The following is a 121,896-nucleotide window of genomic DNA, read 5'->3' as shown; positions in this document are numbered from 1 at the left end:
TGAAGGTTCAATTGCTCGTTGACAAGGGCGCTAGGGGTCACAGTCCTGTGGGTGGAAACCTTCGCATAGTCAGACATACATTTAGAATAAATGTAACGAACTTTCGACGTGTTTTGAGTTCAATTTTCTTCGGTCGTTCTATAAATGTAACGATTTTAATCAACTTGGTGTGGTGGATGTAACCGTAAGGAACATTTCAACAACACACAAACATTAGAACGATTACGAGTACAGTTCCGCCAAGTACTGTTCCGCTCCGATTTGCGAATAATTAGCTGTACAACTTCAGTATTATAAGCTCCAATCGCATTTGACAAATCGTACTTGGCTTATAACCATTATCGTCCTAAGCTTGCTTTCATAAAAGGCTTCACACCAGATTTTTAGTACTGTAGTTCGTTCCGTACTTCAGATTTTACTAGCAATAAACGGTTTCCTAATGCGCCTTTTTGCGGTTGTACACGATCGAATATCAGTTACAAATCTTAAAAATTATCGTTATGCCATCGCCATAGTGAATTCATGAATTTTAGGAACTCCCAGCGAGCGAGGCTTTATGCTGCATGCTTTATGCTGCGTGTAATATCAGCCAATATATCATGGTTGCGCCTGAAACTATGCAATCAGCATGACGTGTTAAGTTTTCCAAAAAGACGTTGCATAGCAACTCGAAGCTATCTTTCGTTTGCGAAACAAATGGTTGCCATGTGAAAACTGGATGCTTTTTGCCGAATTTTCATGCCAACAGCAATTCAACACAACGCAACCCCAAAATTATGATTATTCATAAGACACTATTAGGCATCTCGTGAGCCTCCCCAAACGTTTCCTTTTCAGGCCAAAGGATGAAAGCATAAAGAAGCATAATAATTGCATGCTAACGGCAATAAATTTGTTCTTTTACTTTGCAGAAGAGTCTTAGACCGGTTGCTTTAGCACCGGTAGGACAAGTTTCCGAATAAATTTGTTGGCCATCGGTTGTTGAAGTGACCCTCCCCGATTCGGAGGTTTTTAACCGGAAAAAACACTCGGTTGGGGGCTTGGTTTTTAAAACATTTTGTATTGATTTTTATTTTTTTTTCTTTTTTCTCTGCATACACGCTGCTCTGGTTCTTCGCTACTCTTCTTTACAATAATATCGCATCCTCCGCGTTGGCCAAGGTAGCGGCAACCTAAATGCTACCATAACTGCTGGCACTACTGCCTACGCGGTTGGGATTCTTGCTTATTTCTGCACTTTAAATCTGGTTGCTAGTAAAATAAAAAAACAAATACACGTCCTACAGGCTTTCCTACACACAATCGAACACACTGAGAAGTGCTTTTTGCGTGACGTTTTGGTAGTAAAGTAAAATAAAAATGTGAAAGAGAGAACTATCGCATTTGACACATCTGCATCTACATCCCTGTTCACGGTAACGAACACATAGTGCCGCTTTTGGTTAGTTAGATAAACTAGTTTCGACGAACACCGACGCGACGACGACGCTGCGCAAGGAACAGTATGAACACTAAATGCTAACCGGGTCCGGGCTCCCAGTGGCCGCCTGGTGTCTAGTGCTTGCCGTTTTCTACACTTGCCGCCGCATCGGCGACCCCGTTGGTGGGTGCGCGCCGTTTGCCAAAGTTTTCGCCATCCTCGAGCGTCTCCGGCAGCGGATGGCCCTGGGTTTCCGGGAGGAAAAACACGCAGAAAGCACCGATGAGCGGCACGAGACCGAAGATGCACGGCGGCAGCCAGTACGCGATCGAGCCGAAGCCGGCCACGAAGGGCGCAATCATGGAACCGAACCGGGCAATCATCGAAGCCGTACCGATACCGACGTTCCGCACCACGGTCGGGAACAGCTCGCCGGCGTACAGGTACACCGTCGGGAAGCTGATGCTCATGCCGACCAGGCCGACGGACGCGAGTCCCACGTTGAGCGCGCTGGCGGACTGCGGCACGAACGCAATGACCAACATGGAGATTCCGGTCAGCGTGTTGGAGAAGATGAGCGTCTTCTTGCGGCCGTACGCCTTCATCATGTAGATGCAGAGGAGCGTACCGGGCAGCTCGAGGGCCGCACTGATCGCGACGTTCGTGTAGATATCGCCACCGGCGTGCCCAATGTACTGTGCCACGCCGAAGAACGCCAGCCCGCACACGAACCAGTTGAAGCACATGAACAGCGTCTTGGCGCGCATGTTGGGCGTGCGGAACAGATCCAGCACGTTGCCCTTCGAGTCGGAGGCGGACGCTGTGCGCGACTTCTCCTTCGCGTACAGCTCGATGTCGTTGCGGATCGTGGCGGACTCGATGTTGTTGCGCTTGGCGGCGGTCTCCAGCACCGTCACGGCACCGTCCACGTTGCCCGAGGTGAAGAGATAGCGCGGGGACTCCGGAACCAGCCAATAGTACGACAGCATCAGCACGGAGAAGATCGAGAGCGCGAACTGCAGCTCACGCCAGTCGCGCAGGAAGTAGGCGAACCCGGCCAGCGTCAGGTGGCCAAGGTTGAACGGGATCTGGTAGAGTACGGAGAACAGCTCGCGCCACTTGGGGCCAATGATTTCCATAATCAGCACGAAACTGTGAGGAAGAAAAGGAGGAGCTTTAGAATACCCAAGAATAGGCCATGGAAGCTTCTAACCTTACCTGGTAACCATGGTTCCGCCGGTTGCTACGGCTGTTAGGAAACGGAGTACTACGAACAACCAGAACGAACCAATGAGGGCAGTTGCAACTCCGGAAACTAGTTGAATGATTACCGCTACGACCAGCGGAGGTCTACGTCCATATCTGGATGGGAAAGAAAGATTAGAACCAAGTTGACAAAATTAGGAGACCTTCCTTGAAAACCCTAGGTAGTATATCCACACTTACTTATCGGCCAACGATCCGAACAGTACACCACCGACCAGGATACCGAACATGAAGATGGTCTGCGAGAGCTTGACGAGGTTCGCATCGAGACAGACCAGATCCCACTCGCTGGTGATGGTCGAGGCGAACGTGCTGTTGTCGTAGCTCCAGCTCGTGCACGCCGCATCGCACCGCTCGAGGGACGCATTGGACGCGCACGTGTAGTTGATCGAGGGCCCCAGGAAGATGATGCTCATCTGATGCCAGGCGACGGGGAACTTGAGCGGAAAGACCACCACACAGACCACGATGTGCCACCAGCCGAGCTGGCCCATCGCGCGCTGGATCGGATCGAGGTTCCATTTGGTATCGGACTCCTTCTTGGCCGTCACTGCAAACAGGGGGATAAGGTCAAAAAGAGCACGTTAGGATAAGGAATACTTGGGGCAAAAGTAGTGTTGATACAGATTCACACCACAGCCTACGTCAGCCTAAAATTAATAGACGCATCAATAAAGCGTTCCCAGCGCAAAGCCTAATCGAGTTAGAGAATAGGTGTCTAGAGTCTTTGCATAAATTTAAAACAAACTGTCCGACATAATCCGGTTCGGCGATATGATTTCTATCGGTCTGTGAATCTGATTGAGACACTACCAATGAACCGGTTGATACCCAAAATACTTGATAAGATTTGGCGAGGGAAACTCCATCGAACTGTCCGGTTTGAATCGGTCACTGCCGGTTCACCGTGACTAGATCAAGACCGAAAAACCGATACGAAACTGAGGATAAAACGATGATAAAAAATATATGAAACCTAAGATTATGCGAAAGAAACTCAGAAACCTTCCGTTCAACTAGTGGATTTCAACGGAGCGATTTTTTACTAGTTAAAAGAGTTTAAGACAAAGCTAAAATTTGTACGCCAATTCACACACCTCCAACATTTCCTGGGTATGGAAAAGCTGTACAGAGTTCGAGGTGTGTTGTTTTGTGTTACCTTGCCCAAAATTAGCGTTTCCTATCGATTTCAGCTTCTGCAATCTATTCCATGGACTTCCCACCGCTCGCAAGGTGCGTCAACGTGAACGGGAAGTTTGTCTCTCTTTCGTTCTGCCCACCAATGTAAGATTACTATCATAAAACGCCCCCCCTATGGGCTCGGTTCCCTGCTCAAACGTTACGAAAGAACACGCGAAAAAAGTTGAAACATAATTCATTCTAATCATGGCACAATTCTTTCCCCCGGGAAGGAGCCATCGACCGCTGGATCTACGTTAGCTCGTAACTTCTCCCGCTTCTGCTGTTCTTCTTTGCATCAGCTCTATCGGCTCTTTTCCGATGCACTACAATCATCTTAAACACCGTTGACTGGGAGACGCTAATTGGGAAGGAAACAACAACGACCAAAATTGCCAAAAATTGTCTTCACTTCGTGTCAGTTCGGGGATGCTTTTAGCACCTCTCGGTTGCGGCTCAAAAAGGCGTGACCCGACGAATTCATTCCGATGAGTCAAGGTTCAGTTGTGACTCTTTCTGCAACTAGGATGATTCTCTTTTGCGCTTTGTTTCTTTCAGTGAGTTTTCAACCCAAATGAAGGCACATTTTAGGCAAAATGTTATGTCACATAGGTTGCCTAAAACGAGGCACTCAGATTTGGAAGCGGCTGACAGACGGTGGTAAAAAGTTCCTGAGTCAAATCCATCGTTTGTTAGTGCGCTCTGTCTAAACACATATGTTTATTCGATTCGCAAACAGCTGCCTGTTCGGGTACATAATTCTAACAACATACGAACCGCACCGTATGTCCTTGACGCGCCACGATCGACCAGTACAATCAATCATCTCGCCAGAGACCACCATTATGATCACTTAACACTCTCCAGGAACTTGTCGATCACGGAAAGGGAGAGGTACAAAAAAACCGTTGATCACTTGGGCGGAATAGGAGAAAAAAATACAGGAAAGCACGGTTGAATCATCCTGTTCCGGGCAAGGGGGACTCCGCCGCTCGGAAATGATCGCCGGATGAAATAGCAAATTTAACGCCACCATCCATCCAGTGGTCGATCGCTGTGGGCTTGTGTGCGACGGGCCAATTGCAACCGCAAACACGCGCCCTTACTTTCACCCAGGAAGGGACAGGGGAAAGAGGGGGGAGGGATGGCAAACGATATACAAACACATCAGGCCCACAAACAGTCCGCGTACCGGATTTGTGGACATGCGAATCGAACGCCGTTCACGATGGCGATGGGAGTCTCGGGGCTGGCGGATTGATTTGGCACACAGGTGGATGTAATATTTACTGGTCAATTTTATTTGATTGCTCTCAATGTGAATGGCAAACGGCGTGTTACGCGATGGCCTCCGGAGGAAGTGAATAGTATTACGAAAAAAAAGAAAAACAAGAAACAGGAGTCATAGCTGCTCTATTTTTGAAATTTCCGCACAAAAGTTTGGAAGAAAACAAAAGTTTAATAAATAATTAATTAATGAAAGGCAGCGAAAGGGAAACTGCTTTCTTCCTCTGCGCTGAACTCTTCCGCTTCGGTCAGTTTTTTTTTTATTTTTACACAAGCACCAGTCCGAAAAAAAACCTAATCGAAAGTTAAACGAAATGAGCCCGACAAAAGCAAAATCCAATTCCACTTACATCAGCCGTATTTCAGTTGCATCCTCCGCTGCATTCGTAATGTTACGAACACGTCGGTTCGGGCGGGACATGGCCAACAAACCGCCACCCGGCGAGATCCCGCCATATTAATCGCGATCGCGGGCAAAAGCAAAAGAAACCAGGGAGTTAATAAAACTTGGATTATTTCATTTTCCTCCTTCTCTTGCTTCGCCAGCGGGTGTTTATTAATGCTCGTTTGGTACGATTTCTTCATTTTAAGCGACGAAAATTGCAGAAGAAGGCATAAGGAAAACCCGGGGAAGGAAAAAAATGGGTTTAAAAACACGTGTCGAATAAACAATCGACCACCGGAGGATGCCGAAATGCAACCGAATAGAGGAAACATATTCCACACTCACGATGCTCGTTGGGGAGGCGGTAGCAATGCGTGTCTTTTATGTACATTAATTTATTGTAACCTTTTCGGTGAAATGAAACCCACGAAAGAGGGATAAAGGCAACAACATAAAAAACCTCCCCGTGGCAATGGAGGACTTTGTAGCTAAACGTTTCGTAGGTCAGGTCAGGCCAGGGTCGTCGCAGGTCGAGGATGCCCGCGCGGGATCGGCCCGCCGGTGACACGTGACGACAGTGAGATAATTTATTTTGCCACGAAATGGGAAAGACAACGGCCGAACCACAAACCGAACGGAACCGTTCAAGCTCGCGGAAAGAAGAACGAAAAACGTTCAAAATGGAAATACGAGAAACCGCCGCGAATCCGATCGCGAGGGTTAACGATTCCTTTAAATTTTGAAATTGGAAAACAGTAAGAATAAGGCAGATACTCGATGAAATAGTATCACTTGCGTTTTTTGGTTCGAATCATCGGCGCAAAGCAAACGACAAGATCTCGCATATGCTCTGCAGCACGTTCGTCCAAAGGTTGTGATCATTTGTGCAGATGCTTGCTTGATCTCAGCCACATGTTGGTGATGCAAGTTATGCTGAAAACGAACGTGACAAACAGATGACATTGTTTAAGCCTTCGTTCATCGTATCGTTCACTGGTGAAATCATTCTTTTAAAATATTTTCTCCAACCAGCGACCATGGCGAACTGTCGGCGAACCGACGAGCGAGACATTTTGCGGAGCCATAATGAAGACGCCAATCATGGCGCAGAAGAAAGCTGCTCTCGGCTGCATCGGTTTTGCTCTAAATGGGAATTTGCTTTTCCCCTCCCTTCTCCGCCACCAATTGACTTGCCTTGGGGTGCTTTTTCAACCGCAACCAAATCAAACCGTCCATCGGTCCGTGCCTACGGGAAAGTTGCTGATTAGCGCCTTCCACCGGCAACAATACCGGGGCTGTAGATGTACGCGGCTTGTCGCTATCAACCTTGATTTGGCTTGCCTGTTGCTGATGCGATCGTATCTTCGTTGAAATGAAAATGATTTTTACTCACAGGCCTCACGGGGGTAAGCTGGCGATTTGTTTCCCCATACCATCCCAAGGGTTAGTCCGTACGGAGAGCGTGGAAAATGAGCTAACACACCGGCCCGGCGAAGGGCGAGCGAAACGAGCGCGCGCGCAGCGGTTGCGTGGAAAACCGATGAAAAGCAGTGCCAATAGCGACTAATGATCTTCGCAGTCGAACGAAACGACAACAGTTGTCGAGGGCGCCCATTCCACTCTGTCCCATCCCCCCCCCCCCCCCCCCCCCCCCCCCCCCCCCCCCCCCTTTAATGATGATGATTGATGAGGAAGGAAAGCTAAGAGTCGACGCAAGACAAACATGACAACATAGGGCGGATAGGTTCCGCATGCGATGTCGCCTGATGTTTTATTTGCTTACATTTGAAAAAAATGGAAAAATGTTTATGCAGGAACCAACACTCTGGCGGGTTCCGAACCGGATGACAACGATTGTCGTCACCCCTAGGACACGATAACAGCATCCGCATGGTGGTTTGAGTGCGGGAAAAATCATTTCCCATCCTTCGTTTTCCAACCGGCGACCAGAACCGAGCTGGCAGCTAATCGGTTACCAATTACTGAGGAGGGAACTCTACCGATCACTTTAAAAAAGCAAACCCACTTCCAATGTCACCGCGCGTGGGAAACGTGTTAAAAGCAAAAGGCAAAAAGAACACATTTATCTCTCGCGCAACAGGCGAAACCAATTTCCGCAACGCCCACGTTTTCCACCGGCTTTCCACGACAGGGTTTTGCGTGCGTAAGAACACGAGCACGAGGTTCGGAATCGAAATAGCTCACGCTCGATTGTTTGCATCTTCACATTTTCCAACACTTTCCCACCGCACCTCAGCACCGTCCCCGTTCCATCCGTTTCGCTTTTGCGAAAAGCGACTTCTTGCATGCCGATAAATATTCCATCCCCCTCCCCCTCCCCGGGGCGTGACTTACGCAAATCGTCGCGTGTTTTGGTTTTGAAAATCAACTATTTTTGGACCACGCGGACGGGCCTCCCGGTTTGATTGAAACGTTCGCCCGACCGTTTTTGTCGTGTCTCGTGGTTCAGTCTCGGACGGGTGAGGCTAATGTTACCATCGCCTATCGCTAAGCACCACCGCAAACTCCCCCCCGGCCTCCCCTTCCCAAGACCTTGACAATGGCCGGTGATGCGATGCCGTTCCATGTGCGAGCAAGTTTATGGACATTGTTGCACTGTTGTATTTTGTTTTCCATTTTCGTTTCTTTTGCGTGACCGTTCCCTCTAAACTTTAATGTTATTTTTCTACGATTTAAGCAAAAAAAAAAAACAATCTCCTGTGTCCCAAACTCAATGCAACACGACCCGTTGGATGTAAAGTACATCAACTCGTCTATCAGTCTGTTCGACCGAACCGAATTGGATTCGGTTGATTTAAAGATGTAAAGAGACCTTCTGGTGACACGCGACCACAGCATCTAACGGGGTCAAAGCCGTACGGCAAACCGGAGAGTCTGCACACATCTTGGCTGGACGCGGCCAGAGAAGGTAACGGTCGAACGGAATTTCAATTTAAATGTGGGTCAAGATTGACGGCCTGCGAAACTAATTATTGCTTCATAATCGCGTAGCTAGAAATTGATTTGATGCCAAGTGTACAGTTTGTGTACATCGTCGGGTATACTTCGTCAGGTACTTGGACTCACGATATTTAATGTTATCTTATCATAAAACAAAGTTTAAAACAACGAACGTAAACTCACTTTTCATCACGTGCTTTTCTTTGTGTTTTCAAAATCGCTTGTTTAAGCGGTTTCTTTACTACAGCCGAAGCGATTGGCGAGAAAAGTTCACACACAGCAATGCCCGAGCGAGCAGCTTAACTATTGTTCAGTTCACTTTCTGGTAGCCCGCTAAAATCTCCTGCTGCTGCTGCTGCTGCTCCTGCTTGTACTCTGGTTACTTTCGTTTATTTTACTTTCAAATCGAACTGCGATCGGTCTACTGACGGTAGTTCTAGTGGGCATCGGGCGCAAAAGACCTTCACCTGCGATCGCGTGGTTCGCAATCGAAGCCAAACTTCTACTCCACGAAGAAAACGCGTCCACCAACCGTTGGCGTTACGGTGCGTTACGATGTTGGTCCCCAGCTGTGCTCTTAAGCCAAATCCGATCACTACTTTTTTTACACACAAACACTCTCTCTCTTATGTTGTTATGCTTCCCGCACGGAACGCGATTTTACTAGAAGGCCAAAACGTTCGCCACCGAAGCGATCGTGCGCCGTACTGTCGACGATCGGTTTGTTTACGAACGGTTTTATAGCCGCGCCCCGCCAACGAGCGAGGTTGTGCACCTCCACCGGACACGCGCTTGAACGGGACTGCCGGTGTGCGAGCGGGATTTCCCCGGCGTAGGCCCCCAAAAGCCGGCGTCCACTCCACGGCGTGACGTTTTTTCGCGTTCCGCGCGATCTTTTTCCGTCTCTCGCGAGAAAATGGGATTTCTCTTGAAAGCGGCCCCCCGAAGCTGTGGCGAGCAATCGGTTCGGTTTTGGTGGGAGAAAACGAGAGGGAGACCAGCAACAGTCCGGGCAGGGAAATCTATTACCCAGCAAATACAGTATATTTCAAACCATTTACTTCAAGGACTCGGAATAAAGGAAAATAAACTAACTCGCGCGGCATCCCTTTTTCCAATATTTCAATCAAAAGTGTTAACCATAAATTTCAAGAATCAAAGAACATTTCAATTAACAAGTTTCTACATCTTCGAACGGACGAGTAACTTGAATTATCGCCTAAAATGAGTCACTAACGACCTTTTTTGCACAGTTTACCTCTGTGATGCGTTCGTTACTTTGAACGCTTTTCCTAATTTGTTTACCTTAATTAGTTTTAACTTCGGGTGAGAAATAATGCAGTTCTGTTTTTGAATCGGATTTCAAAACTATTTACTTGATTAAGTAAAAAAAAGTAGCCCCCGATAAATGACGATATCAACAGGATTATATTTGAAACTATTTTTTGTTATTTAACATGTTGTACTTCTAATGTTTGCAGTCTCATACTAGGTTTTGAAAGAGAAGACCCTTTTGCGTGGGTTTGTTAGAGTCCATGTTTTGGTTGGAAGACTAAGTAAAATCTCATTAGCATACAATAAATGTGGGATTTAATGAAAAACTAAATCAAGTAACTGGCTTCTGCTACAAATTGTAGTTACGTGGCTCAGGAATATTCCCCTTTCAAAAAGTGGAATCTCTCTGAAAAAGCCTGTAAACCCATGGCAAGGGCAAAAAGGGCCACTTGAGTCGCGCGAGAGCAGCTTTCGACCGCGTACTTCGTCGGGTTGAGCGAAAAAACATGGAAAAGTGACAACACACCGGGGAGAGCGTTCGGTGACTTTTGCCTGGTCGACTTTGTGTACTGGAAACTGGAACCGTACGGCCGTGTACGAGTTATGGCAAGCATAATCGAGACCACGACAACAAAACGGTAGTGATGGTGACGAGCGGGAGGCAAATGGTGCGCGACTTAGTCGGGGAATTCCCTGCGCATCGCCAGAGTCGTAAGATAAACCAGCATGAATGTTTAATTACAGCCACTATCGTTGCGATGCAAGTCAAGCAATGCGCCCCATTTGATGGCTGATGCAATCGTCCCTCGGCGGCCACTGGTCGATTGGGTTATCCATCAAAAGCAAATAAAAAAAAAATACCGAGGAGGTGTGTTTCCGAAACAAATTTCCCACCCCGCAAACCGGTTCCGGATTGGGTTTGGGGAAGAGAGATTTTCCATCCGGTAATCTGGCCGGGGTGCGCGGGGGTTTATGCAAACGGAAGACACGCTCGATGGCTATTTATAACATGCATCGAAACCATTCTTCTCTATTGACGGATGTTAGGTAAATAATTTCACGGACCAGTTCAGATCATGTCAATGCAAATGAAAAACACATGTACGCTGATTTAAATCGTGCTTTAAAGAAAACAACGTTGAAGAGCAAACAGTTCAGACAGTTATTAGCGTAATTTATCCAAAGAGTGTCATAAAGCGATTGGCTACCGGAAAGTTTGTTAGGGCGTTAGCGTCTTGGTCCTGTTTGCCCATCACAAGCCTCTAATCTAGTCTCATAGTTTATAATTTTGGATAATCTTAACATATCAACCGCTACCTTCAAACTGCATCATATGTGTTTTATCTTATCTTTTAGTAATAAACTTGAAAGCTGAGTGTCATATCACGAAGTGTCTGACTCCTGAAAAGTGGGTCATTTAGTGCTAATCTAATACTAATGAAGAGACTCGTAACATCACAGATCATAAACCTGTTACCACTTATTATATTTTTCGAGTGATTTAAGATAAACTTCATATATACACCGTCAGATTGCATTATATAGTAATTGTTTTATCTTATGGCAATACACTTTTTTTAACATTCTGAGAAACACCCGCGCTCTTCAGTACAAACAAAAACAAAAATGATTTAATTGCGATTGTATGGACAACGTAATTCACTTCTAGGATTCAGTAAACAATTTATCTATTAGTGTACATCATTCCTGTTGAACCGTTCTTCGTCATTTCCTCGGATCGAAAGCGATACTCAATTTTCGCACTGCACGCAACCTCCACTCAGCCCTGGCCCAGCCCAGCCCGGCGGCTCAATTACTAGCTCAATTGTAAATAGTTGCAAGGCTAAACGTCCACACCACCCTCAACTTCCACCGGAGGCAAAAGAATGGTTCACCCTTCAGTGAACTTTGCACTGCAAAACACAAACATAAGGAATCCGTCGTTTGCGACGACCGACGATTGGTGAAAATAACTTATCCGTTTGGTTTACGAGCGAGCCAGCCCTGCAAGGGTTAACATTATCTACAGCTAGCGAGTAATCCACACAACGATCGTCTATCATGCAACCTGAAACTCCTCTGTCCAATTTATCTCCACTCCACGCCGTGAAAAGTGGACAGCACCATTACCGGGCGGGCCGTTCTAAACCCGCGTAGAGTGGCTAAGTAATTGGAACTGCTTCAGGAAGGAAGGTTTCCTCTCCCTGCCTGAAAACAACGCTCAAATTATTGCATTCAGGGGTGATGTTTGACGTTGGTCAGCTGATACAATATTGCGCGCTTTTATACACACGCTGGTGGTGAAATATGCAAACTGTAAATTCTACTAATGGCATTTATTTTCATGTCAAGTTTGAAAGTGAAACGAAAATGAAAGTAGACATTTTTCAAATGGGTACAATTCTTAAAATTCCCCTCTAGAGTGACTATTCTTTATAATTTATCCGAGAAAAACGAGTACAACAACCTTTCCCGATGCAGGTGGAGTGCGGCCTTAGCTGCCCTTGCGAACCCTGGAGCTGTAAAACCACATCATTGACACATAAATTCCCCCCCGGGCAATGTCGTTAATCGCCGCGTCCATCAGCCACGGTGCAATGGCTTGCTAGCCGGTTCTAGCCGGTTACAAAAATCCCTCACCGTCACCGGTGGCTTCCCCAGACAAGCTCTTACATATACGATTCACCTGCAAAGTAATGTTGCGTCTAGAACTGCGTCGTAGAACGCTATTTCAAAAAACCAAAAATAAAAGAAATCATCAGGTGAAAGGCAGAGTGAACGCACTCGTGGAGCGTGCCATGAACGGAGGGGGGCCCGCGCACGTCAAAAGTCTCGGCGGGAATTACCCACGTCTTCGGACATTCAAGGCCGAACGCAAACCGTGGTTGGAACCGGTGCCCGATCTCCGCCAGTGATTCAAATCGTCTTCGAGGCGTGACCGCAGTCCATTTGCACCCGAATCGAAATGATAATGGTCAATAAAGATGAATCAAAGCAGGCTTCGGGCTACCGGTTCTGTTTTCACAGCCTACTTCCGGAAAAGTGACCAAAGCGGTCATCGAAGGATACGATCGGCTTAAAAGCAACGCAAGCCGGGTGACTCAATGTGGCAACTCGGTGGATGTGGCATGTTTGTAGCAGGAATTTCGCACCTTCGCCAGTTGGAGCCACATTACGGTTGCTTACCAACCTCGTTAGCGGCGTCTATTTAGCATCGAAGGGGCGGGGACATCCAGGTTTTCCCATAGAAACAAAAACACATTAGCGTCCGGGAAGGAGGGAGATGATTCGTAAACATTTGTACGTAAAGTGCGATCGAAGGTTTGCTTGTTTTCTTTAATTGCGCCAAACAACTGTCGACGGTCGTGGAAATGGTCTCCCTGACCATTCGTACACAACGTACCAATTATTGGCAAATAGTTGCGTCGCTAATTGACTACTAAAATCCAGATGGAGCGCTATGAATCAAAGACGCGCGCATTTACAAGCGACACTAAACATAATCGATGCGAAACCGGAGATTTTTAACCGTTTGTGCTTTTCATTTGCGTCCGTCTGTCAAGGTTATTAAACAGAATTAGGCACTTCAAATGGAAGTCTGATGAACCATCAAATATCTACTTTGATTTCTTCCTCTACTTCTACGTTTTTTCTTCCTCTAACATTTTTTCCATACTCGATCTATCAGTTTGTTATCAGTTGGTTGAGTGTGATTCTAGTGGCATGAAAAACAGTTTAATTTTCTTTAATTTTCTACATTGACCTATGGCACCATAAATCGTTAGAACAGTTCCTGCTGGTGCCTCGCATTATCGATAGCTTATCAATAGTTTTTCACCTCACTATCAACTGGCGCAACTATCGATGGCTTCGTTGAATGTATTCCAGCCCAATTTGGAATGCACATTCGTCCCACTTGATAGTGGATCATACACGGAAGAAAACCCCGTCTTGAGCGCTTAAATGTCTACACTTTAGAGACAAGGCAGGAAAACACCAAAGAAAATCCTGATAATTCCAGCGATCATGGAGGGATTAAGGGACGCGTGACACAACGTCGCTAATTAAAGCACCTCTCTGTAGTGATAAGATGTTCAGTGAACGGCAACTGAATGAAGTAAACAGACGTACACAAAAAAAAACGAAAAAATAGGAATGAAGTGCAGAACGTTACTGTCCATGGTGTCCCTTAAAATCCGGAATCTGGACTATTGATAACCTCTCGTAGGCTTATAACAACAAGTTGAGGTTCGTTGCAACGAGGCATTGGGAGCGGGCAGAGTCCCAATGACGTCTAAAAATAAGAGACAGTCCTAGAGATAAGCGCATCGGGGGCGATTACGAAAAATAATAAACAATCTTTAAGCCAAATGAAAGCGAAACACACAAATCGATCGAGCTGGTCATTAGGCCAATCTTCTTTGGAGGCAGAGGTTAAATTTACTTTCCATCCCAGTTTGTGGTCAATGAAATGCGTCTGTTAAAACATCTTCCACGCAAATTGCGCATCCTCTTTGCCATGGTAGCTAACAGCTGGACTAGAAGTTGGTAAGGCAAACACGAGCTCACCCGTCGGTGCACTTCATTGACTTGACTACTGGGGACGTCTGTACGCTTGTTTGTTTGTTTGTTTGTTGATTAGGGTTCAGGTTTCACCGTCACGGTGCAACGCCGGTTGGTGTAAAATATCTACGCTCGAATAGTTTGACCTGCGCCACGGAGCGGAGCCTCGGAAACGGGAAAGTGGCACTCAACGCGGCGCTCAACATGGTTTTTGTGCATCTATATATATATGGGTTTACTTTACCTTTTTCCGACTCATCCGGTCGGTTCTGATCCTGCAGCTCTATGCCGGAGTGCGTGTCCGTTGTGGCAGCCATGCCAGGCTTCCTGTCGGGTTGGTAGGCACGGTAGTAACTGAGGGTAAATGCAAACCGTAGCAAGCGCTGATTGTAAAACGACACAACAAAGTTCCACAGAGAGCACACAAAGTTCACTGTCAAGGTAACGATGCTCGCACTAGCGCGCCGCACTGAGGACTGAGGCCGATCCGTCGGTGATCACGGTTCGCCGACAAATGATGATACCATTCAAACGAACTGGCTGTCCGCCACGCCTGTCAGCTAGGGCCGCGCTCCCTATGCGAGGCAACTACTTATCGCCCACCGAGCGGTATAACAGAACCGGCGATAGGACCAAGACGATACGGTCGCTGTACCGATGGTGACAGATTTAACAAGCATGGAGTCCATCGGTGCAGGCCTGCTGCGATCATTTTTCAAGTGCGTGGTGAAAGAAGAAAGCCAACACCAACAAACCGAAAGTGTTGCCGTTTACATTCACATTAGCATCGTCCAGGTTATTTCTTGCTTTAACACCATTTTATCAGTGGAATGAGCTACCTCTTCTCGTACGTGTTGTGTATTTATTTTGAATTAACAATTATGGCACCATTCTGAAATGTTTTTCCTATTCCCAGGGATGGCTAGGGCAAACAAGGACCCCTTGTGTCATCAGCCTTTGCAAAAAAACAGTAATATACACAATATAAGAAATAGCATAGCCGGCTACGTCCGCTGTGCATTCTCCTAACGAAATCAATAAATTATGCCATTCAAAAGAAAGCATTTACCCTACGTACATAAGGGACTTGGTGTGCACACATTAACTGGCACTTGAGAAGACCACCGGAAATAAGATCCCATTTACACCCGAGCGTGCGTGTGACAAAAACCACGCACTCGTGCATTTTACAAGTACGAACAGGAAAGCCAAAAAAGTGACAGCGAAAGTTATCTTCCCTTGTTGCCGGGCTGCAGTTGGAAAGTAAAACAGCCAGTAAAATTCCCGCCGTCCGTTTCAGACGCTCACCACTAGAACCGGGTTCCTTTGGAGTTCTTCGTCGTGTGTGCCGTGGACCGGGACGGTAATTTGCATTCGTTATCCGATTCGGGTGAACAAAGGCAAAAATAAACGGCGAACGGCCAAAAATTTGAAGGTTCGCGGGACCGAGATGTCGGATACCGAGGTGTGGTATTTCAATGTGACAATTTAGTTTTATCTGACCCAAAATTGGTCCTCCACCATCCCGCACTCCCTACGTTTGGACGTAGGTATTCGTGGCTGCGAGGGAGTATAACGGTGGCACGATTAATCAATTGCCTGCCCGCGGGTAGTAACGACCGACGAAGACGTCGTTTCAACCGACTAGACGTATCTTCCCGTCACACGTTGTCCCGTGGAGCCATCATTCTTGGCGTGCTTTGTCCGTAGTTCAAGGTTAGATCTGTACGCTGACCTCACACATGGTTCTTATCCAACCAGCAGCACTCCGTTAATTCGATTTGATCACTCGTGTTACAATTTTCTTACGCTAAAAGAAATACAATGTCGAATGGAGAACGGCACAACGAACATCTACAATCCAGATAAATCACCCACTTCGTGGTTACACATGATTCCCGAGTTCGGCATCGCATCTGTCTTATCTTTGTTCTCGAATGGAATTTCAAGATGCTGGACAGTACGACAATGTAGCCATTTGTAACGGCTGCAGCAATTAAATTAGCAGAAGAGGATGGATTAATTAAACATTGACCGTGTTTCGTAATTAAAACGAAACGAACTGACGGTACACTGACTGGCAACGTTATGAAATTAGTAAGAACGAAAAGATTTTTCAAGAACGCTATGTTTCCAGATTTAGTTGAACAGTAGTAGATGTTTTCTTTTATTTATCTTCTTGTTTGTTATTTGCTTTAAAGTGAGAGAATAGACTTTTTAGTTTTAATTCTTGTTTTCTGTTTTAGTTAAACTTGATTCCGATGCGTTTAAAACCTTCATTTGCCTGCCCGGTTGTTTTTGTCACTCTTCTTTTAGGAGCCTTTTATGGGTTTGGTGTAAGTAAATCCATTTCTTTTTGGCAGAGTTTCAAAAATGCATTTAGTTTCGCGTATTTGTTCGTTAGAGTTTGTAATTTGTAACAGACCACCGGTGGTGCCCGGTTGCAGAATAATAATATTTGCTTTACACATACTACTTAGTTTGAAATCGAGTGATTCCTAGTTTCCGGCGCTGGTAGAAACAAACACCTAATGCCGCTGGATGCCTTTTTGTGTACGAATTATGAATCAGTTAGGATATTACCGCGCGGGGCAGGAGCGCGTTCGTGAGATAACCGGTTGATAAATGCAGGATAATGTTGCTGATCTGTACTAAAATATTCACCATTGTCTATCCGATTGACCATGTGTGTGAATGTTTGTCTGTGTGTGTGTGAAAACTGTATCCCTCCATTTAATTCCACCAAATGTTGTCCTCATCGACTTTTCATCGAACACCCACCAGTGATTATACGTTTGTACGTCGAATAAGAGAAATGAAAAATAAAACTAGACACACTGGAAGCAACATTTTCAGCACAACGTTCACATCGATTACACCCACGATCAGGTAGCGACAGTGCACAGGCAAAACACTATCCATCACGGCGACTTATAGTTGCAACGACCGAGGGCCAACATCCGGCACTCCAGGTTGCGATGTGCAACACCCGCGTTAGTTGAAGGCTCCCGCCTCACTGTTCCGTCGGTATTCGTTTCCGAGTTTGTTTGTTTGTTTAGATTATCACAATAATTATTTCCCATCTCTAGCTACTAATTTCCAGCCCCAAATTCTTCAAATTCCTACCGACACACCGGTCACATTCAATGGCACGATACAATGTAAATAGTTTGTTTTAAACTGAGCTGACCCGTCGAGCTATTCTGTGCATCTTCCCGACCGATTTCGATTCAATCCACATCCCTTCTGCGACGGTATTTGTATATGATCTTGTATATTTTAAGTGTATATATATATTTAAATGCATTTACGCAAATGTATAGTAATTATTTTAAGGGATTATATATTCTCGTTTTGCTAACGTGCACTGATTTATTGTAAGATTTTCAACCCTGCGCACAGTGTCTCATCTCCCCTATGCTTTGGATACTAACGGGCTGCCGTGCTTGCCTAATTGAAGTATTTTGTGTTTTTTTTTTTTCTTGAGGCAACAACCTGCCCGATAGTTCGTGCACTCGATCGATACCGTACGGTTAACAACTAACACTATCCCTGTCCGTTGAAAGCCACCATTGAACAGTGTACAGCAAAGAGCTCAGTTTCCCTACCTTCATAGATTCGCTACAAAGTGTAATTTGCATTTATTGTTCTGTTCGCCCAATTGTTTGTGTTGTTCCAATTGCTACTAGACTTTTATTATATATATACTACTAAAAATGGGGATTATGGCAGGTTACTTATCAATTAGTTAACCCTTTTCGCGTGGGAAATGATGTAATACTTGGTAAAAAAAACACTTTAAAAAATCTTTTTATAAAACTCAATGAACAACCGCAACACTTCTCTTACACAGTAAAACATCATCAAGAATTAAAAATAAAAACAATGTAAAAGCCACTGGAACCAGGTGTTACAAGCAATAAAATAATGTTACAGCATATCATTAGCAGGGTAGAAGAATTACAGTAAAATACTTCGCCGACAGTAAAGCGTACCTTCATCGACATTGATCGCGAACACGATTCACTTTATAAAAGTGTGTAATGGCTACATTCAGATTTTTCAGTTTGTTCTCCACCATCCTGCAGTAAGTTTGTATACATTTAAAGCGAACGAACCATTGCAATGTCGTGGTGTACGCGATGATTGTTCCAGTGTTATCGTACAATGTGATAAACCATGCTAAACGCCACTGTCGCTAGGATCATGTTTAGTGTCACCATCGACGTAGTACTATTTCAACTAAACCACATTGTTTCTCTTCGTTCCTCATGCAGTAAAGCTATTCTTAAAAACAACAAAAACCACTGTTTTCCCATTCCCACTAATCGCGCGAGACAAAGGTTGGAAGAACAACCATCCCCGGGGGACAGAGAGGGAAACCGCTAACGCAAGGTAATGCGTCCACCACCCAACATACAATATTACGAATGGTTCATCTTATCCATTCGTCTTCGCGCCAGATCGGACATCCCGACCGGGCCCAAGTTTGCCGCCTGGGGAGAGGAAATCGCCCGGAACGTGGCGTGCACCGCTCCCTTGATAGCTTCCGTGTTTTCGTTGGTCATTTTGGCCCCCTGCGCTGCTGGTTCGACTACTACCGGTCGATCACCGTGCTGCGTAGCTGCCGTGCTGTATGCTGGCCGTGGGGCGCATCGTGAAAGCCATGGATGCCGCAGGATCTGAGCGGCGGTGGGACGCCTCGAGGGTACAATATGCAGCATCTGGCGAAGCAGTTCCTTTACTTCCTCCGATATAGTGGGCCATTTCTGGAAAGTTTAAAAAATAACTATTAGACACGCAAAACAATACGACTTGGATATCGTTCACATTACTTACGCCGGTCTCCAAATCCACTTTTCCCGACCCGATACGAGCGAGAATCATGTCTGGCGAATCGTTGGGAGTGCTAGCGAAGGGTGTTTTGCCATCCAGCATAATGTACAGCAGCACCCCGAGCGACCAGATGTCGCAGGCCAGATCGTACCCTTGCTTCTTCAGTACCTCCGGTGCAACAAAGTTGGCCGTGTAGCAGGGCGTCATCAGAAGCCCATTATCGGCCCGCAACTGCTTGGCAAATCCGAGATCGCACAACTTCAACGATTCGGGCGTATGATTGACGGACGCGTACAGTAGATTCGACGGCTTTAGGTCCCGATGTACAACGCCATGTTCGTGCAGATAGGCGACGGCCGATACCACGGTTCGGAGCACAGCACTAGCCTCCTGCTCGGTCATGTAATGGATGGCCAGGATGCGATCGAGCAGCTCACCGCCCTTTAGCAGCTCCATCACCAGGTACACGTAGCTCGTATCCTCATGCACGCCGTACAGTGTAACAATGTTCGGATGGTTACCGTAGCGTAGCAAAATTTCAACCTCCTCTCGGCAATCATGGTAGGATTTGTCGATTATCTGAAAAATAATAGAAAATAATACAGTACGTAAGGCAAGTTGTCAAAGGAAATGCTTTTCATGTTTTGAATTAGTAGCAATACTTAGCAATAATTACAAATTATCTGGAACATGATTTTCAATATTAAATCAACAAATCTTTACCATAAAATGCTAACACACTTTACCATAAATTACTGAGTGGCACTTAAAGAGCACTTGAAATTCCGTAGCGATATAATCAAATTAAAGTATGGGCTGCGATTTGAACAAACACGCCACATTTGTGTTTAGTACAATTTAGTACAAAGGTAAAATTAGGAATCATACCTTCACCGCGTAATGCTTCTTCGTCGTACGATGCTCACACATTCGACAGATGGAAAACGTGCCCCGACCTAACTCCTGCATCAGAAAGTACTCATCGCCGAAGGCGACCGGCTTCACTCCCGGAATTTCGTTCGAAAACGGTGACCTCGAGGCGGGCTGCTGCTGCATCACCATGCTGCTACCGTTGGCAAAGTTTGGCTGCTCGTCCAGCAGCCCCGGCGCGATGAAACTGAACCCACGGAAGATTTCGTGCGCACTGGCACTGACAGGACCACCGGGAGAATCCCTATCGAGAGTGGAGAGAAGAGGCAAAAATCGTTAGCCTTTCTGTACGGAGCCAAATCCAAACGGTTAACATACTTTGGCGATTTGTTCGTATACTCGGAATCGAAGTAGAACGCATCGTCCCGCGACACGGCCGGGATGAACGGTGGCCGAACCTTCTTGCGCTCGAACGCGTCCCAGTCGACGTTGGCAAAGAACTCGTGCCGCTTGATGTCGTCGATGCCGTTCGGGCCAGCCCCGAGCCGATTGAGCGGGTTACGCTTGAAAAGTGCCCGCAGCAGACTCTGCGCTTCCGGGCTCAGGTTTTCCGGCATACCGAGCTTCGTCTTGAGGATTTGGTTCATCGTGTCATTCCGGTTGCTACCGTGGAACGGCAGGTTTCCCGTCAGCATCTCGAACTGCCCGAAACGAAAAAGGGTGAAGGGGTTTATTTGTACCGGTACTGTACTAAAAAGATCGGCCATATGTAGTTCATTACCATAAGCACACCGAACGACCACCAGTCCGCCGCGAACGTGTGTCCTTTTCGGTTCACGACCTCCGGTGCCATGTACTCGACCGTGCCGCAAAAGCTGTACGTTTTCGAACCATCCAGTGGTTGCTTCGATAGGCCAAAGTCCGTTAAAGCTATGTGTCCGTCCTACGAGAGATAAAAATGAAATCGGTATAATTTTTATTGTTGTTCTTGGCCAACCTCCCGCCAAACAGCACCGTCCTTACCTGATCTAGTAAAATATTCTCCGGCTTCAAGTCCCGATAGATTATGCCGATACCGTGCAGGTGGTTCAGGGCGAGTGCCAGCTCCGCCAGGTAAAACTTGACGTCCTCCTCCGTAAACATCACCTCCTTGCTCAGCCGCGTAAACAGATCACCGCCGCGCAGGAAGTCCAGTATGAGGTACAGCTTGCCGGGCGTCTGGAAGGCGTAGTGTAGCTTCACGATGAACGCATGCCCCACATCGGCCAGGATGTTGCGCTCGTTCGTGCTCCGGACGCGATCCTTCACCTTCAGTGTCGCCTTTTTTAATACCTACGAACGGAGAGAATCACAACAAATCAGAACACGTTCTCATCGGGTGAACCGTACGGAACCACCGGAACCACCTACTTTCATGGCATAGAGCGTGCCGGCATCGATGCCGACAATCTTTCGCACCAGAAACACCTTCCCAAACGAGCCCTCGCCGAGAACCTTCAGCAGCTCGAACTGCGACGGGTCAGCCTTCTCGTGGCCCTCGCGGATAATATCCTTGATGTCGATCTCGTGCTCGTCCGATCCATTCCCATTTCCACCTGTATCACCACCGCCAGCCCCATCACCGCGCAGCTGCTGTCCCATATCACCCTCGCCGGCAGCCCCAACTAATCCGCCGCCCATATCCAGATCCATCGCTTCCTCGGCCCCCACAAGCAGCTCCGCTCCGTCGGCCGGCACGCGCTGGTGATGATGATGATGAGGGTGATACTGGTGATGGTGGTATCTTCCCCCACCGTCGGGCAGCTCATCGTCGTCCAGCATCGCCTCCGGTTGCCCGTGCTGCTGCGGATGGTACGTCACCATCCCTTGAATCTGCTGCTGCTGGTGCTGATGGCGGCTGTTGGCGGGCGGATGTTGGTGATGATGATGAGGTGGGTGATGGTACTGCTGTTGATGCTGCTGCTGCTGCTGCTGTTGTTGCACTAGCTCCGTCTGATGTTGCGCCGTAGCTGGCAGCGGATCGTAGGCTTCATCGACCACCATCTCGACATTGTCCTGCGAGGACGTCTGTGAAGTAGCAGGGCAAAGATAGCCGAGTGTAGCGTTTTCCACCCAGCAATGGGCAGTGAGACAAACGGAACACGTGATTAGTTGTGGACTGGTAATTAAAACTACACTAAACTGTGCCAAAACAGAGTACACTCGATGCAAGGCTGCACATGAAACTAAATACTGGATAGGAAAAAAGGGATTCAAAATAGATGCAAGGAAAAGAGCGACTCTACACGACACACACTTAAAACACCAATCGAAAGAGAAAGTAACAACAAACAACTAAAAGAAAGAAGAATAACTATACAAAAATTATACTAAACATTTAACACGTTGACTGCCAGGCGCATTAGCACACTTTTTTTAGTACAATCTGTTTTGATTAAATTTGTTTGTAACATTTATTAAACCGACAGTTTTCGAAGGGTAAGTTAAGACTTATCTTCCGAAAGAGTTTCTTTTTAATATTACTATAGTTTTCATGTTGCATTTTCCTTTATATATAGGGTTAAAACCTTATTAGAACTAATGACAGCTGACTATCAACAATGATAGCCATGCCAGTCAACGTGTTACAGCAACTAACAAGCCTACTTTTCAAGTGTTTTTCCACGCTTAATCGAATCCCACTCCTATACCGTAAAACCCTAATGCTAAGCCCAATGTTTTGTACTGCGATAAAAAAAATCACAATAGCCCACACTTACTGAAATCGTTTAGCGGAGAGTATAAGCGAGGGAAAATGTTCAATATTCATCCGCACACACACACACACACGCGCGCACAAAAGCACACAAAGGCACACCTTGGTTGGCAAAAAGCTACCGAAGGTGTCCGACAAACAATATCAAACATCAAAGCAACACTCGACAGCGCAGCGGAAGGAAGGCAGCCGGATACGGGGCGAAAGAAACTGTACGCCTCCGCAGAAATGTTGCCCGCAAAACGGTATCACCCACTCTTTGCCAGCCAGCCATATACCGCTGGCTCTTCTTGTGGCCGTTCCTCACCAACATGCCACGCTAATGCGAGTCATGCCCGTGCACGGAAGGCTACAGCTTTTACCGTATAGATCCAGCCGGCTTCGAACTCTCGGTGCTTGGTGCACACGCGCAACCGAACGAAACGAGCATGGCTCGTGTTGGTGTGTGCTTGAGACGCATGAAACACCAGGCGCCTCCATTAGCTGCCCGCTGCGCTTCGGATTTCGGGACGCTTACTTGGTGGACGTGCCGGGTGCGTCTCGGGGATGTCGCGAAAAGCTCGGAATTAATGCCACCCATTCCAGCACCATACTACATAGTGTGGAATGTCTAATTTTGGCATAAAGCCGGAGTGGTAAGGTGGGAGACTTTCTTTATGACCTACTTGTTATTATAATACGTTTTACAGGGTCCTTGAAGGCGGTTGACACAATTTTGCTGTTTCAAAATAAGTTCCGGAAGGCAATTTGTTTCACAGAAGGATACTTATTTTCTTTCGCCCATTTTATCATAACAACGGAAATTTTGCGAATTTATTGATTTTCTAACCTCACAGCCGATATTGCCAGACCAAGCAGGAGAAAGTAATCAAATACTAAATATTTATCCGAACGAAATTCCATCCTTCCACGATTGAAAGATGTCTGAAGTTATCTTCATCACTCAGTGTCACAGGTCAATAATGGGACTGTCACACGTACCGAGTTCTCGGAAATCCCTTGCCGCTGGCGTGGTATCATGTCGGGACGCCGTGTCAATGTACTGTCAATTTTGGCACCTCGAAACAAACAAAAAAAAACGGAACGGAAAATGCGTCCGATCACCCTGTAGTAATTCGATCGGCAGTCGGTGCAAAAATCGCAGAATGGCAAATCTCTCACCAACCCGCAACAGGTGCATCAAACCGGGAGCCGAGTAGGGACAGGGAAGGTTTTTTTATTCGGTGTTGATTTTTCGCCCAAAGGAACGTCAGGATCAGTCTATCAGTTTTGTTATGGAAATCTGTTGCAATATGTTTCTTGTTTCCATATTGGTTCTATCTTTTCACTTATCGCCACCAAAAACCCTATAAGTGGGGAACGCGTAATTTTCCCCCCGAAGAATAATACGTCGCAACAGGATCGAACCAAATCCGATTAAAGGCAGCCAGCCCGAACAAAGACCCTCGATCGATGTGTAGAAATCAAAACACCAATCGTATCGTGGAAAAGAATAAGCTCCGAACCGAAGGCAGATACGGAAAAATAACAGCCCTTACGAAATCCGAGGCAAATTTTTCCCTCCGTTCGCTGGGAAACTTTGCCGGAACCCAGAGAAAAAGAAGAAGAAATGTTTAGTAATGAAAAAAGTTCCTTTGCGAAAAGACCAACAGTCTCGCTGAGCATTCGAGGAGGAGAAGAGTTTTCTCGAACGTGGCAAATGAACTCCAAGCCGATTTGTTATCATCCGGGCCCGGGAAGAAATATGACTCGTCTTCTATTTCCATTTGCGAAAAAGTTTTCCCTCCCCGTTCGGCTGATGATGGTGGTGGTGGTGGTGTGGTAGGAAGCGACTAACGGAGCATACAGGCGACACACTTGACAGCCGGTCTTTTCCAGCTCGTTTCCACAACACCCTTCCCTCTGGTTTCCATTTTGCTTTGACGCTTCCGAATTTTCTGAATCCCAAAATCAAACATCGGTGGATCGTGAAGAGGTTGTTTTGGGAGGGAAAGTTCTAAGTCATCAATTCACCCCACCGTTTGGTTGGGCGGAAGAAAAGTGCAAACGTGTTACAATAGCGTGCCCTAATAGAGCCGATACTAAGCTGATGAAGCAAGGGCAGCGTTATGAGATAAATGTAGCAGATAAAAGCGGGTAACCACAAAGTACTCAGATCGTGAAAAAAAGGATACTATTACATGATTCCCGGGGACTAGAATAAAACCAACACCAGTAAGCATAGTGACCGAGCTGAGCGTTTTGTGCTAGCTTTCAGGAGTTTCTTTTTCCCCTGCCGTATTTTTATTTTAAAACCACCCTTTTGCCCACGTGTTCCGTCAACCGAATGTACACACCGACGCCAGGCCGGCGCAGCAATGAATAAAAATCAACCATCGAATATATTATTATCTCCGAAAACTGCAACCGGCCATGGCGGGAGCCGGTCCCTCTAGGGTCGGGGTACTAAAAGGAGGAAAAAAAGAACCGTTTCGGCCAGCATAAATCATTGGTATCCCGCAGCAACCGGAGAAAAATGGTGGGCGTTGCCTTCGCCCTCGAGGATGACGGAGAAAAGTTCATCGAACGGATCGAACGTGGGCTGGCCGTCCTTCCCCGGCACGTCAAGGGCGACATCACGGTTCAGCTGAAGTCAGCTTGAAGTCGACATGCAAATTTTGGACGAAAAATTCCAAACGTGGTTTGCAATTCGAAGGAGAAAGAACGGTAGAAAGTTGTGGAAAATGCAATCCGCTAACGTATTGGCGAAACGAAGTGGGGACATTCTGTACACCCTGGTACCAGAAACGACCCGTCCCGGTGTCGACCACTAAGGACCTTCGGTGGAAAGGCCAACCAATATTGATGGTAATTTTGCAAGCCCTTCGTTTGCGCAAGCAGGTACTGCATGGCGGAGTATATAAAGGGCACAAAACGACCGATGATAATGATCGAGCAGTTCCTGGAGCGTGGGACCAGAATGGGAACCGTACGGCCGAGATTGTGTGTGCCATCGCAAAAATCGAGCCAATCCAACCGTTCACCCTTTTTTCACCGCGCGTTCTTTAAAAGTGTTCCTTTTTATGGACTCGTTAACAACGCACCGTAATGTTGTTCCCTTGTGTGACTTTGCTTTCCCTTCTCTGTTCCCTAATGGTTTCTTTAGCACATTTCAAGGTTGGCTTGTACCATCGCCCGTGCCGGAAGATGCTGCTGTTTTATAATTACAAATTTACCTTTCGCCTAACCCAAACCGAATTACGACAGAAAAACCCAAGTTTAGTACCGAGCTGCTTTTGCTGGCAACCTGTTTCTTCCATTTATTCAACAGGTTCGGGCGCTTCCCTCCGGCGGTGATGTTTGGTTCGGGTTACGCCTGCCTGAAAAGGGCTTTTCGTTCGAGATGTTGTTTGTGTTTTTGCCCCCCCGGTACGATTCCGGCCGGGTCCGTTACGGGACCTTCTTTTCCTCTCAGACACTGCTTGCGAAGGCTCCCCGGCGGTCCCTTATGCCACTCCACCCTCTGTGATCGTTTCCTCTCGTTTCCATCTCGAGCGAAAGGAGGGGCTTTTCGGCACGGGATCATGTCGCCAGTCAAGCTTTTGGTGACGCATTTCCAATCCATTGCACGCTCGGGCACGTTTCGAAACGTTCAGCGAAGGAACTGTGGCGGCATTTTTTGGGGGAGGAGAAAAATAAATATATAATCTTTCCGCAACGTGTTCGATGGGGTTGTGAAATAAAACCATTTTAAAAGGGTTTGCTGCTAGCGGTGCTTCCCTGAAAACTGAAGATGCTATCCTACCGATGGGAAAATGTGGAGGAGGAAAATCCAACACACGTTGGTTTTGTCCATATCCGTCAATCGGGTGAATTTGCTTCCATTTTTTAAATGCGTACCCAAAACATTGTACGATGGAAAATCGAGCGTCACGCTAGCAAATGAAATGGAATATGGTTCTTTACAAGGCGTACTCTCCTGCAAATAAAATCCATCACAGCAGAATGTGAAGTGAAACAAATTACGGTGCAAAGAGGACGAATAACGATGCGAGTCCGAAGAGCAGGATTAATTTCCACGAAGCTATTTTCCACCCACATGAAAACTTCTGAAAAATTACGCGATCCGGTGAAATTTGCGTTTGATGAATCTATGTGTATGTGTGAGTATTTTTGTGAGTTTAAAAAAACATTTTTCAAGGACTTTTCCCAAGGCTTCTCTCAGTATTCTACACGTGCCAACGGCAAGGCAGACCGGAATGTACCCAACACCGCGGAGAACGCGTTTCATTCAGCAAAAGTACAAGGTCTCCGGTGGAGATAATTGTCTTTAAGTTTCCGTTTGAGCAGTGCGGGCAAAGTCCCGGAAGAGACCCTGCTCGTGGGATGTCCTTCGCGGAAAATTTCCACCCGCTGGGAGGAGGGGGAGGAACAACTCCGACCGAATCAATCAAACCGAAATTCCGCGGAAAAAGGGCAACACGCTTTCACCGCCCACCGACCATTTTCCCTCGCGAATGGAATGGAATTTTCAATTCCCTCCCTATCGACTATCGTGCCTGCGCTATGGGTCGAGGAAAACGTTTTCCGCCACTCCTAACCGTTTGCCTCCCCCCTCCCAGTTTGTGTCTTAATGGGAGCATCCGCACCGGTTCGTCTTTGTTAGGAGCTTCAGGTTCAAGTTTAATGACTTTTCAACAACATTGAACCGGTCGCAATATAAATGTTTATCTATGTTTTGAAGCCAAAAAGCCGTACAAATTTACGTTCGAATTAGAAAAAGAAAGTGGAAACTTAGAAAAGAAAAATAAAGATTTCACTCAAAATTTGGTTTGATAGACACCGAGAGAAATTGGTTTGAAAAACAAAAAAAAAATATAAAACGTAGAAAATTTGCCTTTAGAGATAAAAAACTATTTTTCAAATTACCAAAATATTTAATTTCACTTTCCACACTCATTTATTTGTGGGACTTCCCGAACACTTCGTCTTCAACCTAGTTGGTTGCCTTCAACACACGTTGCGAGGAAACTCATTTGTAACCGGAGCCGTTGGAAATGGCAGTGGTGCTGTAACAAGGAGCTACGTAGTCATTTTCACGAAATATTAAACCCAAACATGCGGTAACGGCTATCCCTCTACCAGTGGCAGCCGCGAGAAAATCAGCTTATCAGGCAGGCATGCCGGCAAAATTGATTCAGGTGGTAATCTTCACCCTAAGCCTGGCACGGCAGAAAAGGCGAACGGTTTCGGTTTGCTTTTGGTGATTGCTGTTTGCAAAGTGGGCGCGGGGTTTTACAATGTGTTTTCCACCTCCCTTCGGCGGGGTGGGGTTTGGTTGTATAGGTTTTTTTTTTCTGCCATTGCAAACGGTACCGGCAGGGATAAGGTCGAGAACAGAAGTTTACCGGGAGGTGGAAAGTGACCTTATCAAAAAGGCGGTTTCCTTTCCAGCGCCGAGCTGATTTCACAAACTTTGTGCCGTTCACAAATGTCAGAGTGTGCGTAATTGTTGAAACGGTCGTTTGATAATGTCACCAACGCGCAATGAGGGAGCGATCAACTAACAGCCAGCCTTGTGTTGCAGTCAAGTACGAGTGCGTTTGATTGTTAACTAACCGATAGCGGTTCGTTTGCTTCCAATTCGAAGACTTTTTTAAATAGTTATAAAATGAAGCATCCTTGAAAATGCTATTCAAATATACACAATGCCAATTTCATTACATTTAGGTGTAAATTAATACCTTCATTAATACCATCAGTCGGATTGCTTATTCATCTTAAGGAAATTTATTTTTTTCTTAAAAAATCTGCTTTCCCTATGATGGGCTAAAGATTACAAATACCAGCAACTTTTCTTCCGCCCGAAAGCTTATTTGCTATCTCTCCGGCAAGTACTATTTTATCCCCCGTACTCAACGATGCAAGCTTTGCGGCCCAACGGAAAAGGACGGGCCTTTAGCAAGGACACCCCGTTCACCTTTCGCCGACCGTTTTCCGAGCGTTCGGACGCAGCGAAGAATAATCCTTGCTCGAAACGAACGCTACCGTTGGAGCGAACGGTGGCAATGAATTCCTCTTGATTGCAGCTTAACGAGCGGTAAACCCCATTGGCAAAGGGAGAACGATGCCGCCGAGGCGGCCCCGGAGGAGCGTGTAAATAATGAATCCACGTGCGCGGGGACTTCGGCCGGATCTGGACGGACGCTGAGTTAAAGTTACCCAACTGAGTTTTAGCCTTACGCTTGGAAGCTATGGGGACTTATGCTCGATGGGTTACTTGACATATTTATACTTGCGCCGCGCGAGCAATCATTCAGGCCCTGTATGGCTAACCAAGGGAAACCTCGACGCTGAGACCTATCTATGATGGTTTCGTGCAAATCCGAAACAAACCAAAGTCACGCAAAAGCATTACGCAATTGGAAGTACAGTCAATCCAACCTAAGGTTGGCTCGCATCCCTGGCAAAGGTCGTTATTTTCAACAAATGTTGTACTGCACTTACTTGATTGGAGCCAAGCAGTCTTTAAACGTGTAAGATACAGATACAAAGCGACGCGACTTTCGATCGCTTGCCTTGGCGAAAGTCATCAACTACTTTACTTCAACATAAAAAGCTGCACCTATATTATTGACCATGTTTTAGCAATCATCAACTGAGACAGAATTTGAAAAAAAGTTGCGTAATGTTATACACTCATAGTAAAAACTAGCAGCCCAAACGGAAAACGTGGCGCGGACGAAAGCAACAAGTCACAACGGAGTTGGAATATGAAATGGCAAATGAAACCAAGCATAACTCTAAATCAATGGCAGTCCTTCAAGCTTTACTACGAAAGAGTGGCGCTTTTCTACGGGGTGCTATTAACATTTAGCTTACGAGCATTCAAGAAAGAAACAATAACAAAGGGTGCTAGCAAAATGTTAAAAACTTTAAATGTCATGTCCCACGCCGAATTCAATTCTTGATTCTGTTTGTGTTATCAAATGCACGTGTACCTGGTTGGTAAAGTGTTTAGAAATATGTGAGGTATTAAAAGGGAAAATATGTGAGCATAATATTGTGTTTAATTTTTAACAAATTTATGATAATCATTGTTTGATCGGTCGTGACAAAAATCTATAATCCACCATCCATCTTATCAGTGACGCATAAAAGAATACGGAGCTAATTAGTGCCGTTCCTTTGCTATCCTAAACTCTCTATCTTTACTTCCACTATCCGACGCCTGAACGAAACGCTTCCAGCAGTCAGCAGCTGCAACGGATGGGCGTTTCCTCCTGTTCCAACCCAAGCCCCACTGAACCACCGCTTAATTAATCTCCAACGTCTGATTGGCACTCACATCACAATACGATCCTTTCCCGACCAACGTCAGCCCACCGACCGATAGTTACGTTCACGACAAAGCGTACTTCAGCTGCCCGGTGAGGCGTATTACAAAGTTCACCATGAACCTCGAAGCCCACGCAAACTACCGTCCATCCGTCGAGCGAGAGTCCGTAGCTTGGCAACTCGAAAGGAAGAAATGAGGAATACGATGATAACCATGGATTACCGTTGGATTTAGCACTCTACGTAACGTCTCGCTTATCGGGACGACACTTAGTTTTGATTCAACTATCACTCACTAGACTTTTTTGCGAAAGATCTTTCGAATGGAGTTTTCGTGTACACACAATAAGTTTAAGCACTGCAGATGTTGTTTAACATTTGTTTGATTCCTGTTGTTTAACACGTTGACTGCCAAGCGTTTTTAGCACACGTTTTTAGAACAATCTTTTTTACTAAAATTTGTTTACAACCTTCATTCAATCGACGGTTTTTGAAGGCTAAAAAACTTAACTTCCCAAAGAATTGATATTAAAAAAAATACTATAATTTAAAAGTTACATAGGGTAACTGTACCAATAGTGGTGCATTTAGTACTGTAAATATCAATTAGGTGTAATTTATGAGTGTTAAGAACACAATATTCTACATATTTGAATCAATTATGATCGAAACATGCCTTTTCTTCTGAAAAACATCTATTTTCACCGTAAACTATACAAAATACACGAAAAAAAGCGTATTTTTCTTTCTAGTCGGTTGCTCCTATTATGGTGGAATGGTTCCTATAGTTGTGGTATCGTGTTCCTATAGTGGTGGTAGTACGAAAAACTTGAATATATTTTGACTATAACTTATTTTTGAAGCATTTTTAAAACAGGACGGTAAAATACTCCTTGACCAATGCGTTGTCATTGAAAAGACTGTATTGTTTTACCGAAATATGTCCAATTTTAATTCATAAAAAATGCTCTGAATATTACAGCTAAAACGACAGTAGGAGCTCGTATATGCTTTATAGCGTATCCTTCGCCCGCTTTCTTTTTTCTTTCCTCTCCTTCTTCTGCTGAGCCTTCTCTCCAGTTTCGCTTTGTTTATTTTGCAGAAACAGAATAAAATCACTAAATTTACCTGATTATATTGGCCAAAACCGTAATAAAACTAAAATATACTTGTGAAAAAATCTATGGCTACTATAGGAACAACTTGGGTTTTTGTGCCTATAGTGGCACTATAGTAAAAACTATAAAAATATAATAAAATTATGCTAAAATGCACTAAGTTCGTATAAATCAATTATATTTGAGTATGTAAGTAGCGAAATCATATCGTTTTAATGATTTTGTAGTGATTTATAGCCTTAAGGAAATCATGATATAAGAATCTATAACCTTAAGGAATGCAGCATGTTGGGACAACCTGTTTAGAAAATATGAATTTTGGAGCTTATATATTACGGAATGAGATGGTTCATCTTTTTAACACTCCGCAGAAGATCAAAGAACATTTCATAGAAGAACAAATAACTCCATTGTATATATATCGGCGTAGAGCTAGGATTTTATTCCACTACAACCACTATTGGTACTAGCTCCACTATGGGTGCACTTACCCTATTCATTTATTTATGGGACAAAAACTTTTTAGAACGAATGACAACTGGTTATCACAAATGATAGCCACGGCAGACAACGTGTTAATAAAATCATCTACATTTTACGTTTCGTACGATCTGTACACTTTACAAAAAAACACATCACATAAAAAAAGGACAAAATCTTTTCTAAACAAACCAAATAATGGGTACGAGTTTCTGTACTTTTTACCGTAAATAAAATCATTAGAATCAATTTCAGGGTTTTCAATAATATTAATCCAAATTTAGACTCATGCACAGTACTAATGAAAATAACCATCTACCCTGGTGTATGTACTATGCATCGCTGACCACTACTGTAATCCAATGACAGCGACATATATCAAGGTGTATTCATCAAACGTTTACGAAGGAAGCCACGCTTACAATCAAATATCCTAAAATAGAAAGTTATCCCCAAAACTGGATTTCAACCGGTGCTTGCTGGAAGTGTTTCAAATAAAGCTTTGTCGGAAAGTATGAAAGCATTATTTTTACATAAGCGTAAAACCATAACTCTCAAGTAAAGAGTAAGAAACCGACCTTCTTTCTCCGCCCTTTCTTAACCAAACATCGCCGGGACGTCAAGCTAGTTGAAAATATATTTTAAAAATCCGTTTAGACGTAACGGACGTAAAATGACAAATAACACCAGCTTAGACGGACAAAAGAAAGAGAAATAAAAATAACCATCCCCACCAGCAACGTGCATCGTATGCACTGTATGCACATTTGCTGGAGGAAATGTAATTGGCAAACACCGACCAAAGTGACCAAGCTGGCGGTTACTCCCGAAGGGAACATAAATGTAGGTCGAATGAAAATAAATCCACATGTGACAAACAAAAAACCCAACACAAACCAGGGCACTGACGGAGGGGCTCATGGTGCTATAATGGTTCGATGAGTGCACTGATTGCAGGAGCACAACCCGTCGGGACAGTGGGAATAGGTCTCTGGCTGGAGTTCATCAGTAACTGTCTGGCTGCATATCGACGTGCAATTTGCCATGGGCAACATTCAGCGTACAGTTTTAGGTTGCGGAAAGAAACGAGGTAAAATTGATGTGCGATTTATTGCCGTGCGTTTCGTTTGATCAGTTCTCGCACGGCAATAATTGGAAACATTGAAATGATTGAAATGAAAGATATAAAACCAACCAACCATGTGTTTGTTATGTAATGACTGATTGCACTTTTGACGAGCGCTACCAGATTGCCCACTGGGTTTCAATATTTGAAGCGATTCTTTGCTTGACATAATTCTTAAGCCTTCAGATAAGATAAAATTTTGCGACGCTACTTGCGATAATATAAAAAGAAGTCTAGAATGTCATCATCTAAAAATATGCATAAGACTACGGAGCTGATAAAACGATTTACCGATTACACATCGATCGTATCGAGGTATCTCAAGTCAACATTACACAAATGCACGCGCATTTCAATAAGGCTGTGTGGAAATCTTCCCTAGTAAGATATGTTCTGCCTCTGATATCGTCTCCTCGTTTAACGTTTGGTTTAATGAAACCACATCGGATTAGAGTTCGTGGTATGATTTTTTTATGTTATTTTATACTTACGCCAAGTTACAAGTGCTATATTTGTCTAATGTAAACACACACAGTATTAATCTACGATACAACGAATTGTTTACATAAAACACACCATGCCAAATGAAAATTTTATTTAAAATAACGATAACGTAGTTCAAATTTTAAGCTTCAACATAAAGTATGAAGGACATCGGCATGATCTACAAAAAAATCAGTTCGAAACGATATTTCATTTGTTGTGTATTTCAGTGAACTAACATGCAGCTGCAGTTGAACATACAATGAAGTAATATGACACATATAAAGGAAAAATCTATGGAACAACAAAGAAAGAGTGATAAATGGGTTCGGTGCACAATAACATGACATGAAGAATGAGAAACAATATGATCGAAACAAGAAAAAGAAACAGCAAACAATTACGATATAGAGAAGTTCAGCGATCGCACGAGCATCCATGACAAAAAAGGGTAGATAAACAATTAAGGAATTATATTATCAAAAGTGACACATAGAGGACACAACTTCATTCCGTTTTGCATTCCAGACTTTCCAGAGATAGTTACGTTGCAATAAATTCAAAACTAAGAACAGCCATGTATTTGCGAGATTTCTATAGTTTTGAACACTTTTGCTTGCGCAACATTGAACGATTTAAGATGCGGGGCAATTTTGGGTATGAGAAAGATCTTCACATTTGCTTCAAATGGTTCTAATCGTTTTCCAATGACTCGAGTAATCGTCGTTTTGTTACCTCGCAAAAGGCAGTACAGAAACGGAAAAAATGCAACAAACTTAGAGAACGAATATAAGTTTTAAAAAATTGCATTTGATATTTGAGAGACGAAGAAACAATCGTCGTCCCGTATTGTGGGCTTACGTACTGAAACAATCCGGAGCCCTGAAATCGAGTTAGACACTCCGTGCGCTGGAAGAAGAAAAAAATCACACGAAACAGAAACAGTTTAAGAACGATAGACGGGAGAAAATTGATGCGATAAAATCGAAAGTAGTATGTGGCGAACGATAGAATGAATACGAATACGAGAAAACAAAACTTTGGACGAAGGTGGAAAAACTGGCAGTAAAAAAAACTAAAGAGTGATAACGCCGTTGTTGTAAACACAAAACAGTTGAAACAGGACACAGAGCAGCAGCAGAAAAAGGACACGAAGCACGGAAAAGGTAAACAATGAATATCGACATATGTTTGCTTGCAAATTTGTTTGTTTCTGAATCAAATGAAAACTAGCATAAAACATGACAGCATCACAGGCAGGTTCAACGACTCTACGGTCCAAAGGAAAGTAAAAGTTTACCACAACAGATCATAACTAGAGCTGGCCCATTGATGACGAAAAAAAATAGGAAATTAAACTAGGGAGAATGAGATTTAAAAAATTTAAAATTGACACCGCTGCTGTTGTTGCAATAATAGACCTACAGAGTTATAATGCATAAAAGAAGATTATTATCGCCCAAAATGATAAAAAAAACCTTTCAATCAATCAACAAAACAGTAAATCAATCGCTTCAAGATGGAAACTCCTTTGGTTTGTCGAAAATAAAAACTCAATTTTTAATAATATTCCGATGCCACTTACATTACGATGTATTACAATTTCAATCATTTTAATTAGTTTGTATAACTTTTTCTCTAGTTTATTTTGTAGAATTTAATCAGGCTACATTCACTTACAAAACAGCATGAACAAACTCTTTGCAGGTAATAACATTTCGAGCACCTCAACTCAACGACGTCTCGAAAAATGTGAGAAAGATAAAAACTTTTTTACCACCCCACTGTGACCGTGTGGCCGGCCTGGGGGAGGAAAATATTTCATCACTTAGCCACCACCGGTTCGACCTACCTTTGGGACGACGAACCAACAACAACCTTAGGATGGTGAAATAATACACGTTATAGTGTGCAATGAGTGGCAAAAGTTTTTCCTTTCCATGGAAAGTTTCACAACCCTGTTTTTGCTCTATACAGGCTGAGTCAATTTGATTTTCTGTGATGCGATGGGCACCGTACGTGCTCAAAAAGAAGAAAAACAATCAAAAACTGTAACGTTGTATGAGGAAAGTTGAGAAAAGGAATTTTAAAGAACTAAAAGAAAAAACCAAAACTGAACAGTCACGAAAAGAAAATAATATGCTAATTTTCAATCCATTCCATAATGTTCGAATCGATTCAAGTATGACTCAAAGCGAATATTTCGGCAAAAGAATAAACTACATTTGTTAACAGTTCTTTTGCCAACTTTTTCGGCCGTTACCAACAACCGTACAAGATTCAAGGAAAGGGAATAGAAATTGCCCCGTCTTGAAAACATTGCATTTAAGATTAGTTTAGAAAATATTACATTGCCCAGTTCAATAATGCAGCCTTCTCTTCCACCATGTTAGCCAATTAATAGTGATAAAAAAGTATCGAATCCAATATCGAATTTCAACACTGGTATCAAAATAAGGATGCACTGTCTTTTCTAGTGAAGTGATTTTTAATATTACCAATTTCTACATGATTATTGTATTGTAGACTTTCGGGGTCTAAAACGATTTATAAAGGGCTTTATGTTGCACTAATGGCGTACCGACGCATTTGGCACATCGGAAGGATGCATCATAAAAGAAAAAACTATGCACTATGGAAATGTGTTTCCAAACAAGCATTGCGGGACTATGATTAAAATGCCACAAAGCCACAAGCCCAACCACCAAATGAAGCCGGCAGTCCTGCTGCCTCACATTTATGCTAATTCACACTACAACAACACACTAAGCCTTTAATGGACTGCTGATTGAGGCCAAGCCAACACAAGAGGTTTTAGATATTTTGACAGAACAGATGTCAAAAAGTGCTTTTGAAAATTAGAACCCACAGGTATGTTGCAGCAAACAAGAATGGAATTATAAAGGAAATCAAGTGTATGTAATGTACACGTGCTACAAATTCTAATAACATCCTACGTTAAACCAGCCTTAAAATTATCACATTCAACTGACCCATCACACCGTTTGAAAGTCACATGTAGCGCTGTGGCCAACAAACAATTGATCCCTGGGGAATTACTTCCCATTCAATGAAGTACCAAAACCAACCAACAGTATAAAAATATCAAAACGGTAACACAAAACCTCGAACAATCCCTCACCGATGCTTCCAAGCCACGCTATGTTGGTCTCTGATTTTTCCAAAATGGACCGTGCTTAAATCGACAGTGTAAATCTCATTCTACTATAACGTGTTCCCCCAAAGGGACCTACTTCATCAGAACGTCCTCGGACACGGGGCGGTTTAAAGGACCTTACCGCAATTTGCCACCACAACGTGTTGCCGGTCCCATTACCATTAACGAGGTGGTTAATTAATTCAATAACATTTTGCGACAGCGCCGGATTTGGCTTTTTATTGCTCCACGTTAGTGGTCCTCCTTTTTTTCGTTTTTTTTTTTTGTTGTTGTTTGGTGAAATGCGACAGCGAAAATAAACATACAAACGAAGAAGAAACTTTGACCCAACTGCATCAAAACGAAACCACCACAGTGTTTATTTTTAATTTATCTAGTTTGGCCCTTTAATTCAGCTCAACCCACCAGTGCGCGCACGATTTGCGTGCTGAACGTTACTTAATATTCGTTCATGATGGGCATCTGGGGATGGTACGAACGGGCCCTCCCCAGCAAGGAGAACGTTCCCTTAGCGGAACGAGGCAAAATGGAAGTGGAAAACAAATGCAGGAAAAAAAGGAGCGTCCTTTAGGTTTGGCGTCCATCGTGTGCACACGCTTGTTTACAAACACACGTAGATAAAATACCCCGGGAAACCTACTGGGAATTCATTCATTTTGTTTGATGTTTGACGAAGAGGCCAACACAGTTTGAGGCGGATTAGAATGAAAGTGGCGGCAAAGTAAGGGCAGAAGCGGTAATTTTTGCCACCTATATGATTAGCCACGGATCCGAGGGATTATTTGCCCGGACCCATCGCCGGAAACCGCAAGCCCTAGGTTCAAAGGGCCCTTGGATGCGGCTTTGGTTCGGCATATCAATGGCTAAATTGGATTAGCATGGACCCTTCGAAGGTACCACCCAGTGTCGGCCCTTGAACCTGAACGCTAAATTTGGCACCCGAATGAAACATCAAACAACCTTCCTGCCAGCGTCAAGTTTACCAGCTCGATCGTTCTTCCGACTCGGTCGCGGCTAAACTCCGGTAGATAATCATTCAACCATCCAGCTAGCATGATACAAGATGAAAAATAAAACATCCCAAAGCATCCGACGTTCCCCCCACTCCCCCCCGGCCGAGGTTTAATCGAGTCGATCCGGGTTTGCACACCAGCACAGAGCAGCGGCCGGTGTTTATTTGGCCACAGCATTATCATAACCAGCAACATAAACAAGCATCGAGCGGTGTATGTGTGTGTGTGTGTGTTTTCCGGAGGGGGTTGTTAATTTTGAAAACCTGTTAACCTTCTCCCGGGGTCCCAAAGGCTCGAAGGTATCGCGTATCGCTCTCGGTAGGTCGTGCGTGACCGTTCGACCAACGTTCGACGACACAAACGCGCGCCGGAGCTGAAGGTGTTAGACTTGATGCAAAACCGGCTCCGGATGACGGGTGATATTTAGATTCACTCGCCATTTATTGCCGGGATGTCATCGGCAACGGGGAGGTTAACAAAAAAAAAAAGTTTTATCACACAATGTCAATAGAAGAAACCTGTTCCGTTGCCGCGACGGCCATTCGTAGCATTACGGGGGTTAGGCCACTCTGGAAAACCCAAATGTAGCCCATAACCTCAAAAAATGTTATTCCGTAAGATTGTTCAATGTTGGAAAATTAGCTGAACAACAAATCGTTCAGTTTCAGTAACATAATTCGTACAAGCTTTAAAACCTATCATTTTGAGCTTATTTGTCCTAAACATTTTGCATTTTCTAAATTGTCAGCAATCTACTGTTTGAAAATCCCCCAAAAAGATTGTGCCTGTGATTAAATAATTACAAGCTTCTACATAGCAATGTTCCACAAGAGAGTGAGAGTTAAGAGAAGAACTAACCTTGTTAGACACCGATAAATGTCAGTAGATTGAAGCGATATAGCACAAGCTTTGATAATCTCTGCTCGATCTGCCAAGTCACTCTTTGACATGGATACTTTTCATCATCTTCCCGAATCAGGTTAATCTACGGCCCACCAGCAAGCAAACATTCAGCCTGCTCCAAAGAATCCAAGATCAGATCGAAGGTTAGCTCGGTTGATCCTCCAAGACTGTGTTTGACATTTGACCTGCTACTACAAATCAGACGAAAGCCGACTCTTTCGGACGAAGCGGGCAACGTCTCCTTGGAGTACGATAACCCGTATCCAGTATCTTACGACGACGAGCGAGGACGGTGGAAGGTGCTCTTGGAACATTGACTTGACCTTTGGTGTGGTGGAGTGAAGCTTAAACATCCTCCTCCTACTTACTCTCCTCCAAGAAGACAGAACGAAAGGGAGTCGACTTCGCGACAGAGCGTCACCCACCAAACATTGGACACCCGGACCGACGTCGAGAGTAGAACAAAGTCTTCTCCCATTCCGGATAATCTCAATTGCCCGCGTCGGGAGGGTACTTGAACCGAACGTAACGTCACTGCCGTCGTCTTCGCTTGGGAGGGAGGGGGGATCATCCGGGACCAGTATCATTTTGCCGCGCAAGTGTTTGCTTCCTCTGACCGATATGGAAGAGAGGGCGGTCTGGCGACACGTTGGAGTTCAAATGTGACTCAATTAGAGGACCTCCAGCAGAAAAACTGGCTGTGCTCCACCATCGCGGTTACACCGGCGGATCGAATTAATGATCCTAATCGAGAGTGGACTGGTCGACTGCCACGTTCCAGGCACGTTGTCCGCCAGCGCCGAAGGGCTACAGGCACAGTGACTGTCAGTGTTGCAACAAATTCCAATTACACTGTCGCTTTTCATTAACCAGCGATGCCATTCCGTAAACGGGCTCCGCTTTTCGGGGATAAGGGATTTTTGCCGAATTTCCAACCGGCTCCGCTTGGGCCCAACCCGGGTTGGCATAAACAAAAAGCGGGGACCCTAAAGACCGCAAAGATGTAATTGCTAATAATGTGCCACAATTACGTGGCACCGGCGCAAGTATAGCCCACGCAATAAGCAGACGCGGTACGCGGGCGATTAAAGGAGGGATTCGGTGGAAATCATTGACATAGATCCCTTCGGCGTTGTGAACCCTGTTTGGAGAATAGTGAAGATATTTCTTCATTCACTGAGGGAGGAGCCCGGAACTGCCTCGCCGATGGAACTGCGCGGAGCAATTTGGAACCGTTTTGTGGACCATCGGGAAATGCTTTAATGAATCCAATTAACGCAATTGTTTCAAACATTGTACACCGTAGTGGGTACATGATGAAGCAATGTTAAACATCACCTACATAATATGCCAAGATTGTAACAAAAAACCCCTCCTTGGACAGTTGAATAGGAAATATATGTTTCCTTGAGGAGAATTTACAAAGAGCAAGGATATTAGTATGGAAACTTAGTAAGAATAAACCCATGCTTATCTTTATATACAGAAAATTCTTGTGTCATGGTGTTAGTGTTTAAACTCTTTCTAAGCTACAAAAGCATTTTTGTTCCAACTTTGCACACATATTCGTTATTCGTGACGATGTTTGATGTTTTTAACTATATTTTACATTTACATTAGGAAATTACATTCTTTTTAATTAATAACGAATTTCTATGTTCATATATTTTGTAAGTTCAACTATCAAATATAAACAGTTCTGCTTTGTGGTTGAGTACGGTGTATAAGGTGGTGAATTTATTTCGAACAAATCGTTTCATTTTAATAACTAGATAATGACAAAAATAATTATTACAAAAGTTAACCAAGTCCGCTGGTTTAGGTATAAGATAACAAACTTCGTTGGGTCGATTTAGATTGTACCACACATTCTCTACGTTCATGATGTTCATAAAAATGTAATCACGTTTCCCGCCCCTGTTTTTTTTTTTATTCTAACTATAGTTCACAATAGTCTTATTAAAAGCATCAAACGTGACTCTTCGGGTACGTGATGGCTTATCAAATTAGGCTTTGCGGGTGATCATGTTAAATAATTTAAAACATTTTCTCTGCCCACTTTCTTTCCCGTGCAAAGTTAATAAAACCCAAGCTGCTGGTTCGTTAAACATCCTCTACACCAGTAGCTCGCTCGGGTGTTGGAGTATTTTAATCAACTCAACTTAGATAAACTAATTTACATCCGAACTTGGGGCTTGAGCGATGAAAAAAGAAGCGTACGAATTGGAAATGGAAACAAATGACTATACTCAGACGCGCGCTTTTCCCCATCCCTTTGGCCAACCGTCCGCCTACGAGCAAACTTTACGTAGCGCATAATATCTGATGTTCAACAGATACTCGTGCGGTGCAAGCTCGCCGACAGATGGAGGGCATCATAGACGAGCTCTCGAAGGGGGTACGTACGGCCCCCATAAGCTCTCCACCGGAAGCAGGCCGAACACTGTATACGGTGGAGGACAACTGTATACGGTGAATGAAAAATGAGGTCCCGTTATTGGATCATGTCAATTTGGCAATTCTCCATATTGGTCGGCGGGGAAGCCGCCTACATGTTCAGGAGACGCTTCCCTTCCACCACAAGGATTGTCATCAAATTGTCTAAGGAGGGAGCTAGGGAAATGGAGCGGGGTGTAAGGAAAGCTGGCTGTTATCGATCCAGCACGTCGTATGTGATGAGAAAATCTGCCAGATGATAGAAATATCTCCGCAGATAATTTATATTGATTTGAACAATCGTGATTTAATAGCATTAGCTTTTTTCTTCTGTTCATATTTATCATCAATTACTTTTATAAAAGAGGGTAAACGAAATTACTTTTGAACATAAAAGTCACTATTTATGACAAAATAAGCAAATTCATTAGAGCAAATTGTTTTTTTTTAATGAAATAAAGTACATTTTTCGCCAATACGAGTCTGCGGGAAAAAAAAATCATTATAATTGTACAACTAAAGCCCACAAATGATTCGTAAAGTTTATAAATACCTACATTATTGTGATATGGATCTTTAAAAAATGTAAAGTGGATGATGGATCTCTTTAAAAATGTAAAGTCAAACTAAACTGTAATACGATACGTTACTAGACGAAAATCTTCAGGATAATCACAACTAAAAGACTACGTTTGAAAGGGGACCCATTGGATACATTGACGAAAATCCAACCCGGTTCAGGACAAGTTTAGTTGCCAAAGGAAGCTGCCAAACATCAACTGTTTTTATTACGCTCCCATAAACGTGGAAAGACTCATTCAACAACCAAGCCGTGCCTTACGCTCGTCCTTACCAGGGGAAAAGGAAAAGAATGAAAAATGCGTGATGCCATCCTCGCACTAGAGCGAACGTTCTCAGAATAGAAGAGCCTCCAGGCGCAAAGGCTGAATCTAAATAGCTGAAGCCTGATGTACCGAGAATTTGCAGGAAATTATGTATTTTCAATCTATCCTTCTTCTCCTCATTTTGTCTGCTCTCGCAGATGATGGAAGCGAAACATTTAAATTATACTATTTAATATTGTTCGGCAAATACCTTCACGCTGCGCTGGGACTTGATGGACGTTGATTGAACGTACAGTAATGAGAAGAAGCTTAACTCCCGGAAGCTATTCATGGTTCGTTTATAGAACAGGGTTCTAGGAAGATATTTTCTATCCGAACGAAACCCTAACGGGAATCTTGTATCCAAATTTTCCTTCGACAATTACGAAAATGGCAACGGTATCAAGTTGTTTATTTAAACATGGATCCTTGCCGACACAAGGATCTAGTTTTCAATAAGATATCCTTACACCGGATAAACATTTCTAGGGTTGTAAAGGGTAAAATCGGATTCTGAAGGTATATGCAAAGCAAGTCTTGTGGAAGAACCCAAGCAAAGCAAAGTCTTGTGAAAGGACTAACAATCTCCTACGCTCAGCCTTTCGTTTCCCTCGATTCCATCAGTGTCTTGGGTAGCTTTCTGAACATGCAGCTACCTCGATTCAAGTGGGTTCAGTATGCAACCTGCACACATTATTACATTACACCGACTCCGATGCAATGCAGGGGATGCTGAAGGTTACGGCCGATGGTACAATCAGTGCTCACCATCGGCCAACTCTGGAACACGCAAATAGTTTCCCTCGCTCGCAAAGTGTATTCACATGTATCGATTTCTTGCCCCGACTTGGCCCCTTCCGGCACTTCGATTGCTTCGGGCGTTCCGGTAATTAAATTTGAAACAATAAATCGACTTTCTTCGTCACACTCAAAGGGTTAAGCAAACCTGCCCACGAATGTTGACTTCAGTGCCTAATGGACAAACCGCTGTCGGGACTTTGAGAAGGGTTTCCATTCCCATGGGGGAAGTTCAAACATTCCCTCGTTGAGTTACGTACGGGGCGCGCACATTATCAGCAACAGTGCGTGGGACTGCACGGAAATCAATAATCGATTCCCCAAATGGCCACCCGGGGCTTCCTCCGGGCGTTCGGACGTGAAGATGCGTCGAAACTAAAGCAAATGCCCTTTCCCACACAAACACGACTGCAGTGAATTGTTGAAAAACGAGCAGTTTTTCTTTTATTATTTAAAAATACTTGTTGCTATAATTTGGCATCGAATTATAAGAATATAAGCTTACAGTAAATCGACAAACAACTAAGACTTCTGCAATTGATTTCTCTGCATAACCAATTAAACCGAAACGTGTCAAAAGTTAGACTGTGTGCTCGACCGCAGATAGCAAAGGATTAATTACATAACTTTTCGTGAAACCATCTCGGCGGGAAACGAAAGATAGTGTTGCCAACTTTTCCCCTACGGCCAAATGGGCGGCACATGGTACGAACGTGCTCATTTCATGGAATCACAAGGAAGCAACATGTTTTCCACAACTAGTTTGTCACACGCAAAGGTGGTTTTGGGGAAATTGGTAATTTATTTATTGGCAGTAAAGTTAACTTCAAAACTTTTAATTAGTACCATGTTTGTCACTCAATACACACAAATGTTGGTCTTCTTTTTAATTAAAAGCTGTATTTTATAGACCAATTATAGCATATGTTTTGCAATTTCAATTTTTTTTTAGAAAGCATATGAATAGCGTAGCGTTTCCACTACGGCGTGATGAAAAAGGTGTTTATTGGACAACATACAAAATGCTGATAATCGAACATATTTTAAAACAACAACTGAAAAAATAAACATTTTGTATAATTCATTTGACAACTTAACCATGTTTTTTTACTGACCAGATTCACAGTTACATAACTGCAAAGAAGCTACACCCAACATCACCCTGCGGTATGAAAAGTTACGATACATGAAATCGATATAACTGATAAGATAACAAGAGATAAATACGGGCGAAAACTAAACGAGAAAGTGGCGCATTTTGTGCCGTCCCGGACAATATGGACACCACGTGAAAAATATTGGATTATAATGTTTTACTAATTTGTATTCGATTCAGATATATTAAAGCCGTATGTTTGTACATTCGATGCTTAGGGGAAAGAAAAAGCTTACTGAGCGAATTCAATCGAGCCATTACGGAAACGGATAGCAATTAACAACAACAGCACAGATTAGAACCGAATATTTTGCAAAATATTTTTCATCCAAAAAATGATACAAGCTAAACGAAACTGTGTGGTCGGGGAAAAGGGGGTATATTTTGTTTGTAAATTAAAGGATTACCGAAAGGATTGTTTTTGGAAGGATTCAGAGAAGTTATACTTAGTAACCGAAAGATAACTCTAAACATGTGATGCAAGCAGTAATTGCGAAACAACCACAAATCATACGTACCTCGATACCGACGATATTGATTGGGACTTTCTCTCTCCATGGATCGATCGAGTTTGCTAGCGGCATTCTCCAGCTTCGCAGCGTAATTGGAAGGGAAATCCTTCAACGGCGGGGTGCGATGCGTTTTGCGTTTGTTTCGGCCTGCGAATCAGTTTGCAGGTTCCAGCTGTTTGTTCCTTACGACGATGACTTTGTTTGTCTCGGTTTGTCTTATGTTTCCGCGTTACTGAACCGATGCCGTTGTCACCCAATTAGCGTAACACACTGCCATTCGCGGGGGCACCATTGAAACTTTCGTAAGCTGCAGTAACCTAGAGATGCCCTATTTTCGAAGGTTACAGGCACTGGCCTCGGACACTATTCCTGGGAATCCCGTACCAGGTGGAGCATCCCAGTGATACGCTTGCTCCGGCTACCAATAGACAAACACACACAGCCACACAGGCAAGCACACGTAATTGTGCGGTACTTCAGGTTCAGCAGACCCGCAGGATATAACGTTGGCCGGCGGGCGGTTGAAGCTGCTCTGCAGTACGGTAAAAATCGATCTCACTTCCGCCGCACCCTGAGAACCGTAGGAGGACGAACCAGCAACTAGAGCAGACTGATCGATACGATTATTCCACTTCCGCTGTACGAACGAAGAACGGTGTACTGTCGATGCAAGTTAGATTATGCCTAGTTGTGCACTGTTTCGCGGGTTGCTTCGATCACAGTTAGAAACCAACGACACGGCTTTCCAATGTGCACTGCACTATGGAACCATTTAGTTTCGCTCGACCTCGATCGGAACTCTCACGGAACACCGTACCCCCCTGGGGACCTGTGGTGTGTTTACTAAGTAGTTGATCGGACAGTTAGGCAGATAAGAATTGCCTTGTAAAATCCGGGAATATCTTCACTCTCCGACGATGCTGGATGAGCTGCACAAACGACGCATATGCACTTCGGAACGGGAACACGAGAGCACCCGTTGCAGCATCCAACCCGGAACTGGGCAATAAAAACAAAGATGACGGGAGCCAGGTCCCTGGCCGAAAAAAAAAACAGCTGCACCGACTAGCCTTTTTCGCGACGGGATTGCAACACCCCGGACGATAACGATTAAGCGTACCACTCTGACGTAGCCACACAAACCCTAACAAAGATGTACAGCAAAATCGGTAAGCCAACACCCTTCACGAACAGACGGTGGCGATTGCTGGTATGATAACGCACGTTTAGTCACGAAAACACGACGAAAACTAGCGCTTTGGCATTCGAGAATACAACTAGTGTTGGCAGAATCGGGATTCGGAAGATTCGAAGATTCGATCCCTAGACGGATTCCAAAGATTCGAATCCCATTTGACGGATTCTAAAGATTCGAATCCCATCTGACAGATTCTAAAGATTTGAATCCCGTTTGACAGATTTTAAAAATTTGATTCAATTGGGATTAGAATCAGATTTAATTGTTTTGAAAAAAAATGAACAAAATGAACCAATTTTGAGGTTAGAATCACCGGGTGCTGTAGATACACAAAAAGGTGTTGGCTTTAAAGTTCCAATAACATAGATTTTCTGATACAGGAATCATTTGGTTGGTAGCAGTCGATCAGTATAAATGGTGCAGAAACCTTGGTTGGTATTTTCTGCTGAAATAACAAATTTGTTAGTAACTTTACAATTGCAGAACCGAATTGTACATGTGACCCCTTAAATGAAAGGTCTGCTCAAGACACACAACTTTGTCTTTTTTTTTTTTATATATATATTTGCACAACTTTGTCTTACATTAGATAACAACTTTGTCTTACATTAGATCTAATGTCTTACATTAGATCTACTAATATTTTCTAGTTTTTGAGAAAACTTATTGTGTGGAAAAGAGATAGCACTGTACCGGGAACAAGGTGAATACACTTCGATTACTAAAAAGCCAAAATCTGCCTATTTGTTAATAACTATTGATTCTTTCAACTGATTTTCACGGTTGAATTGAAATGAAAGATCTTTTCAAGACGCCGAAAGTGTTCGCCCGAGGGGGCGTAAAGGTTAAACAGGTTGATGGACAATTTAGGTTAAAAAAGCCAATTCCCGTATAACTTTTTCGTTCCTTGACCGATTTCCACAAATGACCCCTCAAATGAAAGGTCTTTGCAAGACGCGTAATTTTGTCTCAAGGAACATATTACATATTATCCATTTTTTCTAGTTTTTCTACCAGCCCTCGTCGAGAGAAGAAAGGACAATTCCCTCTCCGTGAGACCAAATTTGGTCACGCACACATTTGCATTTGTTGCAACCGGTGTACCGGTTCAGCGTTTGAAGGTCATTCGCTAGAATTAATATAGAATTTATACACCTTGGTTCGAATCGACGCAGCTTCCAACACTGCTGTCAAAACCGGCTAAGTTTGTTTTGATTCCTACATCAACACGTGCGTTTATACGAAACCACTTTCGTATTCTTTTGTTTTTACGGTCGTTATTAAAAGATTAGTGTTATAAAAATGATGAAGGTGGCCAAAAAAGTGAAAGGTACGATTTATCTAGACGTTATTTATCACAATCAAAGATTTTCACTCCATCGTCGCCGTCCCCTATGTTTCAGCAACGCCGTTGCCTGCGCAGGAAAGTGATAGTGATTCCCTGTCCGAAGATAGCAGCGCCGATGAAGAGTTCTTGTCCGACGGCGAATACCCGATGTCCGAGGATGAAAGTGCAGGAGAAAACAATGAAGAAAGTGATGATGAATCGAAGAACATGGACGAGTCAGGAGAGCCAACCAAATGGGCTAAGACGATGGCAAAGTTCCTCCGTAAAACGACCGATGCGAAGATACTCTCCAAAGCCACCAGCGAGGCCGAAATTGAACGCAAGAAAAAGGAATCCTCGACGTACAAATTCGAAGTGGTGGGTCAGGAAAGAACAGTCAAAAAAGAAACGTCCGCTAAAGGCCAGGAAGATAAACCGGACGATTTACAACTAGCGTACGAACTATTACGGCAGAAAGCACTGCTTAAGAAGGAACGACGAAAGGATATCCTCGGTCTACGGGTTCGACCAACGATCAATGATTATGAGCGCGAAAGGACATTGCGGAAGGTGGCCACAAAAGGCACAGTGCAGCTGTTCAATGCCGTACGCAAGCAGCAAAAGGAAGTGAATAGAAAGCTCGATGAAGCCGGCAAGCTCGAATATAAGCGCGAAAAGGTGCTTAAGACTTTGAGTAAAAAGGAATTCCTTGATGCGCTAATGAACGGACCGAGAGCAAAATCGGAATTGGTAGATAACTTGGTGAAAAAGGAGGAGGATGAGGATGTTAAATCGGAAGTTGATTCGGATGAGGAACCCAAATCGACCTGGGGCCCCTTGCGGGCTGACTTTCTCACTGGGAAGAAATCAGGCTGGGACAAGGAATACGCAGAAGATGAACGAAATGTTCCCGATGGTTTGGACGATAATATGCAGTCGGACTCGGATTAGTCTAATATATTATTCATGTTGTCACAAAGAGAACCTACCGCTTACTGTTTATTTTCGCGCACCGTTACAGTATCACTTAATATGAAGCTTATATTCTCCACAGGGTTGTGGGATTTGCAGTGGTGCAGTCGGGTATATTGTGATGGGAAGACTCCAGATCATCGTTTCGATGGCGATATCCGTCGGAGCGACCCATTCCAGCTCGTCTTCATTCTCGGCCGATCGATCAATCAAACTTTCACTGGAAAGCTCGGGGTTTGTGCTTGTGACGAACTGGAAATGTAGTCTCCAGCTGACTTCAACCAGGTCAGTTCGGAAGGTGGGTGTTACGTGTAACGGAATGGGAAGAATGACTTGCGTTTGCAGCATGCCCAGGCACACCTCATGATGTTTGCTGTAGTTTGTCACGCGAGAAATACACTTTTTCCGTTCCAATTCGCTCGATCCGACACCATTTGGTTGGGTGGAATTTGGCTCAGATGCACCAGCCTCGGTGGCAACGGTTTCGTCGCCCACTTTGGCCACTACAGCACCCGGCGCTGGAGCTTTCAATTCAATTTCTTCGCATTGCAATGTAACGGATAGTTGGACACATTTGACCGTCCCACAGCTGAAGTCGATGGTGGCCACAATATCCTCGCCCAGCTTGTAGGCCGATTTGAACAAACAAAACCTACCTACTTTACCCCATTTGTTGGTGATCATGAAAAAGTTTGGCCGCCTCCGGGCTGTAACTCCTCGTAGATAGTGTAGCGCGTATTCGATCCGCGACGGTGGTCTTCGTTTCTCCAGGAACGGATTGTTGGGTGCCAGGTCTTCGTTAGATTCATCGTTTAGCGTGATCGCCTCGTCGAGGTCGCTTTGGGGCAGGGGAAGAGGCAGCACTCGGATTGGAATGTTCAGTGCCTGCACGCTCGATCCCAATCGCTGCGTGGCAATCGTTATTTTATAGTAATACTTCACTCGGATCCCACGATACGTAGGAGGTGTGTTTAGAGGGACAGTTTCGCGGTACAAAACTATAACAGAATTATATCATTATTGCATATTATTGCATACAGCAGCAGCAGAAGAACATCATCAACCGTAGCTTACATTGTTTGGCTTCTCCGGGTGATAATCGTAGGTCACAAAAAAGAATTTTCGGTTCAGTAGATTGTAAAACCTCTCCCTTCAGCTGGTTGCTTGCGTTGAGCGATGTGGTTCCTCCAACGTTTCTGCTTGCCGCGACATCATTTCCAGTTCGATCGTTCATAGACGCATTACAGTAGCAATGAAGTTGAACGGTGGCCCATGCGAGATTCTCTAGAATATCACTATAGATTTTTTCTTTGTTATTGCCTAAAAGTTAATGAGCTTCGATTATGTATCAGCAGCTCCCACCTATTACTCTGCGATATCTTGTGCTCCGGGAGGGATGGATGGATAAAATCTATCAAACATTCGACCACCTCACCGCACATGAACACTGCACTTTGGTCACGCAAAAGTTTTGCATTTATTTCGATCATAATTGACCTGGTTCCGATTTCCCCACGTTAGGTATACCTCAAAACAACTATAAATACTACGTTGCTTCTTTGACTGCTTTTGGAGCAATATTTATATTTATGTGCACTAAATAAATCTCACGATCGTGAGTTATACGTGAAACCCTGTAAACGCAGTGAGTTGTCAATCAGATGTCAAAGTATGCGTTTGTTGAGCACAAGTTGATTAGAGCACAAAAGGGTAATATTTTGTTTACTACCCAATTGAACCATTCTAAAACATGCCATTAAATGTTTCTTAAACCAACATTGCATACAGCACTCAAATGTTTGGTACAATATAAACAAAATGTCGTTCACGAAAGCCGGCTAAAAACGCATGGTATCTATTCACCTTGCCTGCTCATGCGACGAAACGGTTATGAACCGTTAACCAAAATTCTAGCCCGGTTGAAAAGTGAGAATGGGTTAGTAGAAAACAAAACCGGGATGCAATAGGATTCGTGAATCCCCTTATGAAATGGGTGCTCGAAGGGATGTTTGAATGAATGTGCATCGTTTCTTTACACACATTATTACATTCTCCGATAGTGTATACATCACGAGCCGGACGTCAGCGGGTCACGCTAACCGGTTTACTACTCGTGGCCGGTTAAAACTCATAACCGATTCAAAGGAACACTGAATTAGTGTTGGGAAAATCGATTCCCGGTGGGATTCCAATCTTTCGAATCAAATCCATTTGGAGATCCGCATCTCTGAGTCCGAATCCCAATCCGTCATATCGACTCGTTACGTGAGTAATTGACTCACCTCGTGTCCAGATCGAGTCACATCAAATTCAAATAGATTGTGATCAAGTCAGAACTGAATCAAATCGAGTCCCAAACAAATCAAATCTGTTTCGAATCCCAAATAAATCAAATCTGATTCGAATCCCAATCGAATCAAATCTTTAGAATCCGTCAAATGGGATTCGAATCTTCCGAATCCCGATTCTGCCAACGCTACACTGAATCTTCAATGCCGATGACCTCGCCGTCGCGAACGCTCGCTCGCCCGCTCTCCCTCTAACGCACTGGCGTCATTCTGTTCCGTCGGTTCCTACGTGTTCAATTTACAGTGAAATTTGTCACTCGCGCGATTCCCATCGACGTCGTCTCACGCTCGCCTGGATCGCCAGCAAGCCCTTTTCGTGGTGTCTTGTCGTGTCCTTACTGTTCCCGTAAAATCGGTCCTGTTCTTCGCAGACCCTGTGTTTCGCGTTGTCTAGACCTCCGTTTGGTTCCTTGTTTTTCCGTTTTCCCGTTTTTTCCGTTCCATCTCCCCACACCCCTGTTCGGTCCGGTCGGTCGGTGCGTGTGCGTGCTCATCCGTACGTGTGACGTTGGCGTTGGCGTTCGTGCTGACATCAAATTTCCAGGCCTTCTTCTAGGCGGTGGACATATACAAGGATTAGCTTTGCTGTAGCAGGAGTCGTCAGCAGGAATACGGACACGGACAATCACATCAGCAGCAGCAGCAGCACCAGAGGCCGGCTGAAGCATTAGGTGTGCGCTGAGAGGAGCCGCTTAATTAGGTGCTAGTGAAAAAAAGGAAGCCAAAAAGAGGTATACGCGGTATCCAATCTACCGTTACTCCGCGAGTGTATGTTTGTGCATGTGCGTGTGTGCGTATGTGCTCGCGTGTGATTTTGTATGTGCGAGCGGGTGCGTACACCTTCAGCGAAACAAATTGCCAACAGAAAAAAAGAAATGCCAGCCAAAGAAGAGATTCTAAATTGCCATCCGACCTTCGCTGAACAAAAAAAAACAACAGAGTCCACTAGATCAATCTCAGCATACTACTCTTCCTCCTCCATCTGCAGTCTGATGATGTGGTGCTTACCCTTCCCGAGGGATTGTTCTTTTTTGTTTTCTTCTTGATTCCACGACGTGCCACAGACTGTACTGTCCCAGAAGTTTCGGAATTAAAATCAATCTGCGACGGGCCGACGACGCCAGCGTTAAATTGTGTTCTACCAATGTCTCGCCGCTTCCGCGACACCGCCCTCTGGCACGCACAAACCCTTGGGGGAGGCAAAAATCTTACATTCACCTGCGCTTCGGCCGTTATGGTCGTTGTGTGGTTTCATTTCTATTTGAGCAATTTTATGCCAACCCCCGGAAACTTTGCACCGAATTCAAAGAATGCGTCTGCCCATCTCTGCGACGTCTGTCATCAGTGTCGATTAGGTAGAAACTTCCGGACCGTCCCAAACAAAATCGTAAGGATTGGAGGCAACGGGTTGCCCCTAGCGAGAGACCGAGGGTGAACCGACATTGTACGACGAGCGATTGTTGTGGGTTAGATTAACGTTTGAGCTTTTGGATACGAACAGTAGGAGGATGGTGGTGGGAAGGTGGTCAACAATTTTTGTGCCAGCAAGATCGAGATAAGCACCCGGCTATGGCGTGCACTCGGGAATATATCTGTCCGTACCTAATATGCGAGCGTAAATCTTGCCCGTGACTAAATATAAGCATGTAATCATCAATTGGCCGATAATCCCAACTGGTAATCGGTCGCTTTCGGTGCACTTCAGCGACTGTTAAAAGACAACAATTGATAAGCGTGTTTTATTTTCGGGTTTTCATGCTCATCTCAGCAGAAATAACACACGTTTCGGATTCCCGACTGGATTTTACTGATGATGGGTTTCCCTGGAATGATTACAGACAAAAAAAAAAAAATGAATGAAGAACACGTTTATGTACACGCTATAGACAAGTGGACAAACTTTACTGATGGCGACAGCCGCCGACCCACAGGGCACGCTGGCCAAATACAATCGCGTACCGCGATTGGGTCGTGCTTACAGGATACGGTATTGTGTACTGAACTCATCATCCGTCCATCCGTACGTGTGCGTGATGGTCGCAACGAGATTCAGCATCATCTACATGCTTTTTCACTAATATATGCTCTTGTTTTAGCCGTCTAGCCGGGTCCGGGGGAGATGGATCACAGTTCACCGAGTAGTAGTAACGCGGCAGTTGTTCATTTTACGCTTCGCCATTAAAAAAAAAGTGACACTTGAATAAGCAATTTAGACAACCGCAGCTCACCCGTAGTCCGGTACCGTTTGAGGAAGAGCGGAAAAACAGAGGTAGGGATGGCGACGTGGGGAGTAGGTAGAAAAATAGGGCTGTCTGATGAAGGTGCCGCGAGGGACCGATGTGGCGCTATTCGTTTTGACAGCTCTCTGCTCGCTCTCGCTTCGAATCTTCGAATCGGGCACATCCCGATGTTGCGGTTCATATCGCCATCATCAGCATCGCCCATCACCCGGGAGTGTATAGAGATAATTCCAACTCATACCGCGCAGTACACACATCAGATTCAGCTTGGTAGTCATTTACAGAGGAAGACACTGGTACCAACTGGTCATATTTGCTGGCAAACCATCCAACTTGTGCTAAATGAAGAAATGAAGGAACGCAACTGTTGGGATCGATTTCACAACCGACTTTGCCGATTGTAAAACGAAAACGGATTGCTGGAAGAAAGAGCTACAATATCTAAGGCGAACGATTATACAGGGGCTACGTTGGTGCTTCATCGGAGAAATTCCCCAATCGATTCTCCACCGACGTAGGCAAGTACGGCCACGACACATGTCTTTAATATCAAGTCAAGGCAAGAGCTTGGCATGCAACGAACTGAAATAAGAAGATGGCCAGAGAGGGAGATGCTACGTGTATGAACTCATCGCTGACTTCAACTTCGCACTGAGGTCATAATTTGTTTCAGATCATCTTCAATCTACAACGTTTTTTAAATTTATGAAGAACGACAAGAGTCGAATATTAATAATCAGACTAGAATTTTCACGTTATTTAAACAGATCACTTTCATTAGGAAATTATAAATTATCAATTATTTGAACGACGATGAATTGAGTTGAAAGAATAGATAACAATCAATTTCGTGTAAAGAGAAATTTTTATTTTATGAAAAAATATTGCGACACTTTTTTTCGATAATTGCGCAATTTGTTGCAAAATCTACCCTTTTCTCCTAAACAGTTCTGACAGGCTGGCCCTCAGCAAAACAATTAAAACAAATTTCCACACAGAGGATCGGTCCGCAGAGCATGGAAGAAAATGATCCGTACCAATTACAACCCAACTTTCCAACCCTGGGAAATGGAATGGAGCTCACAATACAGGGATGTCGCGCCCGTTTGCCTTGGTTCGAATGTTTCCTGTGGCTTTCCTGAATTAAGGGTGGCAGCGCCAAGCGGCTTTTTAATCGTATATCGCAAACCATAGACGTTGTAGACGAGCCCTGAGCTGAGCTCACTATAATTTACCTGTGATCTTCAACATGGGTCTACCTCGAGTGGATCCGAGAAGATGGCGATCGGTCGTGTGCCCTTGCTTTAACTGCCACATCACCTCGATTGCATCCTGTGGAACGGGGAGCGGTGTTCCACTAGAAGACAAAAGGCACAGACAAATGTGCAGTGCATGCTTTCTTATGACGTTACCTACGACGCATTCAACTATGCCTCCCCTCAATGTGCCACCTTTACCGCGTACCTTGCCCGCGTTTTCCGCAAAAACCCACACTTCCGACCGATCATCTCAAGCACTAGTACTCCACCCTGTGTTGGGACGGTTCGGACTTGGGTCGCTCTTTTCATCCGTTCAAGTAGAGATAATCTTTAGACGTTTCTTGACTTCAGTGTTCGCCGTAGATCGCTGGAACTTGCAACAAACCAAAGAACGAACACGTCATAAGGAAGCGAAAAACTGGCAAACGCTTCTACTTGGAGCTTCTATAACTGGTTTTCCTTCACGGACATGAACACACACAGAGACACGGACATGCGGGGTCGAATGCATCCATCCCGTCCCCCATGGCGCTTTCGTTGCGTTTTTTGTATTCTTTTCACCCTTGCTGTTGCTTATTCTTTCCCGGTGCCGCTCCAACCACAGAAGATCGCGAAAAAGCAGTAGGCTGTGATTACTATAGCAGCAACTGTGAGAAACAAATATGCACAAACCCCAATCCGGCCAGCGCCAACAAGTCGGTGTCCTGTGTCTGTCTACGAACACCCCGTGACCTTCAGGGAGTTTTATTTTCTTTCTCTTCTCTTGATTCGATTGCGCTGTGAGTTTGCATTTCCTTGCCACACCAGGCGCAGCAGAATCCTCTGCTAACCGCAGCAAACCCTGTCGCTAAGAAACGATATGATGATGGCTGCGCAAACATGGCCTACTGCGATTGCACCAGTTTATACTATTGGGAACCTTTTTGCATGGATGATTTCGCCCCATCAAAGGAACCATACTTGGAAGCCGCTCTATGAGTCGAATGTTTGCACGTGGCACGTTTTTTTCCGTTGATGATCGCCATATCGCTTTGCTTTCCTTTTATCATTAAGCTTTATCAACGTTTTATCCACAAATATATGTTTATTTATATTATTCGTTTGTTTTGTTTTTCAGCTAAAACTTACTGTTTCAATTTCACCTGCAATAAATAATCTATAGAAACAAAATGTCAAAAGACAATCCAAATCTGATATGAACCATCTTACCGCGGGTCGTCAGGATGGACGAAAAACTCCGGTAAAAGTTTCGATCTAAACCGGAACTCAATTGACGTTAATGAAAAGAAGCAGCGCGACTTTTCACGGCAGCTTCGTGGTGTTTTCCGGTATTGTTCCTTCTTTCAAACGATGGAAAAGCTCGGTGTAATTTACGACAAGTTCGTAAAAGCGTAACCGACACCATCGAAAAGGAGTAGAGAGAGATTTAGTCTTCACTTTCTACGATGCTTATATAGTTAAGGTTTCTGCCACAACATGAATGAACAGTTTGTCTCATTTGATGTGGGTTGGCTTTGTCTGTCAGATGATTTTTTTGGATTAGTTTTTAGACATCACCAATTTGAATTTATCGACTATCCAAAATTGAACAATCAATTGCCTTCCAATTAATCTTTCACTTTCGCGTCCGGTGCACCATCGGTTTCTTGTGAGATATTTTTTCGTTTCCCATCGCTTACGAACAAAATGTAGTTGTACCGAATTATGCAATCGATCTGTTTCCATAATCTCAGCAATCACCACCGGCATCGTCAGGGTTTTCACTCGGTCATCGTTCTTTTCGATTTCTGTCCATTTCACTCCGTTCAAGCAGCATATAATCGGAGGAAATTGAAAGGGCTATAGTTTGGGCTCGTATACCTTCCTCAGTACTGTAGGGTGTGTATGTATTATCTGTTATCAGCGAAAAACAAGCTGACCATACACCACTAGACTATCGATAGATCATTGGACCAGTCGTTAACGACCACACCGTTTCGGAATCAACAGCCAAACTCAACCTCATACCTGGCCATCAATGGGAGATAATACAGTGCACTTTCGCCGTTTTCGATAGGCTATGAAAACTCCAGTAGAGCGTTAGTCTCGCATTTGGCCACCTTTTGTGACTGTCTGTCGAAGTAGTTTGAGTTAAACGTTGACGATCTATATCAAATTTGATGTCATTTTTTCTTTATAGCACGTTGCCTAGGAGGTCATGAAACTATATGCCATTATCTATATGCTGTTTGATGCCGATGTTCTTTTATATGTAACCCCAGCTCTTCCAAAAAAGGCGTGAAGAGATAAAAAGAAAACACTTCGCTCGATGCTGTAGTAAGACTTGTTACAAAAGAATGGCATCATCACTACTTTTCCTTCGCTGCCATATCGCACACTCGTTGGGTAGCCATTATCTGGGCCACACGGGTGAAGATTTCTCTGATGTTCTTTTTTTTTGTTTTCGGTGCCTGTTCCTTCCGTCTCCACCGGAAGTGACGAGAAATCGTTCCCACAAGAAAACTGCCGCCAAGCGACAACCGAACAGGAAATACTCTACGCTATTAGGGGCAGGGTTCGGTGTGGCCGTCTTCGTTCCATTGGGCCTTGGGCTGGACCCACTGATAGGAGTGTGCCATGGCATATATTTAAAGAGAAACGGCATTATGTCACGTGTACGGTGTATAGATACTACTGATTATTTAAATTTGTACCAAATTGTGTACACTTCGAGTAGGCATGGCATCCCACGTTTGCTTCTGAACGTATGTTGCCATGCGCAACACTATCCTTAGGTTCCTGAGTTGCCTCGTATCTTTGAGACTCCGTCGAGATGGCTTGCAACCATACCCATCATGGCATAATTTATAGTTCATAAACATAGATAACGGTAATCGGCCTTGAGAAGGAGTAAGAGTACATTAATCTTGAAGGTTTTGAGTCGTGGTTTGATTCGAGCGTCATTATGTTAATCAACATCTGTTGATTAGCAGGGCGCGAAATCGCTTACTGTCGCTTCAAGGCTATTTTAAAATCAATCCTAATCTAAAATAAGAAGAAATACATTCAAGTGAACCCATCCATCTGAAGCTCTACAATCATGCAAACAACGTACGTGGCGCTTAACCTAATCGCTAAAAATGGCGCAAATCTTAGTAGCATCCGCTCGGGCACGTGAAGCAACGGATCCTATCATTGCTACAAAGGCGATGATGAATAGAGATCTCTGTTCCAGCACTGTACATTTGGTTGTTCGGTTATAATGGCACACGTACGTGGCGACTTACAAGAGATGCTGCAAAGAAAAGATTTTGTGCCCTCTTTGGCACGTATAGTGTCTCGCTAACCGCTTCAAATTATCACTGCCCCGGCACCCGACTTTAACGCTGAAGGAGAGGTTTGACGTATGACTCGAGTTGATTTGATGAGTTCTATTAACTTCTGCTGGTTGTTGGCTCTGGGGTTTTGGCGCAATCGGCTGAACGCGTGCCCGCCCGTATCGCCTCAATTAAAACAAACCCAAAATGGTTGCGACTGACTTCATCAATAGTTTGTTTTTCTTTCCTCCGCAGCTTCCAGCGTGTCTTTCTCGTCGTGAATTACACTACCAAACGGAACAATCACTCGAGAAGCGGACGTCGCCCGCGTTGCCATCGACAGTAGTAGCATATCCACCAGAACCGCGAGCGTGCAGCAAACCATGCAAAGATGGATCTGACTACATTGGCATTCGTCCTCATTGTGGTGTTCTTTTCCTTTATGTCGATGCTCTTCATCAGCCGCTTCCTACCGAAGGGCAAGTCCTTCGAGGAGATGGTAAAGGAGAAGCGTGAGATGCGCGAGCGCATCCTTGGCCTAACGGCGACGGCAACCGGCACTAGTAGCAGCAGTAGCAAATCGACCAAGGAGAGCACGAACAAGAAGACGAAGAAAACGCATCCAGCAAATCAGGGTGGGAAGGGTCGTGGGGCGAAGCAGCAACAACAGCAGCAACGCGTGGAAGTGGTTGAGCGCGAAAGTGATGGCAATTCGTCCGAGAGCCAGCTGGAAGAGGAAATTAATCCCCTGACGTACGGCGCAAAGAAGCGCACCGGACAAGCGACCAACTTGACGGTGGAATACTCCGAGACGGAAGCATTTTCGTTGAGCGATAACTCCAGTGGCAATAAGGTAGGTTGGCTAGTGTGGGACGGCTGGCTGCGGGGGGAAACGATTTGTTTAATCGGTCGCTCTCTCTTCCATATCGACAGAAGAAGGACAACAAGCAGCATCAGCAGCAGGGTGGAAAGAAGAACAAGCAGAAATCTCCCGGTGGCATACTGGTTAACAAAACCGAACCGGTGCTGGTGAAGCCGCTGGATTCCGTCCCGGAGATGAACCATTTTGCTGAGATTCATCCTAAGGATGCGCTGGAAATTGCCCGTCAGCAGGTAACAAATAAAAGACGTAGTAAGCTGGACCATTCTTGAACTGATTTGTTCACATTTTATAGTACTTGCATAAAGGGCACGGTAAACGAAGCGTAATCGCTGGTCTCTCGTGTATCGTCGATATTCGGGCCAAACCTCATCTGTGCTTTATTTATGTTTTGCAATCTGATAAAAGTTGCAACATTTCTTGAAACTACAGCTATTATTTTGTTGTACATGGTTGAAGATACAAAAACTACGCTAAATAATCACTGAATTTCGATAAATATTCGCGATCGAGTGAACTTTTGATTGGTTTGTTTACGTTCTGACAAGATTACCCATGCGATTATAGGGTAGGTGAGCCAATATTCTTTTTGACAGATTGAGTAGCGGAATGACACGATTACGCTTCGTTTCCCAAACCCTTAAGAGTAATCTCCATGTCTACTTGATCACCAGAGCTAAAAATTGCTTACGCTTATTCGTTTGATTCTTGCTGCTTACAGAAACATGAAGAGGAAGCAAAGACTGGCAAACAACAGCCAAAGGAGCAGCGCCATTCGGGCAAGCACAAGAAGGAACATCAACCAAAAATGTCTCCGAAAAACAGTACCGCCGATGATCAGCAGCAGCAACACGTTGCGGCCGTGGTTGAGGTGAAAAAGCAAACTACGTTTGGCGAAACTAAGGCCACCCCTGCCCCGGCGCATAAGGACAAGTCGAGCAAGAAGAAGAAAAACGAGCTGCTCACGCAGGAACTGGCGGCCGAGGCGGCCGATGCGACCAACGTGCACTCGCTGGTGAACATCCTCAACAAGGCGGACCTGCCGCGTAACGATATACAGATTCTGATCGACTTCCTGCTGAACAAGCAGCAGGACACGCTGGCCAAGGATCCGTCCGAGTGGAACGACCCGTCCGACCCGCTGCAGAAGCTGAAGAAGCAGCTGCAGGAAAAAGAGTTGGCGCTAGCCGAAGAGCAGAAGGCAGCCACCGGGCTGCAGGCAAAGCTGAAAGAGCTGCGCCAGGAGCTGAACGGGGAAAAGATGCAGACCGGGGCCGCACTGAAGGCGTACGTCGAGGAGCTGAATAACAAGAAACAGGAGGTGCACCATCTCACACAGGAGCTGGTCAACGTCAAGGAAAAGACGGCCAGCGAGAAACACACGCTCTCACTGCAGTTCCAGCAGCTGCAGGCGAAGTACATTCAGCTATCGAAGGAGCACGCGGCCACGCAGGATCATGGGTCGACGATCGCGCAACTCAACAACGATCTGCAGCTGCTGCAGCAAGAGCTGATGGCTAAGAGCCAGCTGCTCAATGAAAAACTACAGTCCGAGGAGGTTAGTCTTGGGGTTTTCTTAGTAGATTAGTAGATTTCAAGCTACCCAGTTGCCCCATACGCTGACGAAGATGGAAATGATGCAAGTCTCATATGTATACGTTTTTTTCTCTATTTGCAGGAGCTGATGAAGAAAAAGACTGAGTATGAAATTTTACTACACAACAGCGAAGAGCTCCTCAGACAACGGGTACAGAGTAAGTTTCGGGCATCGGTTTCTAGCTCTTAGGTGTCGGCGTTTCACTGTCATTTCGTGTCATTTGGTTCCCACAGAACTGACTGCCTATGAGAATGAGTTGCACCAGCTGCGGCTAGAGTTGGGACAGAAGGATGAGCTGAGCAAGACCTGCCAGCAGCAGAGCTACGAAAACGAGCAGCTGAAGGCGGAGCTGCAGGCGAAGCAGAAGCAGGCGGTAGCGGCTGCATCGGCCGCGGCTGCCGCTGCCGTCGCCAACAGCCAGGCCGACGAAAGTAACCGGGTCGAGATCCGCAACCTCCAGAATGCCTTAGACTCCACCAAATCGAAGCTCGAGGTCTACCGGACCGAGCTGGTTGAGTGCAAGAGCCTGCTAACCGACTACAAGCAGCAGGCGAACGAGTTGAAGGCGAGAGAGGAGCAGCTGCAAAAACAGCTCGACGAACAGCGGCAGAAGAATGACGTAAGTCAGGTGGCATCAAAATGCACCGTCTACAACGGATTAACTCTAAATATATATGTATGTGTGGGTGGGTGTGTGTTACCTTGGAGAAGGTTTTGAGGGAAAGCAATCGATAGGGAGAATGGTTAAAGGTGTGTTTATTTTTGTTTGATCTACCATCTGTTGCGCTCGCCTTAGAACTGTTGGTTTATTTCGATGACTCATTCGATTTTGTAGCTATTTTTTTGGGATCTAGCACATACAAAACAAATTTGTTCCATCCTCACTTGGGTAAACATAATATACAGGTTTTGCCGGCGCAGCGTACATGATGTGTTGTGTAACCCCTTTTACTGTTTTCCGCCCGTTCGCTGTAAACAGTGTTACCAATAGCAACAGACTAACCGATCCAATACAGATATGAACCTTTATTATTTCAGAAGATACATAAAAGAAAAATAACACTTTATACTTCAGATTCGCTTATAACAACCTTTGGAGCTTTTCAATTCCATTAGAACATATTTAAAAAAGATTGATTGAAATTATGTTTCCAAATTCTGTTCAATTTTATCCATTTGTCGAAATTGTTGTTATTCAAAAAGAGGCATCAAATTCGAGGCATTTCATTCCTATAGTTCAGCCAGACAATAATTGCTCTTTTCAAACGCTTTTCTGCACGCGGAGTGAAACAGAAATTTGCTTCTATTTTTTTTCAATTGGAATATAAGAAAAACATTTTAAAAGCTTTATTGGAAGTGGTGCAAACATTTTGAAATTATTACTCGTGTGTGGCTGTACGAAACTCATGTCTGGAGCTTTATGTGTTGCTTGTACATACGATGGATATGTTGTTTTTCCTGCACGCAAAAAAAGTAACGACGAATGCACGACTATGCTAGCATAATGTTTCGTATAAGCAGAGATTTTCGTTGACGTTTCACTTGTTTACGTTGTATTTGCTCTTTTTCTTTTCTGTTCTTTTATTTTACGCGCGTCGTCCCGTTTCGCTGCCACCCTTTATCGTATAAAAACGCATCATCAACAAAAAATAATAAAAAAAACGCCAACCACGATTCATCTCCTCCAATCGATACGATCGTTCCACTTCCCGACTGTTACTCACCAATCACCATCCAACAACACTGTCGATCACTTATCTCACTACTTACTACGACTTTCCACCCTGCCTCACATTTACTACCGACGCATCCGCTGGACATTTTTATTGCACTAACGCATGCTCTGTAGAACTTGCGTACCAAAAACTGGAAGTTGGTAGAGGCATTGCAAGATGCCGAACGACGGAGGGGTGCAGTGACAGCATCAACGGCGACAACGACGACGGCGGAGGCCGCAGCTTCTTCGAAGAACGTTGTAAGTGAAGAGTTCGCCGGATGTGCACCTTTGAGGGGGAAAGCACAAGGCAAGATGTGAATGTTGAGCGTGTGTGCGCAAGTGTTTTGCTACATGAGCTAGATGGCGTCCCCTTATCATACATCCCTATCGCCTCATTAACACCCATCATGATCGCTTGATCACTAAAGGAAGAAACTTTTCTCCTGTTCGATTCTCTCGTTTTCGGAACGTAAACACGCAATAAATGGGACGACGATTGTAGGAACAGCAGCAGAAACTGCTAGCCAGCGCCGAGAAGCCGCCAGTGGACGTCGGTAAGATCGTGCTGGAGGAGCAGAACCGAACGAAGGACCTGCTCGTGAAACTGCTGCAGCCGACCGGCGTCGTGCCGGTCCTGCCCGTCGACGCGACCGACTTCCAGAGCTGGCTCGAGGCAACTGTCGGGTGCATCAAGGAGCGCCAGGAGCAGCTGCAGCAGCAAAAGCACCACAACAATACCACCACCACCACCACCGCCGCAGGCAGTAACGGCAGTAGTAACACTAGTGGCAACGCCGCCGTCGCAAACAATAGCAACAGCGACAGCAGCAGTAGGAGTAGTAGCAGCAATATAATCGCAAATAATAATCTTAATACCAATAATAACACCGTTAATAATAGTTTACACGAGAATAGTAATGACGCGCACGATGGCGAGGTGCTGGGGGGTGGTGGTGACGCAAACAAGAACGGTGCCGCCGAAAGTGGCTCCGAGGACGACCAGCAGGCAATGGCGCTGCGCAACGAGCAGCTGCAGAAAACCGTAGACCAGTATAAGACTATCATAGCCGACACAGTAAGTAATGTGAAATTCTAACGATAACCACGCTAAATTCTTACTTGACACGCTACTGCTACGAACGGATAACGAAATACTCGTCTAGCAAAACTGGGAAAATGTAATTCAATTGAATGAACTAAATGTCTTATCTTGCGGAGTATTTAATTTGCAGATAAGTGTACACGATAGTATGCTCCAATTACATTTTGTTATGGTTTAGATTTTAAACTTTAGAACATTAGTGACGTGCGTACTGAGTTTCCTATCCAGGAGGACTCTCGCCGTGTCCAAAGCGTCGTTCTAAATTGATTAATTAAACCGGTATGACTTTACTTAAACTTTTTTTTGCCCTAATTTATTAGAGAGCAAAGTGCGTTCGAAGAGGCACCATTCGTCTCTACTTTACTTCAACTTTATTCAAGATGTGTTTCAAACTCTTTTTGAAAAGAAAATCCAGTTTCTCATCCATTGTAACGTGTACTCTTTCTCTCGACAGGAAAATATGCTGAAAAACCTCGAGGCGAAGGTGATCGAGCAGGACATTCACTGGCGTTCGGTGGTGCAAGCGAAGGAGAAGGAACTCACCCTGCTCAAGTCGGCCGGTGCTGTCGTGCAGTAAAAGCATCCAACAACATCAACAATAACAACAATTGAAAGGCCTGTCCCCTTCCTCCGGTCTGACTACAGAGTGGTGGCCATCTCACGGTGCAAGCTCCTATGGCCGTCGTATCCGCACGTGCTTTTTTGTAAATCGGACTGCACGGCCCAGAGGGTGAGAGAGAGAGAGAGAGAGGGAGAGGGAGAGGGAGAAAGAGAGTGGTTGGTTGATTGAACACAAAACCAGCACTGTAAGAAGCAGTAAAGAAGTTAGGTTAGGAGTCAGGTTCATGGCAGGTTCAGGCAGAGACACCAAGCCTGGCGAGAGACCGTTTTTCACTGAAGTACGGAGAGAACAGACAACATAAATACACACACACACACACATACACACATATTCGGTACATAGCAACAACACCAACAAAAATCCCGATTGTGATGATCCTTAATTAATCCCCATCATAATGTCTGATTAGAGGGAATATAATTCCCTTCAAGCGATCATAAATGCGTTTCGAGATGGACGAGAACACACGGCCTCATCCTTTTTTCGGCCCGACCGGATCACTTGTTCCTGCTGCAAATTCTATATACTCATTCTGAATTTGGCCCGATCCAATTCCTTTTGTTTCGCTCTCCCAGGGTTTACAAAAAGATAAACCATTCATCCAGTATGTCTGGTGTGTTAAGCTAATCGATCTATATTCTGACCGATGACCAAGAAAACGATATTTTACGTATAGGAAAAACTGATTCAGAAAGGCGTTACACGAAACACGCACACACATAAAAATTTGCATTTTCATAAACGTTCCATGGTAACACGCTTTCCTATACAAAAGATAGCTAAAATTTTATTTGTTTTTCCGTTTGTTGCTGGTGTACGTCATGGCGATTTTCTCACTTTGGTGTGTCCTATTTGTGCAATGTGTGTCGTGTTGTGCAGCAAGTCTAATATTAAGTTGGTCATCATGATTCGTTTGATGAAGGTTCCGATCAAGTGTTGTATGAAGAATTAGTCTCTTGTAATTGTACCGTCCTATTGTACGGTTTCGTTTCATTGATGCCTTTCCGGTTCTACGGTTTTCCTTTCCTCCACATACATGACCGTGGGGAAAGTAAAAATGGCACTCGCTAATACCTTTTTTGACGACTGTTCAATACGATGACGGAATGAGCAATTTAAACCATCACGACCTTGCCGGGGAAATAAAAACAAGAGAACGGAAAAGGCTAGCGGCCGGCGCTTGGGGAGCGGGTGTCCTACATTGATATCTGTGACCAATAGATGTTTTACAATTGTTTTGGGACAGTTGTGTAGATTTTACTTCCCAGCCTGAGGAGCACTTTGGGGGGATAGCGAAAGCGACAGTTGGGGAAAAAAGGACGTCACGACCTTCTGTTCTCAAGACGTAATCGTAAATCCTGTTGACCGATAGAGCAAAAGTCTAAAACGGGCTCCACTTTTTACTCTCGATAACTTTTTTCCCGGCTTCTCCAACAACGCACAAGAAAGATTGCATTAAAGTGTGCCCCAGCTTCGACCCAGACCCCAAACGACTGTCTCAATTGGTTCATTTTGCTGCTACCAAGGGCCTAGCCACCCTTGATCCTCTCTCCCCTGCCTCCATCAGTTGTTTTTTTTTCCTATTCTACTCCATTCATTCCCCATTTGAAAAAGTATAGCCCAAATAAGATGATTATCAAAGTTGTGTTTTTGTAATTGAGAGTGTGTTAACATGTATGTGTGTTTGTGTGTGTGTGTAAGTATTTGTATGTGGGCCGATGCGACCCGTCAGAGGACGATAGAATACTAGAAAGGATAGGGGGAAACAAACCCACGTGGCAACAGATCCGTACTAAACAAAAAAAACAGTAAAAAAAGAAAAAAACCCGTACTCAGTAAGTTTATTAATCGCAAAAGAGAATAAGTAACGCATATTTTTGTTTATTATTATTATTTTGTCTCTGTCATCCATAGGCTATTATATTAGAAAGCGAGTATAAAGGAAAAAAGGAAATAGAAAAGATTATGTAATAGTGGATCATAGCGGAATGAAAGTGTAACTGAACGGTTATGAAATCTGACACTAATATATATAAACGGAACAGGAAACAACCAATTAAACTAATCAGCAAAAAAAATGCAAGGAGGAAAATTGTGCAACACGCCGAATAACGAACAGTCAAAAGGACGGAAGAAAACTGAAACCACAGCATTCAACGTTAGAAAGAGCTGCAAATATAATTGGAACACGAATCGTAAACGAAACAAAATGATGTACTACTTGCGTAACTGACTTTTGTCTTTCAGTTGAAAATAATCCAATTCCCGGTGTCCTTTCGCGGTTTGCTTCGGTTCGGTCTATTTCGTGCCGTTGAGAAAAAAACGCATACCTTCCACTTTTTGCTCCAGCTTCCTCGTACGTGTTAGGATGTGATGTTTCTCTGGGTAAAATAAAAAAAGAAAGATGAATCATGCGTGTGCTGCCTACGATATGCGTGATTGTCATGGAAACGTTCGCGAATGCTTTCCCCTTCGCGCCGGGCATGAGGACGACATCAAGTGTAACAAACAAAAAATCAATATACGAGAGCAAACGATAGTGGGACAGGTTATATATAACAAGCAAACAGAAATTTGGAATAAACGCAGAATAATATATGATACACAAACCCGTGACATCGTCGGTGATTAGTTGAAAGAAAGAGCTGCAAGTCTCCTAGCTTTCGTCCGTGCAACTAGCTCGCCAAACAGCTCGCAATCAGTACAGTGCTCTCCAAACTGCTTTTATTGCGACCAGTGACTACGATAAGCGATTTCTTAATCTTCATTTTTTCAAGCCGAAAAACATTATTTAAGTCAGCATCAGTCAGTATTTTGGGGTCCGCAACAGCCGAGCGGTAGCGGTTAGAAAATCGGCCCATGAGCGCCGGGGCTCATCACCTCGACAGCGTGGTTTCAAATCCCAACCGAGACCGGACCCTCCCCTGTTCGAGAGGACTGACTATCCACGTACGTACAACAGGGAAACAAGTCTCGTAAGCCCTTAACGGGGCAGGCATGACCAAGAGGTCGTAACGCCAAGAAGAAGAAGTCACCACATCACTCCTATAAGTGGACAATTATATGCGGGATCTTTCTCCGGCTAAAGGCTAAATTGAAGCTGAAATTACCATGGCAACGAAAATGTTTTAATTGCGTTGCTATGGTTATTGGAGCCGGATTAGGATTCCGAACGCGTTTGACAGGTGGTGTTGAGTAAAAGTTGCTATCATTTAAAATGCTCTCAACAGTCCGGATGGATGATAAAGGAAAAGATGAATGTCCTTCTTTTGAAGGAGATCATAACTTCATTCAATCAAAATATAATTTTTATTTCGAAAAACATGCAAGGGGGGAACTTTCTCAAGCTGAGCCAAAACAAAAACCAAATTATTACGTGTAGCCGCAATCACTTACTTTATTGTTTCAATCATTCCATATTCTAATCGCTCTGCGTTCCGCACACAACTGCGATGATTCCTGCCAACCTTTCCGTCGTTCTGTTGGCGGGCTCTGTTATGCAAATCCCTTCGCAGACACAGTTCTACGCCTAAGAATGCCTACCTTCGCACATCATGCGCAATGTGTCTCTGTGTGTGTCCCTAGCTCCTTTTCCTTTATTTTGTTCTTAATGTCGCAGGGATGGTGACCATTCCAGTTTGATTCTTTTCATGTTCATGCTTTACGATGTGTGTAGTAGATAAATGCCCGATTTGTCGGACGAGTGAAGTTTGCATTGTGTGTCTTCTATACTCTTTTTGTTAGCCGGGACAGCCGGACTGCGTTTCGCTGGCGTACTACTTCATCTTCACACTTCTCCCTGTCTGCGCACTACTTTACGCCAACGAATGCCACTTGAACCAGTGAGAGAGAAAGAAGAGAATCGTGTGCGCGCGGATTTTCGCGCCCCCTTCCCCCATGGTCTTCCCCTAATAATTCCGGAATCGTTGGACAAAACGTTGGGAGAAAGATTCACCACACAGACTCATAGTCTTCTATCCAGCAGCCAGACCGCTTTCATGTCCTCTGATCTTTGTCTGCTTTTCGTTTGCCGTTATAGCGAAACAGACCCCGTGTCAACTTCACACAGAAGTACACAGACGACGAACGGCGATGCGGCTTTGCAGCGTGTTTCAGAGGGGTTTTACGCACTTTGTTCGCTTTACCCCTTCTTTTCCCCCTTCCTCTTCCTTCGTCACTATTTCCTTTTTTTTGTACGCGCCTCGGGTTCTCCCCAGTTCCTTTGCATTGATTGCTTAAAAAGAGATCCATTTATCGCTATGTAAGTGCTAAGTAATAATCTTCTTACAGATCAAATACCATACTGTTGCGCCGCGCTCTGCGGTCCAACACTATTTTAAATAGTTTCCACGGACCACATACATACCCTCTCGGTCTAGTTTCCCTTCCCCAATACTAAGTCTAGTCTCATGCTCTCGAATCTGTTCTGTTGTGATACTTTCACCCGCTCGCCCGTTAACTAGGCGAGTACACTAAGTTAGAGATGTACTGGCGCGAGGGCTTACAACGTAAGTGCATTCCAGCACAGCCATTGTTTTCCCGTTTTTCCTCATAACAACAAGGGCGTTCGCCTTGGACTTTCCTTCGCGAAAGAAACAAAACCCCCCCGCGGGTGGATTGCAAAAACACCGGTGTGTTATGAATTTTTCCTCACCCATACCTCACACTCACATCATAAGAGTCTTTACTGTGGCGGGGGTGTCCTTAGGGGTGCTTCTGCTGGCAACCCACCGGGGTGCACCGGAGGAGCGCAAGTACTGCGTACCCCGCCTCTGCTCGTACATACCTTCGGTATTCTTCTCTCGCAGCATCTTACATCGTTAAATGGAACCCTCGAGAACCGAAACACCGAGAAGCAGCTGATCGCCGTTCGATTTCATATTCCGTGTATATTTTCCCCTCGAGCGTAGTGAACGCGAAAAACGTAATCCATTTTTTGTTCGCTCCGGGAAGAGGAGCACTGTGTGTTTCGCGCTGCTGCCCTTTGTGTTGAACCAGCAAAACATTCATTCTGAATTTCATTGATCACGAAACGATTGGCTTGAGAGCGAAACGATCAACGATATTCTGTGCCGCAGTCAGCAAATCTTTTACCACATTTTCGTAGAGCTAAACTCGCGCGTTTGGCCTAACCCGCCCCTTTTGCCTTCGTTTCGTATTCTCGTTCGCCTTTCCAATCAATCAGCTTTGCATTTGGCCTTATTCTGCGCCTGCAATTTAGAAGTCCACACGAGGATTTTTTGTTTCCGCGTTTCGTAATTAATTACTGGTTTCCAACATATTTCCATTCCAACTGTCCATCTTACTTCTCCCGTTTGGAAATTAGAGATGCTTTTGCATCCGGAACACACAATATTTTCGTGACTGCATGTTGTTTTTTTTAATTTGTGTGTTTCTAGTGCGTTCACACATCTCACACCTTTCTCTTTCTCATTCTTTCTCTCTCTTTATCGCTTCCTATAATTCTGCTTTGCTGACTGCGTGCTACACACTCCATTAGTATACCATTAGCTTAGTATGGGTTAATAATGTGCTGATGCTGATGTTGTTGTTGTTGTTGTTGCTGCTGCTGTTGTTGCTACTGCTGCTGCTTGCGGCCGCCCGCTGGCTGGCTGGTGTTGGTGCCGTGCTGCTACTACTCTGCCCATGCTATAGCTCAACGAGGGGTAGGAGGAGTAGTGTACGGCGAGAGGACAAGCGGGCGCCCGCTTGGTGGCCGCCCGTTCATCCTCCGCTTTTGCTGCTTCTTGCAACTCCTCAGTGTCCATCACCCCACCAGTCGACGCCGTTGCCGCCGTCGTTGTTACTGTAGCTTCCGCCATAGTTTCCACCCATACCGTTGCGTCCGTAGCCATCGTCACGATCTGTAGCAAAGGTGAGTAGACAATAGGATTTAGTCAAGGAATCAACTGACGCTTTTTAAGTGTGATGAGCTTGAACTGAAGAACGATCAAATCAACGCGTTCTAGTCCAGCACATTTCTTCGTTCGTCAAACTATGCATGGCGTCATTAACACAACAACTACCTCCGGGGACCCGTGTCTTTTTGACCTTCCATCGCAATATTTTTTTTCGGAAACGATCATCAGCGATGTTGTCGCATGACTTTTATATATTTATTGAAATGTTCATTTCTATGAAGTTGAAAGACAAAATCTCGTTTGGTATTGAAAACAATGTTTTGAATGGTCGGAGTAAAGTTTCTCGCTACCAAATCTGTAGTTCTAGTGTTAACAAAAATCAAGTTGAAATGCCAACGGTATTGTTAATCAACGTAATGATAAGTAAAAATTAAATACTTTATAAAAATCGTCTCACTCAAAATTTTGCTCCTAACAAAAGAACCAATTCTCGGCAATCCTTTATGTGAACTTACCGTTGCCATAGCCGCCACCACCACCACCACCGCCGCCTCCATAGCCACGAGGACCGGCACCTCCTCCACCGCCACCCATAGGACGATGGTCACGCGAGCCAGCACTCGAACGAGTATTGTTCTGCTGACGGTAATCGCGCGAACCAAAGGTCGATCCGCCACCACCGCGTGACGGGTAACGTCCGCCACCGCGTCTACTGCCACCGCCATAGCCGCGGCTGTTGGTCATCTCCTCCAGGAAACCGGGAATCTCCTGGCCCGTCTCGGCCAGCAGGCGCACCAGCCCGTTGGCGACGTTGCGGTTCTTCTCGTTGAAGAACGACGTGGCGGTTCCGAGGTTACCCATACGCCCGGTACGACCGATGCGATGCACGTACTCCTCCACCTCGGACGGCAGGTCGAAGTTGATCACCTGCTTGACATTCGGAATGTCCAGACCACGGGCTGCGACGGCCGTCGCCACCAGGATCGGGCAGCGGCCGCAGCGGAACAGCCGCAGGGCCTCCTCGCGCTCGTCCTGCGTCCGGTCGCCGTGGATGCTGGTGACCGGGTAGTTGTAGCTGTACAGGAACTCCTCCAGCGAGTCGGCCGCCTTCTTCGTCTCGACGAAGATCAGCGTGAGACAGTTCTCGTCGTCGCCGTCGTTCTGGGTGGTGATGTTCGACAGCAGGTCGAGCAGATGGGAGCGCTTGATGTTCTCCTCCACCCAGAAGATGGTCTGCGTGATGTTGACCGAGGTCGAGCCAACACGGCCGACGGCAAGGAAAATGTAGCGGTACAGGAAGTCGCTCGCCAACTCCTGGATCGCCTTCGGGAAAGTGGCGGAGAACATGAGCGTCTGGCGGTCGCCCGTCACCGGCATCTTGCTGTCCTCGACAATACGACGGATCTGCGGCTCGAAGCCCATGTCCAGCATCCGATCGGCCTCGTCCAGCACCAGGAAGCGGATATTATCCAATCCGACCTTGCCACGTGTAATCATGTCTTCCAGACGGCCGGGCGTCGCCACGATCAGGTGGCAGCCGCGGTCGAGCTCACGCATCTGGTCGTGCGTGTTGTTGCCGCCGTACAGTACGGCCGGGCGCATTCGCGAACGGTAGCAGAACTTCTTTGACTCCTCGAAGATCTGCGTGGCCAGCTCGCGCGTCGGCGCCAGCACCAACCCGAGCGGATACTGCTTGCGGCGATTCATCGGGCGGTTCGGTGGCGGCGGGGCCGCACCGTGCTTGTACATCTGGTTCAAGATCGGCACCAGGAAGGCGGCCGTCTTGCCCGAGCCGGTCTGCGCGCAGGCCATCAGATCACGCCCGGACAGAATGATCGGGATAGCGTACTTCTGTACCGGCGTCGGCTTATCGTAGCGGGCCAACTTTATGTTGTTGTCGATAATCTCTGTCAGCTCGATATCGTCAAAGGTATTAATGTGGCCGGGCACGTCGTCGCCCGTCGCCTCCACGGGAATATCTTCGTACTTGCTGAAATTGATACCGGTGTTGCCGTGTTTGAACAGCTCCGCCTCCAGACGCTCGTCCCGCTCGGTGAGCTGTGTGTAGTCCACCTGACCGCGCCCGAACCCGCCGCCTCCGCCGCCGCCTCCTCCTCCGCGACCGTCACGCCGATCGGGGCCACTCGGCCAGCGACCTCCGCCGCCGTTCGCTCCTCTGCTATCGTAGAACGATCGTCCTCCACCACTGCCGCTGGCGCCCTCACCGGGGCCCGTTCCGCCACCACTGCCAACGCTGCCCGGTCCGGGCGGTCCCTCCGTGCCTGCTCCGGCATCCTGCCAGCGATCGTTCTGTGGGGGTGGAGCGTCCACCGGGCGATCTCGACCACCCGCTGGCATTCCAGCCGAACCGCCACGAGCGCCACCGTACGCCGGCCAGTTGTCCCGGCGTTCGCCTCCGTAACCCTCAGAATTCTGATAGCCATCCCCGCCCCGTCCAAAGCCCCCGTCACGCCCATTGTTGTAGCCCCGGTCGCCACCGCCGCGGCCATAGCCGTAATCTCCGCCCCGGCGATCGTTCTGGAACCGGCCACCGCCGCCCCCGCTGCGCCTATTGTAATCTCCGCCGCGGAAGTTGTCGCCGCGATCGTTGTAGCGGCCGTAGTCGCCGCCACCTCCGCGATTGCGATTCGAGTCACCGAATCCTCGTCTGCCACCACCTCCACTGCCGCCGCCGCCGCTTACAGGGCCGGCACCGGACTCCGAAGGTTGATAATCGCCACCACTATCAGCACATTCTCGCAACTGCGGCGGAATGTACCGCGCGGCCGGATATTTAGAATTTCCAGATTCTGGGTTACTGCCCGCGCCGCCGCCAAGTTGCTGCTGCTTCTGCTGCAAGTCCAGACCAGCAAACTGTAATATACAAAATTAGGTAGAATGAGGAAAGAGAAAATTATTAGAACAGTTGAATAAACTAATTTTCGCTAAAGCACCGTCGTAACAGCAAGTCGAGAAATGGGATTACCGTTGTAAACGGGGAGAGCACTTCGTCGAATCGACGCTAAGCCAACTTCGATGGCACAAAATGGAAGTTGGGAAATTAAATTCTGTGTGAAACAAATCGCGCATGGTCCCTCCTTCTTTGTTTTCCTCTTCGCTTCACAGCCCATCCGAGGATGGGAAGAAATCCATCGTCTTTGGCATACGCTTTCTGTGCTGCTTAGATTCGCGATTCTTGTTGCTAACCAAAAGGTTCATTCGCTTCTGCCCCCTCCACGCGATTTTTTTCCTCTTGTTTTCAGACACCAAACTCCCCACCGAAGCATGTTGAGTACGGGAGAGAAGCTTTACGAAAGCTTCACATTACAAACTAGCGCGGACGAAGGAAATTCGCGAGAAAGATGGAGCAATAAGCCAGAAACGGGCGGGAAAGAAACAGACCCCCAAAGAAGGGGAGAACAAGGAACGAACGAAAATCAAATGGTGCCGCGACGCGGCCAATGGCCGCATGGTAGGCACATACAGAGAACAGACAGACACACAAACGAGCATACACAGAACAAAGCAGCGGACGCGAAAACGCGCGGGGTCATTAAACTGTTCTACTTTGGGCAAGGAGGGAGGTGGAGGCGAACAGGAACACAACAAGAAACATGTCACACTATTACCCCATCAGAATTGGCTGAGAGACCCGCTTCAAAACATTTCATCATCTTACCCACTGTCGTTTTCTTATGATTTATGTCTGTGCTCCTTATGTTACGATTTTGCAACAAGAAGGATATTTCAATTAAATTGTTTCTCCCCCGAAAAAAAAACTTTAAAACCCTAATAGCAACAGTTACTGATGCATGAAATTGCTGGGTTATTGGCAGATAGTTTGAAGTGTTTTGTATTGAATTGAAATAAGGTATTGGAACTTTTGTTTTCATTAAAAATTAAATGAGACTATTTTTAAAACTTCATACTACTGAACATTTTGATGCGAACTTTAAACCGGTAATAGAATGGTTGAATGATTGAAAATGTCATTTTGGACTTCAGTATACAATCGACGAGGAACTTAGTAAATTATTTTTTTATTGAAAGCTCTCTTTTTTCCCTCGTCATCGGTAAGGTTTATAATCAAAAATATTAATTCAAACAACTAATAATAATAGTAAAATTATCAGTGGCTAAGTCAGTGATTTTTTATGCTCCCTCGTCCTCAGTCAAACTTATGATAAAAACTAAAAGATATGATGTAGTAAAAGCTGGAAAATTTGTTAAGATCTCCCGCATCGATTCGCTCTAAATCTGTGGGTAAAAGATAATTCTTCTCAAAACCAACATTTGGCCACCCGTGATCATCTTTCATCTCGCGGTACTTCCTCACGCTCACCCTCATACACACACACACCCATACACGTGAGCCTCCAACAATTGATAATCACGATCGGTCCCCGTGCACGCTGATCGATGGCAGGCAGTGTAAAGCAGGGTGGAGAAGTGCATGCAGAGCAGAGAATTGCATCCGCGCGTGGCCATCACACACATTGAATGTTTTGACCTAGAGCTGCGCTTGAAGCGGACGCCACACACAAAGGAGACGCTGGTCTGTACTAACCACGGGGATGTGGTGGTGGTAGTGCATCGTGGCACCAGTATCGACGCTGCAGGATAGTGCATGTGCATAGAGAACACCTTGACACACCTCAACCGGCCCCGGCCCTGCGCTGTGAGGTGCTAGAAAAGCTTCAATGAGGCCGCCACAGCATTCGCTCGACGCGCTCTATATATCGCGCGATTGGCCGTTACAAACACCGTTTAGCTTTCTTTTCTTTATGCAACGACAAATAAACAAAGCCCACGGTACTGCGCGTTACGTACTAGAAAGCGAAAAGACCTTACTTTCCACGAGGCGTGAAAGTTGAGCCTTTTATAACATCGATAAACAAACATCTTTCTTCCACGCGCAAGTCGTTTGTGTGTTTGAGTGTGAGTGTGTTTTACGATGCAATATCATTTTGTGCACTCCACTTTTTACGCGCTTCACTGCATCAACCAACGGCCATTGGAGTTGTGGAGGGTATGGGAAGTATGTGCGAGGGGCGAACTAAAAAGGGGTGAATACAACAAAGTGCGCAGAAACTGCAGCCTGGTTAGCGGCCGCGACGCATTTGAGAAAATCCAAACAAACTGCTTCCGATGAGTCGTAATTCGATGGCGAGAGTTGTCCCGTGCACTCCACGTGTTAATCTACGTTTGCTCCTTTATCAAAACGCAAAACCAATTGACAAGGGTTCAATGGTTTAGTCCAGCGTCCATTAGTCAGCTGACGAAGGTGACGCACGGTCGACAATGAGCTGAAACATTTCACCATTGATCGCAATTATGCACGATGAAGGACAAACAAAAACCTAGACATGTCTTATATGGAACGCTTTTGTTCCTTTCTATAGCCTTTTTTTTACACTTCGATCCAGTTGTCAATGAAACACGCTAGAGGAAGTGATTTAGGGCAAGCCGGAACGGTAGGTGCGACGACCGAGACACAGCGTAGTCAAGGCTACACACAATGCCACACGCTCTGAGATGGGAGAGCATTTGTCATGAAAAGATGACGAACAAAAGGTGGAAGTAAACAGTAGTATAGTAGAGATACAAATTAAAATAGGCTGTGAAACCACGGCGTTTTCTGAAGATCCGGTTATGAGTCATCATCAATTTCGAAGAATTTCCGTCAACCACTATGAAGATTGATGCTTTTGACATCCTAAACCGTCAATGGTGAATCATTTCCAACAAATCGTAAGGTGAAATATCCCTCACTACTATTCTTGGAAATGTTAGCAACTCTGCTTTATTTGTACATTTTCCATTCTTCGTGGAAACGCACACACTTCGGTTGCAGTTACATAAATGAAAAGTTGCAAAAACATTGAAAAGACACCGCCGTCTGCGAGTTGTGCAACTGCAGCAAACTTTTCAACCGAACCCTTTTGCTAGCTCATCACCCTACCCTGCGCGTCCACAAGCGTCAACGGTAGAGAATTGCGGAGAGCACGAAACCTAGGACAACCTTCGCTAGGTGGAGTAGAGGTCGAACACGCAAGGCACACCGTGGAACCATACTAATTCTGCCTCACGCGGGCACCATAACCTAACAAATAGTAAAAAAAAAGCTAGGTTGATCATATGGTGTTGGGTGCAGGGAGAGGCACGGGAGAACCACCGTAAGTCAAATGGCGGAGAGAAACCCGAACTTGGAAAATCTCATGATACACGTGAGTAACAATCCTTGACATGGAATGGCACAGCCACCTTCACGGCACGAAGACGCGGGAGCGCGGAAGGGGAAACAAAATATAACTAGCACGAAGCGATTCCATCCCATCGTCATCATATAATCCCCCTTAGCAACAACGACAGCAGCACAGTACGGTGCGCACGCTGTGAAAATATGATCGGATGAGAAACGAGATGTAAAAAAAAGGGAATATAAGAAACGTTGTACATACCTGCTGCTCTAGACCTGTACCATTTTGGTTAATAGCATTACTCATATTACAATGAGCGTTCGTATGGTTTTGTTGGCTTCGTTCCACCGTAGGTTTCTGGGACGAAATGTATAAACGATCGGGAGGGTTCTTTTTTTTTTACTTCTGTTTGTTCTTCAAAAGTTTGCTTGCCTCAACAGTTTCTTCGAGCGTACACAACACTGGTTTCGCTGGTTGTTAGCTGGTGGTGCAAATACACGAACAATAATATAAACCACAGTAATTTGATGCGCTTAAGCAAAACGTTTTTCTTCGCGAATTGTCGCGCGTGTGTCACTGGCTAGCTTTGATTGCGATGCACAGACACACTCACAAACACCACGGTTTGCTTCCTTCTGCCGCTACTTTCTGCTGCCCCACACTCCACTGACGATGGATAAGCGATGCAATATCCGCTGAAAATTGAAACAAAATTACCAACCCTATTAACGACACACTATACGTTCAACATTCTTCGCTGTAATTTAGCTCACGGAAATAAAAGGGAGAAACAAAAAATGGGGAAAACCCGTCTGTCTGTCACGTCACCACACGCGCACCCCCGCCTGACCTAGCACTAATTATGAAACTTTTTGCAAGTTGAAATACCTAGATTAGCGTATCCGAACTGTGAAAAGGCTTTGTCCTTTATGCTGCTGGGCTTTCTTTCGCTGGAGCGAAATTTACAAGAAAACAAAAAGCGGTCAATCGCGGACCGCCGCAGAGCTTCGACTGATCCGACTTTTCGTCTCGAAGTGCGAACAGCGCCGCGGCGGCGAGAGCGAGAAGCGAACACGAAGCGTCGCGTGAAGAAATAAGAACACGTAGAAAACTTATGCTCCGAAGAGACTGGTATGTTCCGCGTGGTGGAGGGAGGGGTGCGAACGGTAAATCGATGACTGGACAAAGACGGCAGGGATGGCACGGCGGGCGAGGGGACGATGGCTGTCTTTCGGCTTGGTCTGAACAAGAGGAACTCTTCCGCGCCGCATACGCAATTTTCAATCGCAAAATTTTACCCTTTCCAAACACCGACAGTCTCTGCAAACACACTCTGACCGAAGCCAAAACGTTGGCAAGTACGTGGGAAGTACTTCCGCTGAACTTTTGCACAATTTAACGCACGATTTTAGTCATACAAAACGGATACGACGTTTCCGACGTTCTTTTTCACAGTTCGGAGATTGCTCCAAAAGAAAGAGACAGAGAGCGAGCGAAACCGGCGAATTATGTCTGCCACTCGCCGGCCACGGTTGGCAGCAGTGTAAATCGGTTGTTGAATATTATTTCATGAATGGGATGAATGTAATTCAACCTTAAATCAATGATGACGTAGATGGCCAATGTATTTTTCTCACTCATAATTGTTTTGTCGCGAGAATTAGACATAGGGTTACGGATTTTTTATTTGAAATAAATGAATGCTGATTTCGCCCGTAACTCCGAGACATTTCGCTCCGCGAGCGAATTCACATTCCCTGAACATCCCTTGAATTGAACATCTAGTCAGGATACCAGGTCTGGTCATATAAAACTGATTCAGAACAGAACAGAATGGCAGATATCGGTTTTATTCCATTGATTAAGAACATCGTAACTCAATTACTAAGAGGGAAAAATGTAGTTTATCTATTGCCAAAAATGATTAGACAATGAGTTTTTACAAGATGGCCTACTGCAACACACGTATAACTAGACCTTCTGTACATATACCTTGATTCGTCTCACTGGAAATTGACAATTGAATTGACATTCTGCAACGTGCTTCAGAACTGTTTTGTAAACTTGCTGGAAATAGTCTGATATGTTCAATATTTCGTATTAAATAAGTGAACAAAGTACCCCAAAATGGCATCTATGAGAATCAGGTAAATTCGCACTCTTAATCTTATCAGAAAAGCAGTGCTTGTGAAATACTTATCACAACGTTTTGTGCATCCTCAGACAACCTACGACCCGGCGGGGTAGAAAAGCCTTGCAGGAACGTGAACCGAAGACCATCGAAAACCTAAAGAAAACACTCATCATGGAAGGTCGAAAGTGTTCGAATGAAATTCGACAAGCTCTGAAGGATTTGAATATGCTGAAGAAACCGCACGCTTGTCTGATGAGAAGGAACAACGATGTGACCCCGTTCGATGACGCTACGCCGCTGGAATAGTATGTAACACCCTTCGGATTAAGTATTGGAGTGGAAGTAATTTTACCCGTTCTTTCTTTCAGTTTGGCAAAGAAAAACGATTGCCATCTGTTTTTGTTCGGTTCATCTTCAAAGAAAAGACCCAATAATTTAATTATGGGTCGAATCTATGACGAACAGGTACTCGACATGATAGAGCTTGGCATCGACAATTACAAGGCCCTGGTTGAGTTTAAAACGGAGAAAATTTCCCAATACACCAAACCGGTGATCGTTTTTAACGGCTACAAATGGAAGCTCACGGAGGAGCTTAGGCGAATCAAGAGTCTTTTGTTGGACATGTTCCGTATTGATCAAGTTGATACCATTCGTCTGCAGGGGTTGGAGCATGTACTGAGTTTCACGCTTACAGATGACTTGACGATATTGGTTCGTTCCTATCGTATTCAGTTGAAAAAGAGTGGTCAACGTACACCCAGAATTGAGTTGCTTGAAATGGGTCCGTCACTAGATCTGTCGATACGGCGCACTAAGATAGCTTCTGATGATCTGTACAAGGTTGCCATGAAGCAACCGGCAATCTTGAAGGCGGCCAGAAGGAAGAACGTTTCCCGCGACGAGCTTGGTAATGTCCACGGAAGGGTCCACGTCGGCAAGCAGGACATTAATAGCCTCCAAACGCGCAAGATGAAGGGTCTCCGCAAAACGGCCGAAGAGAAGCGAGCAGAGAAGCAGAAGAGGAATGTCCGTGGCTCCGAAAATGGTGATGCTTCGATGCAGGAAGATGATGGTGATTCGCACGATGATACACAAGAAGGTATGGATGTGGATGATGGTGAAGACGAATAAAATAAACGGAAGTGTATTGAAGGTAATTGATTCTTCTCTTACTGAACTTGTTCGTCAAAAATTCAAAGACCAACCTGCGGATACAATAGAACACGATAAAAAGATGCCTGTGATGTCTGCGTGAACCAAATTTACAGATTTTAGAAATAGTTGGCTATTGTTCATAGGTGTTATGAATTTTGAATAGCTTTATATTCTAGATCTATTTCGCTAGTCATTTTAAATAGGATTGGGAAAGCCATTTTAAATAAGATTGGGAATGCCAGAATCGAATGAAATCGAGTCCCAAACAAATTAAATCGGATTTAAATCTCAAACGAGTCAAATCTGATCTGAATCCGTCAACTGGGATCCAATCCCTTGGAATCCGTTTAGGGATCGACTCCCGAATCTGCCAACACTACTCCCGTTCCATCGTGGAATGTCAAAACAATTGAGGAAAATCTCGAAACTGGTAAACGTTCTGCAAATTCCTCTTGTTTGGTGTTTTTGGCCATTTGTGGTTGCCTAAATTCGGAAAAGTTCGAAAAAGTGTGGCCCACATTTATTAAAAATGCCGGTAAGTAATTTGGCACGGTTTTATAGCCTGGATGCACCGACATAGTCCAATTGGAACAAAACACTTTCCAGTCGAGTGCATTAGTCATCGCTTTTTCGAAACGGGTCGGGCGTGTCGTGTTCAATGATATGGCAAGATAACAAAAATATCCTATTTTACAGGCTTATCATTCTCAAATAAAAGATTACTCGCAATCGGTGGGCAATATGGCCATATTACCCATTCGAACTCAAGCCCGGGGGCCGGCTCCGGTAAACGCCAGCCTGGAGCAGGATATCATCGATGAAACGCTATACTACTTTAAAGCCAATGTGTTCTTCCGCACGTACGAGGTAAAGTCTGAGGTCGATCGTGTGCTGATCTACATCACCCTCTACGTTACGGAGTGTCTGAAGAAGTTGCAGCGATGCTCCAACAAAAACCAGGGCCTACAGGAAATGTACACGTTGGCCATTTCTCGCTTCGACATTCCGGGCGAGGCGGGTTTCCCGCTGAACGCTGTGTACGCCAAACCCAGCTCGCCGACTGAGGCGGACCTCATGCGACAGTATTTGCAGCAGCTGCGCCAAGAAATTGGCATTCGTGTATGCGAACGCGTATTTTCCGGTGAAGATGGAAAACCGAACAAATGGTGGCTGTGCTTTGCCAAGAAGAAGTTCATGGATAAGTCTCTGTCCGGACCGGGCCAGTAGGGAACATGTCGTGCAGTGAAAAAGAAAAGAATTTTATTCGTGTTTTTGCATTTCTGTCCCGGAAACATCCATTCTTTTAATTAAAATAAATTTTGTGTAAGTTACTATGCGTACGTTTAAGTTGTTGTTGCGGCAAAATAAGTAATAGAAAGCGCGATTCGAAGCTTTAACGCTTTATTTGTTAGAACTGTTAATCAGCTGCTTTATACACATTTGCTTCCGAAGTGTTGACTGCGAGTGAAATCGACCCATTGGATGAGCATTCCCTAACGGTAAAGATAATCAGCATTGATGTTGGTGGCGATTTCCGATTCCCATTTGTCGCCGTTGCTCAACAGCTTTTCCTTGTTGTACAGCAGCTCCTCGTGGGTTTCGGTCGAAAACTCAAAGTTGGGTCCTTCCACGATGGCATCGACTGGGCACGCTTCCTGGCAGAACCCACAGTATATGCACTTGGTCATGTCGATATCGTAGCGCGTCGTACGTCGACTACCATCGGCACGCTCCTCTGCCTCAATCGTAATGGCTTGCGCCGGGCAGATCGCCTCGCACAATTTGCATGCGATGCACCTTTCCTCGCCACTAGGGTAGCGACGCAGCGCGTGCTCTCCACGGAAACGTGGGCTCAGTGGGCCCTTTTCGAACGGATAGTTAATAGTGGCCGGTTCCTTGAAGATGTGCGCCAGTGTAACGGCGGCGCCACGGAACAGCTCGGTCCAGAAGATGGTTTGCGCTGCACGGTCGGTGATGTCGTTCATGTCCATGCTTTGTTCCTTATTGTTTACATAGTAATATTCCTCCGGCTTGATTGCGGCCGGTTTCGGCTGCGAAGTGTAGCAGCGTGCAGCTGTCGACATCGACGATGGACGCATCATTCGGCTACCTGCGGATGCGGAATGGACACGAAAACAATTGATTATACAAGCACTGATACGCAGATTGCAGATGAACCACCTCGGATACGCCACTACTTACTGTGCTTTGCCAACGAGAAGATTTTCATGGCCGACATTTTGACGATGGTGAGGAAGTTATGCGTTTAATTACGCGAAAATTCCTATTTGCAAACGATTGCAAAACTTTTCGGCTCGTTCCACAACTAGTTCGAGAGAATTTTGACAGTTTACTGTGGTGGTCAAGTTACGTAAATTCACCAAGAAGGAATAGGGTTACCAGCTGCGATTGTTTACATGTTAGGCCAAGGTTAATAATCCAAATACAAATGCAGTTAATTTCCAGGAAAAACTGCTCCAATAAGTAATAAGCTTTCACAGATAAAACTCTTTCAAGTTTAGTGCAATATAATACCAATAAACGTAAGCAAACCAAAAGAACAAACGAATGTAAACAAACTGAAACATGTCTCACCTTTCTTATTTATGAACCTTTTATGATTCTTGAAAGTGACAAGCGTGCGGACCGAAATGTCATGAATTTTCAAAGAAAAGAGGAAGACAAAAAGCGCGTCGAAGGGAAATAGTTTCGTGGTTATTTCCCATTGAAATATCTATTATTTCCATTTATTCCAGCTTGAAATATTGGAATTGTGATACCTTCATTGTTAGTGGCAGCTGGTTCTGCATTTGGCCGCATCGGGAACGAGGACGCCGCGCTGTGTGCATCGCTGGCACCAGCAACAAAACATACACAAACCGAAGTCGCTTGCCGTGTTTCGTGATGAGTGTTCTGAATGTTTGCTTCTGTTTGCAAAAACAAATGTTATCCGAATTATCGCCCGGGAAGCAACGTCCGCTTATTCTATCTGGTTTTGCACCAACCATGGTGCTTGCATGAGAGTGGAAATCCGTGAAAATTGCGTTGTGAAAAATGAGCCTCGATCCTACATCCGCGGTGAGCAATTTGGAAAGCCTCCAAGTGAAGGATGACTTGTTCAAGAACGTGAAGTGTTTTATCACGGGCACGCTCGACCCGAAGGTAAGTGGATGCGTCTTCAGAACGCCCTTCCCATTAACGAATTAATCTTACACACTCGTCCCTATATCCCTTACTTGCAGATAACCAAGCTACTGAAAGATGGTGGTGTATCTATCTCAAAGTTTATGGACTTTTGCTCGCATCTCATTTGCGGGGCAAACTATGACGAAAATGACATAACCGAGGCCGGAGAACTGTACGAAATTCCGTCCGTGACGGAAGCTTGGGTGGTCGCTTCGGTACGACTCGGCCGGCTGGCCTCAACGAAGGCGTATTTCCCGCTGAAAACGGGCATATTCTGTGGGCTACGGTTCTCCGCTACCCAGATCGACACGCGCGACCTGCGAAGGCTGTACGCCGTGCTGACGTTCCACGGTGGAACTTTCAGTAGCCGACTTGATCGAAAAACGACACATTTGGTGTGTGGAAGCCCCCGAGGACCTGCCTACAGTAAGGCCCTGTCGTGTGGTACGGGAGTGCACATTGTGACGCCGGATTGGGTTGCCGACTGTTTGAAATCGAGTACCGTCAAACCAGTCGCCGTGTACCATCCGAGGCTACTGCGGGAGCAAGTTTATTTCAAACAATCCTCCGGCCCTGCCGCAGGTAAAGCAACGTCGGAAAAACCGCAGCAGCAGCAACAACCGTTAAATACCATTTTGGGATTCGATTTCGAAGAAGGTATCGCTAAGACCGAAGTTCCTACAAACGGTAAAAAGGAGGAAACTAAACCACGACAAGCTGGTGCGGAAACGGGAGCGTCTTTGCAGGGGCCAAAGCAACAGCCGGCTACTATCCAATCGCCTAATTTGCCGTCCACTCCTACGCGATTTGTTCGAGCTCAAGGTCCAGCACAGCAGCAGCAGCAGCAGCAGCAACAGCAGTCGCAGAGGTTACGGGGCCCAGTACCACAAAGTCCCAACATGCAACAACAGCAACAGGCTCAGCAACTGCAGCTACAAAAAGCGCTTCTAGCTCAACAACAGCAGCAAGCCATGAATCAAGCCACCGGAAATATCCTACAGCTATCTTTGCAACAACAATCGCAGCAGACACCGCAAAACAACCAGCAAATGTTACAGCAGTCTCAGCAGCAATCATCGAATGTAAACTTCCAGCAGACCACTACCACTCAAGGCGGCACCATTATTCAGCAGATCATACAGACTCCTACACAGGGTAGTGTACAACAATCTTCAGCCACCCAACAGCCACAGCAACAAACGCAACAACCACAAGGCAAGCAAAACATTCAGGTTGTATACAAAAGCGGCACTGGGCTAGCGCAACAGATGGGTCAAATGCAAGGCCAGTCTCAGCAACAATTTAATCAGACCTCAGTCACCAACGTACAGCCCGGAGGTGATGGTCAACAGCAGACAAAACAGATTGTACGTCAAATCACTATTAATCAGACTCAGCTACAACCAGGCCAGCAAATGATTCAAGGACAGCAACAACAGCAGCCGCAGCAACAGCAACAAATGCAACTTCTCCAGCAGGGACAGCAAACAATCCAGGTTTCTCAATCGCAGCCAATGCAACAGATTCAAGTACAACGTACAAGTTTGGGACAACAATCCCAACCGCAGCAATTACAATTTCAACAGCAACAGCAGCAACAGCAGCAACAACAGCAACAGCAGCAGCAGCAGCAGCAGCAGCAGCAGCAGCAACAGCAGCAACAGCCGCAGCAACAGCAGCAGCAGCAGCAACAGCAGCAACAGCCGCAGCAACAGCAGCAACAGCAGCAACAGCAGCAACAGCAGCAACCGCAAATGCAATCTCAACAAGGTACTATCATTGCCACCTCCTCTTCATCTGGCCCGCAAAGCATGGGTGGTCAGCCAAAGTTTACTCAGCAAACGATCATTGGAACGGCATCGAACTATCAGACCATCACGAAGCAGGTAGTTGTCGACCAGACGCAACAGCAGGCACAGGACCAACAGCAGCTGCAGCCTCAGCAACAATTGCAACAGCAGCAAATGAAAACCGGATCCAATGCACCAGGGCAACCACAAGTTGTCCAGCGCATTGTTCAACAGCAAGTTTTCCAGGGTCCTCCAGGGTCGGGCCAAGGTGGTGGGCAGAACATAGTGATCATAAATCAGGCGACCAACCAGCAGCAAATCATTTCCGGCACAAGTGTACAGCAAATGAATCAGCAACAACGCGCGCAGTACATGCAACAACTACAACAGAAGCAACAACAGGCACAGCAGCAGCAACAGCAACAACAGCAGCAACAGCAGCAGCAACAGCAGCAACAGCAGCAACAGCAGCAACAGCAGCAGCAACAACAGCAACAGCAGCAGCAACAGCAGCAGCAACAGCAGCAGCAACAGCAGCAACAGCAGCAGCAACAGCAACAACAACAGCAACAACAACAGCAACAACAACAGCAACAACAGCAACAACAACAGCCAATTGTTGTTAGCAGTGCTGGAGGAATGTCTGCCAACGCACCGCAGCAGATGCTTCAACAACGTAATATTGGCCAATCGCAGGATAGCGCGACGAACGGACAGAACCTATTGCAACAGCAACGTGCACAAATGCAGCAGCAACAACAGATGCAACAGCAGCATCAACAACAATTGCAACAGCAGCAACCATTGATACAGGGGCAACAAACATCTCAGCAGGTCCCACATCAGCAAGTGCTCATTCAGGGTCAGGGTCAACCAATACAACAACAGATTATTCAAACATCTTCTGGTCATCAAACTATTGTTGTTCAGCAGCAGCAGCAGCAACCACCACCCAATTCAATGATGCAGCAGGGAGCCATGGTACAGCAGCAAGTGATTTCCCCACAACAATCGCAGCAGCAGCAGCAGCAGCAACAACAACAGCAACAGCAACAACAACAGCAACAGCAACAGCAACAGCAACAGCAACAGCAGCAGCAGCAACAACAACAGCAGCAGCAGCAACTGCTCATAAATCAGCAACAAATTATTCAGCAATCCGTTCTACCGAATCAGCAACAGCAGCAGATTATTCAACAAACGATCGGACCAAATGGAGCTCCAATGCAGCAACAGATGATGTTACAAGCCGGACAGGGTGCCATATCAAACCAGCAACCCATGATGCAGCAACAAATACTTACACCGAACGGAGCGACACAACAGCAAACGCAACAAACTCCTCCTCAGCAGCAACAAATGATGATTGGCGGTGAGCCGCAACAGATGCTTCAAGCTGGTCTTGGAGGAGGAGCTGGAGGAGGTGATATGATGCAGCAACAACCTCAAACGCCTACTCAAACTCCCGGCACACCTCAGCAACAGTGGACACCCCAGAGTCCCCTGCAACCAGGGACACCTTTCCCGACGCAACAATCCCCACAGCAGGGACAGCTGCAACAATCGCCAGTGCAGCAGCAGCACCCGGGTGGGGGTACCATGATTCCCACCGGTGCGACGATCGTCCAGCAAACGATCGTACAATCACCCGTGCAAGGCATGGGCCCGGGTGGTCCTCCCGGTGGTCAGCCACAGTACATTCGTACCACGCTTCGGCCACCAATGCAGCGTCAGCTGATACAGCTCGATCCTCAGGCACGCGCCGAACTGATGAAGCTGGACCCGGCCGGACAGCAGGAATACATCAGCCGCCTACAAGCCAAACACAACCTCATGCAACGCCAGCAAGCTGCCTTTCAGGGCCGACCCGGGCATCCCGGGAGCCATCCCGGCGCTCGGCAGCAGATCGTCATCCGTAGTCCGATGCCGCCGGGGCTAAACCAGCAGCAGCAAGTTCGCTGGCTACATCATCAGCAACAACAGCAGCAGCAGCAACAACAACAACAACAACAACAGCAGCAGCAACAACACCAGCAACAACAACAGCTAAACTCACGTCAGATAATCCTTCGACCGAGCGCTCCGGGATTAAGTCCGATTACGCAACAGACCGTGGTTGGTCCCGGGCCAGGCACGCCTTACCCAGCAGATCCCAATGGTCAGCAGCAACAACAACAGCAACAACGGTTGCAACAACATCGTTTGCTCCAGATGCAGCTCCAGCGTGAACAGGCGCAACAAAATCAGCAGCAACAGCAAGTAGCAGCAGCTACAGCAGCCCAGCAACAACAACAGGCTGGTTCTTCACCGCATCAGGGACAGCTAATGTCGCCACGCACCCCTGGAGGGGGACCTGCCGGAGGCGGTGGTTTCCCACCAGATGTGCTCGTTGGGCCAGACGGCAATCCAATGGTCGTGCAACAACAAGGACTCGCAGCAGGAGCTGTTGCGGCTGGTGGCCCAGCAACACAGTCAGTTGCAGGTGTAGATCCAACGGGCGGCTCAATGCAGAGCAAAACGAAAACGGCCCTTGCAAATATGCTGAGCAGTCGGTTGGGCAATGGAGCAACGGTTGCGGGAGGAGCTCCCTCGGGCCCTCTACCCGATGGAGTCGCAGGTGGTCCCTTGGGAAACGCAGGTAGCGCTGGGGAACCTTCAGCTGCCGGTACGTTACGCTTAATGACGGCGCAACATAATGCAGCACTTCAGCAGACGGTCGGTCGATCGCCTCAGGAACTTTTGACGCTCCAAAAGCAGCAGCAACAGCAACAGGTCCAAGTTCAGCAACAGCAGCAGCAACAAGTTCAACAACAGGTTCAGCAGCAACAGGCACATGTCCAGCAGCAAGTTCATCAGCAGCAACTGCAGCAACAAGTCGTACGGCGCACGCTCGGCAATATTACCAACAGTGGCGTCCCCGTTGGTGGCCCGATGGTTGTGGGGGGTCCACCAGGGAGTGGCCCTGTGCTCGTGCAATCTCCGACCATCCCAATCCAGCCCGGTGTCGGTGGTCCCGGTGTCATGATGCAGACGCCCGGTGGAGGTGTTGCGGTAATGAAGGCGGGCGGTCCGGCCCAGTTTAGCCCGGGACGACCGACACCACTGCATCGTCCCCAGTACTACGGGCACAATCCGAACCTCAAGCTGCACCCGGAGCTGTTCCTGCTCGGCTGCACCTTCCATATCATCGAGTACGATGAGCTGCACGAACCGCCCGAGATCGAGGAGTGGAAGCTGATCATCAAAAAACACGGCGGTGAAATTGAACCTTTCTACGGGCCGAAGGTGACACACGTGCTGTGCCGGACCCAGCGCCACGGCGTGGTCATGCAGGCCATCCGCGACGCGAAACGGTGCATCACCACCTACTGGTTGAACGATATCGTGCTGAAGCGACAGCTACTGCCGCCCTGGCAGGCACTGCACCTGCCCACACCGGCCATCTTTGGCAGTCAGAAACCGGCCACCAAGCACAACATGTCGATCACCGGGTTCGAGGGCGAGGAGCGCGTGCGCATCAAGCAGATGATCGAGGAGGCTGGGGCGCGCATGACGCCGTACTTCTCCAAGGCGAACACGGTGCTGCTCTGCCGCCAGATCGACAACCAGAAGTACAAGTTCGCCAAGGAGTGGAACATTCCGGCGGTCAATACGGTCTGGCTGAGCGACATTCTGCTTGGGAACCTGAACGCGATGCAGCAGTGCGAGGCGGCCAAGTACCAGCAGTTCAACCTGACCTGCCACTTCCGGGTCGATTACAATCTGGTGATGCATCTAATGAGTGAGTGACATTTATTTCTATTATTATGCAAACCTTTTTCCTTTTTGTTCAGGGTAAAATTAATATTACAAATGGTTGAACCGCTATAGGATTTGTGCTAGAATAATTGTACTTCGAAATTTGTTGCTAAAGTCCTATTTCACAGACAAAATGGCACAAGTCTTCGACATTTGTTATGATGGTACCACAATACAATATTTTATTCGCTTCGATTCTGTGTTTCGGGCATAAACATGCATATACGCGATCAACGTAGAATATAATAATTCATTCATGTCCGTATATAAGATAAAAGCCCGTCGTGTTCGCTGAGCATTCATACTCACTTGTATTTGCTTTACCAAGCAACATACGATTGCCGTCTCTTAATAAGGGAAACTCACAATAGGCTCCAAACTAGATGTCTTCAAACTGAATCCATTCTGGATGTCGTATGGAACCTAGACTTGATGCTAGTTAATCGAAGTTTTAAGCTTGTTCAATACCCTGTTCCTCAGTGCTGTCTATAATGGACATCGTTGCAATGGCAAATGAATATTTTCGTGCTTATTATTGTTCCAAAGCTATTTGCTTGAGAACCTCGACTTAGCCCCTTAACTCGAGGTAATTTTAATTTGTGTATTGCGATATCCGATTAACGTCAACCTCAATTACATATGTTATTCATTATCAGTTTTCATTATATATAGATCGTACACTTTTAGAAGATCAATAGTTTTCAGTTACCATGCTAGGATACAAAGAAATTCTTTAGTATTGTTTGATTTTCATCACTACAACTTTTTACAACCTGTGGATTATTAGATCTCTTCCTTAACCCAAATAGTTAATTAACAATTATAACTATTATCGGCAAACTGCATTCTATTGCAGACAAACAATAGTTTTAATAAGAGGTTTCGAAAAGAAATATTGGCCTTCCCTAGTGCACTAGAAAAATGGTTAAATGAAATCTATTCTAACACACTTTTGCAAACGCCAACAACATAACATTCAACTATTCCTTCATCAATCTCGCAGCTGCCTGGAAAGCTCCGATTAATTTGACCCAAGAATCGCACGAACGTGTCAAACGGACGCTCAGCGAACTGCCACCACCCGCTAGCGGCATAAAGCGAGCCCGCACGATGCCACCGATGGAGATGGTCCCGGCGGAAATTGTCTGCCAGCGGCAGCCTGCCTCGGACGCCATTCCGTGCATACTGTTTTCGCAGATCGACAACACGGAAGGGTTGACACGTGCCATCATGTAAGTAATTTCTTGAGAGTTGGTAGTTTTGCCAGGGCAACATTTATCCTTATGCATACATTTGTTTGCCGAATGGCTTCCGCTAGAACGCTCGGTGGTAAGGTGACGGCCAGTCCAAGCGAGGCGACTCACCTCGTGATGACGCGTGTCGCTCGCACGGTGAAGCTGATGCTGGCCCTCGCGTCCGCGCGCCACCTGGTAAGCAGCAAGTGGGTCTCGGATAGTGCCGTCGCCGGATACTTCCTGCCGATCGACGGCTACAAGCTGGACGTGGCCGAGCTGAACGGACAGTTCCAGTGTGATCTGCACGCGGTGCTCGATTCGCCGACGCGCACCAAGCTGTTCGAGGGCAAGGTGTTCTTCGTCACGCCCCAGGTGAAGCCTGCCTGCAAGGACGTACGGCAGATGATCGAGCAGGCCGGCGGCGTGGTGGAGAAGAACCCACGCACAATCAAGCGCATCCGGGAGACGAACGCGGAGAAGCCGGGCAGCTACGTGATCGTGAGCTGCCCGGAGGATCGCATCATCATACAGCCGTTCATCCAGAAGGGTAAGCACGCGGTCTGTCAGATCTGCACCACCGAGTACGTAATGCAGTCGATCATGCAGCAGCGGCTTTGCATTGAGCCGCACATTATCAAATGGGAGCTGGGGTCGTAGATGTGGTCGTCGCGGCACCGCCTAACACTCAACTTCTAATGTGCATACGCACGATGGTGCCGAGATCGTATGGAAAAGCAATAGACGGAAGGTTTGATTGACTCATACGATAGGAAAATGCTGAGATGGGTAATTTTAAATGTAGGAATGTATAAAATTTCGTGTCGAATATCGAGTGTGTTTTTGTTTTTATTGCGCAAAAACAAAAAACAAAATAGAAATTAAACCGATACGTAATGGCACTACGAAAACCTACCAAGGGCCACTGATTTGCATGATATATTTTTTGAGGGATCGAATACTAGTTTTTTTTCTCTTTACTCCTTTCGATATTGTACAGATGTAGTAGGGTGATATGGTGGACTATTATCTTATGGTTATGCGATAGGCAAACTGTGTGAGCCATGCTGCGTGAACGTGGATGGAAGTATAATAAATACAATATACACGAATTATGTACATTGACTAGCCCGTACATATCTGGCCGGTCTGTCAGATTTTAATATTTTGGCGAAGATGAATAAAGTCCTATAGATTTGAATGAGACGTTGCAGTAGTTCTTATTGGATGTATAAATTTGGTAGAATATAGTAAAACTGAAACTACTGCTTTCGATCCCTATTCGCGAAAGGTTCTTATTATGATATTTCACTGACGATTCAATTCTAGACCACCAAATGGAAGGACACCTGCGGATATCTAATTTGTCAAAAAAACACAAAATTTAACCACTTGAGCTGTCCGCATGAGGTCGCAACGTAAAAGAACCAGCAACAAAACGGATAAAAAGACAAAGCATAAACGTTAATCAAATCGTTGAAAATGGACACTACACGAACAAAAAAAATTAACCAATGCCACCCGTCGCAAAACGAGGGGAAATGTATCATGTTGGTCGGGCTCGTACTGATAGCGCCTCCTATCGCGCCCCTTTACGATGAAACTAGATTCTCCACGGGGCACCCGCTCCGGAAGACGACGAAAGGGGGCCAGCGATGGTAGGATCGTTAGAAACTTTATATGTTATTAGCAAATCGATAAAAGCGCAAAATTATTCAAACGACCACCGATGATCGACGATCGAGCGAGCCAGACCGAGCGGGCGCCCGTCCGTCGGCCGGGTGTCATATGTCAGTTGGCCGTTGGTCGGTAGCTACCGTCTGGCCGGATTTAGCGAAATTAATGCCCGTCAGCGTGCTAACGATGGCCGTCGGGCATAGTTGGCGCCGCCGAAGCCGGACGCGATGGACGCGGATCTTCGAGAGCGTTCCATGAGATTCGGCGCACACACTCCCTGTTTCTGGTAGGATTACCGTGGAAAGTGGGCAGACTGAATGGCCACTAATCGGCCGGCCCGGGTGGCTCCCAGTGTTGGCGTTAGTTTTACTGCATGCGCCGAAGATTGTAAGCACTTCCTTTTCTTTTTTTGCACTCTCCTCTAGCCGCCGATTTGCAACATCTCTTTAAAGAAGAGACCGCCAAAGGCGGTTCCTAAGCTCATAAGACGATTGGCGGTAAAACAGAAGCTACCGGCAGACATTAAGCCTACGAAGAGCGTGAAATATATGCGGTTAGCGGAATGTGGACGCTCGTGACGTTCACACGTTACGCACCACCGGAACGGCCAGAATGGGTGGCATTTCGCCACGATCCAGGAACTAAAGTTCCCTTGTGTTGTTGAATGAGTCTCGCGGAGCTTTCGCAAATCCCCCCACGGCGCCGGAAAATAGGGATGTGGGACATTAATAAGTCGTAAAAGCTACAATTCCGTCCACAGTTTTACGATCTAGTCAATTCGATATCCGACGCCATTTAAATCCATAACGCGTCCGCTTTGCATAAATGCTGGCGCCAGCGGAGCGACAACGCAAATCCCCCTAGAGGCTAGAAAACTAGACTATGTTCAAATGAGTAAACTATATGATTTATACATTTGTATCTTTTAGTAATTTTTTTGAAAATTATATAAAGATATCAATTGAAAAAGATCAAAGGACGTATGAAAAATTCGGAATAGATCGTTTGTTTATCGTTGCCCGATTACGCCGTCTCCAATATGGGCTCATGAGCACCAAGCTCACCCCTTGACGGCATGGGTTCGAATCTCAGCCGAGACCGGACCCTCTCCTGCACGAGACGACTGACTATCTACGTAAACAAAGGGAAAAAAGTCTAGTAAAGCCTTAACCGAAAAAGGTCCTTACGCTTAAGAAGAAGAACAATATGTGCTATAAATGTATTTAGTATCAAATTTATTCTCACTTCTGTACAGCAAATCAAACGTGATAATGCTAAAGAAGAAGAATAATATGTTTTATAAATGTATTTAGTATCAAATTTATTCTCACTTCTGTAAAGCAAATAGGATAACAAATAGCGGAACCTGTGTTGGATGCATTTTAACGTGCATATATATTCCAATAGTCTTTCTTACCAGCATCATTATCCAGGAACCGTAACGATGGGATGGCAAAAGCATAAGAACATTTTCTCTCAGATGGTTCAATACCGGCGGCATCCTGCTGCGAAATATGGGAATGGGATCTTCTTAAGTTTCATCGCTCGTTGGCGCCTGGCAAGGTGCCATATCGCACGTTTGTTTTTATTTATTTTATTTCTTTCATCCTTTGTGTCACGAGACATCTTAAGATCCACCTTCTTCTCCCCTTTCTGATTGGTGGTGGAATAGGCGTAAAACAATAGGTGTCAACTTAACGAGCGAAAGATACATGGGAAAACTCGCGCAGTAGGAAGATGATGAAGAACAGCTAGCGTGTACAAGAGATAAGTGGGGTATCCAAAATCTGTCTTTTCCGCCCAAATGCTGTCGAAACATTATCAATGCAAATCGCACACAAGGAAAAAGCCGCCACACTCCTTAGCGACACACACACACACACGCGGGTAGGGATCGCGATCGTGATTGGCGTTGAGATGGCCCGCGATCACCTCCATTAAGCTGCTGCTCCTTGGCAGACGCACCTCCCTCCTTGATAATTCTTTTGTGTGTATGTGTATGTACGTGTGTTCAGGTGGGTGGTCGTAAAGGCAGACCGCGAATCGAATTCGATCGATCTAAGCCAGTCCCCGCACCTTCAGCGATCTTCGATCTTCGTAGCTCGGTCGACTGCGAACGCCTTCGATCGAGCGGCGCACATTTAAGCATGCGCTAGTCCAGCCGGGATTTTTATTCGCGCTCGAGCTGCACGCCGAAGTGTACAATACTGTTCCTCCCCGACGTACGTACGCAGCACACGCCGAGGATCGGTGTTAGTCGCGTACTGGATAGAGCACGGGTTTTCAGTTGTTTAGTAGCTAGAGAAAAGGAACGGTCGTTGGGTCGAGTTGCGTGCAAAATTCACAAACATTTAAACCACATTTTAGTACAGCTAAAGTGAAATGGCTCGATCGGTGCTACTGTGTAGTTGGTCCGTGGTTCTAGTGTCGGCACTTGTTATTCTTGTTCTGCCAAGTGCTAGCAACGGTGCCTCCATTGGCAACGCTGTCTCGCCCTGTCCCGCCATATTTAAGTATGCGAGCGACAGTATCAAGCAGCAGATTTACGGGATCGTCGATACACGCGAGCAGGCCGTGGATAAGGTTGGCACGCTCGAATTGCATTTGTCGATCGCGGGTGAGCTACGATCGGTAAGTAAGATAAGACCTAGTAAGCAGCAAGAGCTCGAATGGTTCTAACCTAACTTTTTTCTTGCCGTACGTTACTTTGTGCCGGCAGAAATACGTTGGCTCGATCGAGGCGATTGAGGATAGCACCCAGATTTTGGAACAGTTCGGCAAGGGACGCGGTGTCCAGTACCGGGTAAACTTCCCTCTGCAGGACCCCCTACCCAAGGTAACGAAGGTGATCTTCAACGGACGCGAACTGTGCGCCGGGCCCGGAGATCGCGGCACGTTTGTCAGTGCCGTCACGTTGCGGCACTTCCTGCGTTCGGACTCGTGCAAGGAGAACTGCGAGCGCACCAAGGTGGTACCGTCGAGCCTGAACCTCGACCTGAGTCCGCCAGCCGTAGCCACCACCGTCCGACCGGCAGCCTTCCCGGTAGCGGCCCCGGCTGCTGCTCCCTTGACGCCTCTTGGGCACCGCAAACAGATCCAGCCACTGGACAAAACCAAACCAGCGGGCGAGTCCAGCGCTCCGGGCGTACAGCACGAGTACCAGCGGACGATCGAGCGCAAGGAGGAAACGAACAACCCGCAGGACAACAGTACGTCGGTCAAGTACATCCGGGAGGAGATCACCTATCGGAAGCAGGTCATCACGCCGGGCGGCGCGGCGACGCTGCAGGACGACGAACTGCAGCTGCCATCGTTCGTGACCAACTGACGTAATTCGCAGTCTCACCTCCCACCCCTTCCGGACTGCATTCGCGAGTAGAAGTTTACATCATAGGCCTCGGGGACCTGGGGCGGAAAGCAGTGTGCCGCGCCATATAGGGGAAAATCTGGCGATCGCGGGGGACGCCGGTAATGTTCCGCTCGAACTCTGCAAACTAACATCATTTGAATAAAGATTTGTTTTCTTTTTTAAATTTTCCTTCGATCAAAGTGAACCGAATCCGTGTTGAGGCAGTTGTCTAGCGACACCTGTGATAATGTACTTTTATGGCAAGCTGTGTTTGACCGCATGCGTGTGTGTGTGTGTGTGTGTGTATGGCCGTACGTTAATGAGTCCGATCAACCTGTTTCTCCGTGGAACAAGTTTGTGTCGAAGAAGAATCTTCCGTGAGTCACGTCGCGGTCGAATAATAGAACAAAGCCGTCTACTTCCGCGGTTCTCTTACGATCGCGTGTGTATATGTAGGTATCGAGCGGTTGAGAAGCTTGGGACTGGACTTTATTCTCCGACCGAACGTAATCTTCTGATACCGTGGGGGTTTGATGCCTTAATGTCTCTGTTTGTGTGGACCGTGGGCTTTAGACGGGCGGCTTTCGGTGTGCCTTTCAAGGTTCTTATCGTCTCGTAAAATGGCAAGCAGCAAGACATCTTCATCGTTCCATGTGGTCAAAATCAGGGGTCGTCAAACATGTAGTGTTAAATGACCGAATGGAATCGAAATGTCAAGAACACAGACCAGACCATGCCTTATGGAAACCTTCTGCCAATTCTAAATTATTTTATCTTATTCAACGTTTATTTTTAAATAGATCTTCGTTTTGAATTCTTCCACATTTTCCCTAAATTTAAATTTGATAAAATCTCTTTAATTAAAAAAATCTTTATTTGACTTGATTGAAGACGTATATTGTAAAATCGAACTCAAATCAAAAGTATTGAACAAGTTCGATGCCTCGGCGTTTTCCGATCAGCATGGTTTCCGAACAAACATACAGCAGCATTTCTCATAAAACCTCATTCATATGTTTTATTTCTTTCTCAACGCTAGAAAATGCATCGATATATCATTACCCACTTTTTAACAAATATGTTAAACTATTTTACACATTGTGCTCTTTTATTATCGTTCATAAATGCATAGCATACGGTAGATCCTTCTAACTCCGATTGAATTTATCTACTTGCCTTCTTCTGTACAAATAATGGGATGCGCAGGCTTGAAATAAAACTCTTTCAACTTATCGAAATCGTTTCCATTTCTCCACGATGTACTTTTACAATGTTCCGTATAGAGGCTCCCCAGGAAGTAATCGATTGTGGTTCTCAATTAATTTACGTTCTTGTAAGTCTTCCGCGCCAAGCGGAAACGTTCCGCGACGTCAGAAGTGAGTGTCGTGGTGATCATTAAACTTTGGTCACCAAATAAATATGATCTAAGATCTACGTCTCTACTCAAATAGCGATTTATTGTCCTTGTGTTGACGTTGCGGTATCGTTTGTTAGTTTTGCCTGTACGCCAAATAATCGTGCTTCGTTATTTGGAAGCATTTTGCCTTTGATACTGTAATAATAAGTTGATTATAATCTCTCGCCTTGATGTGACTCAGAATACGGTCAAGTCAGGCGTTACGGTCTGCGCTAGTAAACTAATTAAATGCGCCGGTCGATTGGAAGACAGTGGCACGTGGAACGTAATTTCGAGTTGTACCTTTTCCGACCTTGGGCCCTTGGTACTTTCAGCGCTCAAGATTGCATAACCTTTTTCATCCAGAACCGGAAGGGCGCAATGTCGGTGTACACCACGTACTTGGTGCGATCGCAAATCAACGACGCTACATCGTACTGGCCAACGGAGACGATACCGCGGACGAAGAACCGGGAACCCCGCTTTATGACCAGCCCGCTGCCCGAATCGCCCGTGCACGGCACCGAACCGTGGCCGTCCGCACAGAACATCGGTGCCGTGTTCGAGACGATGGAGCCCAGCTTGCGTCGGCAATCGCGCTTATCCACCACCGTCGCGTTGACGTAGCTCGGATATTTGGCCGCCCCGTCCTCCGTAACTCCCCAGCCCGACACGAGCCCGGTCGTGCCGACGATTTCCTCCAGGTTGTCGCTGCCAGTCCACAGGCAGATCGGCTGCACCAGGTCAGAGTAGATGAGCGCGTCCCGCAGCACCATAATCGCAATGTCGTACTCGGTCATCCCGGTGTCGTCGAAGAAGTAGTCCGGGTGCACCACGAACGAGGCCACCTCACGCATCTGAATGTCCGTTTCGAAGAAGTTGTCGATGTTGTACATTCCGGGTGCGGTTAGCAGTTCGGTTGCGTCGCGCTTTCCGTTTTCGTTGTACAAGCAATGACCCGCCGTCAGCAGGTGATTTTTGCTGATGATCGTACTGCCACAGATGTACTTCGGTTTCGTCGGTACACCGGTGTCAAAGATCGGTACCGCCCACGGGAACTGGCCCTTGGGTGAGCGTATTCCGTTGATCGTCAGCCGATTGAATGTTGCGGCTGGCATTCCGCACCTAAAAACGAACCAGAAGAATAATTGAAGTTAGACGTTTTCGTGGGTTTTTAGTATTCCTTTTGTCTCCAACTTACGCTTCGCCCGATCCACCCGATGTATCCACGGGGATCGTTGGCTGTGGCCGAGGACGGGGAGGCTGAACTACCGGTGGCCTGGTATTCACCACTGGCTGCCTGTTTGGTGGTCTGTTTTGTACAAACTGCGGTTGCTGCTGTGGCGGTGTTTGTACTTGTGGCGTGTATACGGGCGGGGGTGGCGTTTGCTGGAACGTTTGTCCCGGCTGGAATTGAATGGCGTTCACGTTGTTGCCATTACCGTTCGACAGGGGTTGCATCTGCGTGAAGAGCGTGTGCTCTAGGTTGATGGTGGTCACAATCTGGCCCGTCGCCTTCTGCCCGGTGCATATGGTTTGGCCGTTCACGCTGATCGCCAGCACGCTCGGGATTACGTTGGTGAAGGGGAAGTTGACCCGGTACTGTGCCGGCTGGCTGTTGTAAATGTCGCGGAACGTTTGCTCCCTCGATTTGACCAGCGTAATCGAACCGACATTGTTCTGTAATTGATGAGACAAAAGCTCAATTTAGAAATGCCTTCACCTGACAAAATTGCTTTAACCCCAACATGAGACCGGAAGCAGCATGTTGCGAAGGACTATTCGTTTTAAAGAACATGACACAGAGTTGCATACATTTAGGGGCAAACATTAAATTTTAAATCTGGATCAATCTAGACCCGGAAAATACAGGTTTTGCCTGAGAAGACGGTAGGTTTAGAAACCATTAAAGAAAAAAACCAAAAATCGAATTTGCGTATTTTACATTATTGAAAACAGGGTCAATAAAACCTAAAATAGAATTTTCACAGGCTTGGTTCTTAAGTCTCTACCGCCCAAGCCCTTTTTTAAAACAGGTTTAACCTATTCACATCACATGAATATAAAACCATAAAATCAGGTGGTTTTTTTAGATCTTTAACTTTGGTGGCATACGACTTGTGATAAAATACGCTGGCCAGGTGTTTTGGGGTTTCGATTTCTTACGTGTATTTCTAGAAATTTCTTCTACATTCCTTCGAGCCACTTTTGCGATACCCCGGAATGGTTGTTCCGGCATGCGAGACAAATGCAATGTAATGATGGATATGTTAGCAAGTATCATTATAACGTAAATATTTCATGAATAATCCTTTCAAACATTGTGCATCCCCGGGAAATAACGAATCCTTTTGGGTTTCCGACCGGGAAGCAATGTTATCAAAAGCTGGCCATTAGTGCCGTCATATTTATTCAGGTCGAGCGCGAAGTTTCTACAACCCCGCTGGTCAGTCATCGTCCATCCGATCGGCTGAAGTGGTGACAATCGCTTGTGAATTAATTCCTGCGGTATTTCAGAGCGAATTGGGAAATATTTTCTGGCCATGGCAGCGGCGGGCAAAACCCCTCTTTGTCTTCTCTCCAGCGGTGTGACTAATGTCATGGAAAGGCGACAAAACGAAACACTCGACGAACGTCCGGCGTTATCGCCGGGGGTTGGTCCATGACGTATTTGCTGTGACATCTGCTGGTTTGGCATTTTAATCGTGGATTTTTGGTGTTCCTTATGCACGGTTTTTAGTGGATGAACGACAAGCTTAAGTAGCCCATAGCATTGGTTCGGAAAAGTTATATTCTTTTTCCACCAGATACAATAAAATCAATTGATTGGTTTGGTATTTTAAGCATTTTTCTGTAATATCCAACCTTTTCCGTTACGTGATTCTTACGTGGAATTTCGAAATTCTACCGAATGGTCTACCAACTATAACACCATACAAATTCTCCATTTTCACGCGTGCGATAACGATTGGAACCTTTTTCAGGCAAATGTTATCGAATCGAATTGATTCCATTTTAGCGGAGGCCATGTGGATAGGAACAGTTAAAAAAAAAACAACTGTAAAACTAAGATTCGTTCAAAATGGGTTTTTTCGTATCTGTGTAACGGTCGACTAAAAAAATTATTCAAAAAAACTTGTTTGAAGAAACCGGCTGGTGACAGTTTTGGGACGCCCGACACCCAAGGTGTTCGGGTTTCCAGATTCCACAAACCTGTCTCATCCTAACATACGCACACAAACATACACACACACACACACTCGAGTTCGGCCAGAAAGAGCCCACGCCCTGGAGAGACAGTTTATGAAGAACGATACGATGATGACACCCGCTCGGAGGGTGGTCAGTACTGGCCAGCTCCCGGGGGAAGAACAGGGACCACCTTCTCCCCCTTATGGCCTTTCGTTGGGCTTACCTGCGGTACGGCGACACCGATCGAAAGGTCGATGTTCAGCTTGACCAGCTGACCGATGCGTAGGTTCTGTAGCTCGACGTAGCCGAACACCTGGTTGGTGCTCTGGTCCAGCCGGTAGCTGAACACTTTCGGGCAGGGTGAGCTTAGATACTGGCCGTACGCCACGGGCCCGAACAGCGGCAGTAGCAGTAGAAAGGCGCACGTCCGCAGCAGAGCGGGAAATGCGTTGGGTACGTTTATTGCTTTGGTAAACATAGTGTTTACTCCCGACGGGAGGGGGATCCACACAACTTCAAAGGAACCACACTCACTTTCTCACAGTCTGCCCTCGATACGCGTACACTTCCGTTAAGTTAAGTTTTATTTTCAACGCGAAATTCAAAATCACCTTCGGCAGTTCGCAATGGAATCGGTAAAATCACATAAAAGAATCACTTTCGGGCGTAACTTGAACATAATCCGCCTTTTGGGTGAAAGCCATAGTCCTCCTCCGGTGGCAGATAATAATTGAACTCACTGATCTTTCGAACGAGCTCGAACGAATCACAGATTTCTTTAACTTCACTTTCGCGTCACAACGATGCTGGTTGTGCTCTCACCTTGACGTCCGTTCGCGGACTGGTTCGACAACAAAGCAACCGGTGAGGAGTGGTTGCTAGCGGTCGGTATGATGTTTGGAACCGAGATCTTCCTTCAAGGCACCCGCAAACCTTGAATTGGATGCAGGTAGTACAGGCGGACGGTGTCGCACCGCAGTGGTGACGTTCTACACCGCACACTAACTGGCTGTATTAGAACCGACTTCTAATCGGACACCGGATCTCTAGCACGCAGTTTCGGTCATATATGAAGTCAACGAAACGAGCAAGACGAAAGGGGGGAGATAGAGAGAGGTAGAGCGAGAGAGATAGAGCACGGCCACGCAGCTTCAGAACGGAGATAACGCTGCCGGATTCTGGCGTAGAAATGATAATTCTACGGCCCAAACGTCGACGATCCGACCGGTTGAAGATGTGGAAGCACACTGATCTGTACGGGTATACGCGCATCTGATAGCGCGGGCACGGGCATCACCGGACAAACACACACGGGCGGGACGATTGCGTGAAACCGCGGCTCGAGCTAGCGCCACCGGTTTTCGTCTGGACATGCGGTGTGTGTCGGTATTTCCAAGCGCACTATAGTGCTGCCACTACCAATACGTCTTTCACTATACGCGGTCTGCGGTCGTCTCGTAGTCGTTCGGTTTTCCGTGGCGACAACTGGTACGTCAGCTTGTGAGCGGACCGAAAATTCCCAGCTGCATCACCCACGAGGACACCGCTGCGTCTCGGGGAGCTCCCGCGCGGGGGTTGATGCGCTTGAACGGCCGGTTTTTAGCCTCTCACTCGACCACGAGAAGATGTACGGGAACGCGAAGCGTATGTGCCCCAGCTGCGCGTTGTGTGTACCTCGATCCTTGACGATCGGGATGACATTCTTTCTCGCTCGCGGTTTTCTTTCGCTCGAGTGTGCTCGTGTGCGTCTGGCTGATAGGGCCTGACACGCTTGACCCAACCGGCCGGGGAATTACCCGCGATCTACGCTGTGGGTCTACCCCCAGAGGCCTGGCTGTACGATCGCGACGCTGCGACTCTTTTCTCGTGCCACCTAGTTGTCGTACACTTCCACTTCCATCCAGACTCGTACGGGGCAGGTAAAGGCCAGCCCGAGCCCAGCCCACCCAGCAAAGGATGCGTTTTTATTAATGAAGTACCTTCCCGGGAAAACCCAGCACCAGCGCCTGCACCTGTTTTGTTTTGTTTTGGTTGGCTTCCGTGGCCAGAGCGGGCGGAGGTAGAAAAGTACAGCCTCCGAAAATCACGTACGGGGTTGTGGATCTCAAGTGGCCTCCTGTGCGGTATTAGGCGCCAACAACGGATTTGCTCTGCAATTACCTGTAAGTATATTTTGCACCTGCTGCACGTAACAGAAAATAAGTTGTATCGCCTGCGATTTCTAAGCATTAGAACATCATATGAAGCATGACGAAAAAAGAAGATTTTTTTTTGTGGTTTGCGAATAAAAGTTTAATCTACTTTCGGGCATTCCCTATTTACAATTCCTCGTGAATTCATCTTGTGCAATAACCTCACCCGCGATTACTTTTAAATCGCAAAACGTACCACAGCATTCGTTTTAGCGCCCCGCTCGAATCCCGCAGCTACTAATAATGCTGGGCGTATGAAATCATGTGAACGAAACAGGAAAAAAAAAACAAAAATCCACCATAAGCAAACCCGTTTCAATGATGTAATTAAATCCACCACGAATGAGATAGCATCGCTGCGGTTTGGTATCATCCTAATGGGCAGGTCTCGTTCGCTAAGTGTAGGAATCGAGAATTTTGTTCACACATGCAGCACGTACACAAAAATAAGGGTATTCTCCAACGTGTGTGAACATTTCCAGGAATATTGATGATGGATAATTTTTCACAATCAATTGTGAAAGTGAGTTTTATTGTATTTTTAAGTATTTTATTCATATTATTACTATAATTTTTTTTAATGCAGTGTAAACAGTTTATGCTTATATTTTTATCATTCATGGATGTTGATAAAATGCTATGAATGCAAATAAATTAATTATTTAGTCATTTTACGGTTAATAGATCTTCTACTTGAAAAATTAAAAGTGTTTGCAAAAAAGAAAACTAATATTTGAAAAATATACTTCCCACAATTTAAAGAAAAATAATGATTTGAAGGGTCAAATTGGTTTTGACCCTTAGTTTGGCAGAAAAAAAAACAATCGTGATGGGGGGTATTGTACTGCGTCTGCGGTTGGATCTTAGGTGGGAAGAATAAAATCAGCATTTGTTTCGTGAGCCTGACTGTTTACCATGTATGTACATTTTTTATTTACAAACCACTTCGGTGGAAGGTTGAACCTCCTTCCCCTTTGCCAGCGTATGGTCTGTAAATAGAATTAATTCAGCGGTGCTAATCTGCGAAACAACATTATTTGTGTGTTCACCTTTGCGATAGAGTATAGACTGGTTCGCGAGCGGACATTTATTCGCGATATTCATTCGCCCAAACTGAGTCATCTGAGGCAAGGTTTCAACGGGGAAATGAAAAATCAAAATAGGTACCATAGTGATGAGTAGTTAAACACGTTCGACAATCGAGAAACTTATCAGACTGGCTTATATCATATTCTTTATTAACCGGACATTACTGTTTACATTACACGATCAAATGTTTTGGTAACGACGACACTTACGGATCTGTTTGCTTGTCCTCATAAAACGATCCGTATTTGCATTTACTTTTTTTTTTATTGATTAGGAATCCCTGGTGTGACATGAGCAATTTCAAAGCCTTCTGAATAAAACAAATGCTTTCAAGGCTCAACCACTCAAACAAAGGATTAAAGATTGATAGTTCGTTCTAATGTAACTGGACGGGTAAACATGTGCCTACGTTCGATAAAATTGTCTTTCGAAGCAATAGCAGTTGGTTGTTTAGTCCAGTTTTGAGCTGCCGCTCACGATCACATGATAGTTGCAATTTAATGTACATTTGTTGGTATGTTTTTGGTAATGGAAAGGGAACCCTCCCAGTTGGCACCATGCGGAGACAACGTCCTCTTCTAGCTCTACGCCGCCGAGTTCTCGCGCATCACTTCGTTTACCGTCACGCCATTGCTGAACTCGTTTGAGCGCTTGCTGTACGTCACCACCTTGACGGATCGATCGTGCTGCCATCGGCGTACGAGTCGGTAGGCACCGTACGCGAGTGCGACGAACAGTACACCAGCAAAGATGGCCACCAGGAAGGCGAGCATCCCAAGCAACCGGTCAACGTCCCGCTCAAGATCCGCCACCTGACGATCCTGCTGCTGCTGATGCATGGCCGTCTCGTTGCCCTGGGCTCTCAGCGTCGAGTAGACGGCGTACATGAAGTAGATGGTGTTGCGGCCCAGGTTGCGCAGTACGCTCATGTCGCGCTTAACATGGTTCATCGTGTACTGTGGCTCGAAGGAGTCGGTGACGTAGGAGTCGGTCACGTGGGTACCATTGATATAGCAGTCGCGAGGATCGCTGGTCGAACGAATGTGCGTGCGGTTGAGGTAAGCGTTCAGCTGATCGTAGTACGTACAGTTCCAGCGGTTGAACGACACCGAGATGAGCTCCAGGTACGGGAACTCGTGCCCCATCTTTTCGTAATTGATCAACTCTCGGAGATAGTTGAAATTCAGGCTAAGGTACTGCAGGGTGTGCATACGCGCTAGCTCGCTCATGTTCAACCGGATGAAGTTGTTCTGCGATAGGTCGAGATTGAGGATCGACTCGGACGCCAGCAACCCAGGGAGGTTATGCTCGTTCAAGCTGCAGTTCTGTAGCCGCAATGTCACCAGACTCGGGATGTTACGGATCGAATACTTGAGGTTGTAATCGAACCGGGACACGTTGTTCGACGACAGATCGAGATACTCCAGCTGGTTCATCTCGTGCAGCCCAACGATGTTGTCCAGGTTGTTATACGATAGGTCGATGTGTTCGGCTCGGTTGAACTTGAACAGGTCCGCGTCGTAGATGTTGTTGTGCTGGATCTGCAGCGCACGAACGTTAAACGATCGGTTCACCGTCAGCGTCTCTATGTGATTATGATCGATTTTCAGCAGTGATATCTCCTTCGTCTCGATGTACGGCATCCGGCGGAAGTTGTTGTTCGAAAGGTCCAGCTCGTAGATCTCGTCCACCATCGTGATGGGATCGAAAAGGATCGGCGGTAAGAACGCCAGCTGGTTGTGGTCGAGCAGTACCGACGACAGATGATCGTTGAAGTGGAACTGATGCGGTGCCAGCGTCACCAGACAGTTTTCCCGCAGAATCAAGGCCTCGAGTGCGTACAACCGATCGAACGCTTGCACCTCAAGCGTGTGGAGCAGGTTAAAGGATAGGTCGAGCTCGACCAGCCGGATTAGCGAACCAAATGTAAGATTTCCAACCGTTTGAAGGCGATTGTTGGATAGATTGAGCGTCTCCAGGGAGTAGAACTTCAGGAAGGTCAGCTCGTTCAGCTCCTCGAGGTTGTTGTACGCCAGATTGAGATCGTATATCTCATACCCGTCGCCGATGACGCTGCTAAGATGCCAGTGCACCTCTCGAAAGCCCTGCTTCGATAGATCCACTTCGGTTTCGTTGTTTTGCAGATTCAGCGTGTCCTCCGTGAGGAATCCGTCCCAATTCGGTGAATGGCGGTACTCTTCCATGATCGTACGATGTCGGTCCCGTTTCATGCTAACACACTCGTCCCCGTACGATGGAACGAGAACCGCCAAACACACTATAGCCGTTATGGCGAGCGACGCAGTGGTTCTATTGAAAAAAAGCAAAATGTAAAGCAGAAATCAAAAGTTATTATTATGAAAGCTTAAATCTGTTCTACCAATGACATATTAATCTAAAACAAATAAACTTAAACGGATAATATCCATTTACTCTTTTCAGTACGACGTCTCGATTCATTAAAACATCTTCCTTGTGCACACTTCTGTTTGAAATGAATCGAAATGTTGGTCTGAGGTATCTGTTTCGCTAACGAACGTGACTTTTGACGTGTCTAGTTGCAAACTCTTTTTCAGTTTACAAGCCAAACCGTTAATCTCAGCTGGAACACACTGCGTCAACAGCTGCTGTTATGCGAAAAATCGTTATCGACAAGGGATGTACGGTATTTTCGTTCTATGCACGATCAGGCTGTCAGCCAAAGGTAGAAACCACAAAGTATTGTTTATAGTAAACGTAAATCATTCATGTTTATTTGTCTGTTTGGAGGAGAACAGCACAAACATTTGAGACAGCCATAAAAAGTTTGTTATTCGTTCTGAAAAAGTTCATCGTTCCATGACAACACGGCATTTTCACGATACTCACTTCTTATATGATTCTTGATAATTGTTCTTAAATAAAATAAAAACTAGAGGACATATACTCGTAACAGTCTCGAGCCAATCCTCGGCATGTAATTCGTACCTTATAATGCCAATCCTCAACCTCTTGACGTGCTTAAAGTTGTTCGTAATCAGCCGTTCGTTACAAAGTAGTATCAAACCGGCTTTAGATGATTCTATTAAAATAAATGCCGTTTCTGACGAAACAAAGTTAGACATAGTTTCAAAAGAATCGTCGTTAAGTTTCTGTTCCTTTTTGCATTCGCTGGAGTTTTCTTAGAATGATCGTTTGATTTGTACAATTTATTCGCTAATGACCGGGTTTGTTTCATTTGCGATTGACCGTCACTGCAAAGTAATCTCTCTTGTGTTGCCTGCCATTGTTGATTTATAATCGAGCTAATGGATCGATGATGATTTTTATGCAAATAGTTTTCTTACATTACTCCTTTCGGTCACGATTAAGCGTCTGCCTCAATAGTGTTCAAGCAGAATGCTTTTGGTGATAAAAGTTTGTGGAGAAGAAAAGCAGGTGGAATTTATATTCTTGCAGTCATTTATCACAAAAGCAATTAGCCAGGCAGCATGTCTGCGAATAATTATATCAGGATATTTTATTTTTTTTTTGTCAGAGGATTTTGTTAGACACTCCAACTTGCATGGTTATGCATTACAGAAACGAAAGACTTCATCTTATTATACCGGAAAGCGACGAACCCGACTTTAACAGCTCTTGCAGATATGGATTCCTTGCGCAAGGACGCTTGCCAGAGATCGTCCCTCTTTGTTTTGGCAGCGTGATTGATGCTGATGATGATTTGTTTCATAACAATTTACCCGCAATAGGTGCGACAGCACTCGACCGCGTCCAGCGATAGTGTGAATCTGCCATCCGCTTTATCAGCGGGGAATAAAATTACAGTCAATTAATTCCGCTGGCCGGGTTGTGCATACTAATGATATTATAACACCGGATCATGTGGCGTATGCAGTACACGTCAGAGAATCTATTTTTCCCGTCGTATCGCTATTCTAGTCTGCGACCTTCAGAGAACCACAATACGGGGGTACGATAGCAAGCGGAAGTCAGGAGCCCGCTGGAGCGAAGGGGAGGGATACTCGAACGCTGTTGCTGTTTGTTTTTGTTTTTAAACTGAGCCCTTTCCGGTGTGTAAGGTAAGTGTAAGTACTACAATTGACAACACATGAAGCATATTGTCAAGTAAAATCCTACAGAACGAAAATTAAATCAGCTCTTCTTTGTCCCCGATTTCCTTCCTGGCATAAATAAGGCCAAGCAGTGAAATATCTTTCGTACGTGCTGCCAGGTGCCCACTTGATAAAACAACTACTGGAGCTTCCCCGCTTAGCTGCGGCGATAAGTGGTGGACGCTTAGCTTTGCTGGATAGATGCAGAAAAGTGAAGAATATTTGTTGTTTTCAGCACCATATAATGGAAAGGTTGTAAATGGGTTTAAATTTATTTCAGAACAGAAGAGAAAGTTCTGATCATACATGTACAAATAGTTTTAAATTGCAATGTGTTATTGCAAAGGTAATTCTATATTCTTTTCAATTTATTCTACAAATTCATATCATGAAAAGATTTTAAGTGATTATCAATATCTTGCATAAAAAATTTCTTTTCCCAGCCTACTTTGCTGCCTCCCCGAATTCGGATCGCACTCATCATGCGCAACATCGACGGCCATGTAAATCGACCGCAGCAAACCATCCGACCCACTGTTGACTTGTTTGTCTGGTGTGTTTGCCGTGCTGGTCAGGAATGAATGTCAATGACAACGGCAAGATCATTCCGCACGCCATCGGCAAAACACAAAAAGCACACTGTCTGCCATCGATGATGAGGGGCAGATTGAGCCGGTACTTGTTGGATTGTTACTCTTTAATTGCACTTATAGTTTATCGGGTAGCATCCAGGGCGTGTTTCCGTTCCGGATACTACCGTCCCGGTGGAAGGAACGGTGGTAAGAAAAATGATTCCACGCCACAGTTTTGTTTCCCCTAGAAGATAAGCATGACTGGCAATCCATGTACCGATTTTAGTAAAGAGTAACCGATCGATCGTACCTTGTAGTCTGCATGTTGACGTTCCTGGGGTGAGACTGGCAATTAAAACGTGACTGGCGCCAGTATGGTGAACGATGACAAGGTAGCTTTCCCACAGATTCGGTCACTATCGTAAGTATCGGCAGAATTCGGTTCTACTTTTCCTTTTGCTGCTCACGTCGACACTGATCGCTGAGCTGGGTTTAGATCACCTGTTGGGAGCACTACGTTTAAGTTATTTGACAAACACTAGCATTTAACACCACGGTAACGGTCCTTTCGGTAGTGGACGAGACACTTTGCGCTGGACTTTAAACACTCACAGTGTTTAATACCTGTAGGTGTTAAAAAGATCGATCAAGTTGGAACCGATTGCAATCAAAATGACATTGATTCCAATCTTGTTCGCTTCATAAACCCGGGTGCATCAAGTATTTATGAAGACTTTAGAAACAACACGTTTCGGCACACTTTAACACTTCAAAGATGGATGATCGTCCGACTGTTCCAATGCACTATTGAGTTTCGTAACTTCGCTCTTACTATTCTACACACGAGCCAGGAAGTATGGCTGACCCTAACTGTCCCTATAATATTTGTGTCGACTGCTACTGACCACTCGCTGCCAGTATCGGTACCCGGTCCACTCAACGTCGAGCCACGGACGACCACGTTCTCAATCTACTGACGACGACTGAGCCCCAGACGATGCGCAATGGGCAACGGTTGGGCGCATACTGATCGCGCTGGATCAATCGCAAGGGGGATGTTATAATAGAACATGGGCCAGCAAAATCCAGCGCAATTCCGTGGCGGATTCCACGGGGTGGTCACACGGCCGGTGTCGCCCTCCTAGCACGCGTACGATATCGAACGTCGGTGTTAGTAATTGCACAAAGCGCACTTAGAATCACGTACACAGTACTAATGGCACGTTCACAAGCCAACCCATCCCATGCACGGGCGGGCGTTGTTGCAGGCCGGAAAAGATTCTCACCACTGAAGCTGTGAACGCGAGGCATCGCTTGTGTTTTCTTTGGAGTCTACCAACAATTCCCCCCCAATGGCAGATTCGTTATCTACCGCCCGCATCAGGTAGTGCGTTGAGTAAGATAAATTAGTGTAAACAACGCCATTTCATTTGTGTTGTTTCGACAAGAAGACGTCTAACCGGTGTGCGGTAAGGGCTTAGTAGCCGACCGGTTTAAGTAATCGGTAAGGTGAAGGTAAGCAAAAGCAGATCTGTTTTATCTTTAAGATTTGTTTGCGAGCCTTTTATTCACCGTCCCATCGCCTCGGGAAGTTCAACGAGTTGGTGACCGCGACTGCAGCCGTAAAGTAATCCATCCGTCCATTTACGCGGGCTAATGGGAAGAGCAGGAAAAAACAGGTGACCCATTATATCGTCGCCCTGCATAGACACGCGCAGTGTCGGCGTGGACCACTAAATAGGCGACGTACGTGAGGCGATAGACTTTCGGGCCGTCGATGATGAACCGTGTGCACACGAAACGGTGTAGCTTTTTGTTTGTCGGCCTGGAGGCCTGGATCCCGCAACATGGTGTCTATAAAGTTTCCAGGTCCAGGGAGCCTCGGAGTGCGAAGTATTTTAGTGTTATTTAACTGCTCGGGCAGAATTGTCATCGGAGTGGTCTTCGGTGTGCTGATAGTGCGGTAGACATTGTAGAAATATTATACGTATGCAAACATTTGGCTTACCGTAAACCATTCGAAATTGATAGGGGGATAAAGCAGAAGTTTTCAAAACACGGTAGTAACCATTTAAAAATATTAAAAATAGCCACGTGAACCGTCTGAGTTAAGTTGCAAGCTATTTACCAACATCAAATGATGCGTCAAACTATTGTTGGCTAATGGAAGTAAAAGCTGAAGGTTGTTGTTTTTTTTTAAACCGAGAACATTAAATTTTACTCTCTTTTTTAATTGAAAGCCACTGATCACAGGCTACTTGAACACGTGCCGGCAATAAGCGTTTATTTCCATCTCGCACAGCACAGAGCCTAACTGACCTCCACAGTTTTAGGAATATTTTCAAACTTCCCGCGTTATTCATGTTAAAGAGGAGTGGTTCATGATGTTTTCTATTCGAAATATACTCTACGATTCTTTCAACCCTCGTTATTGTTCTCAGTCTTAGACAATTTAGATTAACAAACAAACATTCAAGTCCACCACAACTTTGAGCGGTAGATACAAAGCTGTTGGTCCCATAATATTCACTATGTCTATCAACTTATCTGTCTTTTAAACATTGCAAAAATCACTCGTTGTGAAAGAATTATTTAATAAACGCAAAAGTATTTAGGCATAACAACAATTGAACAACGTGGATAAACATGAATAACCAATTTGGCGCACCATCGAAGTAAGAAGCTGAAATGCATTGCATACTTTTAGGCGCCGCATGAACGATATGCGAATGAAACGATAAGTCAGAGTCTACAATGTTTTAATTTCATTTATCAGGTTTTGTTTTTATTTCATGTCGTCTTTTACTAATACTCTACATAACTGTATATTTATCTTTAAAGAAGTGCGATCTGGTCGCGCGGAATCAACATAAAAACTGTTATCCACAGCGATCTTCGACATCTAATGCAAACTTCACTTCCTAAAGAGTTGGCAGGATTTTGAAAGATCGTCTGTTTTCTTTGCATCTTTTGGCGATTGTTGTTCCGAATAATGTGCCAAACTACTAAACACATAAATGGGAAATCCAACTTCATCCAGTCCTTGCACTACGTGCTACGTTCCTACCCGATGTCGCCACCTCTTGTTTAGCATCAGTGCGGCAATCGTATCGGCAGTCGCACATAACTCGCCGCTCAAATAAATAAAACGTATAACATGCGCCCGTCTTGCAGCCATCCCTAGGCGGTCCCGGAGATGCCTATCTTGCCGTCCCATCAGTCGCTTCCACCCGGCTTCCGGTTAACACCGATTTCTAGAGGCGATTGTCGTTTGGTGCTGCCGGACAGTATGCTCGATTCCTGGGCGCCGATGTCGCGGAACTGGTTGGAGATGCGCTTGGTGCGCGGCGGTGGTACGGGCGCATTAGCCTCCACGTCGCTTACCGTGACCGTACTGGGCGGATCGGTGGGTGCACCGCTTTTCTGTGCCTTCTCGCGGTTCCAGCGCATCAGTGCCTTTATCCGCCCCCCATGATAGTGATAAATATAAAGTGCAGCAAATCCACATAGGACCAGAAAAAGCGACATAATCGCCACCAGCGGGCCCATGTACTGGACACCCTTCGGTGGCTCCTCGACCGGCTCGTCCGTATCGCCGCCAGCGGACGATTCCGTGCTGGCATCCGGTCTTCGCGTCGGTGACGGCTTCTGTCCTGGCCGTAGCGATGGCCGGTTGTCCTGGCCCTCCTTCGCTCCGACCGACACGTCGGCGCAGGCACGGAACTCCTCCTGCGGCCCACATCCGACGGCTCCATTACCGTCCGGACAGATGCCCCAGTTGTTACCGGCGATGTACTTCCACTGCACCACGCAGTTGTTGCAGTTCAAATCTGGTGTACCGACAAACGAAAAGTAGTGTCAAGAAAGTGTTCACAACCGGAAGAGACGCTTGTGATGTTGTGAGCTACGAACCTGCTGGAAGTTCTGCCTTCATGTCGTAGATGCGACTGCCGTTACGCGGATAAAATCGGGTCTTCAAATCGTTCGCGTGTGGAATGCTTGGCGTTCCGCTGACGATCCGCATCAGGTGTTTGTCCAGGCAGTCCTGTTTTGCTTGCACGTTGTCGCAGATACGGAACTCGAAGTATCTAAAAAAGCGAATCAAGTAAATTGTGTAGTAGGATTACTTAATTAATTTTTTCAAAAATAAACTTTCACTTTTTAGCGTTACTCGGGAAATTTTTTTACACATTTTTTTAATTTTTTTGGGATTTACTACAAGTATAAGCCACGATCTAGAAGCAACAAGGACATTGGTACCTTTGAACACTTACCCCATATGGCTTGCGGTGAGCTCGACGCGCAGCGTTATCGTTGCACCCGGCTTGTAATTCCGTACAATCACACCCTGGCCCCACTTGCCCCCGAACTCGTGCGGTCTCGGGAGCGGAATGTCGAAAGGGTCACCACACTCGCCACACTTGCCTTCGTTCTTCTGCCATTGCCGGTTGAACCCGCCGCAGTAAAGCTCGTGGTCGTTATAGTTCGGGGGCGTGCTGAACCCGTACCGCCAGGCCGACGCACGGCTCGGGGGTTCAATGAGACGCCCGTGCCCTGAACATGGCTCGAAACCGATCACTAGCAGCAGGAACAGCGTTACCAGCGTTACGCCGAGCACTTTTCTTCGGTTGATCATTGTGGTTGGCTAAGGCGCGTGGCTTGCTCAGTTCTTCTGGGTGACGAATCAGTTCTTCTAGGAAATTCACAGCGATTCAGCGACGGACGCCTGCAGGAAGTACCGATAAACAGAGAAGAAAAAAGAAATGGCACACAAATGGTCATGCGATTAGTACAGTTGGGATTAGGAGGCACTTAATGAAACACGATGCACGTTGCACTAACAGTTCGATATTGTGTCCCGCCGCCAGCAGTGGTCTACGCTACACTGATATGTCCCGAACCTGCCCCAGTGAACCGACGTTCGCAAATGAGGTCCCGAAAAGGGATGGACCCAGCTCAACGGTACGTTTGGTGGCGGCGCCCACAAGTGGATCCCAAAGCCGACACCGATCCCCACCCTCGCACCGACACACCCGGTGCACTATTTGATAATAGCCTGCCGGTACAAAGTACGCCCTCCCCGCAGCCCCCAAGGCCCCCGCCACTCAATCGGAAAAAAACGGACGTAAAATCAACACAAAAATGTAACGCATCTTCCGCGTGCCTGTAAAGCAAGGCGCGCTCGCCCTGGCATAATGTTGCAGGAGGGTGGCAAAAAAAAAGAAAACAAAACACCTAAAAAGGGTGCGTAAAGCCCCATCGTTGACCACCCCTCGAACGATCGCTGATCCAGTTGCCGCCCAATAGGAGTGCACTACACGGTGTTTCCTTCTGACGCGTGGCGAAAACCGCACACACACCCAAGCCGTTAGCTCTACAGAACAATAGGAATGTGTGTACGGTAGCGTCGTGGAAATAACATCGATGCCTTCGGGCGGGAAAACATTTCGCTCTGGCGCTGGGAGGAAGTTTGTGTTGGCAGCGTTCCGTGCGCGCATACGTGAACCACTGCTTTCGTCCGCTTCCTTCCTGATGGTGGTCGCTCAATACGCTACCGGTATTCGGCTCAACCCACCCAATGGGTGGAACTAGCTTGTGCCCGGCGGTCCAGCAATAATACCGGTGCTGAAATACCAAATGCCAAGTATGTTACCAACATAGCAACAGCTTAGAGAGGTTTCCAAATGTGTTTCCCTTGAGAATGCATACACTAACTAATGGAAACGAAATTCATTTCGCTTACTTATCGTCCACTGGATGCCACTGTTTTCTAACAAATCGGGTAATAAAACTTAGTTCAATACCCTTTGGATATTACGCAAGTGATGTTCAGAGATTGATTCATGCGCGCCTTAATCTGCTCCAACATCTTCAACACTGTGCCGTAACGTTCTCCGTATGTAGATCGTTTGTTGTGCGGTAATTGAGATGTGACAACAATAGTAAGGAAAAGATTACCGACTTATGCGTGTTATATAGTACTTGGTATTGCTGTCACCGATATGGTAGTGGTTTAAATACGGCTTACTCAAGTGAGAAGAGTGAAACCGGTAGTTGTTGTAAATTTGTATCAAAACCCCATCATATGTTTGAGTTTCTATAACACTGCATGAGTGAATGTCTTGACTGAAACTGTATAATTTTTTTTTTTCAGAAGAAATTCCAATCTGAGGCGTAACGACAATCTTCAGTCATGCTTTCCCCATTAAGGACTAGAATGTTTCCCTTTTGTGTGGATGATCAAGATCTCTCGTACAGTCCATAGTCTAGTCTTGGTTGGGGTCAGAAGCTACACTGTTGGAAGATTGCCTCGGAGCTCGCGAGTCGATTTTCTAACCGGCGTAACCGCTCGCTGTCCCGGATTTCTTGTTTTCCATTAGGCTATTCAATTATTCGACAGCAACAGGAAACAAAAAAATCGTCAAAAGACTTCCAGCATATGCTACTGAAATTGAAAGTGAATGCTTCCCACCGGCACCCGAAAATAAACTACCATTACCACCGAACGCCACTATTGCCAGCATGAAATTGCATAGAGCACTATCGGAGGATGATGGCTTTATGGACGGTTGCATCGAGCGGCTGCCGTTGGCTTCTGATTGCTCCGCACCAGTGACCCGTTTCCCACGAGCCGCACCACCGCCGACGATCCGGCGGATGGCTGGCGTTTGTGTCGGTTCCCCCACACGGCATCCCAGAACGATAAATTGCAGGCGACACTCCACGCGAAGTGCGGCCTCTTTCGCACAACCCGCAAGCTGCCATTGAAGCTGTCGGACTGTCGGTCGGCGTTGGCCTTAAGCTGCGAGGCCCTGTCACCTCTGTGGGGTGGTTGAAATAGCAATGCAAAAACGATCCGCCGACGACCAGCGGACACTGACGTACAGCCGGTTCCGTTTGGCATATATTTATCGGACATTGTTCTCTCAGCGTCGGCGTGCAGCAGTTAATCTCCGGCGTGATTTCTGCATGAGCACAACCGTTCGAAAGGGTTTCTACTGTGGCCAGACACCACACAGAAAATGGGTAAATCGAAGAATGTACTCAGAACATGCGTAGCGAATAGTAAATTTTTTCGATTGTACTTCATTTCAAGCGTGATCGACGCTGTCAAACTCGTACATATTATGACCACAAACTTTAATGGCAGTGCTTCCATCATTGAGCTAACAAAAAACGGAAAAGCAAATGGGAGCCAATAATTAGATTCAGCGAATTCGTGAGCCGCAACTGCTCTTCGGAATCGATTAGAGGCATAGGATAATGTAAAATTCAATTAGTGTAGGTACGAAAGAAGGTCGAGTGTTGGATGCATCTAGATTCAATCTGCAACGAATGCAATAATGTCGTGATTGAAGATTTTGAAAATATTCATCACCGATTCGAGCAGCAACCCGAGAAGGTTGGCAGAATGAGGTCAACTTGCGACATTACTTTCGTATTGGAGGCGGAATCAAACGTGACTTTCAGAGAGTTTATTGCTCGGGAATAGTTGAAGATCACAGCCTGCGCTTGTATGGTAATGAACATAAAAAATATGTTGAATAAAATATTACTAAATTATATTAAATTTTTCTTACTAGATTTTTTGTGGTTGTTGAGGTTTTAGGACCTTATTAATATCAAGGGATTTCTGGGGTTTAAATTTTTCTGTTTTTCCTGGGCTTGAAAGATAAGAAACACAAACACAATGCAACCAAACACCATTTTTATACTTGTTTGTTTTCATTAGCAAGTAATTGGACTAATTTAACTGACGACCGTAAAACAGGTCTATTAAAAAAGCCCAAAAGGGAACCGTAAATACCCCAAACAACGCGGTGGTTCCGACTGCGCACCGCCCCATGGATGATTGATCAACGACGATGAAACTCATTTTAGGCGCGGTTCGTCAGTTTGGTGCGAGGAGGAAACGGAAGGGTGCAATAAAGCGCATTTTATTTGTTTGTGGGGCTTGTTTTTCTGCGCGCAATGCATAATGCACATCAACCCCGAAACCAAGGAATACCAAGCGGCACCGTGAAACATGATGAAAAATGAGCCAGAACTGTTTGGGTGAAGGGAAAACAGGGGTGCTTCGGGATATCGGTTCGTTCGTTTCACTTTCAAACGTGTCAAGAGCTATATGTTGGTGCTTGCCGATGATGGACTATAAAAATTAGCCTCACGAACACTTGACGATGGCGACGGCTTACTACACCGGTCGTTCAGTGATGCTCGTTATGGTTTCCCGCGCTTTGGAGTGAATGATTAAAATGATAATTTGATGGTTAGCATCGAACGAAGTGCACCATGAGTCACACGAACCTAACTGGTGGAGATGAATTGTCCCGAAGGGTCATCATCAACACCGGAGGCAACGAGCCCATCTATAGGGGGCTCTCTCCCATCCAAAAAGCCCCGATTAGGACGCGAGAGTGAAGCAATGATCGTCTTCGATAAGCACCATTAACTCTGGTATCGTGGCGCCGAGGGAGATGCTTGAATGAAGTACAGCGATCCCAACCGTAGGAACTCGAAAAGAGGCATGCAATAGTCCGATCACTACATCGGTCTGTTGTAACTGATACGCCGTCCCGAACAAAGGTAAACGCTCGCACATGAGAAACTGTTGTGAAAATGAAATTTTCCATAACGAAGCGTACGTAGGGTGGAGTAAATTGGGAAAAGATCATCGATAGATTAGAAAACCATTAGTCGCTGCTTGATGTAGCTATTTATAAAGCGTATGACTAATCCGGTAAGATGCAAATGAAATATGATTAAAATCTATTTTGATGATACAGTAATTGTTTTGATTCCTGTTTGGAACAATAACGATACTAATAAAGATAACTATCAAATTTAAAACAAAAATGAAACAAAATGTTATGCTCTTGGTTGATTATCAAAATCGTATGTGTGTTTCAACAAATTAAACGCCGCACTTGTGAATTCAGCAGTTTATCGTTCCATTTTTCGGTTCCACCATGTCCGACTGCATTCGGAGCGAATTATGCAACAAAAAAAGTTTTAGCGATTAAAACCAAAGCCGTCCAAATTTTCAATAGCATTGTCAGAGTGCACGGTAGGAAAAATTCAACGAGGACGCACGGCTGGAATGTGTAATCGCAAATGGCTCACCCCGAATCGAGGCGCTCGGGCCGAGGTTGATTGATTGATGATGGCAAAACATTGTTCCGTGCCGAAAGCCCGCCCGCCACATCGATGCTCGATCGAACATTTCCCGGATGGGAGTTGCGCAAACATACGCGTATTTGATATGCTGCCCGTACTCGTGTGGCTATGTTGTGAATTATTTATGTGATGAATTATTATATTAAAACCTATCACTCATTCCGCGCGCTTCACAGTGGGGTTTAGTTTATCGAACATGAATTTTGAACTTAAAGTCTTCCGATTCCGCCTACGATCGGTCGAAACATCGATTCCTATAGCTAAGGTTATTGTGTGGAACTCTATTCAATGGCTTTTCAAGACGTTTTACTCTCGATCGAAACAAATGAAGTAATGGATAAGCTGGGCAAGAAAAAACATCACCTCATGATCCTACAGTTTCAATCGTTCTTTGCACTTGGAACAGTTCGTTGCACGTACACACCGTGCCATACAAGGTGTGGTCCACCTATGGCAACTCGCTAATGGCCCGTTGCCGTATGGTGTGGCGAACGGATCGTGTTTTGTGAGCCACGATGTTGCGTGCTTTTGTATCGCTTGGTGACCTTAAGGCGCGACGGGAACGATGGAACACATCGAGACCCTCTTTGCGGCGTTTCTGGAGCTGGTTTGTGCTGCTTCGTCATCTTACAACCGGCACTTCCATCCTCTGGCCAGTGTGTAGTCATTCAGAAACGCTTTCCGGAACGCCAACTCATGACGTCGACTGGAGTGGAAGCATACATATCAACCCCAAACATCAAAGGGAAAGGAAACGCCGATGACTAAGTGATATTCTGGTAAATAAAGCGAATGGCGCAGGTGTTAGTATCACTTCCGCCAAACCATCGGTGCTATGATTCGATGATTAATCACTACGAAGGAACTAAAAATCTATCAACAATCGATTTTCCAAATCGAAACAAACAAAAAACTTTTTTTTAGTTACTACTGCGTTTAGTACAATTGTATTGAGTATTGTGTCAATTACTGGAACGTTTGTGACCATATAATAATGATGGTTTTATTGTTTTGATCTTTTTGCAGCAAATGCAGATTACTTTTGATAGATATGACACAAAAAATGTGTTAATCGTAGTGACAAACCCTGTTTTCCGGGGGTTCGTCGCTTGTTGAGTCTTTCGTTTTTTCGCCGGCGACGCGCGCGGTTTCCCAGCATGAGAAAACAGCATAATCTCGTAATTTTACAAGGTCTAATGGACAACAAAAAGGATTGCTAAGATGAGAACAATGTGCAGACACAGGAAGTTGGTACACATTAAATAATACGCACACTCATGGACGACGAGTCTCTCCTCGGCGTGGAAGTTTGCGCCCTTGCCACCAACAATTTGCGCTAGACCGAACTTACACATTGCCTACAATTATACCAGCTAACGCACCCGACTTCCGCTATCATTACAGCCAGCCCTACCAGCTGCATTGGATAAGTCACCAGATGGAGTCACAGATTGGCCTTTCACTGAGCGCGCGCGCACACACTCTTACATTCCGTGCCAGAAACAATGCGGCTTGAAAGGGAACCTACTTGCCGTCACCTGCAAGGATCATTATCGTCACCAGCGATTACGGCGACTACCGTCGTGTAATCGAAGCTGATATGATACAGCATATGGTGTCGAGTTCGCTAACATGGCCGCATACATTTTCTCCCAAACGGGCCAATGTGCGCGTTGAACTTGTTGCGCGTGTACCCCTCCCCAACCACACAACTTTCTTCGCCGGCTGTCATCAGTTACTCTCAAGCCGGTGCTGGAAAAGTGTTGAAGAAGAGACTCCAACAATACATTGCAATCAGCGGTCCGGTGCAATTGCATTTCGAGCAGGAGTTCGCTTCTGGGACGGAAAGGAAAACGCCTCAATTGTTGTTATTTAAATCCAACCCGGGTAAGAGATAGCGACTGCAGTGAGAGCGAACCGTTTGTGAGCTCATTGTTGCGTCGGGCAAGGCGAATGATTTACAATCAACAGGCGCATCCGTTGCATCGCAGCTTTGTTGCTGGTGTGCAGCGGTTGCATCGGGACAGAAGGAGAGAAACAATGGAGCTAAAATTATCTAAACGACAGAGGGAGGAAAAGAGCTACGGTCCTGTGTTTCGATTGATCCGTAGGGCTTTTACCTGCTCCCCCCCCTTTGGGGCATTCTTTCTTTCAAAAGCGAAACCCGACGAGGAAAAAACGAGTTTGGAGTTCCACTGGCTGATCACCAGAAACACTACCGAGCGAGGGAAAATACCTAAAGTCTACCGGTGTAGTGTTGATGCAGTCGTATTTGACAGAGAGAAGCTTGGCAAAGGGTCACAGTAAAGTTGTGGTTTCCATCCTTCCCGGATGCTGCGGTTTGGTGTTATTTTTGTAGGGTGTTTTTTACGTTGTCTTTCTGCCCACTTTGTGTTCGATCCCAGGGAAATTGTTGGGGCAGCGGAAGTGGTTATAATGCTCGATTCATTTCTGATTGTCTTAATTGTGAGCCGATCGAAGAAAATAGGAAATGCACTAATAGTAGCAGAAATTAATCTGATTTATTGTTGCAAAGAGAAAGGAATTATTGGGAAATCTTATTTAGGGTTCAACGCTTCATGCGATGATAGTTTAACATGATCGCTTTTAATACAATTGCCACTTAATCATTATTTGTATGTTTTGTTGAAACCAGTAAATTTGAACATGATACAAAATAATGTAAAACAGAATTACAAAATACTTGTAAATAAGTCGTTCACTATGAGTAACAAAGTTGAGTATGGTACGATTTAATTCAACTAGTTTTTTATTCCTTTCCCCTTTCAAGAAAATATAAGATCATTCAACGTGGGAGGGTATCGTAAAGAGTTTTGATTCATTGCGAATTCATTGCTAATGAGATTCACGCGCCCGAGAGGATGAGTATGATCTGCGTCATTGCAACATGATGAATACATTCGTGATACTTATTCCACCGGAACGTTTCATTCGTCAAAACGGATCCAAATCATACTTTAACATAGATTATGTCATTTACAGGCCACTTTCTCGCTATCAATAGTACACCGCTGTCAAGCCGGACTTGTTGCTTCAAAACAATTCGCGATGGTTTGGTCTGATAGCGCACAGAAAACCAGTTTTGTTTCAGTTTAGGTCCAAAAGCGCTCCTTTCCAAACCCCTTACACAACTGGTGATAGTGGTTCCGTGAGCTCGTCATCCGAAACTCGATCGCCGAAAGTCCTGCGACGAAAATTTCTCCTGCTATTCGGACATTCGCGATAAAATCAACCCCGCGTCAGGGCTGTTACCGGTTTCCTGCGAGTGTTTTTTTGTTTTGTTCGCGCATATCATTTTCGGGCATTTTAGCTGTTAGCGCGAAAGTCTTTCTTGTCACGACCTTGCTTGCGTTGCCGCTGATAGCCATCTCTTCAACGAAAACATGTGCAGAAGGTGGAAACCAACCGAAAGGAATACATCGCCCATCGCAAAACCCGGGCGTTACGGAATGGTCGGCAGAGTTAGGTTTAACTGTGCCTTTAAAATGTTTTATTAAACAGAAATTATCACGATTGAGTGTATTTTACGCATTTCTACCATTTTAGCGCTTGCTTGCGAATGAGCAAGCGTGTATCTGCTCAAAAGCGTGGTAAGTGAAACGGGAACATTTCCATATGTTCGCTACTAATAGCAGGTTTAGGTAAACTTTTTATATAAACCTATGGACAGAAAATCGGAAGCAAAATAAAAATGAAACTGTTTCAGAAAACATAAGTTTAAATACATAACAATTCATTGTAAATGTGAAAAAACTAAACATAACTATAACAGCTACCATTAAAACTAAATGCAATGTTCGGAGTCCTAACCATTTGAAGTGTTATATTAAAAACATAATTAAAACTAATTACGAGGATTTAATTTTAATTCTCTTGAAGTTTGGTTTGATTGTAAGTAATTATTCCGATAACCCGATGCTGAGGAGACGACGTGCGGGGTTGTTAAAGTGATCGTATTGTGGGGGAGAATGAAAACCCATTATCATATTTAGTAGATCCATCCGCTTCACTTTTCGTATGACAGGTTTCCACGGCGTAATGTGTTAAGTGTGCGGATGAAGTAAAACTTTCATCAAACCGTCGTCAAGCCATGTCTGCTCGAGACCTGTGTTGGACTGCGCCGCTTCCCGCGGTGGACAAGCAAAAGAAAGGCTTTCCCTTTTAGCAAGAGGTGCGAAAGTATTTTTAACTCTATCCTCCATTGATATCGATATTGTTGCAAACAGGGAGAGGCCCACGGAGTTCACAACCGAGTGGCCCGGCTTTCGAGGAAGGTGAACCATAATACGAGTAGCCGGATAATTTACGTAACGGACCGTTTAGTTTTCCCTTTTTCAATGTGAACTTTTCGGAACTCCCAACGGCGTCTGGAATGTATTGTGATTTTTACCCACAAACGGGGAGCTGCAAGAAATAGTTGACTGAACGGGTTAAGTGACACTTCACGAAAACGAGTTATCGTGTGGAAGTTCACACGGAGTACCGCACAGGCGCAGGCATAATGGTGGCAGCCACATCCGTAGTCGCCGTCAGATGTAAAGATTTGAAATTATCTCCAATCCTAAAAGCCACGAGGCATGCTCATGTCGTGCAATTGGGTGGACGAGAAAATGCGACGAGAACCGGCGGCGGGCACTTAGTGTGTGGTTCAATGTTTGGATGAGCTAGCCGTTCCCATGCATTGGTACGGCCTGTCGGTGGGTCCGTGGCTCATACCACCCAGTGATGGGCATAACCGTGCTTTCTCATCACGTTTGAGTAATCTGCTTGGGGTTTGGCGTGCAGAAACCGAGGGTTAAGTCGCCGTTACTTGCCAGACGCTACGATCCAAGATAGTACCAGCGTACCAGCATCGTGCGTTCGACTTGGAAGTAAAAAGTCATGTTTGTGGTTGATTTCTGGGAGGTCTCAAGCCTCCCAAGGACCACCATCGACCCAGACGTACCACGTGCGGGAGGAACTACGCTTCAATGTTCCCTTTCGATCCACCCGAACAAAACAAAGACAAAGGTCACTACGAGCGCTGTTCCCTACTCAATCAGCATCGAGAAGATTGTTTAGTGTTTTCAGGGGCTGTTTCCGATGGGGCAGCACCACCAAATTTGTCCCGCATGTTTGTGTGTGCATGCGTGTCTATTGCGCGATAATTAGCATTCATCACATCACACAGCGGTCAAGATACGAGATCGATTAGTTTTCCTTCTTCCTAGCGGCGTGGGGCGTGTGTTCCATGGACTGCAAATCAACCGACGAAAGATCATCGACAAAGAAATCAAAGATCACGCACTTGAGCGCACCACCGACGCCGTTGAATTCATTAAAACGGTTTTTAACGACACTTCCGAGCTAATAAATTTGCTTACAAAAAAAGGATACACTTTTCAAACTGGCCACGAATCGATACCGTGATGGATTTGCTGATTATGTTTTATGCATGCGAGTGGGATGCCGTTTTTGCATGTTATGCGATCGTTCACTTCCTTTATACTTCACTATGGAAAGGTATAAATTTATTTTTGGCAGTTCAAGTGACCCTCCCTCTTCACTTAGCATTACATCAAAAACAAAAAAAACACATCATTGCATTTATTTAAAAATGGCCAATCATTCCGAGATGAGAAAGAAAGTTGGTGAGAAAAGATTCTTTTCAAAACACACAACTCATTTCTGTTTCCCAACGACCTCTCGAAGCACTCGTCTTCGAAAATGCTAATGCGAAAAATCCTCAATCATGCAAAGCACATCATTGCCATTTTGATGAAAGAAAATATCTGGGACTTTCTCATCGTTATAAGCTTGTTTTTCTTTCTACATAGAAAAGCCCAATACACGGAAGGTGTTTATTTATCTGGCTGTGTCTGGATGTCTGGAAAACACTTCTCTATTTCTTTCCGACGTGTTGTTCATGTGAAGTGAGCAGTTTTTTTTTTTACAAAATCACCCCTAAGAAGGAGAACTTTTAGTCTGACGTTCTCCATGTTACTAATGTGCGAAATGGTCAGCTTTTGCGCGATGTGGGAAGGTGATAATGAAAGAAAATCAGCGACCGTGAAAACTATCAGATATTTTGACAATTTTCTGCGTTATGTTCGTCACTGAAAGATGAATTTATATTACCGAAACTGATTGTGTTAAATATAGGAACGATCGTCGGGCATGATGGATTTGGTATTGCGATTTAACTTGATTTCACCATCATTCAATACGCATGTCTTCGTTGATGCTGGAGTGAAATGCCATACCATACTTAAAGCGCTGTTTAAGAAAAGCAGCATTGCGTGAGCACGTGGGTGCGATCCACACGAAATCAGAAGATCACGATTGATCCACGACACTTAATTATCGCGTCGTGCGGTCGAAAGAAGGTCTCGCCGAAGTTGCGACCGGTAGACCACTTCGATCGGATTGACCAAACTACATTTGGATTTCACAAGAATGTAAAGCATCGGCAGCCAAAAAGTATTGCTACTGATTTAAGTATGCAACCGATCTTGTGCTGCAAGATCGAACTCGTCCTCAATTGATCGGTGAAACAAGCAGTTGTTGTTAAACCGGTGTAATTAGCAAACGGTTGCCTTCTCCGTTAGAGAGAAAACTGATGAAGCCGAGAGCTATTTTCCCCGTCGTCATGGATCTGCCATTTGGATCGATTGAAGACGACTTACTTGAGATGCAAATTTGTTTTGCATACCGCAAAGAAAAGGTACTCAAGGGTTTCAAACTAGGAGTTTTCTTTGACCCCAAATGATACTCCTGTAGCTTTTGGGCGAGTTTGAACGCATAACCATAGACGGTTTTATTATGCCACATTTTCAAATTGTGCTACTTTCCATGATGATCAGCACCCCGCCGAGCGAACGGTGCAGTTCTCGCAGGATGTTGTCTAGCAGGAAATTCAAGTGGAAACTTTAATCCACCGGGGTGTAGTTTCTAATTCATTGCATCTTGCACCAAGGCACCGACCTCCTTCTTTGGCCTTTCTCTTGCCTTACGATGGCCTTCTCGTTGCACCAGGAGAC

At 45.7% G+C, this 121,896-nt stretch overlaps 14 protein-coding genes across 18 annotated transcripts; 6 read left to right on the top strand and 8 right to left on the bottom strand.

Moving 5' to 3' along the window:
- Positions 1-1,046: 1,046 nt before the first annotated feature.
- Positions 1,047-14,653, bottom strand: LOC131258520 (organic cation transporter protein). Its single transcript, XM_058259858.1, has 5 exons — positions 14,576-14,653; positions 3,936-4,014; positions 2,867-3,236; positions 2,639-2,782; positions 1,047-2,572 (listed from the first exon to the last, which is right to left on the bottom strand). Exons 1-5 carry the CDS (start codon positions 14,651-14,653, stop codon positions 1,555-1,557), a joined length of 1,689 nt encoding a protein of 562 aa, XP_058115841.1. The 3' UTR covers positions 1,047-1,554.
- A 3,099-nt stretch (positions 14,654-17,752) lies between these two features.
- LOC131260571 (ribosomal protein S6 kinase 2 beta-like) lies at positions 17,753-45,053 on the bottom strand. Its single transcript, XM_058262333.1, has 8 exons — positions 44,208-45,053; positions 21,453-22,109; positions 21,066-21,374; positions 20,824-20,985; positions 20,421-20,743; positions 20,061-20,346; positions 19,176-19,751; positions 17,753-19,105 (listed from the first exon to the last, which is right to left on the bottom strand). The coding sequence occupies exons 1-8, from the start codon at positions 44,271-44,273 to the stop codon at positions 18,761-18,763; spliced, it is 2,724 nt and encodes a 907-aa protein (XP_058118316.1). The 5' UTR covers positions 44,274-45,053; the 3' UTR covers positions 17,753-18,760.
- A 1,559-nt stretch (positions 45,054-46,612) lies between these two features.
- On the top strand, positions 46,613-47,704 carry LOC131261553 (RRP15-like protein). Its single transcript, XM_058263620.1, has 2 exons — positions 46,613-46,729; positions 46,803-47,704. Exons 1-2 carry the CDS (start codon positions 46,702-46,704, stop codon positions 47,675-47,677), a joined length of 903 nt encoding a protein of 300 aa, XP_058119603.1. The 5' UTR covers positions 46,613-46,701; the 3' UTR covers positions 47,678-47,704.
- LOC131261552 (RAB6A-GEF complex partner protein 2) lies at positions 47,665-49,252 on the bottom strand. The gene is made up of 3 exons (XM_058263617.1): positions 49,061-49,252; positions 48,773-48,993; positions 47,665-48,696 (listed from the first exon to the last, which is right to left on the bottom strand). Exons 1-3 carry the CDS (start codon positions 49,186-49,188, stop codon positions 47,750-47,752), a joined length of 1,296 nt encoding a protein of 431 aa, XP_058119600.1. The 5' UTR covers positions 49,189-49,252; the 3' UTR covers positions 47,665-47,749.
- A 981-nt stretch (positions 49,253-50,233) lies between these two features.
- On the top strand, positions 50,234-64,896 carry LOC131271493 (ribosome-binding protein 1). 3 transcript variants are annotated; one of them, XM_058272939.1, is made up of 10 exons: positions 50,234-50,777; positions 57,097-57,694; positions 57,775-57,954; positions 58,443-59,279; positions 59,400-59,475; positions 59,552-59,937; positions 61,168-61,272; positions 61,538-62,110; positions 62,592-62,867; positions 64,674-64,896. In XM_058272939.1, exons 2-9 carry the CDS (start codon positions 57,233-57,235, stop codon positions 62,712-62,714), a joined length of 2,742 nt encoding a protein of 913 aa, XP_058128922.1. In that variant the 5' UTR covers positions 50,234-50,777; positions 57,097-57,232; the 3' UTR covers positions 62,715-62,867; positions 64,674-64,896. The 3 variants fall into 3 exon arrangements, with proteins under 3 accessions (XP_058128922.1, XP_058128921.1, XP_058128923.1); XM_058272938.1 differs by having other exon boundaries at positions 61,168-61,293; XM_058272940.1 differs by lacking the exon at positions 61,168-61,272.
- Positions 64,897-68,065: 3,169 nt separating this feature from the next.
- On the bottom strand, positions 68,066-76,276 carry LOC131260198 (ATP-dependent RNA helicase bel). Of its 2 annotated transcripts, none has more exons than XM_058261874.1 (4): positions 76,119-76,276; positions 75,082-75,515; positions 69,136-71,494; positions 68,066-68,623 (listed from the first exon to the last, which is right to left on the bottom strand). In XM_058261874.1, the coding sequence occupies exons 2-4, from the start codon at positions 75,124-75,126 to the stop codon at positions 68,517-68,519; spliced, it is 2,511 nt and encodes an 836-aa protein (XP_058117857.1). In that variant the 5' UTR covers positions 75,127-75,515; positions 76,119-76,276; the 3' UTR covers positions 68,066-68,516. The 2 variants fall into 2 exon arrangements, with proteins under 2 accessions (XP_058117857.1, XP_058117859.1); XM_058261876.1 differs by lacking the exon at positions 76,119-76,276 and adding an exon at positions 75,709-75,847.
- Positions 76,277-76,839: 563 nt separating this feature from the next.
- LOC131272406 (ribosome production factor 2 homolog) lies at positions 76,840-78,114 on the top strand. The gene is made up of 3 exons (XM_058274130.1): positions 76,840-76,967; positions 77,044-77,259; positions 77,323-78,114. Exons 1-3 carry the CDS (start codon positions 76,948-76,950, stop codon positions 78,086-78,088), a joined length of 1,002 nt encoding a protein of 333 aa, XP_058130113.1. The 5' UTR covers positions 76,840-76,947; the 3' UTR covers positions 78,089-78,114.
- Positions 78,115-78,510: 396 nt separating this feature from the next.
- On the top strand, positions 78,511-79,446 carry LOC131261185 (actin-related protein 2/3 complex subunit 3). Its single transcript, XM_058263136.1, has 2 exons — positions 78,511-78,647; positions 78,809-79,446. Exons 1-2 carry the CDS (start codon positions 78,642-78,644, stop codon positions 79,337-79,339), a joined length of 537 nt encoding a protein of 178 aa, XP_058119119.1. The 5' UTR covers positions 78,511-78,641; the 3' UTR covers positions 79,340-79,446.
- A 50-nt stretch (positions 79,447-79,496) lies between these two features.
- LOC131261184 (NADH-ubiquinone oxidoreductase subunit 8) lies at positions 79,497-80,472 on the bottom strand. 2 transcript variants are annotated; one of them, XM_058263134.1, is made up of 2 exons: positions 80,315-80,472; positions 79,497-80,222 (listed from the first exon to the last, which is right to left on the bottom strand). In XM_058263134.1, the coding sequence occupies exons 1-2, from the start codon at positions 80,349-80,351 to the stop codon at positions 79,606-79,608; spliced, it is 654 nt and encodes a 217-aa protein (XP_058119117.1). In that variant the 5' UTR covers positions 80,352-80,472; the 3' UTR covers positions 79,497-79,605. The 2 variants fall into 2 exon arrangements, with proteins under 2 accessions (XP_058119117.1, XP_058119118.1); XM_058263135.1 differs by having other exon boundaries at positions 79,497-80,218; positions 80,311-80,458.
- A 522-nt stretch (positions 80,473-80,994) lies between these two features.
- Positions 80,995-89,324, top strand: LOC131260463 (PAX-interacting protein 1). Its single transcript, XM_058262191.1, has 5 exons — positions 80,995-81,274; positions 81,355-83,042; positions 83,463-86,869; positions 87,890-88,118; positions 88,205-89,324. Exons 1-5 carry the CDS (start codon positions 81,167-81,169, stop codon positions 88,776-88,778), a joined length of 6,006 nt encoding a protein of 2,001 aa, XP_058118174.1. The 5' UTR covers positions 80,995-81,166; the 3' UTR covers positions 88,779-89,324.
- Positions 89,325-92,177: 2,853 nt separating this feature from the next.
- LOC131258512 (uncharacterized) lies at positions 92,178-93,291 on the top strand. The gene is made up of 2 exons (XM_058259845.1): positions 92,178-92,426; positions 92,515-93,291. The coding sequence occupies exons 1-2, from the start codon at positions 92,178-92,180 to the stop codon at positions 93,121-93,123; spliced, it is 858 nt and encodes a 285-aa protein (XP_058115828.1). The 3' UTR covers positions 93,124-93,291.
- Positions 93,292-94,231: 940 nt separating this feature from the next.
- LOC131272222 (serine protease gd-like) lies at positions 94,232-98,750 on the bottom strand. Its single transcript, XM_058273883.1, has 3 exons — positions 97,956-98,750; positions 95,742-96,220; positions 94,232-95,665 (listed from the first exon to the last, which is right to left on the bottom strand). Exons 1-3 carry the CDS (start codon positions 98,208-98,210, stop codon positions 94,879-94,881), a joined length of 1,521 nt encoding a protein of 506 aa, XP_058129866.1. The 5' UTR covers positions 98,211-98,750; the 3' UTR covers positions 94,232-94,878.
- Positions 98,751-101,145: 2,395 nt separating this feature from the next.
- LOC131258503 (probable serine/threonine-protein kinase DDB_G0278509) lies at positions 101,146-107,528 on the bottom strand. The gene is made up of 4 exons (XM_058259832.1): positions 107,444-107,528; positions 107,252-107,332; positions 104,775-104,793; positions 101,146-103,317 (listed from the first exon to the last, which is right to left on the bottom strand). The coding sequence occupies exons 1-4, from the start codon at positions 107,526-107,528 to the stop codon at positions 101,598-101,600; spliced, it is 1,905 nt and encodes a 634-aa protein (XP_058115815.1). The 3' UTR covers positions 101,146-101,597.
- A 1,367-nt stretch (positions 107,529-108,895) lies between these two features.
- LOC131258964 (uncharacterized) lies at positions 108,896-110,315 on the bottom strand. Its single transcript, XM_058260369.1, has 3 exons — positions 109,954-110,315; positions 109,592-109,767; positions 108,896-109,509 (listed from the first exon to the last, which is right to left on the bottom strand). The coding sequence occupies exons 1-3, from the start codon at positions 110,313-110,315 to the stop codon at positions 108,896-108,898; spliced, it is 1,152 nt and encodes a 383-aa protein (XP_058116352.1).
- Positions 110,316-121,896: the final 11,581 nt, after the last annotated feature.

The sequence above is a fragment of the Anopheles coustani genome, chromosome 3 (assembly GCF_943734705.1).
Source record: "Anopheles coustani chromosome 3, idAnoCousDA_361_x.2, whole genome shotgun sequence".
In the NCBI taxonomy this organism is placed as follows: Eukaryota; Metazoa; Arthropoda; class Insecta; order Diptera; family Culicidae; genus Anopheles; species Anopheles coustani.
This window is presented reverse-complemented; position numbering and strand designations above follow the sequence as displayed.

What these genes read in the sequence shown, in the direction of transcription:
- LOC131258512 (XM_058259845.1), top strand. Translation starts at nt 92,178, where the DNA reads ATGGCTCGATCGGTGCTACTGTGTAGTTGGTCCGTGGTTCTAGTGTCG. An exon ending in TCGCGGGTGAGCTACGATCG is followed by an intron (nt 92,427 to 92,514) that starts GTAAGTAAGATA and finishes TTGTGCCGGCAG; the next exon opens with AAATACGTTGGCTCGATCGA.
- LOC131272406 (XM_058274130.1), top strand. Translation starts at nt 76,948, where the DNA reads ATGGCATCTATGAGAATCAG. An exon ending in ATGGCATCTATGAGAATCAG is followed by an intron (nt 76,968 to 77,043) that starts GTAAATTCGCAC and finishes GTGCATCCTCAG; the next exon opens with ACAACCTACGACCCGGCGGG. An exon ending in GACGCTACGCCGCTGGAATA is followed by an intron (nt 77,260 to 77,322) that starts GTATGTAACACC and finishes TCTTTCTTTCAG; the next exon opens with TTTGGCAAAGAAAAACGATT.
- LOC131261184 (XM_058263134.1), bottom strand. Translation starts at nt 80,351, where the DNA reads ATGTCGGCCATGAAAATCTTCTCGTTGGCAAAGCACA. An exon ending in CTTCTCGTTGGCAAAGCACA is followed by an intron (nt 80,223 to 80,314) that starts GTAAGTAGTGGC and finishes CCGCATCCGCAG; the next exon opens with GTAGCCGAATGATGCGTCCA.
- LOC131271493 (XM_058272938.1), top strand. Translation starts at nt 57,233, where the DNA reads ATGGATCTGACTACATTGGCATTCGTCCTCATTGTGGTGTTCTTTTCC. An exon ending in ATAACTCCAGTGGCAATAAG is followed by an intron (nt 57,695 to 57,774) that starts GTAGGTTGGCTA and finishes CCATATCGACAG; the next exon opens with AAGAAGGACAACAAGCAGCA. An exon ending in AAAAACTACAGTCCGAGGAG is followed by an intron (nt 59,280 to 59,399) that starts GTTAGTCTTGGG and finishes CTCTATTTGCAG; the next exon opens with GAGCTGATGAAGAAAAAGAC.
- LOC131261552 (XM_058263617.1), bottom strand. Translation starts at nt 49,188, where the DNA reads ATGATCGAAATAAATGCAAAACTTTTGCGTGACCAAAGTGCAGTGTTC. An exon ending in AAGATATCGCAGAGTAATAG is followed by an intron (nt 48,994 to 49,060) that starts GTGGGAGCTGCT and finishes AAAAATCTATAG; the next exon opens with TGATATTCTAGAGAATCTCG. An exon ending in ACCCGGAGAAGCCAAACAAT is followed by an intron (nt 48,697 to 48,772) that starts GTAAGCTACGGT and finishes ATTCTGTTATAG; the next exon opens with TTTTGTACCGCGAAACTGTC.
- LOC131260463 (XM_058262191.1), top strand. Translation starts at nt 81,167, where the DNA reads ATGAGCCTCGATCCTACATCCGCGGTGAGCAATTTGGAAAGCCTCCAA. An exon ending in CAGCAACAGCAGCAACAGCA is followed by an intron (nt 83,043 to 83,462) that starts GCAACCGCAAAT and finishes CGCGCAGTACAT; the next exon opens with GCAACAACTACAACAGAAGC. An exon ending in GGGTTGACACGTGCCATCAT is followed by an intron (nt 88,119 to 88,204) that starts GTAAGTAATTTC and finishes GGCTTCCGCTAG; the next exon opens with AACGCTCGGTGGTAAGGTGA.
- LOC131258503 (XM_058259832.1), bottom strand. Translation starts at nt 107,528, where the DNA reads ATGTTGCGGGATCCAGGCCTCCAGGCCGACAAACAAAAAGCTACACCG. An exon ending in TCATCATCGACGGCCCGAAA is followed by an intron (nt 107,333 to 107,443) that starts GTCTATCGCCTC and finishes TCTTCCCATTAG; the next exon opens with CCCGCGTAAATGGACGGATG.
- LOC131260198 (XM_058261874.1), bottom strand. Translation starts at nt 75,126, where the DNA reads ATGAGTAATGCTATTAACCAAAATGGTACAGGTCTAGAGCAGCAG. An exon ending in GTACAGGTCTAGAGCAGCAG is followed by an intron (nt 71,495 to 75,081) that starts GTATGTACAACG and finishes TGTATATTACAG; the next exon opens with TTTGCTGGTCTGGACTTGCA. An exon ending in TGGTGGCGGCTATGGCAACG is followed by an intron (nt 68,624 to 69,135) that starts GTAAGTTCACAT and finishes CCTTTGCTACAG; the next exon opens with ATCGTGACGATGGCTACGGA.
- LOC131272222 (XM_058273883.1), bottom strand. Translation starts at nt 98,210, where the DNA reads ATGTTTACCAAAGCAATAAACGTACCCAACGCATTTCCCGCTCTGCTG. An exon ending in TCGGTGTCGCCGTACCGCAG is followed by an intron (nt 96,221 to 97,955) that starts GTAAGCCCAACG and finishes CATCAATTACAG; the next exon opens with AACAATGTCGGTTCGATTAC. An exon ending in TCGGGTGGATCGGGCGAAGC is followed by an intron (nt 95,666 to 95,741) that starts GTAAGTTGGAGA and finishes GTTCGTTTTTAG; the next exon opens with GTGCGGAATGCCAGCCGCAA.
- LOC131260571 (XM_058262333.1), bottom strand. Translation starts at nt 44,273, where the DNA reads ATGCCGCTAGCAAACTCGATCGATCCATGGAGAGAGAAAGTCCCAATC. An exon ending in AGAATATTTTACTAGATCAG is followed by an intron (nt 20,986 to 21,065) that starts GTAAGGACGGTG and finishes TATCTCTCGTAG; the next exon opens with GACGGACACATAGCTTTAAC. An exon ending in TATACGAACAAATCGCCAAA is followed by an intron (nt 20,347 to 20,420) that starts GTATGTTAACCG and finishes CACTCTCGATAG; the next exon opens with GGATTCTCCCGGTGGTCCTG.
- LOC131261553 (XM_058263620.1), top strand. Translation starts at nt 46,702, where the DNA reads ATGATGAAGGTGGCCAAAAAAGTGAAAG. An exon ending in GGTGGCCAAAAAAGTGAAAG is followed by an intron (nt 46,730 to 46,802) that starts GTACGATTTATC and finishes CCTATGTTTCAG; the next exon opens with CAACGCCGTTGCCTGCGCAG.
- LOC131258520 (XM_058259858.1), bottom strand. Translation starts at nt 14,653, where the DNA reads ATGGCTGCCACAACGGACACGCACTCCGGCATAGAGCTGCAGGATCAG. An exon ending in TTCGGATCGTTGGCCGATAA is followed by an intron (nt 2,783 to 2,866) that starts GTAAGTGTGGAT and finishes TTTCCCATCCAG; the next exon opens with ATATGGACGTAGACCTCCGC. An exon ending in GGCGGAACCATGGTTACCAG is followed by an intron (nt 2,573 to 2,638) that starts GTAAGGTTAGAA and finishes TCTTCCTCACAG; the next exon opens with TTTCGTGCTGATTATGGAAA.
- LOC131258964 (XM_058260369.1), bottom strand. Translation starts at nt 110,315, where the DNA reads ATGATCAACCGAAGAAAAGTGCTCGGCGTAACGCTGGTAACGCTGTTC. An exon ending in CTCACCGCAAGCCATATGGG is followed by an intron (nt 109,768 to 109,953) that starts GTAAGTGTTCAA and finishes TCGCTTTTTTAG; the next exon opens with ATACTTCGAGTTCCGTATCT. An exon ending in GAAGGCAGAACTTCCAGCAG is followed by an intron (nt 109,510 to 109,591) that starts GTTCGTAGCTCA and finishes TCGGTACACCAG; the next exon opens with ATTTGAACTGCAACAACTGC.